Raw genomic sequence first — 143,235 nt, 5'->3', positions numbered from 1 at the left:
GAAATGCAAAAAAGAGGGTATACGGACTAAATACCCCCAAGACAAAAGATCCCCGGTCATAATCCCCCATTTTTGAAACTTACAAAATCCCCGCTCTCTCATGACAAAATCCCCCGGTCATTTTTCCCCCTATTCGAGGAAAGAGTACAAAATCCCCCCACGCTCTAGACAAAATCCTTCGGTCATAATCCCCCGACAGTGTTTAATAAAAAGGTCGTAAAAATACAATATCAAAATTATCTAAAACACTAGCAGAGTCAGCGATCTGGTGGCATAGTGGATAAGGCGTTGAACAGCGGAGTGAAGGATGGTGGGTTCGTTTCGCCGAAGGTAAATAAATATTATTAAAATACAATTTGACTTATTTCAAATTAATTTTTGACTTTCATTCAGTTCTAGGGCAAAAATAGGTGTACGTAAAAGTTATTAGCGTAAATATGGTGAAAATTTGCAAATACGAAACATTTTTTGCTTTGAATTGGTTAATTGGTAGTGTCAATGACATGCAATATTTACGTTGGATTAGGTTAGGTTTTGTTCGGTTAGGTTGGGTTATGTTTGGTTCGATTGGATTAGGTTAGGTTGGTTAGGTTAGGTTAGTAATATTTTATAAATAACTTTAATATTTTACGCATTTTCCAAAATATTGTATTTTATTTTCATTGACTTCCCAAAATAATATGCCTTTTCCAAAATATTGTTGTTTATCTCCAATGACTTCCCAAAATAATATGCCTTTTCCAAAATATTGTTGTTTATCTTCTTTGACTTCCCAAAATAATATGCTTTTTCCAAAATAATATGCCTTTTCCAAAATATTGTTCTTTATCTTCATTCACTTCCCAAAATAATATGCTTTTTCCAATATATTGTTGTTTATCTTCATTGAGTTCCCAAAATAATATGCCTTTCCAAAATAATATGGTTTATCTTCATTAACTTTCCAAAATAATATGCCTTTTCCAAAATATTGTTGTTTATCTTCATGGACTTCCCAGGATAATATGCCGTTTCCAAAATATTCTTGATTATCTTCATTCACTTTCCAAAATGATATGCCTTTTCCAAAATATTGTTCTTTATCTTCATTCACTTCCCAAAATAATATGCTTTTTTCAAAATATTGTTGATTATTTTCATTCACTTCACAAAATATTATGCCTATTCTAAAATATTGTTCTTTATCCTCATTCACTTCCCAAAATAATATGCTTTTTTCAAAATATTGTAGATTATTTTCATTCACTCCCCAAAATATTATGCCTATTCCAAAATATTGTTGTGAATCTTCATTGACTTCCCAAAATAATATGCCTTTTCCAAAATATTGTTGTTTATCTTCATTGACTTCCCAAAATAATATGCTTTTCTCAAAATATTGTTGGTTATCTTCATTCACTTCCCAAAATAATATGCTTTTTCCAAAATATTGTTGATTATTTTCATTCACCTCCCAAAATATTATGCCTTTTCCAAAATATTGTTGTGTATCTTCATTGACTTCCCAAAATAATATGCCTTTTCCAAAATATTGTTGTTTATCTTCATTGACTTCCCATAATAACATGCCTTTCCAAAAAATTACATTTTATATTTCCTTCCGATATAACATTTCTCCTTTTTGCATAATAATGTTCTTTACTTTATATACTTAATATAATAGAGATTTCCCTCCCTGTCAATCACAGTTTGGTGGGAATTTGTTCTGGGGCTCGGGGGCATTTGAAGTGTGGCCTGGGGGGGGGAATTGTCCGGGGGATTTTGTAGCCTACGAGAGGGGATTATGTCCATTTTTTCTCTTATGGTGGGATTTAGCTCTGAAGAAGCTTTCGACGGTCTTTAAGCTATGATTTCAAAAGGTTCTCGAAACAGTCTAGACCATTAATGGCGGGCTGCATTATAGTTTGAGGATTACTCGACCAATGCTTTGATTATGTTATAATAACGATGCTATCTTCATCGCATGTGCATTCAATTTGGTAGTTTTCGAATCTTTACTACTTTACATTAGGTTTCGTTGTAAAGGTATTTAGCTGTTATTAAGTTCGCTAAAAATGTATTTAGCGTTTAATGATTTCAAGGTAATTGTAATTCGCTAACTTTGCTATCGCTATAAAGATATTTCGCTATTATTGCATTTCGCTGTTTTTGTTTTCGCTATTTTGACCGTCGATATTGTGCCTTCGACATTTTGGATTTCGCTATTTTGACCTACAAGCGTTGTGAGGTCTCAGATGTAACGTAAAAAGTCAAAGTTTTTCCACAATACCTGACGTCCATTTAATATTTGGGCTTCCGTTGCGCAATGGTTATCGCGTTCAGATGTTAACCGAAAGGTTGGTGGTTCGAGCCCACCCGGGAGCGGTGTTGTGAGGTCTCAGATGTAACGTAAAAAGTCAGTGTTTTTGCACAATACCTGACGAACGTTTAATTTTTGGGCTTCCGTGGCGCAATGGTTAGCGCGTTCAGCTGTTAACCGAAAGGTTGGTGGTTCGAGCCCACCCGGGAGAGATGTTGTGGGGTCTCAGATGTAGCGTAAAAAGTCATAAGTTTTCCACAATACCTGACAACCATTTAATTTCTGAGCTTCCGTGGCTCAATGGTAAGCGCGTTCGGCTGTTAACCGAAAGGTTGGTGGTTTGAGCCCACCCGGGAGCGGTGTTGCGAGATCTCAAATGTAACGTAAAAAGCCAAAGTTTTTCAACAATACCTGACGACCATTTAATTTTTGGGCTTCCGTGGCGCAATGGTTAGCGCGTTCGGCTGTTAACCGAAAGGTTGGTTGTTGGAGCCCATCTGGGAGCGGTGTTGTGAGGTCTCAGATGTGACGTAAAAAGTCAAAGTTTTTCCACAATACCTGACGTCCATGTAATATTTGGGCTTCCGTTGCGCAATGGTTATCGCGTTCAGCTGTTAACCGAAAGGTTGGTGGTTCGAGCCCACCCGGGAGCGGTGTTGTGAGGTCTCAGATGTAACGTAAAAAGACAGTGTTTTTGCACAATACCTGACGAACGTTTAATTTTTGGGCTTCCGTGGCGCAATGGTTAGCGCGTTCAGCTGTTAACCGAAAGGTTGGTGGTTCGAGCCCACCCGGGAGAGATGTTGTGGGGTCTCAGATGTAGCGTAAAAAGTCATAAGTTTTCCACAATACCTGACAATCATTTAATGTGTGAGCTTCCGTGGCTCAATAGTTAGCGCGTTCGGCTGTTAACCGAAAAGTTGGTGGTTCGAGCCCACCCGGGAGCGGTGTTGTGAGATATCAAATGTAACGTAAAAAGCCAAAGTTTTTCAACAATACTTGACGACCATTTAATTTTTGAGCTTCCGTGGTGCAATGGTTAGCGCGTTCGGCTGTTAACCAAAAGGTTGTTAGTTCGAGCCCATCCGGGAGCGGTATTGTGAGGTCTCAGATGTAACGTAAAAAGTCAGAGTTTTTCCACAATAAAAGACGAACGTTTAATTTTTGGGCTTCCGTTGCGCAATGGTTAGCGCGTTCGGCTGTTAACCGAAAGGCTGGTGGTTCGAGCCCATCCGGAAGCGGTGTTGTGAGGTCTCAGATGTAACGTAAAAAGTCGGTGTTTTTCCACAATGCCTGACGAACATCTAATTTTTGGGCTTCCGTGGCGCAAAGGTTAGCGCGTTCAGCTGTTAACCGAAAGGTTGGTGGTTCAAGCCCACCCAGGAGCGGTGCTGTGAGGTTTCAGATGTTACGTAAAAAGTCAAAGTTTTTCTACAATACCTGACGAACATTTAATTTCATAGCTTCCCTGGCTCAATGGTTAGCGCGTTCAGCTGTTAACCAAGAGGTTGGTGGTTCGAGCCCACCCGGGAGAGATGTTGTGGGGTCTCAGATGTAGCGTAAAAAGTCATAAGTTTTCCACATTACCTGACAACCATTTAATTTCTGAGCTTCCTTGGCTCAATGGTTAGCGCGTTCGGCTGTTAACCGAAAGGTTGGTGGTTTGAGCCTACCCGGGAGCGGTGTTGCGAGATCTCAAATGTAACGTAAAAAGCCAAAGTTTTTCAACAATACCTGACGACCATTTAATTTTTGGGCTTCCGTGGCGCAATGGTTAGCGCGTTCGGCTGTTAACCGAACTGTTGGTGGTTCGAGCCCATCCGGGAGCGGTGTGGTGAGGTCTCAGATGTGACGTAAAAAGGCGAAGTTTTTCCACAATACCTGACGTCCATTTAATATTTGGGCTTCCGTTGCGCAATGGTTTTCGCGTTCAGCTGTTAACCGAAAGGTTGGTGGTTCGAGCCCACCCGGGAGCGGTGTTGTGAGGTCTCAGATGTAACGTAAAAAGTCAGTGTTTTTGCACAATACCTGACGACGATTTAATTTTTGGGCTTGCGTGGCCCAAGGTAGCGCGTTCGGCTGTTAACCGAAAGGTTGGTGGTTCGAGCCCACCCGGGAGCGGTGTTGTGAGGTCTCAGATGTAACGTAAAAAGTCAGTGTTTTTGCACAATACTTGACGACCATTTAATTTTTGGGCTTCCGTGGCCCAAGGTAGCGCGTTCGGCTGTTAATCGAAAGGTTGGTGGTTCGAGCTTATCCGGGAGCGGTGTTGTGAGGTCTCAGACGTGACGTAAAATGTCAAAGTTTTTCCACAATACCTGACGTCCATTTAATTTTTGGGCTTCCGTTGCGCAATGGTTATCGCGTTCAGCTGTTAACCGAGGGGTTGGTGGTTCGAGCCCACCCGGGAGCGGTGTTGTGAGGTCTCAGATGTGACGTAAAAAGTCAAAGTTTTTCCACAATTACTGAAGAACATTTAATTTTTGGGCTTCCGTTGCGCAATGGTTATCGCGTTCATCTGTTCATCTGTTAACCGAAAGGTTGGTGGTTCGAGCACACCCGGGAGTGGTGCTGTGAGGTTTCAGATGTTACGTAAAAAGTCAAAGTTTTTCCACAATACCTGACGACCATTTAAGATCTGAGCTTCCGTGGCTCAATGAAATTCACGTTCGGCTTTTAACCGATAGTTTGGTGGTTCTAGCCCATCCGGGAGCGGTATTGTGAGGTCTCAGATGTAACGTTTAAAGTCAGTGTTTTTGCACAATACCTGACGACGATTTAATTTTTGGGCTTGCGTGGCCCAAGGTAGCGTGTTCGGCTGTTAACCGAAAGGTTAACAAAAAGGTGATGAAAAATATTATTACAATGAACTTGAACAAAAAGTTCTTGTAAAGAACTAAAATTAAATACCACTAAAATACTCTATATTTGTTATCCATAATAAACCAAAATGAAATTTATCTACTCGAACATCAGAAGCGCAAGATGTAATTTACCAAATCTGATTGCAACGCTAGCGACAAAAGAGATAGATCCGGATATAATAGCCTTAACAGAAACATGGTTTAGAGAAAATACATTTTTATACTTGCAAAATTATAATTTTTTTGGAATAAGGAATAGACTAGGTGGGGGGTGGGATTCTACTGTAAACAAGATATAAAAATAATTAGAATTTCAAACCTATGCATGTGTACGCAAGACGTGGAGAGTTATGTTATAAAGGTTTTAGAAACTGACGAAATCTATGCGATAATATATAGACCCCACTCCTCGAACTTTCACAATTTTTTAAATGCCCTGGAATTCATTTTGGAGGGACTGGGAAATAATAAAAATAGGAAAATATTAGCAGGTGATTTTAATATAAACCTACTAGAAACCACTCCATGCTCGAATGCCTTAATAGAACTATGTTTGAGCTATGGTCTCAAACAAACTGTCCAAACTCCCACTAGAACAACGATAAGCACTGCCACCTGTATTGATAATATCTTTATAAATTTTGAGGGCATTACCAAAGTACTAGCCAGCGTGGATATAACTGATCATATGCCCTTATACCTTACCTCTACAACAATTCTGAAAAAAGACAACACAGTTAGATTAAGAGATTACAGTAAAACCAATTTACAAAAATTTAAATCAAGAATCAACAATATAAATTGGGAACAACTTTACAATAACTCTGACATTAATACTGCTTACGATTTCTTCGAAGAAAAAATCAGTGCCGAATATAACATGAGTTTTGCATACAAGACAATAAAATTAGGAAAAGACTCGTGGATAACAGACGATATAAAAGAAATTTTGAGGAATAAACATAAAGCACAAAAAAGGTTTAGAAGATCGCCCTCACAGATGAACAAAGATCAATACTTACATCTTAGAAACCGAGCAAACAATATTATTAGAAATAGCCGTAATGAGTTTTTCAGGAGTAAGTTATATGGTTCAAAAACGAATGAAGAAAAATGGCAAATTGTAAATCAACTATTGGGAAAAGGTCAAATGACCCAAGAACAAATTACATTACACCCTAATAAATTAAATGAATATTTTACTAGCAACGAATCTAAACCAGTTAATGTTAAATCATTAAACTTTCTCGAACTAAACCCCAACACAATGGCTCTGTACGAAACCGACGAAGCAGAACTGGTAACCATAATTAACTCTCTCCAAAATAACTCGTCATCTGGCTTTGACGGCATAAAAGCTAAACCGCTGAAAATAGTGATAGAAAGCATAATAACCCCACTTAAATACCTAATTAACTTATCCTTCAATCTAGGTATCTATCCAGAAAATCTAAAAAAAACCATAATAGTTCCAATTTTTAAGAAAGACAACCCAAAAACTCCGTCAAATTATCGCCCTATTTCACTTCTATCTATTATAGCAAAAATATTTGATAAAGCCTTTCACGTGCGACTCAACTCCTTCGTGGAGAAATTTAACATATTATCGGAATTTCAATTTGGTTTCCGTAGTGGAAATGGTACAATGGAAGCATTAGGGGGAGCATACAAGTATATACTAGAGGCACTTGATCAAAGTGAAATCTGTGTGGGCGTTTTTCTGGATCTGCGAAAAGCTTTCGATAGTGTAGATCACGAACATCTACTAAACAAACTATACAAACAAGGGATCAGAGGAACTGCAAGTGCGTGGCTAAAAAGCTACTTAGAAAATAGACAATGCTACACTAGAGTGGGAAGGGATTTATCTGCGCCAAGTCAATTAATGTCTGGAGTTCCGCAGGGCTCTATAATATCACCACTCCTATTTAATCTAGTTATAAATGACCTCATTAAACAGGCACCGTCTGGTCACATGTTCATGTACGCAGATGACGCGCTCCTTTTATATAAATCCGCAAACCCAATAAATGCAATAGATCAATCAAACCACTACCTAGATAAGATATTTAAGTGGATCATAGATAATGGGCTTCTCCTTAATATAAAAAAGACGGAATGCATAATATTCCATAATAGGGGTACAGATGTCAGTACGGTACTAAATGGTATCGAACTTAATAAGGAAAAAATTCAAATAGTAGATAAATACAAATATCTAGGCCTATACTTTGATAAACACCTGACCTGGGACAGTCATGTTAATATAACCAGCTCAAAATTAGCCCGAGTGAATGGATTACTTTACCATTGTAGAAAAATGGTACCCAGAAATATTCTAATTGAAATATACCACGCATTATTTAATTCGGTGCTCTCCTATGGAATACAATTCTGGGGCAACACAACAAAAGCTAGTAAAAATAGGATACATATCCTACAAAAAAGGGCAATTAGATCAATATATAATTTATCATTTAGAGACCATACCCAAGAGTACTTTACTAGGGCAAAAATTTTAAACATACAAGAGAGTATACAGTATAATAGCTTATGTTTCATATACACAAACATTAGGCGGGAAAATAGCCTAATAAAAATGAAGCAGAAAAATAGACATACTAGATCACTAGAGCTATTAGATTTACCTAAATGTAACACTTCAAAAAAATTCACGTCAATATTTTATACGGGAATAAAATTATATAACACAATATCACCTGAAATTCAAGCAAAACCGACTTTAACTAGATTTAAAAAGACTATAAAATCACTAATAGTAGAAAAAAATAATAAAACCTTTACTTTTTTATTTAATTTGTTTTTATAAAGCCACTTTTGGCATAACCAATTGTTAAATTTTTTATAATATAACATGCCACTGTTCAATTTTAAGTTGACATAACATAAATTCATTAATTCTTTTTTCATGAATCGTTAACACTAATTATTATAATACACCATTGTTAAATCTATTTTTTAAATTAAATTGTTGTATTAAATTAAGCAGATAGGCACGGGGCTTACAAGTCACAATGTGACTTAGCCCCGTAGCAAACTGTATATGTAATGATAAGTAAAAAAAAATAAACATTTTTGAATTTGAATTTGATTTGAATTTGAGGTTGGTGGTTCGAACCCACCCGGGAGCGGTGTTGTGAGGTCTCAGATGTAACGTAAAAAGTCAGTGTTTTTGCACAATACCTGACGACCATTTAATTTTTGGGCTTCCGTGGCCCAAGGTAGCGCGTTCGGCTGTTAATCGAAAGGTTGGTGGTTCGAGCTTATCCGGGAGCGGTGTTGTGAGGTCTCAGACGTGACGTAAAATGTCAAAGTTTTTCCACAATACCTGACGTCCTTTTAATTTTTGGGCTTCCGTTGCGCAATGGTTATCGCGTTCAGCTGTTAACCGAGGGGTTGGTGGTTCGAGCCCACCCGGGAGCGGTGTTGTGAGGTCTCAGATGTGACGTAAAAAGTCAAAGTTTTTCCACAATTACTGAAGAACATTTAATTTTTGGGCTTCCGTTGCGCAATGGTTATCTCGTTCATCTGTTCATCTGTTAACCGAAAGGTTGGTGGTTCGAGCACACCCGGGAGTGGTGCTGTGAGGTTTCAGATGTTACGTAAAAAGTCAAAGTTTTTCCACAATACCTGGCGACCATTTAAGATCTGAGCTTCCGTTGCTCAATGAAATTCACGTTCGGCTTTTAACCGATAGTTTGGTGGTTCTAGCCCATCCGGGAGCGGTATTGTGAGGTCTCAGATGTAACGTAAAAAGTCAGAGTTTTTCCACAATGCCTGACGAACATCTAATTTTTGGGCTTCCGTGGCGCAAAGGTTAGCGCGTTCAGCTGTTAACCGAAAGGTTGGTGGTTCGAGCCCTCCCAGGAGCGGTGCTGTGAGGTTTCAGATGTTACGTAAAAAGTCAAAGTTTTTCTACAATACCTGACGACCATTTAATTTCAGAGCTTACCTGGCTCAATGGTTAGCGCGCTCGGCTTTTAACCGATAGTTTGGTGGTTCAAGCACATCCAAGAGCGGTGTTGTGAGGTCTCAGATGTAACGTAAAAAGTCAGTGTTTTTCCACAATACCTGACGAACGTTTAATTTTTGGGCTTCCGTGGCGCAATGGTTAGCGCGTTCAGCTGTTAACCGAAAGGTTGGTGGTTCGAGCCCACCCGGGAGAGATGTTGTGGGGTCTCAGATGTAGCGTAAAAAGTCGTACGTTTTCCACAATACCTGACAACCATTTAATTTCTGAGCTTCCGTGGCTCAATGGTTAGCGCGTTCGGCTGTTAACCGAAAGGTTGGTGGTTTGAGCCCACCCGGGAGCGGTGTTGCGAGATCTCAAATGTAACGTAAAAGTCCAAAGTTTTTCAACAATACCTGACGACCATTTAATTTTTGGGCTTCCGTGGCGCAATGGTTAGCGCGTTCGGCTGTTGACCGAAAGGTTTGTGGTTCGAGCCCATCCGGGAGCGGTGTTGTGAGGTCTCAGATGTGACGTAAAAAGTCAAAGTTTTTCCACAGTTACTGAAGAACATTTAATTTTTGGGCTTCCGTGGCTCAATGAAATTCGCGTTCAGCTGTTAACCGAAAGGTTAGTGGTTCGAGCCCACCTTGGAGCGGTGTTGTGAGGTCTCAGATATAACGTAAAAAGTTAGTGTTTTTGCACAATACCTGACGACCATTTAATTTTTGGGCTTCCGTGGCCCAAGGTAGCGCGTTCGGCTGTTAATCGAAAGGTTGGTGGTTCGAGCTTATCCGGGAGCGGTGTTGTGAGGTCTCAGACGTGACGTAAAATGTCAAAGTTTTTCCACAATACCTGACGTCCTTTTAATTTTTGGGCTTCCGTTGCGCAATGGTTATCGCGTTCAGCTGTTAACCGAGGGGTTGGTGGTTCGAGCCCACCCGGGAGCGGTGTTGTGAGGTCTCAGATGTGACGTAAAAAGTCAAAGTTTTTCCACAATTACTGAAGAACATTTAATTTTTGGGCTTCCGTTGCGCAATGGTTATCTCGTTCATCTGTTCATCTGTTAACCGAAAGGTTGGTGGTTCGAGCACACCCGGGAGTGGTGCTGTGAGGTTTCAGATGTTACGTAAAAAGTCAAAGTTTTTCCACAATACCTGGCGACCATTTAAGATCTGAGCTTCCGTTGCTCAATGAAATTCACGTTCGGCTTTTAACCGATAGTTTGGTGGTTCTAGCCCATCCGGGAGCGGTATTGTGAGGTCTCAGATGTAACGTAAAAAGTCAGAGTTTTTCCACAATGCCTGACGAACATCTAATTTTTGGGCTTCCGTGGCGCAAAGGTTAGCGCGTTCAGCTGTTAACCGAAAGGTTGGTGGTTCGAGCCCTCCCAGGAGCGGTGCTGTGAGGTTTCAGATGTTACGTAAAAAGTCAAAGTTTTTCTACAATACCTGACGACCATTTAATTTCAGAGCTTACCTGGCTCAATGGTTAGCGCGCTCGGCTTTTAACCGATAGTTTGGTGGTTCAAGCACATCCAAGAGCGGTGTTGTGAGGTCTCAGATGTAACGTAAAAAGTCAGTGTTTTTCCACAATACCTGACGAACGTTTAATTTTTGGGCTTCCGTGGCGCAATGGTTAGCGCGTTCAGCTGTTAACCGAAAGGTTGGTGGTTCGAGCCCACCCGGGAGAGATGTTGTGGGGTCTCAGATGTAGCGTAAAAAGTCGTAAGTTTTCCACAATACCTGACAACCATTTAATTTCTGAGCTTCCGTGGCTCAATGGTTAGCGCGTTCGGCTGTTAACCGAAAGGTTGGTGGTTTGAGCCCACCCGGGAGCGGTGTTGCGAGATCTCAAATGTAACGTAAAAGTCCAAAGTTTTTCAACAATACCTGACGACCATTTAATTTTTGGGCTTCCGTGGCGCAATGGTTAGCGCGTTCGGCTGTTGACCGAAAGGTTTGTGGTTCGAGCCCATCCGGGAGCGGTGTTGTGAGGTCTCAGATGTGACGTAAAAAGTCAAAGTTTTTCCACAGTTACTGAAGAACATTTAATTTTTGGGCTTCCGTGGCTCAATGAAATTCGCGTTCAGCTGTTAACCGAAAGGTTAGTGGTTCGAGCCCACCTTGGAGCGGTGTTGTGAGGTCTCAGATATAACGTAAAAAGTTAGTGTTTTTGCACAATACCTGACGAACGTTTAATTTTTGGGCTTCTGAGGCGCAATGGTTAGCGCGTTCAGCTGTTAACCGAAAGGTTGGTGGTTCGAGCCCATCCGGGAGCGGTGTTATGAGGTCTCAGATGTGACGTAAAAAGTCAGTGTTTTTCCACAATGCCTGACGAACATCTAATTTTTGGGCTTCCGTGGCGCAAAGGTTAGCGCGTTCAGCTGTTAACCGAAAGGTTGGTGGTTCGAGCCCACCCAGGAGCGGTGCTGTGAGGTTTTAGATGTTACGTAAAAATGCCAAGTTTTTCTACAATACCTGACGACCATTTAATTTCAGAGCTTCCCTGGCTCAATGGTTAGCGCGTTCGGCTTTTAACCGATAGTTTGGTGATTCAAGCACATCCAAGAGCGGTGTTGTGAGGTCTCAGATGTAACGTAAAAGTCAGTGTTTTTCCACAATACCTGACGAACCTTTAATTTTTGGGCTTCCGTGTCGCAATGGTTAGCGCGTTCAGCTGTTAACCGAAAGGTTGGTGGATCGAGCCCATCCGGGAGCGGTGTTGTGAGGTCAGATCAGACGTGACGTAAAATGTCAAAGTTTTTCCACAATACCTGACGTCCATTTAATTTTTGGGCTTCCGTTGCGCAATGGCTATCGCGTTCAGCTGTTAACCGAAAGGTTGGTGGTTCGAGCCCACCCAGGAGCGGTCCTGTGAGGTTTCAGATGTTACGTAAAAAGTCAAAGTTTTTCTACAATACCTGACGACCATTTAATTTCAGAACTTCCCTGGCTCAATGGTTAGCGCGTTCGGCTTTTAACCGATAGTTTGGTGATTCAAGCACATCCAAGAGCGGTGTTGTGAGGTCTCAGATGTAACGTAAAGGTCAGTGTTTTTCCACAATACCTGACGAACGTTTAATTTTTGGGCTTCCGTGTCGCAATGGTTAGCGCGTTCAGCTGTTAACCGAAAGGTTGGTGGATCGAGCCCATCCGGGAGCGGTGTTGTGAGGTCTCAGACGTGACGTAAAATGTCAAAGTTTTTCCACAATACCTGACGTCCATTTAATTTTTGGGCTTCCGTTGCGCAATGGTTATCGCGTTCAGCTGTTAACCGAAAGGTTGGTGGTTCCAGCCCATCCGGGAACGTTGGTGTTAAGTTTTATAAGTAACGTAAAAAGTCAAATTTTTTCCACAATACCTGACGACCATTTAAGATCTGAGCTTCCGTGGCTCAATGAAATTCGCGTTCGGCTTTTAACCGATAGTTTGGTGGTTCTAGCCCATCCGGGAGCGATATTGTGAGGTCTCAGATGTAACGGAAAAAGTCAGAGTTTTTCCAAAATAAAAGACGAACGTTTAATATTTGGGCTTCCGTTGCGCAATGCTTAGCGCGTTCGGCTGTTAACCAAAAGGTTGGTGGTTCGAGCCCATCCGGGAGCGGTGTTGTGAGGTCGCAGATGTAACGAAAAAGTCGGTGTTTTTCCACAATGCCTGACGATCATCTAATTTTTGGGCTTCCGTGGCGCAATGGTTAGCACGTTCAGCTGTTAACCGAAAGGTTGGTGGTTCGAGACCACCCAGGAGCGGTGCTGTGAATTTTCAGATGTAACGTAAAAAGTCAAAGTTTTTCCACAATACCTGACGACCATTTAATTTCAGAGCTTCCGTGGCTCAATGGTTAGCGCGTTCGGCTTTTAACCGATAGTTTGGTGGTTCAAGCCCATCCAAGAGCGTTGTTGTGAGGTCTCAGATGTAACGTAAAAAGTCAGTGTTTTTCCACAATACCTGACGAACGTTTAATTTTAGGGCTTCCGTGGCGCAATGGTTAGCGCTTTCGGCTGTTAACCGAAAGGTTGGTGGTTCGAGCCCATCCGGGAGCGGTGTTGTGAGGTCTCAGATTTGACGTAAAAAGTCAGTGTTTTTGCACAATACCTGACGACCATTTAATTTTTGGGCTTACGTGGCCCAAGGTAGCGCGTTCGGCTGTTAACCGAAATTTTGGTGGTTCGAGCCCATCCGGGAGCGTTGTTGTGAGGTCTCAGAAGTAACGTAAAAAGTCAGTGTTTTTCCACAATACCTGACGAAGGTTTAATTTTTGGGCTTCCGTGGCGCAATGGTTAGCGCGTTCGGCTGTTAACCGAAAGGTTGGTGGTTCGAGCCCACCCGGGAGCGGTGTTGTGAGGTCTAAGATGTAACGTAAAAAGTCAGTGTTTTTGCACAATACCTGACGACCATTTAATTTTTGGGCTTCCGTGGCCCAAGGTAGCGCGTTCGGCTGTTAATCGAAAGGTTGGTGGTTCGAGCTTATCCGGGAGCGGTGTTGTGAGGTCTCAGACGTGACGTAAAATGTCAAAGTTTTTCCACAATACCTGACGTCCATTTAATTTTTGGGCTTCCGTTGCGCAATGGTTATCGCGTTCAGCTGTTAACCGAGGGGTTGGTGGTTCGAGCCCACCCGGAAGCGGAGTTGTGAGGTCTCAGATGTGACGTAAAAAGTCAAAGTTTTTCCACAATTACTGAAGAACATTTAATTTTTGGGCTTCCGTTGTGCAATGGTTATCTCGTTCATCTGTTCATCTGTTAACCGAAAGGTTGGTGGTTCGAGCACACCCGGGAGTGGTGCTGTGAGGTTTCAGATGTTACGTAAAAAGTCAAAGTTTTTCCACAATACCTGACGACCATTTAAGATCTGAGCTTCCGTTGCTCAATGAAATTCACGTTCGGCTTTTAACCGATAGTTTGGTGGTTCTAGCCCATCCGGGAGCGGTATTGTGAGGTCTCAGATGTAACGTAAAAAGTCAGAGTTTTTTCACAATGCCTGACGAACATCTAATTTTTGGGCTTCCGTGGTGCAAAGGTTAGCGCGTTCAGCTGTTAACCGAAAGGTTGGTGGTTCTAGCCCTCCCAGGAGCGGTGCTGTGAGGTTTCAGATGTTACGTAAAAAGTCAAAGTTTTTCTACAATACCTGACGACCATTTAATTTCAGAGCTTCCCTGGCTCAATGGTTAGCGCGCTCGGCTTTTAACCGATAGTTTGGTGGTTCAAGCACATCCAAGAGCGGTGTTGTGAGGTCTCAGATGTAACGTAAAAAGTCAGTGTTTTTCCACAATACCTGACGAACGTTTAATTTTTGGGCTTCCGTGGCGCAATGGTTAGCGCGTTCAGCTTTTAACCGAAAGGTTGGTGGTTCGAGCCCACCCGGGAGAGATGTTGTGGGGTCTCAGATGTAGCGTAAAAAGTCGTAAGTTTTCCACAATACCTGACAACCATTTAATTTCTGAGCTTCCGTGGCTCAATGGTTAGCGCGTTCGGCTGTTAACCGAAAGGTTGGTGGTTTGAGCCCACCCGGGAGCGGTGTTGCGAGATCTCAAATGTAACGTAAAAGTCCAAAGTTTTTCAACAATACCTGACGACCATTTAAAATTTGGGCTTCCGTGGCGCAATGGTTAGCGCGTTCGGCTGTTGACCGAAAGGTTTGTGGTTCGAGCCCATCCGGGAGCGGTGTTGTGAGGTCTCAGATGTGACGTAAAAAGTCAAAGTTTTTCCACAGTTACTGAAGAACATTTAATTTTTGGGCTTCCGTGGCTCAATGAAATTCGCGTTCAGCTGTTAACCGAAAGGTTAGTGGTTCGAGCCCACCTTGGAGCGGTGTTGTGAGGTCTCAGATATAACGTAAAAAGTCAGTGTTTTTGCACAATACCTGACGAACATCTAATTTTTGGGCTTCCGTGGCGCAAAGGTTAGCGCGTTCAGCTGTTAACCGAAAGGTTGGTGGTTCGAGCCCACCCAGGAGCGGTGCTGTGAGGTTTTAGATGTTACGTAAAAATGCCAAGTTTTTCTACAATACCTGACGACCATTTAATTTCAGAGCTTCCCTGGCTCAATGGTTAGCGCGTTCGGCTTTTAACCGATAGTTTGGTGATTCAAGCACATCCAAGAGCGGTGTTGTGAGGTCTCAGATGTAACGTAAAAGTCAGTGTTTTTCCACAAAACCTGACGAACCTTTAATTTTTGGGCTTCCGTGTCGCAATGGTTAGCGCGTTCAGCTGTTAACCGAAAGGTTGGTGGATCGAGCCCATCCGGGAGCGGTGTTGTGAGGTCAGATCAGACGTGACGTAAAATGTCAAAGTTTTTCCACAATACCTGACGTCCATTTAATTTTTGGGCTTCCGTGGCGCAAAGGTTAGCGCGTTCAGCTGTTAACCGAAAGGTTGGTGGTTCGAGCCCACCCAGGAGCGGTCCTGTGAGGTTTCAGATGTTACGTAAAAGTCAAAGTTTTTCTATAATACCTGACGACCATTTAATTTCAGAACTTCCCTGGCTCAATGGTTAGCGCGTTCGGCTTTTAACCGAATGGTTTGGTGATTCAAGCACATCCAAGAGCGGTGTTGTGAGGTCTCAGATGTAACGTAAAGGTCAGTGTTTTTCCACAATACCTGACGAACGTTTAATTTTTGGGCTTCCGTGTCGCAATGGTTAGCGCGTTCAGCTGTTAACCGAAAGGTTGGTGGATCGAGCCCATCCGGGAGCGGTGTTGTGAGGTCTCTGACGTGACGTAAAATGTCAAAGTTTTTCCACAATACCTGACGTCCATTTAATTTTTGGGCTTCCGTTGCGCAATGGTTATCGCGTTCAGCTGTTAACCGAGGGGTTGGTGGTTCGAGCCCCCCCGGGAGCGGTGTTGTGAGGTTTCAGATGTAACGTAAAAATTCAAAGTTTTTCCACAATACCTGACGTCCATTTAATTTTTGGGCCTCCGGGGCGCAAAGGTTATCGCGTTCACCTGTTTACCGAAAGGTTGGTGGTTCCAGCCCATCCGGGAACGTTGGTGTTAAGTTTTATAAGTAACGTAAAAAGTCAAATTTTTTCCACAATACCTGACGACCATTTAAGATCTGAGCTTCCGTGGCTCAATGAAATTCGCGTTCGGCTTTTAACCGATAGTTTGGTGGTTCTAGCCCATCCGGGAGCGATATTGTGAGGTCTCAGATGTAACGGAAAAAGTCAGAGTTTTTCCAAAATAAAAGATGAACGTTTAATTTTAGGGCTTCCGTGGCGCAATGGTTAGCGCGTTCGGCTTTTAACCGAAAGGTTGGTGGTTCGAGCCCATCCGGGAGCGGTGTTGTGAGGTCTCAGATTTGACGTAAAAAGTCAGTGTTTTTGCACAATACCTGACGACCATTTAATTTTAGGGCTTCCGTGGCGCAATGGTTAGCGCGTTCGGCTGTTAACCGAAAGGTTGGTGGTTCGAGCCCATCCGGGAGCGGTGTTGTGAGGTCTCAGATTTGACGTAAAAAGTCAGTGTTTTTGCACAATACCTGACGACCATTTAATTTTTGGGCTTCCGTGGCCAAGGTAGCGCGTTCGGCTGTTAATCGAAAGGTTGGTGGTTCGAGCTTATCCGGGAGCGGTGTTGTGAGGTCTCAGACGTGACGTAAAATGTCAAAGGTTTTCCACAATACCTGACGTCCATTTAATTTTTGGGCTTCCGTTGCGCAATGGTTATCGCGTTCAGCTGTTAACCGAGGGGTTGGTGGTTCGAGCCCACCCGGGAGCGGTGTTGTGAGGTCTCAGATGTGACGTAAAAAGTCAAAGTTTTTCCACAATTACTGAAGAACATTTAATTTTTGGGCTTCCGTGGCGCAATGGTTATCTCGTTCATCTGTTCATCTGTTAACCGAAAGGTTGGTGGTTCGAGCACACCCGGGAGTGGTGCTGTGAGGTTTCAGATGTTACGTAAAAAGTCAAAGTTTTTCCACAATACCTGACGACCATTTAAGATCTGAGCTTCCGTGGCTCAATCAAATTCACGTTCGGCTTTTAACCGACAGTTTGGTGGTTCTAGCCCATCCGGGAGCGGTATTGTGAGGTCTCAGATGTAACGTAAAAAGTCAGAGTTTTTCCACAATGCCTGACGAACATCTAATTTTTGAGCTTCCGTGGCGCAAAGGTTAGCGCGTTCAGCTGTTAACCGAAAGGTTGGTGGTACTAGCCCTCCCAGGAGCGGTGCTGTGAGGTTTCAGATGTTACGTAAAAAGTCAAAGTTTTTCTACAATACCTGACGACCATTTAATTTCAGAGCTTCCCTGGCTCAATGGTTAGCGCGCTCGGCTTTTAGCCGATAGTTTGGTGGTTCAAGCACATCCAAGAGCGGTGTTGTGAGGTCTCAGATTTGACGTAAAAAGTCAGTGTTTTTGCACAATACCTGACGACCATTTAATTTTTGGGCTTACGTGGCCCAAGGTAGCACGTTCGGCTGTTAACCGAAATTTTGGTGGTTCGAGCCCATCCGGGAGCGTTGTTGTGAGGTCTCAGATGTAACGTAAAAAGTCAGTGTTTTTCCACAATACCTGACGAAGGTTTAATTTTTGGGCTTCCGTGGCGCAATGGTTAGCGCGTTCGGCTGTTAACCGAAAGGTTGGTGGTTCGAGCCCACCCGGGAGCGGTGTTGTGAGGTCTCAGATGTAACGTCAAAAGTCAGTGTTTTTGCACAATACCTGACGACCATTTAATTTTTGGGCTTCCGTGGCCCAAGGTAGCGCTTTCGGCTGTTAATCGAAAGGTTGGTGGTTCGAGCTTATCCGGGAGCGGTGTTGTGAGGTCTCAGACGTGACGTAAAATGTCAAAGTTTTTCCACAATACCTGACGTCCATTTAATTTTTGGGCTTCCGTTGCGCAATGGTTATCGCGTTCAGCTGTTAACCGAAAGGTTGGTGGTTCGAGCACACCCGGGAGTGGTGCTGTGAGGTTTCAGATGTTACGTAAAAAGTCAAAGTTTTTCCACAATACCTGACGACCATTTAAGATCTGAGCTTCCGTGGCTCAATCAAATTCACGTTCGGCTTTTAACCGACAGTTTGGTGGTTCTAGCCCATCCGGGAGCGGTATTGTGAGGTCTCAGATGTAACGTAAAAAGTCAGAGTTTTTCCACAATGCCTGACGAACATCTAATTTTTGAGCTTCCGTGGCGCAAAGGTTAGCGCGTTCAGCTGTTAACCGAAAGGTTGGTGGTACTAGCCCTCCCAGGAGCGGTGCTGTGAGGTTTCAGATGTTACGTAAAAAGTCAAAGTTTTTCTACAATACCTGACGACCATTTAATTTCAGAGCTTCCCTGGCTCAATGGTTAGCGCGCTCGGCTTTTAGCCGATAGTTTGGTGGTTCAAGCACATCCAAGAGCGGTGTTGTGAGGTCTCAGATTTGACGTAAAAAGTCAGTGTTTTTGCACAATACCTGACGACCATTTAATTTTTGGGCTTACGTGGCCCAAGGTAGCACGTTCGGCTGTTAACCGAAATTTTGGTGGTTCGAGCCCATCCGGGAGCGTTGTTGTGAGGTCTCAGATGTAACGTAAAATTCAGTGTTTTTCCACAATACCTGACGAACGTTTAATTTTTAAGCTTCCGTGGCGCAATGGTTAGCGCGTTCGGCTGTTAACCGAAAGGTTGGTGGTTCGAGCCCACCAGGGAGAGATGTTGTGGGGTCTCAGATGTAGCGTAAAAAGTCATAAGTTTTCCACAATACCTGACAACCATTTAATTTCTGAGCTTCCGTGGCTCAATGGTTAGCGCGTTCGGCTATTAACCGAAAGGTTGGTGGGTCGAGCCCACCCGGGAGCGGTGTTGCGAGATCTCAAATGTAACGTAAAAAGTTTTTCCACAATACCTGACGACCATTTAATTTCAGAGCTCAAGTGGCTCAATGGTTAGCGCGTTAGGCTTTCCGCTCCCGGGTTGGCTCGAACCACCGACCCTTTCGGTTAACAGCCGAACGCACTAAGCATTGCGCCACGGAAGCTTAGATTTTAAAATGTTGTCAGGTATTGTGGAAAAACTTTGGCTTTTTACGTTACATTTGAGATCTCACAACACCGCTCCCGGGTGGGCTCGAACGACCAACCTTTCGGTTAACAGATGAACGTGATAACCATTGCGAAAAGGAAGCCCAAAAATTAAATGGTCTTCAGGTATTGTGGAAAAACTTTTATATTCTGGGTTACAGCTGACACCTCACAACACCGCTCCCGGATGGGCTCGAACCACCACCCTTTCGGTTAACAGACGAAAGCACAAAACATTGCGCCACGGAAGCTTAGAATGTAAAATGTTGTCAGGTATTTTGGAAAAACTTTGGCTTTTTTACGTTACTTTTGAGATCTCACAACACCACTCCCGGGTGGGCTCGAACCACCAACCTTTCGGTTAACAGATGTAGGCATTAACCATTGCGCAACGGAAGCCCAAATATTATATCGTCGTCAGGTATTGTGGAAAAACTTTGACTTTTTACGTCACATCTGAGACCTCACAACACCGCTCCCGGATGGGCTCGAACGTCCAACCTTTCGGTTAACAGATGAACGTGATAACCATTGCGAAAAGGAAGCCCAAAAATTAAATGGTCTTCATGTATTGTGGAAAAACTTTTATATTCTGGGTTACAGCTGACACCTCACAACACCGCTCCCGGATGGGCTCGAACCACCACCCTTTCGGCTAACAGACGAAAACACAAAACATTACGCCACGGAAGCTTAGAATTTAAAATGTTGTCAGGTATTTTGGAAAAACTTTGCCTTTTTTACGTTACTTTTGAGATCTCACAACACCACTCCCGGGTGGGCTCGAACCACCGACCTTTCGGTTAACAGCCGAACGCACTAAGCATTGCGCCATGGAAGCTTAGAATTTTAAATGTTGTCAGGTATTGTGGAAAAACTTTGGCTTTTTACGTTACTTTTGAGATCTCACAACACCGCTCCCGGGTGGGCTCGAACCACCAACCTTTCGGTTAACAGATGAACGCGATAACCATTGCGTAACGGAAGCCCAAAAATTATATCGTCGTCAGGTATTGTGGAAAAACTTTGACTTTTTACGTCACATCTGAGATCTCACAACACCGCTCCGGGATGGGCTCGAACCACCAACCTCTCGGTTAACAGCCGAATGCGCTAACCATTGCGCCACGGAAGCCCAAAAAATAAATGTTCGTCAGGAATTGTGGGAAAACTTTGACTTTTTACGTCACATCTGAGGCCTCACAACACCGCTCCCGGGTGGGCTCGAACCACCGACCTTTCGGTTAACAGCCGAACGCACTAAGCATTGCGCCATGGAAGCTTAGAATTTAAAATGTTGTCAGGTATTGTGGAAAAACTTTGGCTTTTTACGTTACTTTTGAGATCTCACAAAACCGCTCCCGGGTGGGCTCGAACCACCAACCTTTCGGTTAACAGATGAACGCGATAACCATTGCGCAACGGAAGCCCAAAAATAATATCGTCGTCAGGTATTGTGGAAAAACTTTGACTTTTTACGTCACATCTGAGACCTCACAACACCGCTCCCGGGTGGGCTCGAACCACCAACCTTTCGGTTAACAGCCGAACGCACTAAGCATTGCGCCACGGAAGCTTAGAATTTAAAATGTTGTCAGGTATTGTGGAAAAACTTTGGCTTTTTACGTTACATTTGAGATCTCACAACACCGCTCCCGGGTGAGCTCGAACGACCAACCTTTCGGTTAACAGATGAACGTGATAACCATTGCGAAAAGGAAGCCCAAAAATTAAATGGTCTTCATGTATTGTGGAAAAACTTTTATATTCTGGGTTACAGCTGACACCTCACAACACCGCTCCCGGATGGACTCGAACCACCACCCTTTCGGCTAACAGACGAAAACACAAAACATTACGCCACGGAAGCTTAGAATTTAAAATGTTGTCAGGTATTTTGGAAAAACTTTGGCTTTTTTACGTTACTTTTGAGATCTCACAACACCACTCCCGGGTGGGCTCGAACCACCGACCTTTCGGTTAACAGCCGAACGCACTAAGCATTGCGCCATGGAAGCTTAGAATTTTAAATGTTGTCAGGTATTGTGGAAAAACTTTGGCTTTTTACGTTACTTTTGAGATCTCACAACACCGCTCCCGGGTGGGCTCGAACCACCAACCTTTCGGTTAACAGATGAACGCGATAACCATTGCGTAACGGAAGCCCAAAAATTATATCGTCGTCAGGTATTGTGGAAAAACTTTGACTTTTTACGTCACATCTGAGATCTCACAACACCGCTCCGGGATGGGCTCGAACCACCAACCTCTCGGTTAACAGCCGAATGCGCTAACCATTGCGCCACGGAAGCCCAAAAAATAAATGTTCGTCAGGAATTGTGGGAAAACTTTGACTTTTTACGTCACATCTGAGGCCTCACAACACCGCTCCCGGGTGGGCTCGAACCACCGACCTTTCGGTTAACAGCCGAACGCACTAAGCATTGCGCCATGGAAGCTTAGAATTTAAAATGTTGTCAGGTATTGTGGAAAAACTTTGGCTTTTTACGTTACTTTTGAGATCTCACAAAACCGCTCCCGGGTGGGCTCGAACCACCAACCTTTCGGTTAACAGATGAACGCGATAACCATTGCGCAACGGAAGCCCAAAAATAATATCGTCGTCAGGTATTGTGGAAAAACTTTGACTTTTTACGTCACATCTGAGACCTCACAACACCGCTCCCGGGTGGGCTCGAACCACCAACCTTTCGGTTAACAGCCGAACGCACTAAGCATTGCGCCACGGAAGCTTAGAATTTAAAATGTTGTCAGGTATTGTGGAAAAACTTTGGCTTTTTACGTTACATTTGAGATCTCACAACACCGCTCCCGGGTGGGCTCGAACGACCAACCTTTCGGTTAACAGATGAACGTGATAACCATTGCGAAAAAGAAGCCCAAAAATTAAATGGTCTTCAGGTATTGTGGAAAAACTTTTATATTCTGGGTTACAGCTGACACCTCACAACACCGCTCCCGGATTGGCTCGAACCACCACCCTTTCGGTTAACAGACGAAAGCACAAAACATTGCGCCACGGAAGCTTAGAATTTAAAATGTTGTCAGGTATTTTGGAAAAACTTTGACTTTTAACGTTACTTATAACACTTCACACCAACGTTCTCGGCTGGGCTTGAGCCACCAACCTTTCGGATAACAGCCGAACGCGCTAACCAAATGCGCCACAGAAGCCCAAAAATTGAATTGCCGTCAGGTATTGTGTAAAAACTTTGACTTTTTACGTCACATCTGAGACCTCACAACACCGCTCCCGGACGGGCTCGAACCACCATCCTTTCAGTTAACAGCCGAACGCGCTAACCATTGAGCCACGGAAGCTCAGAAATTCAATGGTTGTCAGGTATTTTGGAAAAACTTTGGCTTTTTTACGTTACTTTTGAGATCTCACAACACCGCTCACGGGTGGGCTCGAACCACCGACCTTTCGGTTAACAGCCGAACACACTAAGCATTGCGCCATGGAAGCTTAGAATTTAAAATGTTGTCAGGTATTGTGGAAAAACTTTGGCTTTTTACGTTACTTTTGAGATCTCACAACACCGCTCCCGGGTGGGCTCGAACAACCAACCTTTCGGTTAACAGATGAACGCGATAACCATTGCGCAACGGAAGCCCAAACATTATATCGTCGTCAGGTATTGTGGAAAAACTTTGACTTCTTACGTCACATCTGAGATTTCAAAACACCGCTCCCGGGTGGGCTTGAACCACCAACCTTTCGAATAACAGCCGAACGCGCTAACCAATGCGCCACAGAAGCCCAAAAATTTAATGATCGTCAGGTAATGTGTAAAAACTTCGATTTTTTACGTTACATCTGAGATCTCACAACACCGCTCCCGGGTGGGCTCGAACCACCAACCTTTCGATTAACAGCCGAATGCGCTAACCATTGAGCCACAGAAGATCAGAAATTCAATGGTTGTCAGGTATTGTGGAAAACTTATGACTTTTTTTGCTACATCTGAGACCCCACAACACCGCTCCCGGATGAGCTCGAACCACCACCCTTTCGGTTAACAGCCGAATGCGCTAACCATTGCGCCACGGAAGCCCAAAAAATAAATGTTCGTCAGGTATTGTGGGAAAACTTTGAATTTTTACGTCACATCTGGGACCTCACAACACCGCTCCCGAATGGGCACGAACCACCAACCTTTCGATTAACAGTTGAACAAGCTAACCATTGCGCCACGGAAGCCCAAAAATTAAAAGTTCGTCAGGTATTGTGGAAAAACTGTAACTTTTTACGTTGCATCTGAGACCTCACAAATCCTCTCCCGGGTGGGCTCGAACCACCAACCTTTCGAATAACAGCCGAACGCACCAAAAAATGCACCACAGAAGCCCGAAAATTTAATGGTCGTCAGGTATTGTGTAAAAACTTTGGCTTTTTACGTTACATCTGAGACCTCACAACACCGCTTCCGGGTGGGCTCGAACCACCAACCTTTTGAATAACAGCTGAACGCGCTAACCATTGCACTACGGAAGCCCAAAAATTAAATGGTCGTCAGGTATTGTGGAAAAACTTTGACTTTTTACGTTTCTTATAAAACTTAACACCAACGTTCCCGGTAGGGCTTGAGCCGCCAACCTATCGGATAACAGCCGAACAGGCTAACCCTTGCGCCACGGAAACCCAAAAATTAAATGGTCGTCAGGTATTGTGCAAAAACTTTGACTTTTTACGTCACATCTTAGACCTCACAACACCGCTCCCGGATGGGCTCGAACCACCAACCTTTCGCTTAACAGCTGAACGCGCTAACCATTGCGCCACGGAAGCCCAAAAATTAAATGTTCGTCAGGTATTGTGGAAAAACTCTGCCTTTTTGTTACATCTGAGACCTCACAACACCGCTCCCAGGTGGGCTCGAACCACCAACCTTTCGATTAACAGCCGAACGCGCTAATTATTGAGCCACGGAAGCTCAGAAATTAAATGGTTGTCAGGTATTGTGGAAAACTTATGACTTTTTATGCTACATCTGAGACCCCACCCCACAACACCTCTCCCGGGTGGGCTGGAACCACCAACCTTTCGGTTAACAGATGAACGCGCTAACCATTGCGCCACGGAAGGCCAAAAATTAAATGGTCGTCAGGTATTGTTGAAAAACTCTGACTTTTTACGTTACATCTGTGACCTCACAATAACGCTCCCGGATGGGCTCGAACCACCAAATTATCGGTTTAAAAGCCGAACGCGGTATTGATTGAGCCACGGAAGCTATGAAATTTTATGGTCGTCAGGTATTGTGGAAAAACTTTGACTTTATACGTTAAATCTGAGACCTCACAACACCGCTCCCGGATGGGCTCGAACCACCAAACTATTGGTTAAAAGCCGAACGCGGTATTGATTGAGCCAAGGAAGCTCTGAAATTAAATGGTCGTCAGGTATAGTGGAAAACCTATGACTTTTTACATTACATCTGAGACCCACACACCTCTCCAGGGTGGGCTCGAACCACCAACCTTTCGAATAACAGCTGAACGCGCTAACCATTGCACCACAGAAGCCCAAAAATTCAATGATCGTCAGGTAATGTGTAAAAACTTCGATTTTTTACGTTACATAAGAGATCTTACAACACCGCTCCCGGGTGGGCTCGAACCACCAACCTTTCGATTAACAGCCGAATGCGCTAACCATTGAGCCACAGAAGATCAGAAATTCAATGGTTGTCAGGTATTGTGGAAAACTTATGACTTTTTTTGCTACATCTGAGACCCCACAACACCGCTCCCGGATGAGCTCGAACCACCACCCTTTCGGTTAACAGCCGAATGCGCTAACCATTGCGCCACGGAAGCCCAAAAAATAAATGTTCGTCAGGTATTGTGGGAAAACTTTGAATTTTTACGTCACATCTGGGACCTCACAACACCGCTCCCGAATGGGCACGAACCACCAACCTTTCGATTAACAGTTGAACAAGCTAACCATTGCGCCACGGAAGCCCAAAAATTAAAAGTTCGTCAGGTATTGTGGAAAAACTGTAACTTTTTACGTTGCATCTGAGACCTCACAAATCCTCTCCCGGGTGGGCTCGAACCACCAACCTTTCGAATAACAGCCGAACGCACCAAAAAATGCACCACAGAAGCCCGAAAATTTAATGGTCGTCAGGTATTGTGTAAAAACTTTGGCTTTTTACGTTACATCTGAGACCTCACAACACCGCTTCCGGGTGGGCTCGAACCACCAACCTTTTGAATAACAGCTGAACGCGCTAACCATTGCACTACGGAAGCCCAAAAATTAAATGGTCGTCAGGTATTGTGGAAAAACTTTGACTTTTTACGTTTCTTATAAAACTTAACACCAACGTTCCCGGTAGGGCTTGAGCCGCCAACCTATCGGATAACAGCCGAACAGGCTAACCCTTGCGCCACGGAAACCCAAAAATTAAATGGTCGTCAGGTATTGTGCAAAAACTTTGACTTTTTACGTCACATCTTAGACCTCACAACACCGCTCCCGGATGGGCTCGAACCACCAACCTTTCGCTTAACAGCTGAACGCGCTAACCATTGCGCCACGGAAGCCCAAAAATTAAATGTTCGTCAGGTATTGTGGAAAAACTCTGCCTTTTTGTTACATCTGAGACCTCACAACACCGCTCCCAGGTGGGCTCGAACCACCAACCTTTCGATTAACAGCCGAACGCGCTAATTATTGAGCCACGGAAGCTCAGAAATTAAATGGTTGTCAGGTATTGTGGAAAACTTATGACTTTTTATGCTACATCTGAGACCCCACCCCACAACACCTCTCCCGGGTGGGCTGGAACCACCAACCTTTCGGTTAACAGATGAACGCGCTAACCATTGCGCCACGGAAGGCCAAAAATTAAATGGTCGTCAGGTATTGTTGAAAAACTCTGACTTTTTACGTTACATCTGTGACCTCACAATAACGCTCCCGGATGGGCTCGAACCACCAAATTATCGGTTTAAAAGCCGAACGCGGTATTGATTGAGCCACGGAAGCTATGAAATTTTATGGTCGTCAGGTATTGTGGAAAAACTTTGACTTTATACGTTAAATCTGAGACCTCACAACACCGCTCCCGGATGGGCTCGAACCACCAAACTATTGGTTAAAAGCCGAACGCGGTATTGATTGAGCCAAGGAAGCTCTGAAATTAAATGGTCGTCAGGTATAGTGGAAAACCTATGACTTTTTACATTACATCTGAGACCCACACACCTCTCCAGGGTGGGCTCGAACCACCAACCTTTCGAATAACAGCTGAACGCGCTAACCATTGCACCACAGAAGCCCAAAAATTCAATGATCGTCAGGTAATGTGTAAAAACTTTGGTTTTTTACGTTACATAAGAGATCTTACAACACCGCTCCCGGGTGGGCTCGAAAAAACCAAACTATCGGTTAAAAGCCGAACGCGCTATTGATTGAGCCACGGAAGCTCTGAAATTAAATGGTCAAAAATGAGACCTCACAACACCGCTCCCGGATGGGCTCGAACCACCACCCTTTCGGTTAACAGCCGAATTTGCTAACTATTGCGCCACGGAAGCCCTAAAAATAAATGTTCGTCAGGTATTGTGGGAAAACTTTGAATTTTTACGTCACATCTGGGACCTCACAACACCGCTCCCGGATGGGTTCGAACCACCAACCTTTCGATTAACAGCCGAACAAGCTAACCAATGAGCCACAGAAGCTCAGAAATTAAATGGTTGTTAGGTATTGTGGAAAACTTATGACTTTTTACGCTACATCTGAGACCCCACAACACCTCTCCCGGGTGGGCTCGAACCACCAACCTTTCGGTTAACAGATGAACGCGATAACCATTGCGCAGCGGAAGCCCAAAAATTATATCGTCGTCAGGTATTGTGGAAAAACTTTTATATTCTGGGTTACAGCTGACACCTCACAACACCGCTCCCGGATGGGCTCGAACCACCACCCTTTCGGTTAACAGACGAAAGCACAAAACATTGCGCCACGGAAGCTTAGAATTTAAAATGTTGTCAGGTATTTTGGAAAAACTTTGACTTTTAACGTTACTTATAACACTTCACACCAACGTTCTCGGCTGTGCTTGAGCCACCAACCTTTCGGATAACAGCCGAACGCGCTAACCAATGCGCCACAGAAGCCCAAAAATTGAATTGCCGTCAGGTATTGTGTAAAAACTTTGACTTTTTACGTCACATCTGAGACCTCACAACACCGCTCCCGGACGGGCTCGAACCACCAACCTTTCAGTTAACAGCCGAACGCGCTAACCATTGAGCCACGGAAGCTCAGAAATTCAATGGTTGTCAGGTATTGTGGAAAAACTTTGGCTTTTTACGTTACTTTTGAGATCTCACAACACCGCTCCCGGGAGGGGTCGAACCACCAATCTTTCGGTTAACATGAACGCGATAACCATTGCGCAACGGAAGCCCAAAAATTATAGCGTCGTCAGGTATTGTGGAAAAACTTTGACTTTTTACGTCACATATGAGATTTCACAACACCGCTCCGGGATGGGCTCGAACCACCAACCTTTCGGTTAACAGCCGAACGCGCTAACCATTGCGCCACGGAAGCCCAAAAATTATATCGTCGTCAGGTATTGTGGAAAAACTTTGACTTTTTACGTCACATCTGAGACCTCACAACACCGCTCCCGGATGGGCTCGAACCACCAACCTTTCGGTTAACAACCGAACGCACTAAGCATTGCGCCACGGAAGCTTAGAATTTAAAATGTTGTCAGGTATTGTGGAAAAACTTTGGCTTTTTACGTTACATTTGAGATCTCACAACACCGCTCCCGGGTGGGCTGGAACGACCAACCTTTCGGTTAACAGATGAACGTGATAACCATTGCGAAAAGGAAGCCCAAAAATTAAATGGTCTTCAGGTATTGTGGAAAAACTTTTATATTCTGGGTTACAGCTGACACCTCACAACACCGCTCCCGGATGGGCACGAACCACCGACCTTTCGGTTAACAGCCGAACGCACTAAGCATTGCGCCATGGAAGCTTAGAATTTAAAATGTTGTCAGGTATTGCGGAAAAACTTTGGCTTTTTACGTTACTTTTGAGATCTCACAACACCGCTCCCGGGTGGGCTCGAACCACCAACCTTTCGGTTAACAGATGTACGCGCTAACCGTTGCACCACAGAAGCCCAAAAATTCAATGATCGTCAGGTAATGTGTAAAAACTTTGGTTTTTTACGTTACATCTGAGATCTAACAACACCGCTCCCGGGTGGGCTCGAAAAAACCAAACTATCGGTTAAAAGCCGAACGCGCTATTGATTGAGCCACGGAAGCTCTGAAATTAAATGGTCAAAAATGAGACCTCACAACACCGCTCCCGGATGGGCTCGAACCACCACCCTTTCGGTTAACAGCCGAATTTGCTAACCATTGCGCCACGGAAGCCCTAAAAATAAATGTTCGTCAGGTATTGTGGGAAAACTTTGAATTTTTACGTCACATCTGGGACCTCACAACACCGCTCCCGGATGGGTTCGAACCACCAACCTTTCGATTAACAGCCGAACAAGCTAACCATTGAGCCACAGAAGCTCAGAAATTAAATGGTTGTTAGGTATTGTGGAAAACTTATGACTTTTTACGCTACATCTGAGACCCCACAACACCTCTCCCGGGTGGGCTCGAACCACCAACCTTTCGGTTAACAGATGAACGCGATAACCATTGCGCAGCGGAAGCCCAAAAATTATATCGTCGTCAGGTATTGTGGAAAAACTTTTATATTCTGGGTTACAGCTGACACCTCACAACACCGCTCCCGGATGGGCTCGAACCACCACCCTTTCGGTTAACAGACGAAAGCACAAAACATTGCGCCACGGAAGCTTAGAATTTAAAATGTTGTCAGGTATTTTGGAAAAACTTTGACTTTTAACGTTACTTATAACACTTCACACCAACGTTCTCGGCTGGGCTTGAGCCACCAACCTTTCGGATAACAGCCGAACGCGCTAACCAAATGCGCCACAGAAGCCCAAAAATTGAATTGCCGTCAGGTATTGTGTAAAAACTTTGACTTTTTACGTCACATCTGAGACCTCACAACACCGCTCCCGGACGGGCTCGAACCACCATCCTTTCAGTTAACAGCCGAACGCGCTAACCATTGAGCCACGGAAGCTCAGAAATTCAATGGTTGTCAGGTATTGTGGAAAAACTTTGGCTTTTTACGTTACTTTTGAGATCTCACAACACCGCTCCCGGGAGGGGTCGAACCACCAATCTTTCGGTTAACATGAACGCGATAACCATTGCGCAACGGAAGCCCAAAAATTATATCGTCCTCAGGTATTGTGGAAAAACTTTGACTTTTTACGTCACATATGAGATTTCACAACACCGCTCCGGGATGGGCTCGAACCACCAACCTTTCGGTTAACAGCCGAACGCGCTAACCATTGCGCCACGGAAGCCCAAAAATTATAACGTCGTCAGGTATTGTGGAAAAACTTTGACTTTTTACGTTACATTTGAGATCTCACAACACCGCTCCCGGGTGGGCTGGAACGACCAACCTTTCGGTTAACAGATGAACGTGATAACCATTGCGAAAAGGAAGCCCAAAAATTAAATTTTCTTCAGGTATTGTGGAAAAACTTTTATATTCTGGGTTACAGCTGACACCTCACAACACCGCTCCCGGATGGGCTCGAACCACCACCCTTTCGGTTAACAGACGAAAGCACAAAACATTGCGCCACGGAAGCTTAGAATTTAAAATGTTGTCAGGTATTTTGGAAAAACTTTGGCTTTTTTACGTTACTTTTGAGATCTCACAACACCGCTCACGGGTGGGCTCGAACCACCGACCTTTCGGTTAACAGCCGAACACACTAAGCATTGCGCCATGGAAGCTTAGAATTTAAAATGTTGTCAGGTATCGTGGAAAAACTTTGGCTTTTTACGTTACTTTTGAGATCTCACAACACCGCTCCCGGGTGGGCTCGAACCACCAGCCTTTCGGTAAACAGATGAACGCGATAACCATTGCGCAACGGAAGCCCAAACATTATATCGTCGTCAGGTATTGTGGAAAAACTTTGACTTCTTACGTCACATCTGAGATCTCACAACACCGCTCCGGGATGGGCTCGAACCACCAACCTCTCGGTTAACAGCCGAATGCGCTAACCATTGCGCCACGGAAGCCCAAAAAATTAATGTTCGTCAGGTATTGTGGGAAAACTTTGACTTTTTACGTCACATCTGAGGCCTCACAACACCGCTCCCGGGTGGGCTCGAACCACCGACCTTTCGGTTAACAGCCGAACGCACTAAGCATTGCGCCACGGAAGCTTAGAATTTAAAATGTTGTCAGGTATTGTGGAAAAACTTTGGCTTTTTACGTTACATTTGAGATCTCACAACACCGCTCCCGGGTGGGCTGGAACGACCAACCTTTCGGTTAACAGATGAACGTGATAACCATTGCGAAAAGGAAGCCCAAAAATTAAATGGTCTTCAGGTATTGTGGAAAAACTTTTATATTCTGGGTTACAGCTGACACCTCACAACACCGCTCCCGGATGGGCTCGAACCACCGACCTTTCGGTTAACAGCCGAACGCACTAAGCATTGCGCCATGGAAGCTTAGAATTTAAAATGTTGTCAGGTATTGCGGAAAAACTTTGGCTTTTTACGTTACTTTTGAGATCTCACAACACCGCTCCCGGGTGGGCTCGAACCACCAACCTTTCGGTTAACAGATGTACGCGCTAACCGTTGCACCACAGAAGCCCAAAAATTCAATGATCGTCAGGTAATGTGTAAAAACTTTGGTTTTTTACGTTACATCTGAGATCTAACAACACCGCTCCCGGGTGGGCTCGAAAAAACCAAACTATCGGTTAAAAGCCGAACGCGCTATTGATTGAGCCACGGAAGCTCTGAAATTAAATGGTCAAAAATGAGACCTCACAACACCGCTCCCGGATGGGCTCGAACCACCACCCTTTCGGTTAACAGCCGAATTTGCTAACCATTGCGCCACGGAAGCCCTAAAAATAAATGTTCGTCAGGTATTGTGGGAAAACTTTGAATTTTTACGTCACATCTGGGACCTCACAACACCGCTCCCGGATGGGTTCGAACCACCAACCTTTCGATTAACAGCCGAACAAGCTAACCATTGAGCCACAGAAGCTCAGAAATTAAATGGTTGTTAGGTATTGTGGAAAACTTATGACTTTTTACGCTACATCTGAGACCCCACAACACCTCTCCCGGGTGGGCTCGAACCACCAACCTTTCGGTTAACAGATGAACGCGATAACCATTGCGCAGCGGAAGCCCAAAAATTATATCGTCGTCAGGTATTGTGGAAAAACTTTTATATTCTGGGTTACAGCTGACACCTCACAACACCGCTCCCGGATGGGCTCGAACCACCACCCTTTCGGTTAACAGACGAAAGCACAAAACATTGCGCCACGGAAGCTTAGAATTTAAAATGTTGTCAGGTATTTTGGAAAAACTTTGACTTTTAACGTTACTTATAACACTTCACACCAACGTTCTCGGCTTGGCTTGAGCCACCAACCTTTCGGATAACAGCCGAACGCGCTAACCAAATGCGCCACAGAAGCCCAAAAATTGAATTGCCGTCAGGTATTGTGTAAAAACTTTGACTTTTTACGTCACATCTGAGACCTCACAACACCGCTCCCGGACGGGCTCGAACCACCATCCTTTCAGTTAACAGCCGAACGCGCTAACCATTGAGCCACGGAAGCTCAGAAATTCAATGGTTGTCAGGTATTGTGGAAAAACTTTGGCTTTTTACGTTACTTTTGAGATCTCACAACACCGCTCCCGGGAGGGGTCGAACCACCAATCTTTCGGTTAACATGAACGCGATAACCATTGCGCAACGGAAGCCCAAAAATTATATCGTCCTCAGGTATTGTGGAAAAACTTTGACTTTTTACGTCACATATGAGATTTCACAACACCGCTCCGGGATGGGCTCGAACCACCAACCTTTCGGTTAACAGCCGAACGCGCTAACCATTGCGCCACGGAAGCCCAAAAATTATAACGTCGTCAGGTATTGTGGAAAAACTTTGACTTTTTACGTTACATTTGAGATCTCACAACACCGCTCCCGGGTGGGCTGGAACGACCAACCTTTCGGTTAACAGATGAACGTGATAACCATTGCGAAAAGGAAGCCCAAAAATTAAATTTTCTTCAGGTATTGTGGAAAAACTTTTATATTCTGGGTTACAGCTGACACCTCACAACACCGCTCCCGGATGGGCTCGAACCACCACCCTTTCGGTTAACAGACGAAAGCACAAAACATTGCGCCACGGAAGCTTAGAATTTAAAATGTTGTCAGGTATTTTGGAAAAACTTTGGCTTTTTTACGTTACTTTTGAGATCTCACAACACCGCTCACGGGTGGGCTCGAACCACCGACCTTTCGGTTAACAGCCGAACACACTAAGCATTGCGCCATGGAAGCTTAGAATTTAAAATGTTGTCAGGTATCGTGGAAAAACTTTGGCTTTTTACGTTACTTTTGAGATCTCACAACACCGCTCCCGGGTGGGCTCGAACCACCAGCCTTTCGGTTAACAGATGAACGCGATAACCATTGCGCAACGGAAGCCCAAACATTATATCGTCGTCAGGTATTGTGGAAAAACTTTGACTTCTTACGTCACATCTGAGATCTCACAACACCGCTCCGGGATGGGCTCGAACCACCAACCTCTCGGTTAACAGCCGAATGCGCTAACCATTGCGCCACGGAAGCCCAAAAAATTAATGTTCGTCAGGTATTGTGGGAAAACTTTGACTTTTTACGTCACATCTGAGGCCTCACAACACCGCTCCCGGGTGGGCTCGAACCACCGACCTTTCGGTTAACAGCCGAACGCACTAAGCATTGCGCCATGGAAGCTTAGAATTTAAAATGTTGTCAGGTATTGTGGAAAAACTTTGGCTTTTTACGTTACTTTTGAGATCTCACAAAACCGCTCCCGGGTGGGCTCGAACCACCAACCTTTCGGTTAACAGATGAACGCGATAACCATTGCGCAACGGAAGCCCAAAAATAATATCGTCGTAAGGTATTGTGGAAAAACTTTGACTTTTTACGTCACATCTGAGACCTCACAACACCGCTCCCGGGTGGGCTCGAACCACCAACCTTTCGGTGAACAGCCGAACGCACTAAGCATTGCGCCACGGAAGCTTAGAATTTAAAATGTTGTCAGGTATTGTGGAAAAACTTTGGCTTTTTACGTTACATTTGAGATCTCACAACACCGCTCCCGGGTGGGCTCGAACGACCAACCTTTCGGTTAACAGATGAACGTGATAACCATTGCGAAAAGGAAGCCCAAAAATTAAATGGTCTTCAGGTATTGTGGAAAAACTTTTATATTCTGGGTTACAGCTGACACCTCACAACACCGCTCCCGGATTGGCTCGAACCACCACCCTTTCGGTTAACAGACGAAAGCAAAAAACCTTGCGCCACGGAAGCTTTGAATTTAAAATGTTGTCAGGTATTTTGGAAAAACTTTGACTTTTTACGTCACATCTGAGATTTCACAACACCGCTCCGGGATGGGCTCGAACCACCAACCTTTCGGTTAACAGCCGAATGCGCTAACCATTGCGCCACGGAAGCCCAAAAAATAAATGTTCGTCAGGTATTGTGGGAAAACTTTGACTTTTTACGTCACATCTGAGGCCTCACAACACCGCTCCCGGGTGGGCTCGAACCACCGACCTTTCGGTTAACAGCCGAACGCACTAAGCATTGCGCCATGGAAGCTTAGAAAATTGAATTTGAACAGTTTTTTGAATGAATATCGTTACATTTGCTTGAATTAAAGCAAAAAGTACAAAAATAGTGGTTTCAGTGGTTATATTTGAAAATATTGAAAAAATACTCAAAATGTGCTTCTCTGGTCGAGAAACGTCGATTTTGAAAAAGGTATTAAAAATCGAGGTACATTTTTATTTATTGATCAATCGAGATGAAATCACTTTTAATGAGTATTTTATAGGTAATTAAGCTTAAGTCGGTCAAAAATTTTTCCAGAAAAAAATGCATTCAAAAGTGTACCGAAAAAAAATCGCATGTTTTTTTCTTCAAGATACAAAATCCGTGACAACGATTTCTTATTGAAAATTGAAATTTAACAGTTTTTTGAATGAATATCGTTACATTTGCTTGAGTTACAGCAAAAAATACAAAAATAATGGTTTCAGTGGTTATATTTGAAAATAGTGAAAAAATTCTCAAAATGTGTTTTTCTGGTCGAGAAACGTCGATTTTGATAATGGTATTAAAAATCGAGGTACATTTTTATTTATTGATCAATCGAGATGAAATCACTTTTATTGAGTATTTTGTAGGTAATTAAGCTGAATACGGTCAAAAATTTGTCCAGAAAAAATGCATTCAAAAGTGTACCGAAAAAATCGCATGTTTTTTTCTTCAAGATACGAAATCCGTGACAACGATTTCTTATTGAAAATTGAATTTGAACAGTTTTTTGAATGAATATCGTTACATTTGCTTGAAATACAGCAAAAAATACAAAAATAATGGTTTCAGTGGTTATATTTGAAAATAGTGAAAAAATTTTCAAAATGTGCTTTTCTGGTCGCGAAACGTCGATTTTGAAAATGGTATTGAAAATCGAGGTACATTTTTATTTATTGATCAATCGAGATGAAATCACTTTTAATGAGTATTTTATAGGTAATTAAGCTTAAGTCGGTCAAAAATTTTTCCAGAAAAAAATGCATTCAAAAGTGCACAAAAAAATCGCATGTTTTTTTCTTCAAGATACAAAATCCGTGACAACGATTTCTTATTGAAAATTGAATTTGAACAGTTTTTGAATGAATATCGTTACATTTGCTTGAGTTACAGCAAAAAATACAAAAATAATGGTTTCAGTGGTTATATTTGAAAATAGTGAAAAAATTCTCAAAATGTGCTTTTCTGGTCGAGAAACGTCGATTGTGAATAGGGTATTAAAAATCGAGGTACATTTTTATTCCAATTCAATCAATTCAAAATGTTTATTTTATTTGCATTACAGATACAGTATACCACGGGGCTAAGTCACATTGTGACTTGTAAGCCCCGTGCCTATCTGTTTAATTTAATATAACAATTTTAATTTAATCAAATAAAAATAGATTTAACAATGGTGTCTTATAATAAATAATGTTAAAGATTCATGAAAAAACTTAATGTATATATGTTATATCCACTTGAAATTAAACAATGGCATGGTATAACATAAAAAATTTAACAATGGTTTATGCCAAAGGTGGCTTTATAAAACAAATTAAATAAAAAAGTAAAGGTTTTGTTATTTTTTTCCAATATTAGTGATTTTATAGTCTTTTTAAATCTAAATAAATTCGGTTTGGCTTGAATTTCTGGTGATATTGTGTTATATAATTTTATTCCCGAATAAAAGATAGACGTGAATTTTTTTGATCAATCGAGATGAAATCACTTTTATTGAGTATTTTGTAGGTAATTAAGCTGAATACGGTCAAAAATTTGTCCAGAAAAAATGCATTCAAAAGTGTACCGAAAAAATCGCATGTTTTTTATCTTCAAGATACAAAATCCGTGACAACGATTTCTTATTGAAAATTGAATTTGAACAGTTTTTTGAATGAATATCGTTACATTTGCTTGAATTAAAGCAAAAAGTACAAAAATAGTGGTTTCAGTGGTTATATTTGAAAATATTGAAAATATACTCAAAATGTGCTTCTATGGTCGAGAAACGTCGATTTTGAAAAAGGTATTAAAAATCGAGGTTCATTTTTATTTATTGATCAATCGAGATGAAATCACTTTTAATGAGTATTTTATAGGTAATTAAGCTTAAGTCGGTCAAAAATTTGTCCAGAAAAAAATGCATTCAAAAGTGTACCGAAAAAATCGCATGTTTTTTTCTTCAAGATACGAAATCCGTGACAACGATTTCTTATTGAAAATTGAATTAGAACAGTTTTTTGAATGAATATCGTTACATTTGCTTGAATTACAGCAAAAAATACAAAAATAATGGTTTCAGTGGTTATATTTGAAAATAGTGAAAAAATTTTCAAAATGTGCTTTTCTGGTCGCGAAACGTCGATTTTGAAAACGGTATTAAAAATCGAGGTACATTTTTATTTATTGATCAATCGAGATGAAATCACTTTTAATGAGTATTTTATAGGTAATTAAGCTTAAGTCGGTCAAAAATTTTTCCAGAAAAAAATGCATTCAAAAGTGTACCGAAAAAAATCGCATGTTTTTTTCTTCAAGATACAAAATCCGTGACAACGATTTCTTATTGAAAATTGAATTTGAACAGTTTTTTGAATGAATATCGTTACATTTGCTTGAGTTACAGCAAAAAATACAAAAATAATGGTTTCAGTGGTTATATTTGAAAATAGTGAAAAAATTCTCAAAATGTGCTTTTCTGGTCGAGAAACGTCGATTTTGATAATGGTATTAAAAATCGAGGTACATTTTTATTTATTGATCAATCGAGATGAAATCACTTTTATTGAGTATTTTGTAGGTAATTAAGCTGAATACGGTCAAAAATTTGTCCAGAAAAAATGCATTCAAAAGTGTACCGAAAAAATCGCATGTTTTTTTCTTCAAGATACAAAATCCGTGACAACGATTTCTTACTGAAAGTTGAATTTGAACAGTTTTGTGAATGAATATCGTTACATTTGCTTGAATTAGAGCAAAAAATACAAAAATAATGGTTTCAGTGGTTATATTTGAAAATAGTGTAAAAATTCTCAAAATGTGCTTTTCTGGTCGAGAAACGTCGATTTTGAAAAAGGTATTAAAAATCGAGGTTCATTTTTATTTATTGATCAATCGAGATGAAATCACTTTTAATGAGTATTTTATAGGTAATTAAGCTTAAGTCGGTCAAAAATTTGTCCAGAAAAAAATGCATTCAAAAGTGTACCGAAAAAATCCCATGTTTTTTTCTTCAAGATACGAAATCCGTGACAACGATTTCTTATTGAAAATTGAATTTGAACAGTTTTTTGAATGAATATCGTTACATTTGCTTGAATTACAGCAAAAAATACAAAAATAATGGTTTCAGTGGTTATATTTGAAAATAGCGAAAAAATTTTCAAAATGTGCTTTTCTGGTCGAGAAACGTCGATTTTGAAAATGGTATTAAAAATCGAGGTACATTTTTATTTATTGATCAATCGAGATGAAATCACTTTTATTGAGTATTTTGTAGGTAATTAAGCTGAATACGGTCAAAAATTTGTCCAGAAAAAATGCATTCAAAAGTGTACCGAAAAAATCGCATGTTTTTTTCTTCAAGATACAAAATCCGTGACAACGATTTCTTACTGAAAGTTGAATTTGAACAGTTTTGTGAATGATTATCGTTACATTTGCTTGAATTAGAGCAAAAAATACAAAAATAATGGTTTCAGTGGTTATATTTGAAAATAGTGTAAAAATTCTCAAAATGTGCTTTTCTGGTCGAGAAACGTCGATTTTGAAAAAGGTATTAAAAATCGAGGTTCATTTTTATTTATTGATCAATCGAGATGAAATCACTTTTAATGAGTATTTTATAGGTAATTAAGCTTAAGTCGGTCAAAAATTTGTCCAGAAAAAAATGCATTCAAAAGTGTACCGAAAAAATCGCATGTTTTTTTCTTCAAGATACGAAATCCGTGACAACGATTTCTTATTGAAAATTGAATTTGAACAGTTTTTTGAATGAATATCGTTACATTTGCTTGAATTACAGCAAAAAATACAAAAATAATGGTTTCAGTGGTTATATTTGAAAATAGCGAAAAAATTTTCAAAATGTGCTTTTCTGGTCGAGAAACGTCGATTTTGAAAATGGTATTAAAAATCGAGGTACATTTTTATTTATTGATCAATCGAGATGAAATCACTTTTAATGAGTATTTTATAGGTAATTAAGCCGAATTCGGTCAAACATTTGTCCAGAAAAAAATGCATTCAAAAGTGTACCGAAAAAATCGCATGTTTTTTTTCTTCAAGATACAAAATCCGTGACAACGATTTCTTATTGAAAATTGAATTTGAACAGTTTTTTGAATGAATATCGTTACATTTGCTTGAATTAAAGCAAAAAGTACAAAAATAGTGGTTTCAGTGGTTATATTTGAAAATATTGAAAAAATACTCAAAATGTGCTTTTCTGGTCGAGAAACGTCGATTTTGAAAAAGGTATTAAAAATCGAGGTACATTTTTATTTATTGATCAATCGAGATGAAATCACTTTTAATGAGTATTTTATAGGTAATTAAGCTTAAGTCGGTCAAAAATTTGTCCAGAAAAAAATGCATTCAAAAGTGTACCGAAAAAATCGCATGTTTTTTTCTTCAAGATACGAAATCCGTGACAACGATTTCTTATTGAAAATTGAATTTGAACAGTTTTTTGAATGAATATCGTTACATTTGCTTGAATTACAGCAAAAAATACAAAAATAATGGTTTCAGTGCTTATATTTGAAAATGGTGAAAAAATTCTCAAAATGTGCTTTTCTGGTCGAGAAACGTCGATTTTGAAAATGGTATTAAAAATCGAGGTACATTTTTATTTATTGATCATTCGAGATGAAATAACTTTTAATGAGTATTTTATGGGTAATTAAGCCGAATTCGGTCAAAAATTTGTCCAGAAAAAAAATGCATTCAAAAGTGTACCGAAAAAATAGCATGTTTTTTTTCCTCAAGATACAAAATCCGTGACAACGATTTCTTATTGAAAATAGAATTTGAACAGTTTTTTGAATGAATATCGTTACATTTGCTTAAATTAGAGCAAAAAATACAAAAATAATGGTTTCAGTGGTTATATTTGAAAATAGTGTAAAAATTCTCAAAATGTGCTTTTCTGGTCGAGAAACGTCGATTTTGAAAAAGGTACTAAAAATCGAGGTACATTTTTATTTATTGATCAATCGAGATGAAATCACTTTTAATGAGTATTTTATAGGAAATTAAGCTTAAGTCGGTCAAAAATTTGTCCAGAAAAAAATGCATTCAAAAGTGTACCGAAAAAATCGCATGTTTTTTTTCTTCAAGATACAAAATCCGTGACAACGATTTCTTATTGAAAATTGAATTTGAACAGTTTTTTGAATGAATATCGTTACATTTGCTTGAATTAAAGCAAAAAGTACAAAAATAGTGGTTTCAGTGGTTATATTTGAAAATATTGAAAAAATACTCAAAATGTGCTTTTCTGGTCGAGAAACGTCGATTTTGAAAAAGGTATTAAAAATCGAGGTACATTTTTATTTATTGATCAATCGAGATGAAATCACTTTTAATGAGTATTTTATAGGTAATTAAGCTTAAGTCGGTCAAAAATTTGTCCAGAAAAAAATGCATTCAAAAGTGTACCGAAAAAATCGCATGTTTTTTTTCTTCAAGATACGAAATCCGTGACAACGATTTCTTATTGAAAATTGAATTTGAACAGTTTTTTGAATGAATATCGTTACATTTGCTTGAATTACAGCAAAAAATACAAAAATAATGGTTTCAGTGCTTATATTTGAAAATGGTGAAAAAATTCTCAAAATGTGCTTTTCTGGTCGAGAAACGTCGATTTTGAAAATGGTATTAAAAATCGAGGTACATTTTTATTTATTGATCATTCGAGATGAAATAACTTTTAATGAGTATTTTATGGGTAATTAAGCCGAATTCGGTCAAAAATTTGTCCAGAAAAAAAATGCATTCAAAAGTGTACCGAAAAAATCGCATGTTTTTTTTCCTCAAGATACAAAATCCGTGACAACGATTTCTTATTGAAAATAGAATTTGAACAGTTTTTTGAATGAATATCGTTACATTTGCTTGAGTTACAGCAAAAAATATAAAAATAATGGTTTCAGTGGTTATATTTGAAAATAGTGAAAAAATTCTCAAAATGTGCTTTTCTGGTCGAGAAACGTCGATTTTGATAATGGTATCAAAAATCGAGGTACATTTTTATTTATTGATCAATCGAGATGAAATCACTTTTATTGAGTATTTTGTAGGTAATTAAGCTGAATACGGTCAAAAATTTGTCCAGAAAAAATGCATTCAAAAGTGTACCGAAAAAAATCGCATGTTTTTTTTCTTCAAGATACAAAATCCGTGACAACGATTTCTTATTGAAAATTGAATTTGAACAGTTTTTTGAATGAATATCGTTACATTTGCTTGAATTAAAGCAAAAAGTACAAAAATAGTGGTTTCAGTGGTTATATTTGAAAATATTGAAAATATACTCAAAATGTGCTTCTCTGGTCGAGAAACGTCGATTTTGAAAAAGGTATTAAAAATCGAGGTTCATTTTTATTTATTGATCAATCGAGATTAAATCACTTTTAATGAGTATTTTATAGGTAATTAAGCTTAAGTCGGTCAAAAATTTGTCCAGAAAAAAATGCATTCAAAAGTGTACCGAAAAAATCGCATGTTTTTTTCTTCAAGATACGAAATCCGTGACAACGATTTCTTATTGAAAATTGAATTAGAACAGTTTTTTGAATGAATATCGTTACATTTGCTTGAATTACAGCAAAAAATACAAAAATAATGGTTTCAGTGGTTATATTTGAAAATAGTGAAAAAATTTTCAAAATGTGCTTTTCTGGTCGCGAAACGTCGATTTTGAAAACGGTATTAAAAATGGAGGTACATTTTTATTTATTGATCAATCGAGATGAAATCACTTTTAATGAGTATTTTATAGGTAATTAAGCTTAAGTCGGTCAAAAATTTTTCCAGAAAAAAATGCATTCAAAAGTGTACCGAAAAAAATCGCATGTTTTTTTCTTCAAGATACAAAATCCGTGACAACGATTTCTTATTGAAAATTGAATTTGAACAGTTTTTTGAATGAATATCGTTACATTTGCTTGAGTTACAGCAAAAAATACAAAAATAATGGTTTCAGTGGTTATATTTGAAAATAGTGAAAAAATTCTCAAAATGTGCTTTTCTGGTCGAGAAACGTCGATTTTGATAATGGTATTAAAAATCGAGGTACATTTTTATTTATTGATCAATCGAGATGAAATCACTTTTATTGAGTATTTTGTAGGTAATTAAGCTGAATACGGTCAAAAATTTGTCCAGAAAAAATGCATTCAAAAGTGTACCGAAAAAATCGCATGTTTTTTTCTTCAAGATACAAAATCCGTGACAACGATTTCTTACTGAAAGTTGAATTTGAACAGTTTTGTGAATGAATATCGTTACATTTGCTTGAATTAGAGCAAAAAATACAAAAATAATGGTTTCAGTGGTTATATTTGAAAATAGTGTAAAAATTCTCAAAATGTGCTTTTCTGGTCGAGAAACGTCGATTTTGAAAAAGGTATTAAAAATCGAGGTTCATTTTTATTTATTGATCAATCGAGATGAAATCACTTTTAATGAGTATTTTATAGGTAATTAAGCTTAAGTCGGTCAAAAATTTGTCCAGAAAAAAATGCATTCAAAAGTGTACCGAAAAAATCGCATGTTTTTTTCTTCAAGATACGAAATCCGTGACAACGATTTCTTATTGAAAATTGAATTTGAACAGTTTTTTGAATGAATATCGTTACATTTGCTTGAATTACAGCAAAAAATACAAAAATAATGGTTTCAGTGGTTATATTTGAAAATAGCGAAAAAATTTTCAAAATGTGCTTTTCTGGTCGAGAAACGTCGATTTTGAAAATGGTATTAAAAATCGAGGTACATTTTTATTTATTGATCAATCGAGATGAAATCACTTTTAATGAGTATTTTATAGGTAATTAAGCCGAATTCGGTCAAACATTTGTCCAGAAAAAAATGCATTCAAAAGTGTACCGAAAAAATCGCATGTTTTTTTTCTTCAAGATACAAAATCCGTGACAACGATTTCTTATTGAAAATTGAATTTGAACAGTTTTTTGAATGAATATCGTTACATTTGCTTGAATTAAAGCAAAAAGTACAAAAATAGTGGTTTCAGTGGTTATATTTGAAAATATTGAAAAAATACTCAAAATGTGCTTTTCTAGTCGAGAAACGTCGATTTTGAAAAAGGTATTAAAAATCGAGGTACATTTTTATTTATTGATCAATCGAGATGAAATCACTTTTAATGAGTATTTTATAGGTAATTAAGCTTAAGTCGGTCAAAAATTTGTCCAGAAAAAAATACATTCAAAAGTGCACAAAAAAATCGCATGTTTTTTTCTTCAAGATACGATTCCGTGACAACGATTTCTTATTGAAAATTGAATTTGAACAGTTTTTTGAATGAATATCGTTACATTTGCTTGAATTACAGCAAAAAATACAAAAATAATGGTTTCAGTGCTTATATTTGAAAATGGTGAAAACATTCTCAAAATGTGCTTTTCTGGTCGAGAAACGTCGATTTTGAAAATGGTATTAAAAATCGAGGTACATTTTTATTTATTGATCATTCGAGATGAAATAACTTTTAATGAGTATTTTATGGGTAATTAAGCCGAATTCGGTCAAAAATTTGTCCAGAAAAAAAATGCATTCAAAAGTGTACCGAAAAAATCGCATGTTTTTTTTCCTCAAGATACAAAATCCGTGACAACGATTTCTTATTGAAAATAGAATTTGAACAGTTTTTTGAATGAATATCGTTACATTTGCTTGAATTAGAGCAAAAAATACAAAAATAATGGTTTCAGTGGTTATATTTGAAAATAGTGTAAAAATTCTCAAAATGTGCTTTTCTGGTCGAGAAACGTCGATTTTGAAAAAGGTATTAAAAATCGAGGTTCATTTTTATTTATTGATCAATCGAGATGAAATCACTTTTAATGAGTATTTTATAGGTAATTAAGCTTAAGTCGGTCAAAAATTTGTCCAGAAAAAAATGCATTCAAAAGTGTACCGAAAAAATCGCATGTTTTTTTCTTCAAGATACGAAATCCGTGACAACGATTTCTTATTGAAAATTGAATTTGAACAGTTTTTTGAATGAATATCGTTACATTTGCTTGAATTACAGCAAAAAATACAAAAATAATGGTTTCAGTGGTTATATTTGAAAATAGCGAAAAAATTTTCAAAATGTGCTTTTCTGGTCGAGAAACGTCGATTTTGAAAATGGTATTAAAAATCGAGGTACATTTTTATTTATTGATCAATCGAGATGAAATCACTTTTAATGAGTATTTTATAGGTAATTAAGCCGAATTCGGTCAAACATTTGTCCAGAAAAAAATGCATTCAAAAGTGTACCGAAAAAATCGCATGTTTTTTTTCTTCAAGATACAAAATCCGTGACAACGATTTCTTATTGAAAATTGAATTTGAACAGTTTTTTGAATGAATATCGTTACATTTGCTTGAATTAAAGCAAAAAGTACAAAAATAGTGGTTTCAGTGGTTATATTTGAAAATATTGAAAAAATACTCAAAATGTGCTTTTCTAGTCGAGAAACGTCGATTTTGAAAAAGGTATTAAAAATCGAGGTACATTTTTATTTATTGATCAATCGAGATGAAATCACTTTTAATGAGTATTTTATAGGTAATTAAGCTTAAGTCGGTCAAAAATTTGTCCAGAAAAAAATACATTCAAAAGTGCACAAAAAAATCGCATGTTTTTTTCTTCAAGATACGATTCCGTGACAACGATTTCTTATTGAAAATTGAATTTGAACAGTTTTTTGAATGAATATCGTTACATTTGCTTGAATTACAGCAAAAAATACAAAAATAATGGTTTCAGTGCTTATATTTGAAAATGGTGAAAACATTCTCAAAATGTGCTTTTCTGGTCGAGAAACGTCGATTTTGAAAATGGTATTAAAAATCGAGGTACATTTTTATTTATTGATCATTCGAGATGAAATAACTTTTAATGAGTATTTTATGGGTAATTAAGCCGAATTCGGTCAAAAATTTGTCCAGAAAAAAAATGCATTCAAAAGTGTACCGAAAAAATCGCATGTTTTTTTTCCTCAAGATACAAAATCCGTGACAACGATTTCTTATTGAAAATAGAATTTGAACAGTTTTTTGAATGAATATCGTTACATTTGCTTGAATTAGAGCAAAAAATACAAAAATAATGGTTTCAGTGGTTATATTTGAAAATAGTGTAAAAATTCTCAAAATGTGCTTTTCTGGTCGAGAAACGTCGATTTTGAAAAAGGTACTAAAAATCGAGGTACATATTTATTTATTGATCAATCGAGATGAAATCACTTTTAATGAGTATTTTATAGGAAATTAAGCTTAAGTCGGTCAAAAATTTGTCCAGAAAAAAATGCATTCAAAAGTGTACCGAAAAAATCGCATGTTTTTTTCTTCAAGATTCGAAATCCGTGACAACGATTTCTTATTGAAAATTGAATTTGAACAGTTTTTGGAATGAATATCGTTACATTTGCTTGAATTACAGCAAAAAATACAAAAATAATGGTTTCAGTGGTTATATTTGAAAATAGTGAAAAAATTTTCAAAATGTGCTTTTCTGGTCGCGAAACGTCGATTTTGAAAACGGTATTAAAAATGGAGGTACATTTTTATTTATTGATCAATCGAGATGAAATCACTTTTAATGAGTATTTTATAGGTAATTAAGCTTAAGTCGGTCAAAAATTTTTCCAGAAAAAAATGCATTCAAAAGTGTACCGAAAAAAATCGCATGTTTTTTTCTTCAAGATACAAAATCCGTGACAACGATTTCTTATTGAAAATTGAATTTGAACAGTTTTTTGAATGAATATCGTTACATTTGCTTGAGTTACAGCAAAAAATACAAAAATAATGGTTTCAGTGGTTATATTTGAAAATAGTGAAAAAATTCTCAAAATGTGCTTTTCTGGTCGAGAAACGTCGATTTTGATAATGGTATTAAAAATCGAGGTACATTTTTATTTATTGATCAATCGAGATGAAATCACTTTTATTGAGTATTTTGTAGGTAATTAAGCTGAATACGGTCAAAAATTTGTCCAGAAAAAATGCATTCAAAAGTGTACCGAAAAAATCGCATGTTTTTTTCTTCAAGATACAAAATCCGTGACAACGATTTCTTACTGAAAGTTGAATTTGAACAGTTTTGTGAATGAATATCGTTACATTTGCTTGAATTAGAGCAAAAAATACAAAAATAATGGTTTCAGTGGTTATATTTGAAAATAGTGTAAAAATTCTCAAAATGTGCTTTTCTGGTCGAGAAACGTCGATTTTGAAAAAGGTATTAAAAATCGAGGTTCATTTTTATTTATTGATCAATCGAGATGAAATCACTTTTAATGAGTATTTTATAGGTAATTAAGCTTAAGTCGGTCAAAAATTTGTCCAGAAAAAAATGCATTCAAAAGTGTACCGAAAAAATCGCATGTTTTTTTCTTCAAGATACGAAATCCGTGACAACGATTTCTTATTGAAAATTGAATTTGAACAGTTTTTTGAATGAATATCGTTACATTTGCTTGAATTACAGCAAAAAATACAAAAATAATGGTTTCAGTGGTTATATTTGAAAATAGCGAAAAAATTTTCAAAATGTGCTTTTCTGGTCGAGAAACGTCGATTTTGAAAATGGTATTAAAAATCGAGGTACATTTTTATTTATTGATCAATCGAGATGAAATCACTTTTAATGAGTATTTTATAGGTAATTAAGCCGAATTCGGTCAAACATTTGTCCAGAAAAAAATGCATTCAAAAGTGTACCGAAAAAATCGCATGTTTTTTTTCTTCAAGATACAAAATCCGTGACAACGATTTCTTATTGAAAATTGAATTTGAACAGTTTTTTGAATGAATATCGTTACATTTGCTTGAATTAAAGCAAAAAGTACAAAAATAGTGGTTTCAGTGGTTATATTTGAAAATATTGAAAAAATACTCAAAATGTGCTTTTCTAGTCGAGAAACGTCGATTTTGAAAAAGGTATTAAAAATCGAGGTACATTTTTATTTATTGATCAATCGAGATGAAATCACTTTTAATGAGTATTTTATAGGTAATTAAGCTTAAGTCGGTCAAAAATTTGTCCAGAAAAAAATGCATTCAAAAGTGCACAAAAAAATCGCATGTTTTTTTCTTCAAGATACGATTCCGTGACAACGATTTCTTATTGAAAATTGAATTTGAACAGTTTTTTGAATGAATATCGTTACATTTGCTTGAATTACAGCAAAAAATACAAAAATAATGGTTTCAGTGCTTATATTTGAAAATGGTGAAAAAATTCTCAAAATGTGCTTTTCTGGTCGAGAAACGTCGATTTTGAAAATGGTATTAAAAATCGAGGTACATTTTTATTTATTGATCATTCGAGATGAAATAACTTTTAATGAGTATTTTATGGGTAATTAAGCCGAATTCGGTCAAAAATTTGTCCAGAAAAAAAATGCATTCAAAAGTGTACCGAAAAAATCGCATGTTTTTTTTCCTCAAGATACAAAATCCGTGACAACGATTTCTTATTGAAAATAGAATTTGAACAGTTTTTTGAATGAATATCGTTACATTTGCTTGAATTAGAGCAAAAAATACAAAAATAATGGTTTCAGTGGTTATATTTGAAAATAGTGTAAAAATTCTCAAAATGTGCTTTTCTGGTCGAGAAACGTCGATTTTGAAAAAGGTACTAAAAATCGAGGTACATATTTATTTATTGATCAATCGAGATGAAATCACTTTTAATGAGTATTTTATAGGAAATTAAGCTTAAGTCGGTCAAAAATTTGTCCAGAAAAAAATGCATTCAAAAGTGTACCGAAAAAATCGCATGTTTTTTTCTTCAAGATTCGAAATCCGTGACAACGATTTCTTATTGAAAATTGAATTTGAACAGTTTTTGGAATGAATATCGTTACATTTGCTTGAATTACAGCAAAAAATACAAAAATAATGGTTTCAGTGGTTATATTTGAAAATAGTGAAAAAATTTTCAAAATGTGCTTTTCTGGTCGCGAAACGTCGATTTTGAAAATGGTATTAAAAATCGAGGTTCATTTTTATTTATTGATCAATCGAGATGAAATCACTTTTAATGAGTATTTTATAGGTAATTAAGCTTAAGTCGGTCAAAAATTTGTCCAGAAAAAAATGCATTCAAAAGTGTACCGAAAAAATCGCATGTTTTTTTCTTCAAGATACGAAATCCGTGACAACGATTTCTTATTGAAAATTGAATTTGAACAGTTTTTTGAATGAATATCGTTACATTTGCTTGAATTACAGCAAAAAATACAAAAATAATGGTTTCAGTGGTTATATTTGAAAATAGCGAAAAAATTTTCAAAATGTGCTTTTCTGGTCGAGAAACGTCGATTTTGATAATGGTATTAAAAATCGAGGTACATTTTTATTTATTGATCAATCGAGATGAAATCACTTTTATTGAGTATTTTGTAGGTAATTAAGCTGAATACGGTCAAAAATTTGTCCAGAAAAAATGCATTCAAAAGTGTACCGAAAAAATCGCATGTTTTTTTCTTCAAGATACAAAATCCGTGACAACGATTTCTTACTGAAAGTTGAATTTGAACAGTTTTGTGAATGAATATCGTTACATTTGCTTGAATTAGAGCAAAAAATACAAAAATAATGGTTTCAGTGGTTATATTTGAAAATAGTGTAAAAATTCTCAAAATGTGCTTTTCTGGTCGAGAAACGTCGATTTTGAAAAAGGTATTAAAAATCGAGGTTCATTTTTATTTATTGATCAATCGAGATGAAATCACTTTTAATGAGTATTTTATAGGTAATTAAGCTTAAGTCGGTCAAAAATTTGTCCAGAAAAAAATGCATTCAAAAGTGTACCGAAAAAATCGCATGTTTTTTTCTTCAAGATACGAAATCCGTGACAACGATTTCTTATTGAAAATTGAATTTGAACAGTTTTTTGAATGAATATCGTTACATTTGCTTGAATTACAGCAAAAAATACAAAAATAATGGTTTCAGTGGTTATATTTGAAAATAGCGAAAAAATTTTCAAAATGTGCTTTTCTGGTCGAGAAACGTCGATTTTGAAAATGGTATTAAAAATCGAGGTACATTTTTATTTATTGATCAATCGAGATGAAATCACTTTTAATGAGTATTTTATAGGTAATTAAGCCGAATTCGGTCAAACATTTGTCCAGAAAAAAATGCATTCAAAAGTGTACCGAAAAAATCGCATGTTTTTTTTCTTCAAGATACAAAATCCGTGACAACGATTTCTTATTGAAAATTGAATTTGAACAGTTTTTTGAATGAATATCGTTACATTTGCTTGAATTAAAGCAAAAAGTACAAAAATAGTGGTTTCAGTGGTTATATTTGAAAATAGTGAAAAAATACTCAAAATGTGCTTTTCTGGTCGAGAAACGTCGATTTTGAAAAAGGTATTAAAAATCGAGGTACATTTTTATTTATTGATCAATCGAGATGAAATCACTTTTAATGAGTATTTTATAGGTAATTAAGCTTAAGTCGGTCAAAAATTTGTCCAGAAAAAAATGCATTCAAAAGTGTACCGAAAAAATCGCATGTTTTTTTCTTCAAGATACGAAATCCGTGACAACGATTTCTTATTGAAAATTGAATTTGAACAGTTTTTTGAATGAATATCGTTACATTTGCTTGAATTACAGCAAAAAATACAAAAATAATGGTTTCAGTGCTTATATTTGAAAATGGTGAAAAAATTCTCAAAATGTGCTTTTCTGGTCGAGAAACGTCGATTTTGAAAATGGTATTAAAAATGGAGGTACATTTTTATTTATTGATCATTCGAGATGAAATAACTTTTAATGAGTATTTTATGGGTAATTAAGCCGAATTCGGTCAAAAATTTGTCCAGAAAAAAAATGCATTCAAAAGTGTACCGAAAAAATCGCATGTTTTTTTTCCTCAAGATACAAAATCCGTGACAACGATTTCTTATTGAAAATAGAATTTGAACAGTTTTTTGAATGAATATCGTTACATTTGCTTGAATTAGAGCAAAAAATACAAAAATAATGGTTTCAGTGGTTATATTTGAAAATAGTGTAAAAATTCTCAAAATGTGCTTTTCTGGTCGAGAAACGTCGATTTTGAAAAAGGTACTAAAAATCGAGGTACATTTTTATTTATTGATCAATCGAGATGAAATCACTTTTAATGAGTATTTTATAGGAAATTAAGCTTAAGTCGGTCAAAAATTTGTCCAGAAAAAAATGCATTCAAAAGTGTACCGAAAAAATCGCATGTTTTTTTTCTTCAAGATACAAAATCCGTGACAACGATTTCTTATTGAAAATTGAATTTGAACAGTTTTTTGAATGAATATCGTTACATTTGCTTGAATTAAAGCAAAAAGTACAAAAATAGTGGTTTCAGTGGTTATATTTGAAAATATTGAAAAAAATACTCAAAATGTGCTTTTCTGGTCGAGAAACGTCGATTTTGAAAAAGGTATTAAAAATCGAGGTACATTTTTATTTATTGATCAATCGAGATGAAATCACTTTTAATGAGTATTTTATAGGTAATTAAGCTTAAGTCGGTCAAAAATTTGTCCAGAAAAAAATGCATTCAAAAGTGTACCGAAAAAATCGCATGTTTTTTCTTCAAGATACGAAATCCGTGACAACGATTTCTTATTGAAAATTGAATTTGAACAGTTTTTTGAATGAATATCGTTACATTTGCTTGAATTACAGCAAAAAATACAAAAATAATGGTTTCAGTGCTTATATTTGAAAATGGTGAAAAAATTCTCAAAATGTGCTTTTCTGGTCGAGAAACGTCGATTTTGAAAATGGTATTAAAAATCGAGGTACATTTTTATTTATTGATCATTCGAGATGAAATAACTTTTAATGAGTATTTTATGGGTAATTAAGCCGAATTCGGTCAAAAATTTGTCCAGAAAAAAAATGCATTCAAAAGTGTACCGAAAAAATCGCATGTTTTTTTTCCTCAAGATACAAAATCCGTGACAACGATTTCTTATTGAAAATAGAATTTGAACAGTTTTTTGAATGAATATCGTTACATTTGCTTGAATTAGAGCAAAAAATACAAAAATAATGGTTTCAGTGGTTATATTTGAAAATAGTGTAAAAATTCTCAAAATGTGCTTTTCTGGTCGAGAAACGTCGATTTTGAAAAAGGTACTAAAAATCGAGGTACATTTTTATTTATTGATCAATCGAGATGAAATCACTTTTAATGAGTATTTTATAGGAAATTAAGCTTAAGTCGGTCAAAAATTTGTCCAGAAAAAAATGCATTCAAAAGTGTACCGAAAAAATCGCATGTTTTTTTCTTCAAGATTCGAAATCCGTGACAACGATTTCTTATTGAAAATTGAATTTGAACAGTTTTTGGAATGAATATCGTTACATTTGCTTGAATTACAGCAAAAAATACAAAAATAATGGTTTCAGTGGTTATATTTGAAAATAGTGAAAAAATTTTCAAAATATGCTTTTCTGGTCGCGAAACGTCGATTTTGAAAATGGTATTAAAAATCGAGGTACATTTTTATTTATTGATCAATCGAGATGAAATCACTTTTAATGAGTATTTTATAGGTAATTAAGCTTAAGTCGGTCAAAAATTTTTCCAGAAAAAAATGCATTCAAAAGTGTACCGAAAAAAATCGCATGTTTTTTCTTCAAGATACAAAATCCGTGACAACGATTTCTTACTGAAAATTGAATTTGAACAGTTTTTTGAATGAATATCGTTACATTTGCTTGAATTACAACAAAAAATACAAAAATAATGGTTTCAGTGGTTATATTTGAAAATAGTGAAAAAATTTTCAAAATGTGCTTTTCTGGTCGCGAAACGTCGATTTTGAAAATGGTATTAAAAATCGAGGTACATTTTTATTTATTGATCAATCGAGATGAAATCACTTTTAATGAGTATTTTATAGGTAATTAAGCTTAAGTCGGTCAAAAATTTTTCCAGAAAAAAATGCATTCAATAGTGTACCGAAAAAAATCGCATGTTTTTTTCTTCAAGATACAAAATCCGTGACAACGATTTCTTACTGAAAATTGAATTTGAACAGTTTTTTGAATGAATATCGTTACATTTGCTTGAGTTACAGCAAAAAATATAAAAATAATGGTTTCAGTGGTTATATTTGAAAATAGTGAAAAAATTCTCAAAATGTGCTTTTCTGGTCGAGAAACGTCGATTTTGATAATGGTATCAAAAATCGAGGTACATTTTTATTTATTGATCAATCGAGATGAAATCACTTTTATTGAGTATTTTGTAGGTAATTAAGCTGAATACGGTCAAAAATTTGTCCAGAAAAAATGCATTCAAAAGTGTACCGAAAAAATCGCATGTTTTTTTCTTCAAGATACAAAATCCGTGACAACGATTTCTTACTGAAAGTTGAATTTGAACAGTTTTGTGAATGAATATCGTTACATTTGCTTTAATTAGAGCAAAAAATACAAAAATAATGGTTTCAGTGGTTATATTTGAAAATAGTGTAAAAATTCTCAAAATGTGCTTTTCTGGTCGAGAAACGTCAATTTTGAAAAAGGTATTAAAAATCGAGGTTCATTTTTATTTATTGATCAATCGAGATGAAATCACTTTTAATGAGTATTTTATAGGTAATTAAGCTTAAGTCGGTCAAAAATTTGTCCAGAAAAAAATGCATTCAAAAGTGTACCGAAAAAATCGCATGTTTTTTTCTTCAAGATACGAAATCCGTGACAACGATTTCTTATTGAAAATTGAATTTGAACAGTTTTTTGAATGAATATCGTTACATTTGCTTGAATTACAGCAAAACATACAAAAATAATGGTTTCAGTGGTTATATTTGAAAATAGTGAAAAAATTTTCAAAATGTGCTTTTCTGGTCGCGAAACGTCGATTTTGAAAATGGTATTAAAAATCGAGGTACATTTTTATTTATTGATCAATCGAGATGAAATCACTTTTAATGAGTATTTTATAGGTAATTAAGCTTAAGTCGGTCAAAAATTTTTCCAGAAAAAAATGCATTCAAAAGTGTACCGAAAAAAATCGCATGTTTTTTTCTTCAAGATACAAAATCCGTGACAACGATTTCTTACTGAAAATTGAATTTGAACAGTTTTTTGAATGAATATCGTTACATTTGCTTGAATTACAACAAAAAATACAAAAATAATGGTTTCAGTGGTTATATTTGAAAATAGCGAAAAAATTTTCAAAATGTGCTTTTCTGGTCGAGAAACGTCGATTTTGATAATGGTATCAAAAATCGAGGTACATTTTTATTTATTGATCAATCGAGATGAAATCACTTTTATTGAGTATTTTGTAGGTAATTAAGCTGAATACGGTCAAAAATTTGTCCAGAAAAAATGCATTCAAAAGTGTATTGAAAAAATCGCATGTTTTTTTCTTCAAGATACAAAATCCGTGACAACGATTTCTTACTGAAAGTTGAATTTGAACAGTTTTGTGAATGAATATCGTTACATTTGCTTGAATTAGAGCAAAAAATACAAAAATAATGGTTTCAGTGGTTATATTTGAAAATAGTGTAAAAATTCTCAAAATGTGCTTTTCTGGTCGAGAAACGTCAATTTTGAAAAAGGTATTAAAAATCGAGGTTCATTTTTATTTATTGATCAATCGAGATGAAATCACTTTTAATGAGTATTTTATAGGTAATTAAGCTTAAGTCGGTCAAAAATTTGTCCAGAAAAAAATGCATTCAAAAGTGTACCGAAAAAATCGCATGTTTTTTTTCTTCAAGATACAAAATCCGTGACAACGATTTCTTCTTGAAAATTGAATTTAAACAGTTTTTTGAATGAATATCGTTACATTTGCTTGAATTAAAGCAAAAAGTACAAAAATAATGGATTCATTGGTTATATTGGAAAATATTGAAAAAATACTCAAAATGTGCTTCTCTGGTCGAGAAACGTCGTTTTCGAAAATGTTATTAAGAATCGAGGTACATTTTTATTTATTGATCAATCGAGATGAAATCACTTTTAATGAGTATTTTGTAGGTAAATAAGCTGAATTCGGTCAAAGATTTGTCCAGAAAAAATGCATTCAAAAGTGTACCGAAAAAATCGCATGTTTTTTTTTCTTCAACATACAAAATCCGTGACAACGATTTTTTACTGAAAGTTGAATTTGAACAATTTTTTGAATAAATATCGTTACATTTGCTTGAATTACAGCAAAAAATACAAAAATAATGGTTTCAGTGGTTATATTTGAAAATAGTGAAAAAATTCTCAAAATGTGCTTTTCTGGTCGAGAAACGTCGATTTTGAAAAAGGTATTAAAAATCGAGGTACATTTTTATTTATTGATCAATCGAGATGAAATCACTTTTAACGAGTATTTTATAGGTAATTAAGCTTAAGTCGGTCAAAAATTTGTCCAGAAAAAAATGCATTCAAAAGTGTACCGAAAAAATCGCATGTTTTTTTCTTCAAGATACGAAATCCGTGACAACGATTTCTTATTGAAAATTGAATTTGAACAGTTTTTTGAATGAATATCGTTACATTTGCTTGAATTACAGCAAAAAATACAAAAATAATGGTTTCAGTGCTTATATTTGAAAATGGTGAAAAAATTCTCAAAATGTGCTTTTCTGGTCGAGAAACGTCGATTTTGAAAATGGTATTAAAAATCGAGGTACATTTTTATTTATTGATCATTCGAGATGAAATAACTTTTAATGAGTATTTTATGGGTAATTAAGCCGAATTCGGTCAAAAATTTGTCCAGAAAAAAAATGCATTCAAAAGTGTACCGAAAAAATCGCATGTTTTTTTTCCTCAAGATACAAAATCCGTGACAACGATTTCTTATTGAAAATAGAATTTGAACAGTTTTTTGAATGAATATCGTTACATTTGCTTGAATTAGAGCAAAAAATACAAAAATAATGGTTTCAGTGGTTATATTTGAAAATAGTGTAAAAATTCTCAAAATGTGCTTTTCTGGTCGAGAAACGTCGATTTTGAAAAAGGTACTAAAAATCGAGGTACATTTTTATTTATTGATCAATCGAGATGAAATCACTTTTAATGAGTATTTTATAGGAAATTAAGCTTAAGTCGGTCAAAAATTTGTCCAGAAAAAAATGCATTCAAAAGTGTACCGAAAAAATCGCATGTTTTTTTCTTCAAGATTCGAAATCCGTGACAACGATTTCTTATTGAAAATTGAATTTGAACAGTTTTTGGAATGAATATCGTTACATTTGCTTGAATTACAGCAAAAAATACAAAAATAATGGTTTCAGTGGTTATATTTGAAAATAGTGAAAAAATTTTCAAAATATGCTTTTCTGGTCGCGAAACGTCGATTTTGAAAATGGTATTAAAAATCGAGGTACATTTTTATTTATTGATCAATCGAGATGAAATCACTTTTAATGAGTATTTTATAGGTAATTAAGCTTAAGTCGGTCAAAAATTTTTCCAGAAAAAAATGCATTCAAAAGTGTACCGAAAAAAATCGCATGTTTTTTCTTCAAGATACAAAATCCGTGACAACGATTTCTTACTGAAAATTGAATTTGAACAGTTTTTTGAATGAATATCGTTACATTTGCTTGAATTACAACAAAAAATACAAAAATAATGGTTTCAGTGGTTATATTTGAAAATAGTGAAAAAATTTTCAAAATGTGCTTTTCTGGTCGCGAAACGTCGATTTTGAAAATGGTATTAAAAATCGAGGTACATTTTTATTTATTGATCAATCGAGATGAAATCACTTTTAATGAGTATTTTATAGGTAATTAAGCTTAAGTCGGTCAAAAATTTTTCCAGAAAAAAATGCATTCAATAGTGTACCGAAAAAAATCGCATGTTTTTTTCTTCAAGATACAAAATCCGTGACAACGATTTCTTACTGAAAATTGAATTTGAACAGTTTTTTGAATGAATATCGTTACATTTGCTTGAGTTACAGCAAAAAATATAAAAATAATGGTTTCAGTGGTTATATTTGAAAATAGTGAAAAAATTCTCAAAATGTGCTTTTCTGGTCGAGAAACGTCGATTTTGATAATGGTATCAAAAATCGAGGTACATTTTTATTTATTGATCAATCGAGATGAAATCACTTTTATTGAGTATTTTGTAGGTAATTAAGCTGAATACGGTCAAAAATTTGTCCAGAAAAAATGCATTCAAAAGTGTACCGAAAAAATCGCATGTTTTTTTCTTCAAGATACAAAATCCGTGACAACGATTTCTTACTGAAAGTTGAATTTGAACAGTTTTGTGAATGAATATCGTTACATTTGCTTTAATTAGAGCAAAAAATACAAAAATAATGGTTTCAGTGGTTATATTTGAAAATAGTGTAAAAATTCTCAAAATGTGCTTTTCTGGTCGAGAAACGTCAATTTTGAAAAAGGTATTAAAAATCGAGGTTCATTTTTATTTATTGATCAATCGAGATGAAATCACTTTTAATGAGTATTTTATAGGTAATTAAGCTTAAGTCGGTCAAAAATTTGTCCAGAAAAAAATGCATTCAAAAGTGTACCGAAAAAATCGCATGTTTTTTTCTTCAAGATACGAAATCCGTGACAACGATTTCTTATTGAAAATTGAATTTGAACAGTTTTTTGAATGAATATCGTTACATTTGCTTGAATTACAGCAAAACATACAAAAATAATGGTTTCAGTGGTTATATTTGAAAATAGTGAAAAAATTTTCAAAATGTGCTTTTCTGGTCGCGAAACGTCGATTTTGAAAATGGTATTAAAAATCGAGGTACATTTTTATTTATTGATCAATCGAGATGAAATCACTTTTAATGAGTATTTTATAGGTAATTAAGCTTAAGTCGGTCAAAAATTTTTCCAGAAAAAAATGCATTCAAAAGTGTACCGAAAAAAATCGCATGTTTTTTTCTTCAAGATACAAAATCCGTGACAACGATTTCTTACTGAAAATTGAATTTGAACAGTTTTTTGAATGAATATCGTTACATTTGCTTGAATTACAACAAAAAATACAAAAATAATGGTTTCAGTGGTTATATTTGAAAATAGCGAAAAAATTTTCAAAATGTGCTTTTCTGGTCGAGAAACGTCGATTTTGATAATGGTATCAAAAATCGAGGTACATTTTTATTTATTGATCAATCGAGATGAAATCACTTTTATTGAGTATTTTGTAGGTAATTAAGCTGAATACGGTCAAAAATTTGTCCAGAAAAAATGCATCCAAAAGTGTATTGAAAAAATCGCATGTTTTTTTCTTCAAGATACAAAATCCGTGACAACGATTTCTTACTGAAAGTTGAATTTGAACAGTTTTGTGAATGAATATCGTTACATTTGCTTGAATTAGAGCAAAAAATACAAAAATAATGGTTTCAGTGGTTATATTTGAAAATAGTGTAAAAATTCTCAAAATGTGCTTTTCTGGTCGAGAAACGTCAATTTTGAAAAAGGTATTAAAAATCGAGGTTCATTTTTATTTATTGATCAATCGAGATGAAATCACTTTTAATGAGTATTTTATAGGTAATTAAGCTTAAGTCGGTCAAAAATTTGTCCAGAAAAAAATGCATTCAAAAGTGTACCGAAAAAATCGCATGTTTTTTTTCTTCAAGATACAAAATCCGTGACAACGATTTCTTCTTGAAAATTGAATTTAAACAGTTTTTTGAATGAATATCGTTACATTTGCTTGAATTAAAGCAAAAAGTACAAAAATAATGGATTCATTGGTTATATTTGAAAATATTGAAAAAATACTCAAAATGTGCTTCTCTGGTCGAGAAACGTCGTTTTCGAAAATGTTATTAAGAATCGAGGTACATTTTTATTTATTGATCAATCGAGATGAAATCACTTTTAACGAGTATTTTATAGGTAATTAAGCTTAAGTCGGTCAAAAATTTGTCCAGAAAAAAATGCATTCAAAAGTGTACCGAAAAAATCGCATGTTTTTTTCTTCAAGATACGAAATCCGTGACAACGATTTCTTATTGAAAATTGAATTTGAACAGTTTTTTGAATGAATATCGTTACATTTGCTTGAATTACAGCAAAAAATACAAAAATAATGGTTTCAGTGCTTATATTTGAAAATGGTGAAAAAATTCTCAAAATGTGCTTTTCTGGTCGAGAAACGTCGATTTTGAAAATGGTATTAAAAATCGAGGTACATTTTTATTTATTGATCATTCGAGATGAAATAACTTTTAATGAGTATTTTATGGGTAATTAAGCCGAATTCGTTCAAAAATTTGTCCAGAAAAAAAATGCATTCAAAAGTGTACCGAAAAAATCGCATGTTTTTTTTCCTCAAGATACAAAATCCGTGACAACGATTTCTTATTGAAAATAGAATTTGAACAGTTTTTTGAATGAATATCGTTACATTTGCTTGAATTAGAGCAAAAAATACAAAAATAATGGTTTCAGTGGTTATATTTGAAAATAGTGTAAAAATTCTCAAAATGTGCTTTTCTGGTCGAGAAACGTCGATTTTGAAAAAGGTACTAAAAATCGAGGTACATTTTTATTTATTGATCAATCGAGATGAAATCACTTTTAATGAGTATTTTATAGGAAATTAAGCTTAAGTCGGTCAAAAATTTGTCCAGAAATAAATGCATTCAAAAGTGTACCGAAAAAATCGCATGTTTTTTTTCTTCAAGATACAAAATCCGTGACAACGATTTCTTATTGAAAATTGAATTTGAACAGTTTTTTGAATGAATATCGTTACATTTGCTTGAATTAAAGCAAAAAGTACAAAAATAGTGGTTTCAGTGGTTATATTTGAAAATATTGAAAAAAATACTCAAAATGTGCTTTTCTGGTCGAGAAACGTCGATTTTGAAAAAGGTATTAAAAATCGAGGTACATTTTTATTTATTGATCAATCGAGATGAAATCACTTTTAATGAGTATTTTATAGGTAATTAAGCTTAAGTCGGTCAAAAATTTGTCCAGAAAAAAATGCATTCAAAAGTGTACCGAAAAAATCGCATGTTTTTTCTTCAAGATACGAAATCCGTGACAACGATTTCTTATTGAAAATTGAATTTGAACAGTTTTTTGAATGAATATCGTTACATTTGCTTGAATTACAGCAAAAAATACAAAAATAATGGTTTCAGTGCTTATATTTGAAAATGGTGAAAAAATTCTCAAAATGTGCTTTTCTGGTCGAGAAACGTCGATTTTGAAAATGGTATTAAAAATCGAGGTACATTTTTATTTATTGATCAATCGAGATGAAATCACTTTTAATGAGTATTTTATAGGTAATTAAGCTTAAGTCGGTCAAAAATTTTTCCAGAAAAAAATGCATTCAATAGTGTACCGAAAAAAATCGCATGTTTTTTTCTTCAAGATACAAAATCCGTGACAACGATTTCTTACTGAAAATTGAATTTGAACAGTTTTTTGAATGAATATCGTTACATTTGCTTGAGTTACAGCAAAAAATATAAAAATAATGGTTTCAGTGGTTATATTTGAAAATAGTGAAAAAATTCTCAAAATGTGCTTTTCTGGTCGAGAAACGTCGATTTTGATAATGGTATCAAAAATCGAGGTACATTTTTATTTATTGATCAATCGAGATGAAATCACTTTTATTGAGTATTTTGTAGGTAATTAAGCTGAATACGGTCAAAAATTTGTCCAGAAAAAATGCATTCAAAAGTGTACCGAAAAAATCGCATGTTTTTTTCTTCAAGATACAAAATCCGTGACAACGATTTCTTACTGAAAGTTGAATTTGAACAGTTTTGTGAATGAATATCGTTACATTTGCTTTAATTAGAGCAAAAAATACAAAAATAATGGTTTCAGTGGTTATATTTGAAAATAGTGTAAAAATTCTCAAAATGTGCTTTTCTGGTCGAGAAACGTCAATTTTGAAAAAGGTATTAAAAATCGAGGTTCATTTTTATTTATTGATCAATCGAGATGAAATCACTTTTAATGAGTATTTTATAGGTAATTAAGCTTAAGTCGGTCAAAAATTTGTCCAGAAAAAAATGCATTCAAAAGTGTACCGAAAAAATCGCATGTTTTTTTCTTCAAGATACGAAATCCGTGACAACGATTTCTTATTGAAAATTGAATTTGAACAGTTTTTTGAATGAATATCGTTACATTTGCTTGAATTACAGCAAAACATACAAAAATAATGGTTTCAGTGGTTATATTTGAAAATAGTGAAAAAATTTTCAAAATGTGCTTTTCTGGTCGCGAAACGTCGATTTTGAAAATGGTATTAAAAATCGAGGTACATTTTTATTTATTGATCAATCGAGATGAAATCACTTTTAATGAGTATTTTATAGGTAATTAAGCTTAAGTCGGTCAAAAATTTTTCCAGAAAAAAATGCATTCAAAAGTGTACCGAAAAAAATCGCATGTTTTTTTCTTCAAGATACAAAATCCGTGACAACGATTTCTTACTGAAAATTGAATTTGAACAGTTTTTTGAATGAATATCGTTACATTTGCTTGAATTACAACAAAAAATACAAAAATAATGGTTTCAGTGGTTATATTTGAAAATAGCGAAAAAATTTTCAAAATGTGCTTTTCTGGTCGAGAAACGTCGATTTTGATAATGGTATCAAAAATCGAGGTACATTTTTATTTATTGATCAATCGAGATGAAATCACTTTTATTGAGTATTTTGTAGGTAATTAAGCTGAATACGGTCAAAAATTTGTCCAGAAAAAATGCATTCAAAAGTGTATTGAAAAAATCGCATGTTTTTTTCTTCAAGATACAAAATCCGTGACAACGATTTCTTACTGAAAGTTGAATTTGAACAGTTTTGTGAATGAATATCGTTACATTTGCTTGAATTAAAGCAAAAAGTACAAAAATAATGGATTCATTGGTTATATTTGAAAATATTGAAAAAATACTCAAAATGTGCTTCTCTGGTCGAGAAACGTCGTTTTCGAAAATGTTATTAAAAATCAAGGTACATTTTTATTTATTGATCAATCGAGATGTAATCACTTGTAATGAGTATTTTGTAGGTACTTAAGCTGAATTAGGTCAAAAATTTGTCCAGAAAAAAATGCATTCAAAAGTGTACCGAAAAAATCGCATGTTTTTTCTTCAAGATACGAAATCCGTGACAACGATTTCTTATTGAAAATTGAATTTGAACAGTTTTTTGAATGAATATCGTTACATTTGCTTGAATTACAGCAAAAAATACAAAAATAATGGTTTCAGTGGTTATATTTGAAAATAGTGTAAAAATTCTCAAAATGTGCTTTTCTGGTCGAGAAACGTCAATTTTGAAAAAGGTATTAAAAATCGAGGTTCATTTTTATTTATTGATCAATCGAGATGAAATCACTTTTAATGAGTATTTTATAGGTAATTAAGCTTAAGTCGGTCAAAAATTTGTCCAGAAAAAAATGCATTCAAAAGTGTACCGAAAAAATCGCATGTTTTTTTTTCTTCAAGATACAAAATCCGTGACAACGATTTCTTCTTGAAAATTGAATTTAAACAGTTTTTTGAATGAATATCGTTACATTTGCTTGAATTAAAGCAAAAAGTACAAAAATAATGGATTCATTGGTTATATTTGAAAATATTGAAAAAATACTCAAAATGTGCTTCTCTGGTCGAGAAACGTCGTTTTCGAAAATGTTATTAAGAATCGAGGTACATTTTTATTTATTGATCAATCGAGATGAAATCACTTTTAATGAGTATTTTGTAGGTAAATAAGCTGAATTCGGTCAAAGATTTGTCCAGAAAAAATGCATTCAAAAGTGTACCGAAAAAATCGCATGTTTTTTTTTCTTCAACATACAAAATCCGTGACAACGATTTTTTACTGAAAGTTGAATTTGAACAATTTTTTGAATAAATATCGTTACATTTGCTTGAATTACAGCAAAAAATACAAAAATAATGGTTTCAGTGGTTATATTTGAAAATAGTGAAAAAATTCTCAAAATGTGCTTTTCTGGTCGAGAAACGTCGATTTTGAAAAAGGTATTAAAAATCGAGGTACATTTTTATTTATTGATCAATCGAGATGAAATCACTTTTAACGAGTATTTTATAGGTAATTAAGCTTAAGTCGGTCAAAAATTTGTCCAGAAAAAAATGCATTCAAAAGTGTACCGAAAAAATCGCATGTTTTTTTTTCTTCAAGATACAAAATCCGTGACAACGATTTCTTATTGAAAATTTAATTTAAACAGTTTTTTGAATGAATATCATTACATTTGCTTGAATTTTAGCAAAAAGTACAAAAATAATGGTTTCAGTGGTTATATTTGAAAATATTGAAAAAATACTCAAAATGTGCTTCTGTGGTCGAGAAACGTCGTTTTCGAAAATGTTATTAAAAATCGAGGTACATTTTTATTTATTGATCAATCGAGATGAAATCACTTTTAATGAGTATTTTGTAGGTAATTAAGCTGAATTCGGTCAAAAATTTGTCCAGAAAAAAATGCATTGAAAAGTGTACCGAAAAAATCGCGTGTTTTTTTTCTTCAAGATACAAAATCCGTGACAACGATTTCTTATTGAAAATTGAATTTGAAAGTTTTTTGAATGAATATCGTTACAATTGCTTGAATTACAGCAAAAAATACAAAAATAATGGGTTCAGTGGTTATATGTGAAAATAGTGGAAAAATTCTCAAAATGTGCTTTTCTGGTCGAGAAACGTCGATTTTGAAAATGGTATTAAAAATCGAGGTACATTTTAATTTATTGATCAATCGAGATGAAATCACTTTTATTGAGCATTTTGTAGGTAATTAAGCTGAATACGGTCAAAAATTTGTCCTGAAAAAATGCATTCAAAAGTGTACCGAAAAAATCGCATGTTTTTTTTCTTCAAGATACAAAATCCGTGACAATGATTTCTTACTGAAAATTGAATTTGAACAGTGTTTTGAATGAATATCGTTACATTTGCTTGAATTAAAGCAAAAAGTACAAAAATAATGGATTCATTGGTTATATTTGAAAATATTGAAAAAATACTCAAAATGTGCTTCTCTGGTCGAGAAACGTCGTTTTCGAAAATGTTATTAAAAATCAAGGTACATTTTTATTTATTGATCAATCGAGATGTAATCACTTTTAATGAGTATTTTGTAGGTACTTAAGCTGAATTAGGTCAAAAATTTGTCCAGAAGAAAATGCATTCAAAAGTGTACCGAAAAAATCGTATGTTTTTTTTCTTCAAGATACAAAATCCGTGACAACGATTTCTTACTGAAAATTCATTTTGAACAGTTTTTTGAATGAATATCGTTACATTTGCTTGAATTACAGCAAAAAATACAAAAATAATGGTTTCAATGGTTATAATTGAAAATATTGAAAAAATACTCAAAATGTGCTTCTGTGGTCGAGAAACGTCGTTTTCGAAAATGTTATTAAAAATCGAGGTACATTTTTATTTATTGATCAATCGAGATGAAATCACTTTTAATGAGTATTTTGTAGGTAATTAAGCTGAATTCGGTCAAAAATTTGTCCAGAAAAAAATGCATTGAAAAGTGTACCGAAAAAATCGCATGTTTTTTTTCTTCAAGATACAAAATCCGTGACAACGATTTCTTATTGAAAATTGAATTTGACAGTTTTTTGAATGAATATCGTTACATTTGCTTGAATTACAGCAAAAAATGCAAAAATAATGGATTCATTGGTTATATTTGAAAATATTGAAAAAATACTCAAAATGTGCTTCTCTGGTCGAGAAACGTCGTTTTCGAAAATGTTATTAAGAATCGAGGTACATTTTTATTTATTGATCAATCGAGATGAAATCACTTTTAATGAGTATTTTGTGGGTAAATAAGCTGAATTCGGTCAAAGATTTGTCCAGAAAAAATGCATTCAAAAGTGTACCGAAAAAATCGCATGTTTTTTTTCTTCAACATACAAAATCCGTGACAACGATTTTTTACTGAAAATTGAATTTGAACAATTTTTTGAATAAATATCGTTACATTTGCTTGAATTACAGCAAAAAATACAAAAATAATGGTTTCAGTGGTTATATTTGAAAATAGTGAAAAAATTCTCAAAATGTGCTTTTCTGGTCGAGAAACGTCGATTTTGAAAAAGGTATTAAAAATCGAGGTACATTTTTATTTATTGATCAATCGAGATGAAATCACTTTTAACGAGTATTTTATAGGTAATTAAGCTTAAGTCGGTCAAAAATTTGTCCAGAAAAAAATGCATTCAAAAGTGTACCGAAAAAATCGCATGTTTTTTTTTCTTCAAGATACAAAATCCGTGACAACGATTTCTTATTGAAAATTTAATTTAAACAGTTTTTTGAATGAATATCGTTACATTTGCTTGAATTATAGCAAAATGTACAAAAATAATGGTTTCAGTGGTTATATTTGAAAATATTGAAAAAATACTCAAAATGTGCTTCCCTGGTCGAGAAACGTCGTTTTCGAAAAGGTTAAAAGCCGAACGCCAATTTCATTGAGCCACGGAAGCTCTGAAATTAAATGGTCGTCAGGTATTGTGGAAAATCTTTGGCTTTTAAAGTTAAATTTGAGATGTCACAACAACGCTCCCTGGTGGGCTTGAATCACCAACCTTTCGGTTAACAGATGAACGCGATAACCATTGCGCAACGGAAGCTTAGAATTTAAAATGTTGTCAGGTATTGTGGAAAACCACTGGTTTTTACCTTACATTTGAGGTCTCACAACACCGCTCCCGGGTGGCCTCGAACCACCAACCTTTCGGTTAACAGATGAACGTGATAACCATTGCGCCACGGAAGCTCTGAAATTAACTGGTTGTCAGGTATTGTGGAAAAACTTTGACTTTTTACGCTACATCTGAGACCCCACAACACCTCTAACGGGTGGGCTGGAACCACCAACCTTACGGATAACAGCCGAACGCGCTAACCATTGCACCACGGAAGCCCAAAAATTAACTGGTCGTCAGGTATTGTGGAAAACTTTGATTTTTACGTCACATCTGAGACCTCACAACACCGCTCCCGGATAGGCTCGAACCACCAACCTTTCGGTTAACTGCCGAACGCGCTAACCATTGCGCCACGGAAGCCCAAAAATTAAATGGTCGTCAGTGTATTGTGGAAAAACTTTGGCTTTTTACGTTACATTTGAGATCTCACAACACCGCTCCCGGGTGTGCTCGAACCACCAACAATTCGGTTAACAGCCGAACGCGCTAACTATTGAGCCACAGAAGCCAAATATTAAATGTTCGTCAGGTATTGTGGAAAAACTCTGACTTTTTACATTACATCTGAGACCTCACAATACCGCTCCCGGATGGGCTCGAACCACCAAACTATCGGTTAAAAGCCGAACGCCAATTTCATAGAGCCGCGGAAGCTCTGAAATTAAATGGTCGTCAGGTATTGTGGAAAATCTTTGGCTTTTAACGTTAAATTTGAGATGTCACAACACCGCTCCCGGGTGGGCTTGAATCACCAACCTTTCGGTTAACAGATGAACGCGATAACCATTGCGCAACGGAAGCTTAGAATTTAAAATGTTGTCAGGTATTGTGGAAAACCACGGGTTTTTACCTTACATCTGAGACCTCACAACACCGCTCCTGGATGGGCTCGAACCACCAACCTTTCGGTTAACAGCCGAACGCGCTAACCATTGCGCCACGGAAGCCCAAAAATTAAATGGTCGTCAAGTATTGTTGAAAAACTTTGGCTTTTTACGTTACATTTGATATCTCACAACACCGCTCCCGGGTGGGCTCGAACCACCAACCTTTCGGTTAACAGCCGAACGCGCTAACCATTGCGCCACGGAAGCTCAGAAATTCAATGGTTGTCCGGTATTGTGGAAAACTTATGACTTTTTACGCTACATCTGAGACCCTACAACACCTCTCATGGGTGGGCTCGAACCACCAACCTTTCGGTTAACAGCCGAACGCGTTAACCATTGCGCCACGGAAGCCCAAATATTAAATGGACGTCAGGTATTGTGGAAAAACTTTGACTTTTAACGTCACATCTGAGACCTCACAACACCGCTTCCGGATGGGCTCGAACCACCAACCTTTCGGTTAACAGCCGAACGCGCTAACCATTGCGCCACGGAAGCCCAAATATTAAATGGACGTCAGGTATTGTGGAAAAACTTTGACTTTTTACGTCACATCTGAGACCTCACAACACCGCTCCCGGGTGGGCTCGACCCAACAACCTTTCGGTTAATAGCCGAACGCGCTAACCATTGAGCCACGGAAGCTCAGCAATTTAATGGTTGTCAGGTATTGTGGAAAACTTATGACTTTTTACGCTACATCTGAGACCCCACAACATCTCTCCCGGGTGGGCTCGAACCACCAACCTTTCGGTTAACAGCTGAACGCGCTAACCTTTACGCCACGGAAGCCCAAAAATTAGATTTTCGTCAGGCATTGTGGAAAAACACCGACTTTTTACGTTACATCTGAGACCTCACAACACCGCTCCCGGGTAGGCTCGAACCACCAACCCTTCGGTTAACAGCTGAACGCGATAACCATTGCGCAACGGAAGCCCAAATATTAAATGGACGTCAGGTATTGTGGAAAAACTTTGACTTTTTACGTCACATCTGAGACCTCACAACACCGCTCCCGGATGGGCTCGAACCACCAACCTTTCGGTTAACAGCCGAACGCGCTAACCATTGCGCCACGGAAGCCCAAATATTAAATGGACGTCAGGTATTGTGGAAAAACTTTGACTTTTTACGTCACATCTGAGACCTCACAACACCGCTCCCGGGTGGGCTCGAACCACCAACCTTTCAGTTAACAGCCGAACGCGCTAACCATTGCGCCACGGAAGCCCAAAAATGAAATGGTCGTCAAGTATCTTGGAAAACTTTTGACTTTTTACGCTACATCTGAGACCCCACAACACCTCTCCCGGGTGGAATGGAACCACCAACCTTTCGGTTAACAGCTGAACGCGCAAACAATTGAGCCACGGAAGCTCAGAAATAAACTGGTTGTCAGGCATTGCGGAGAAACTATGACTTTTTACGTTACTTATAAAACTTAACACCAACGTTCCCGGGTGGGCTTGAGCCACCAACCTTTCGGATAACAGCCGAACGCGCTAACCATTGCGCCACGGAAGCCCAAAAATTAAATGTTCGTCTGGTATTGTGCAAAAACACTGACTTTTTACGTTACATCTGAGACCCTACAACACCTCTCATGGGTGGGCTCGAACCACCAACCTTTCGGTTAACTGCTAAACGCGCCAACCATTGCGCCACGGAAGCCCAAAAATAAAACGTTCGTCAGGTATTGTGGAAAAACCCTGACTTTTTACGTTACATCTGAGACCTCACAACAACGCTCTTGGATGGGCTCGAACCACCAACCTTTCGGTTAACAGCCGAACGCGCTAACCATTGAGCCACGGAAGCTCAGAAATTAAATGGTTGTCAGGTATTGTGGAAAACTTATGACTTTTTACGCTACATCTGAGACCCCACAACATCTCTCCCGGGTGGGCTCGAACCACCAACCTTTCAGTTAACAGCCGAACGCGCTAACCATTGCGCCACGGAAGCCCAAAAATGAAATGGTCGTCAAGTATCGTGGAAAACTTTTGACTTTTTACGCTACATCTGAGACCCCACAACACCTCTCCCGGGTGGAATGGAACCACCAACCTTTCGGTTAACAGCTGAACGCGCAAACAATTGAGCCACGGAAGCTCAGAAATAAACTGGTTGTCAGGTATTGCGGAGAAACTATGACTTTTTACGTTACTTATAAAACTTAACACCAACGTTCCCGGGTGGGCTTGAGCCACCAACCTTTCGGATAATAGCCGAACGCGCTAACCATTGAGCCACGGAAACTCAGAAATTAAATGGTTGTCAGGTATTGTGGAAAACTTATGACTTTTTACGCTACATCTGAGACCCCACAACATCTCTCCCGGGTGGGCTCGAAACACCAACCTTTCGGTTATAAGCTGAACGCGCTAACCTTTACGCCACGGATGCCCAAAAATTAGATGTTCGTCAGGCATTGTGGAAAAACACCGACTTTTTACGTTACATCTGATACCTCACAACACCGCTCCCGGATGGGCTCGAACCACCAACCTTTCGGTTAACAGCCGAACGCGCTAACCATTGCGCCACGGAAGCCCAAAAATTAAATGTTCGTCTGGTATTGTGCAAAAACACTGGCTTTTTACGTTACATCTGAGACCTCACAACACCGCTCCCGGGTGGGCTCGAACCATCAACCTTTCGGTTAACAGCTGAACGCGATAACCATTGCGCAACGGAAACCCAAATATTAAATGGACGTCAGGTATTGTGGAAAAACTTTGACTTTTTACGTCACATCTGAGACCTCACAACACCGCTCAAACCACCAACCTTTCGGTTAACAGCTGAACGCGCTAACCTTTACGCCACGGAAGCCAAAAAATTAGATTTTCGTCAGGCATTGTGGAAAAAAAACCGACTTTTTACGTTACATCTGAGACCTCACAACACCGCTCCCGGATGGGCTCGAACCACCAACCCTTCGGTTAACAGCCGAACGCGCTAACCATTGCGCCACGGAAGCCCAAAAATTAAATGTTCGTCTGGTATTGTGCAAAAACACTGACTTTTTACGTTACATCTGAGACCTCACAACACCGCTCCCGGGTGGTCTCGAACCACCAACCTTTCGGTTAACAGCTGAACGCGATAACCATTGAGCCACGGAAGCTCAGAAATTAAATGGTTGTCAGGTATTGTGGAAAACTTATGACTTTTTACGCTACATCTGAGACCCCACAACATCTCTCCCGGGTGGGCTCGAACCACCAACCTTTCGGTTAACAGCTGAACGCGATAACCATTGCGCAACGGAAGCCCAAATATTAAATGGTCGTCAGGTATTGCTGAAAAAAATTGGCTTTTTACGTTACATTTGAATTATCGCAACACCGCTCCCGGGTGGGCTCGACCCACCAACCTTTCGGTTAATAGCCGAACGCGCTAACCATTGAGCCACGGAAGCTCAGAAATAAAATGGTTGTCAGGTATTGTGGAAAACTTATGACTTTTTACGCTACATCTGAGACCCCACAACATCTCTCCCGGGTGGGCTCGAACCACCAACCTTTCGGTTAACAGCTGAACGCGCAAACCATTGAGCGACGGAAGCTCAGAAATAAACTGTCTGTCAGGTATTGCGGAGAAACTATGATTTTTACGTTACTTATAAAACTTAACACCAACGTTCCCGGGTGAGCTTGAGCCACTAACCTTTCGGATAACAGCCGAACGCGCTAACCATTGAGCCACGGAAACTCAGAAATTAAATGGTTGTCAGGTATTGTGGAAAACGTATGACTTTTTACGCTACATCTGAGACCCCACAACATCTCTCCCGGGTGGGCTCGACCCACCAACCTTTCGGTTAATAGCCGAACGCGCTAACCATTGAGCCACGGAAGCTCAGAAATTAAATGGTTGTCAGGTATTGTAGAAAACTTATGACTTTTTACGCTACATCTGAGACGCCACAACATCTCTCCCGGGTGGGCTCGAACCACCAACCTTTCGGTTAACAGCTGAACGCGCAAACCATTGAGCCACGGAAGCTCAGAAATAAACTGTCTGTCAGGTATTGCGGAGAAACTATGACTTTTTACGTTACTTATAAAACTTAACACCAACGTTCCCGGGAGGGCTTGAGCCACCAACCTTTCGGATAACAGCCGAACGCGCTAACCATTGAGCCATGGAAACTCAGAAATTAAATGGTTGTCAGGTATTGTGGAAAACTTATGACTTTTTACGCTACATCTGAGACCCCACAACATCTCTCCCGGGTGGGCTCGACCCACCAACCTTTCGGTTAATAGCCGAACGCGCTAACCATTGAGCCACGGAAGCTCAGAAATTAAATGGTTGTCAGGTATTGTGGAAAACTTATGACTTTTTACGCTACATCCGAGACCCCACAACATCTCTCCCGGGTGGGCTCGAACCACCAACCTTTCGGTTAACAGCTGAACGCGCTAACCTTTACGCCACGGAAGCCCAAAAATTAGATTTTCGTCAGGCATTGTGGAAAAAAACCGACTTTTTACGTTACATCTGAGACCTCACAACACCGCTCCCGGATGGGCTCGAACCACCAACATTTCGGCTAAAAGCCGAACGCGCTAACCATTGCGCCACGGAAGCCCAAAAATTAAATGTTCGTCTGGTATTGTGCAAAAACACTGACTTTTTACGTTACATCTGAGACCTCACAACACCGCTCCCGGGTGGGCTCGAACCACCAACCTTTCGGTTAACAGCTGAACGCGATAACCATTGCGCAACGGAAGCCCAAAAATTAAATGTTCGTCTGGTATTGTGCAAAAACACTGGCTTTTTACGTTACATCTGAGACCTCACACACCGCTCCCGGGTGGGCTCGAACCATCAACCTTTCGGTTAACAGCTGAACGCGATAACCATTGCGCAACGGAAGCCCAAATATTAAATGGACGTCAGGTATTGTGGAAAAACTTTGACTTTTTACGTCACATCTGAGACCTCACAACACCGCTCCCGGATGGGCTCGAACCATCAACCTTTCGGTTAACAGCTGAACGCGATAACCATTGCGCAACGGAAACCCAAATATTAAATGGACGTCAGGTATTGTGGAAAAACTTTGACTTTTTACGTCACATCTGAGACCTCACAACACCGCTCAAACCACCAACCTTTCGGTTAACAGCTGAACGCGCTAACCTTTACGCCACGGAAGCCCAAAAATTAGATTTTCGTCAGGCATTGTGGAAAAAAAACCGACTTTTTACGTTACATCTGAGACCTCACAACACCGCTCCCGGATGGGCTCGAACCACCAACCTTTCGGTTAACAGCTGAACGCGATAACCATTGAGCCACGGAAGCTCAGAAATTAAATGGTTGTCAGGTATGGTGGAAAACTTATGACTTTTTACGCTACATCTGAGACCCCACAACATCTCTCCCGGGTGGGCTCGAACCACCAACCTTTCGGTTAACAGCTGAACGCGATAACCATTGCGCAACGGAAGCCCAAATATTAAATGGTCGTCAGGTATTGCTGAAAAAAATTGGCTTTTTACGTTACATTTGAATTATCGCAACACCGCTCCCGGGTGGGCTCGACCCACCAACCTTTCGGTTAATAGCCGAACGCGCTAACCATTGAGCCACGGAAGCTCAGAAATAAAATGGTTGTCAGGTATTGTGGAAAACTTATGACTTTTTACGCTACATCTGAGACCCCACAACATCTCTCCCGGGTGGGCTCGAACCACCAACCTTTCGGTTAACAGCTGAACGCGCAAACCATTGAGCCACGGAAGCTCAGAAATAAACTGTCTGTCAGGTATTGCGGAGAAACTATGATTTTTACGTTACTTATAAAACTTAACACCAACGTTCCCGGGTGAGCTTGAGCCACTAACCTTTTGGATAACAGCCGAACGCGCTAACCATTGAGCCACGGAAACTCAGAAATTAAATGGTTGTCAGGTATTGTGGAAAACGTATGACTTTTTACGCTACATCTGAGACCCCACAACATCTCTCCCGGGTGGGCTCGACCCACCAACCTTTCGGTTAATAGCCGAACGCGCTAACCATTGAGCCACGGAAGCTAAGAAAATAAATGGTTGTCAGGTATTGTAGAAAACTTATGACTTTTTACGCTACATCTGAGACCCCACAACATCTCTCCCGGGTGGGCTCGAACCACCAACCTTTCGGTTAACAGCTGAACGCGCAAACCATTGAGCCACGGAAGCTCAGAAATAAACTGTCTGTCAGGTATTGCGGAGAAACTATGACTTTTTACGTTACTTATAAAACTTAACACCAACGTTCCCGGGAGGGCTTGAGCCACCAACCTTTCGGATAACAGCCGAACACGCTAACCATTGAGCCATGGAAACTCAGAAATTAAATGGTTGTCAGGTATTGTGGAAAACTTATGACTTTTTACGCTACATCTGAGACCCCACAACATCTCTCCCGGGTGGGCTCGACCCACCAACCTTTCGGTTAATAGCCGAACGCGCTAACCATTGAGCCACGGAAGCTCAGAAATTAAATGGTTGTCAGGTATTGTGGAAAACTTATGACTTTTTACGCTACATCCGAGACCCCACAACATCTCTCCCGGGTGGGCTCGAACCACCAACCTTTCGGTTAACAGCTGAACGCGCTAACCTTTACGCCACGGAAGCCCAAAAATTAGATTTTCGTCAGGCATTGTGGAAAAAAACCGACTTTTTACGTTACATCTGAGACCTCACAATACCGCTCCCGGATGGGCTCGAACCACCAACATTTCGGTTAAAAGCCGAACGCGCTAACCATTGCGCCACGGAAGCCCAAAAATTAAATGTTCGTCTGGTATTGTGCAAAAACACTGACTTTTTACGTTACATCTGAGACCTCACAACACCGCTCCCGGGTGGGCTCGAACCACCAACCTTTCGGTTAACAGCTGAACGCGATAACCATTGCGCAACGGAAGCCCAAAAATTAAATGTTCGTCTGGTATTGTGCAAAAACACTGGCTTTTTACGTTACATCTGAGACCTCACACACCGCTCCCGGGTGGGCTCGAACCTACAACCTTTCGGTTAACAGCTGAACGCGATAACCATTGCGCAACGGAAGCCCAAATATTAAATGGACGTCAGGTATTGTGGAAAAACTTTGACTTTTTACGTCACATCTGAGACCTCACAACACCGCTCCCGGATGGGCTCGAACCATCAACCTTTCGGTTAACAGCCGAACGCGCTAACCATTGAGCCACGGTAGCTCAGAAATTAAATGGTTGTCAGGTATTGTGGAAAACTTATGACTTTTTACGCTACATCTGAGACCCCACAACATCTCTCCCGGGTGGGCTCGAACCACCAACCTTTCGGTTAACAGCTGAACGCGATAACCATTGCGCAACGGAAGCCCAAATATTAAATGGTCGTCAGGTATTGCTGAAAAAAAATTGGCTTTTTACGTTACATTTGAATTCTCGCAACACCGCTCCCGGGTGGGCTCGACCCACCAACCTTTCGGTTAATAGCCGAACGCGCTAACCATTGAGCCACGGAAGCTCAGAAATTAAATGGTTGTCAGGTATTGTGGAAAACGTATGACTTTTTACGCTACATCTGACACCCCACAACATCTCTCCCGGGTGGGCTCGAACCACCAACCTTTCGGTTAACAGCTGAACGCGCAAACCATTGAGCCACGGAAGCTCAGAAATAAACTGTCTGTCAGGTATTGCGGAGAAACTATGATTTTTACGTTACTTATAAAACTTAACACCAACGTTCCCGGGTGGGCTTGAGCCACTAACCTTTCGGATAACAGCCGAACGCGCTAACCATTGAGCCACGGAAACTCAGAAATTAAATGGTTGTCAGGAATTGCGGAGAAACTATGACTTTTTACGCTACATCTGAGACCCCACAACATCTCTCCCGGGTGGGCTCGACCCACCAACCTTTCGGTTAATAGCCGAACGCGCTAACCATTGAGCCACGGAAGCTCAGAAATTAAATGGTTGTCAGGTATTGTAGAAAACTTATGACTTTTTACGCTACATCTGAGACCCCACAACATCTCTCCCGGGTGGGCTCGAACCACCAACCTTTCGGTAAACAGCTGAACGCGCAAACCATTGAGCCACGGAAGCTCAGAAATAAACTGTCTGTCAGGTATTGCGGAGAAACTATGACTTTTTACGTTACTTATAAAACTTAACACCAACGTTCCCGGGTGGGCTCGACCCACCAACCTTTCGGTTAATAGCCGAACGCGCTAACCATTGAGCCACGGAAGCTCAGAAATTAAATGGTTGTCAGGTATTGTGGAAAACTTATGACTTTTTACGCTACATCCGAGACCCCACAACATCTCTCCCGGGTGGGCTCGAACCACCAACCTTTCGGTTAACAGCTGAACGCGCTAACCTTTACGCCACGGAAGCCCAAAAATTAGATTTTCGTCAGGCATTGTGGAAAAAAACCGACTTTTTACGTTACATCTGAGACCTCACAACACCGCTCCCGGATGGGCTCGAACCACCAACCTTTCGGTTAACAGCCGAACGCGCTAACCATTGCGCCACGGAAGCCCAAAAATTAAATGTTCGTCTGGTATTGTGCAAAAACACTGACTTTTTACGTTACATCTGAGACCTCACAACACCGCTCCCGGGTGGGCTCGAACCATCAACCTTTCGGTTAACAGCTGAACGCGATAACCATTGCGCAACGGAAGCCCAAATATTAAATGGACGTCAGGTATTGTGGAAAAACTTTGACTTTTTACGTCACATCTGAGACCTCACAACACCGCTCCCGGATGGGCTCGAACCATCAACCTTTCGGTGAACAGCCGAACGCGCTAACCATTGCGCCACGGAAGCCCAGAAATAAACTGTCTGTCAGGTATTGCGGAGAAACTATGACTTTTTACGTTACTTATAAAACTTAACACCAACGTTCCCGGGTGGGCTTGAGCCACCAACCTTTCGGATAACAGCCGAACGCGCTAACCATTGAGCCACGGAAGCTCAGAAATTAAATGGTTGTCAGGTATTGTGGAAAACGTATGACTTTTTACGCTACATATGAGACCCCACAACATCTCTCCCGTGTGGGCTCGAACCACCAACCTTTCGGTTATAAGCTGAACGCGCTAACCTTTACGCCACGGAAGCCCAAAAATTAGATGTTCGTCAGGCATTGTGGAAAAACACCGACTTTTTACGTTACATCTGAGACCTCACAACACCGCTCAAGGATGGGCTCGAACCACCAACCTTTCGGTTAACAGCCGAACGCGCTAACCATTGCGCCACGGAAGCCCAAAAATTAAATGTTCGTCTGGTATTGTGCAAAAACACTGGCTTTTTACGTTACATCTGAGACCTCACAACACCGCTCCCGGGTGGGCTCGAACGATCAACCTTTCGGTTAACAGCTGAACGCAATAACCATTGCGCAACGGAAGCCCAAATATTAAATGGACGTCAGGTATTGCTGAAAAACTTCGGCTTTTTACGTTACATTTGAGATCTCGCAACACCGCTCCCGGGTGGGCTTGAGCCACCAACCTTTCGGATAACAGCCGAACGCGCTAACCATTGAGCCACGGAAGCTCAGAAATTAAATGGTTGTCAGGTATTGTGGAAAACTTATGACTTTTTACGCTACATCTGAGACCCCACAACATCTCTCCCGGGTGGGCTCGAACCACCAACCTTTCGGTTAACAGCTGAACGCGCAAACCATTGAGCCACGGAAGCTCAGAAATAAACTGTCTGTCAGGTATTGCGGAGAAACTATGATTTTTACGTTACTTATAAAACTTAACACCAACGTTCCCGGGTGGGCTCGAACCACCAACCTTTCGGTTAACAGCTGAACACGCTAACCTTTACGCCACGGAAGCCCAAAAATTAGATTTTCGTCAGGCATTGTGGAAAAAAACCGACTTTTTACGTTACATCTGAGACCTCACAACACCGCTCCCGGATGGGCTCGAACCACCAACCTTTCGGTTAACAGCCGAACGCGCTAACCATTGCGCCACGGAGACTCAGAAATTAAATGGTTGTCAGGTATTGCGGAGAAACTATGACTTTTTACGCTACATCTGAGACCCCACAACATCTCTCCCGGGTGGGCTCGACCCACCAACCTTTCGGTTAATAGCCGAACGCGCTAACCATTGAGCCACGGAAGCTCAGAAATTAAATGGTTGTCAGGTATTGTAGAAAACTTATGACTTTTTACGCTACATCTGAGACCCCACAACATCTCTCCCGGGTGGGCTCGAACCACCAACCTTTCGGTTAACAGCTGAACGCGCAAACCATTGAGCCACGGAAGCTCAGAAATAAACTGTCTGTCAGGTATTGCGGAGAAACTATGACTTTTTACGTTACTTATAAAACTAAACACCAACGTTCCCGGGTGGGCTAGAGCCACCAACCTTTCGGATAACAGCCGAACGCGCTAACCCTTGAGCCACGGAAACTCAGAAATTAAATGGTTGTCAGGTATTGTGGAAAACTTATGACTTTTTACGCTACATCTGAGACCCCACAACATCTCTCCCGGGTGGGCTCGACCCACCAACCTTTCGGTTAATAGCCGAACGCGCTAACCATTGAGCCACGGAAGCTCAGAAATTAAATGGTTGTCAGGTATTGTGGAAAACTTATGACTTTTTACGCTACATCCGAGACCCCACAACATCTCTCCCGGGTGGGCTCGAACCACCAACCTTTCGGTTAACAGCTGAACGCGCTAACCTTTACGCCACGGAAGCCCAAAAATTAGATTTTCGACAGGCATTGTGGAAAAAAACCGACTTTTTACGTTACATCTGAGACCTCACAACACCGCTCCCGGATGGGCTCGAACCACCAACCTTTCGGTTAACAGCCGAACGCGCTAACCATTGCGCCACGGAGACTCAGAAATTAAATGGTTGTCAGGTATTGCGGAGAAACTATGACTTTTTACGCTACATCTGAGACCCCACAACATCTCTCCCGGGTGGGCTCGACCCACCAACCTTTCGGTTAATAGCCGAACGCGCTAACCATTGAGCCACGGAAGATCAGAAATTAAATGGTTGTCAGGTATTGTAGAAAACTTATGACTTTTTACGCTACATCTGAGACCCCACAACATCTCTCCCGGGTGGGCTCGAACCACCAACCTTTCGGTTAACAGCTGAACGCGCAAACCATTGAGCCACGGAAGCTCAGAAATAAACTGTCTGTCAGGTATTGCGGAGAAACTATGACTTTTTACGTTACTTATAAAACTTAACACCAACGTTCCCGGGTGGGCTTGAGCCACTAACCTTTTTGGGCTTCCGTGGCGCAATGGTTAGCGCGTTCGGCTGTTAACCGAAAGTTTGGTGGTTCGAGCCCATCCGGGAGCGGTGTTGTGGGGTCTCAGATGTAGCGTAAAAAGTCATAAGTTTTCCACAATACCTGACAACCATTTAATTTCTGAGCTTCCGTGGCTCAATGGTTAGCGCGTTCGGCTGTTATCCGAAAGGTTGGTGGCTCAAGCCCACGCGGGAACGTTGGTGTTAAGTTTTATAAGTAACTTAAAAAGTCATAGTTTCTCCGCAATACCTGACAACCAGTTTATTTCTGAGCTTCCGTGGCTCAATGTTTTGCGCGTTCAGCTGTTAACCGAAAGGTTGGTGGTTCGAGCCCATTCGGGAGCGGTGTTGTGAGGTCTTAGATGTGACGTAAAGAGTCAGTGTTTTTGCACAATACCAGACGAACATTTAGTTTTTGGGCTTCCGTGGCGCAATGGTTAGCGCGTTCGGCTGTTAACCGAAAGGTTGGTGGTTCGAGCCCATCCGGGAGCGGTGTTGTGAGGTCTCAGATGTGACGTAAAAAGTCAAAGTTTTTCCACAATACCTGACGTCCATTTAATATTTGGGCTTCCGTGGCGCAATGGTTAGCGCGTTCGGCTGTTAACCGAAAGTTTGGTGGTTCGAGCCCACCCATGAGAGGTGTTGTAGGGTCTCAGATGTAACGTAAAAAGTCAGTGTTTTTGCACAATACCAGACGAACATTTAATTTTTGGGCTTCCGTGGCGCAATGGTTAGCGCGTTCGGCTGTTAACCGAAAGTTTGGTGGTTCGAGCCCATCCGGGAGCGGTGTTGTGAGGTCTCAGATGTAACGTAAAAAGTGGGTGTTTTTCCACAATGCCTGACGAACATCTAATTTTTGGGCTTTCGTGGCGTAAAGGTTAGCGCGTTCAGTTTATAACCGAAAGGTTGGTGGTTCGAGCCCACCCGGGAGAGATGTTGTGGGGTCTCAGATGTAGCGTAAAAAGTCATAAGTTTTCCACAATACCTGACAACCATTTAATTTCTGAGCTTCCGTGGCTCAATGGTTAGCGCGTGCGGCTGTTATCCGAAAGGTTGGTGGCTCAAGCCCACGCGGGAACGTTGGTGTTAAGTTTTATAAGTAACTTAAAAAGTCATAGTTTCTCCGCAATACCTGACAACCATTTTATTTCTGAGCTTCCGTGGCTCAATGGTTTGCGCGTTCAGCTGTTAACCGAAAGGTTGGTGGTTCGAGCCCATCCGGGAGCGGTGTTGTGAGGTCTTAGATGTGACGTAAAGAGTCAGTGTTTTTGCACAATACCAGACGAACATTTAGTTTTTGGGCTTCCGTGGCGCAATGGTTAGCGCGTTCGGCTGTTAACCGAAAGGTTGGTGGTTCGAGCCCATCCGGGAGCGGTGTTGTGAGGTCTCAGATGTGACGTAAAAAGTCAAAGTTTTTCCACAATACCTGACGTCCATTTAATATTTGGGCTTCCTTGGCGCAACGGTTAGCGCCTTCGGCTGTTAACCGAAAGGTTGGTGGTTCGAGCCCATCCGGGAGCGGTGTTGTGAGGTCTCAGATGTGACGTAAAAAGTCAAAGTTTTTCCACAATACCTGACGTCTATTTAATATTTGGGCTTCCGTGGCGCAATGGTTAGCGCGTTCGGCTGTTAACCGAAAGTTTGGTGGTTCGAGCCCACCCATGAGAGGTGTTGTAGGGTCTCAGATGTAACGTAAAAAGTCAGTGTTTTTGCACAATACCAGACGAACATTTAATTTTTGGGCTTCCGTGGCGCAATGGTTAGCGCGTTCGGCTGTTAACCGAAAGTTTGGTGGTTCGAGCCCATCCGGGAGCGGTGTTGTGAGGTCTCAGATGTAACGTAAAAAGTGGGTGTTTTTCCACAATGCCTGACGAACATCTAATTTTTGGGCTTTCGTGGCGTAAAGGTTAGCGCGTTCAGTTTATAACCGAAAGGTTGGTGGTTCGAGCCCACCCGGGAGAGATGTTGTGGGGTCTCAGATGTAGCGTAAAAAGTCATAAGTTTTCCACAATACCTGACAACCATTTAATTTCTGAGCTTCCGTGGCTCAATGGTTAGCGCGTGCGTCTGTTATCCGAAAGGTTGGTGGCTCAAGCCCACGCGGGAACGTTGGTGTTAAGTTTTATAAGTAACTTAAAAAGTCATAGTTTCTCCGCAATACCTGACAACCAGTTTATTTCTGAGCTTCCGTGGCTCAATGGTTTGCGCGTTCAGCTGTTAACCGAAAGGTTGGTGGTTCGAGCCCATCCGGGAGCGGTGTTGTGAGGTCTCAGATGTGACGTAAAAAGTCAAAGTTTTTCCACAATACCTGACGTCCATTTAATATTTGGGCTTCCGTGGCGCAATGGTTAGCGCGTTCGGCTGTTAACCGAAAGTTTGGTGGTTCGAGCCCACCCATGAGAGGTGTTGTAGGGTCTCAGATGTAACGTAAAAAGTCAGTGTTTTTGCACAATACCAGACGAACATTTAATTTTTGGGCTTCCGTGGCGCAATGGTTAGCGCGTTCGGCTGTTAACCGAAAGTTTGGTGGTTCGAGCCCATCCGGGAGCGGTGTTGTGAGGTCTCAGATGTAACGTAAAAAGTGGGTGTTTTTCCACAATGCCTGACGAACATCTAATTTTTGGGCTTTCGTGGCGTAAAGGTTAGCGCGTTCAGTTTATAACCGAAAGGTTGGTGGTTCGAGCCCACCCGGGAGAGATGTTGTGGGGTCTCAGATGTAGCGTAAAAAGTCATAAGTTTTCCACAATACCTGACAACCATTTAATTTCTGAGCTTCCGTGGCTCAATGGTTAGCGCGTTCGGCTGTTATCCGAAAGGTTGGTGGCTCAAGCCCACGCGGGAACGTTGGTGTTAAGTTTTATAAGTAACTTAAAAAGTCATAGTTTCTCCGCAATACCTGACAACCAGTTTATTTCTGAGCTTCCGTGGCTCAATGTTTTGCGCGTTCAGCTGTTAACCGAAAGGTTGGTGATTCGAGCCCATCCGGGAGCGGTGTTGTGAGGTCTTAGATGTGACGTAAAGAGTCAGTGTTTTTGCACAATACCAGACGAACATTTAGTTTTTGGGCTTCCGTGGCGCAATGGTTAGCGCGTTCGGCTGTTAACCGAAAGGTTGGTGGTTCGAGCCCATCCGGGAGCGGTGTTGTGAGGTCTCAGATGTGACGTAAAAAGTCAAAGTTTTTCCACAATACCTGACGTCCATTTAATATTTGGGCTTCCGTGGCGCAACGGTTAGCGCCTTCGGCTGTTAACCGAAAGGTTGGTGGTTCGAGCCCATCCGGGAGCGGTGTTGTGAGGTCTCAGATGTGACGTAAAAAGTCAAAGTTTTTCCACAATACCTGACGTCTATTTAATATTTGGGATTCCGTGGCGCAATGGTTAGCGCGTTCGGCTGTTAACCGAAAGTTTGGTGGTTCGAGCCCACCCATGAGAGGTGTTGTAGGGTCTCAGATGTAACGTAAAAAGTCAGTGTTTTTGCACAATACCAGACGAACATTTAATTTTTGGGCTTCCGTGGCGCAATGGTTAGCGCGTTCGGCTGTTAACCGAAAGTTTGGTGGTTCGAGCCCATCCGGGAGCGGTGTTGTGAGGTCTCAGATGTAACGTAAAAAGTGGGTGTTTTTCCACAATGCCTGACGAACATCTAATTTTTGGGCTTTCGTGGCGTAAAGGTTAGCGCGTTCAGTTTATAACCGAAAGGTTGGTGGTTCGAGCCCACCCGGGAGAGATGTTGTGGGGTCTCAGATGTAGCGTAAAAAGTCATAAGTTTTCCACAATACCTGACAACCATTTAATTTCTGAGCTTCCGTGGCTCAATGGTTAGCGCGTGCGGCTGTTATCCGAAAGGTTGGTGGCTCAAGCCCACGCGGGAACGTTGGTGTTAAGTTTTATAAGTAACTTAAAAAGTCATAGTTTCTCCGCAATACCTGACAACCAGTTTATTTCTGAGCTTCCGTGGCTCAATGGTTTGCGCGTTCAGCTGTTAACCGAAAGGTTGGTGGTTCGAGCCCATCCGGGAGCGGTGTTGTGAGGTCTTAGATGTGACGTAAAGAGTCAGTGTTTTTGCACAATACCAGACGAACATTTAGTTTTTGGGCTTCCGTGGCGCAATGGTTAGCGCGTTCGGCTGTTAACCGAAAGGTTGGTGGTTCGAGCCCATCCGGGAGCGGTGTTGTGAGGTCTCAGATGTGACGTAAAAAGTCAAAGTTTTTCCACAATACCTGTCGTCCATTTAATATTTGGGCTTCCGTGGCGCAACGGTTAGCGCCTTCGGCTGTTAACCGAAAGGTTGGTGGTTCGAGCCCATCCGGGAGCGGTGTTGTGAGGTCTCAGATGTGACGTAAAAAGTCAAAGTTTTTCCACAATACCTGACGTCTATTTAATATTTGGGCTTCCGTGGCGCAATGGTTAGCGCGTTCGGCTGTTAACCGAAAGTTTGGTGGTTCGAGCCCACCCATGAGAGGTGTTGTAGGGTCTCAGATGTAACGTAAAAAGTCAGTGTTTTTGCACAATACCAGACGAACATTTAATTTTTGGGCTTCCGTGGCGCAATGGTTAGCGCGTTCGGCTGTTAACCGAAAGTTTGGTGGTTCGAGCCCATCCGGGAGCGGTGTTGTGAGGTCTCAGATGTAACGTAAAAAGTGGGTGTTTTTCCACAATGCCTGACGAACATCTAATTTTTGGGCTTTCGTGGCGTAAAGGTTAGCGCGTTCAGTTTATAACCGAAAGGTTGGTGGTTCGAGCCCACCCGGGAGAGATGTTGTGGGGTCTCAGATGTAGCGTAAAAAGTCATAAGTTTTCCACAATACCTGACAACCATTTAATTTCTGAGCTTCCGTGGCTCAATGGTTAGCGCGTTCGGCTGTTATCCGAAAGGTTGGTGGCTCAAGCCCACGCGGGAACGTTGGTGTTAAGTTTTATAAGTAACTTAAAAAGTCATAGTTTCTCCGCAATACCTGACAACCAGTTTATTTCTGAGCTTCCGTGGCTCAATGTTTTGCGCGTTCAGCTGTTAACCGAAAGGTTGGTGATTCGAGCCCATCCGGGAGCGGTGTTGTGAGGTCTTAGATGTGACGTAAAGAGTCAGTGTTTTTGCACAATACCAGACGAACATTTAGTTTTTGGGCTTCCGTGGCGCAATGGTTAGCGCGTTCGGCTGTTAACCAAAAGGTTGGTGGTTCGAGCCCATCCGGGAGCGGTGTTGTGAGGTCTCAGATGTGACGTAAAAAGTCAAAGTTTTTCCACAATACCTGACGTCCATTTAATATTTGGGCTTCCGTGGCGCAACGGTTAGCGCCTTCGGCTGTTAACCGAAAGGTTGGTGGTTCGAGCCCATCCGGGAGCGGTGTTGTGAGGTCTCAGATGTGACGTAAAAAGTCAAAGTTTTTCCACAATACCTGACGTCTATTTAATATTTGGGCTTCCGTGGCGCAATGGTTAGCGCGTTCGGCTGTTAACCGAAAGTTTGGTGGTTCGAGCCCACCCATGAGAGGTGTTGTAGGGTCTCAGATGTAACGTAAAAAGTCAGTGTTTTTGCACAATACCAGACGAACATTTAATTTTTGGGCTTCCGTGGCGCAATGGTTAGCGCGTTCGGCTGTTAACCGAAAGTTTGGTGGTTCGAGCCCATCCGGGAGCGGTGTTGTGAGGTCTCAGATGTAACGTAAAAAGTGGGTGTTTTTCCACAATGCCTGACGAACATCTAATTTTTGGGCTTTCGTGGCGTAAAGGTTAGCGCGTTCAGTTTATAACCGAAAGGTTGGTGGTTCGAGCCCACCCGGGAGAGATGTTGTGGGGTCTCAGATGTAGCGTAAAAAGTCATAAGTTTTCCACAATACCTGACAACCATTTAATTTCTGAGCTTCCGTGGCTCAATGGTTAGCGCGTTCGGCTGTTATCCGAAAGGTTGGTGGCTCAAGCCCACGCGGGAACGTTGGTGTTAAGTTTTATAAGTAACTTAAAAAGTCATAGTTTCTCCGCAATACCTGACAACCAGTTTATTTCTGAGCTTCCGTGGCTCAATGTTTTGCGCGTTCAGCTGTTAACCGAAAGGTTGGTGGTTCGAGCCCATCCGGGAGCGGTGTTGTGAGGTCTTAGATGTGACGTAAAGAGTCAGTGTTTTTGCACAATACCAGACGAACATTTAGTTTTTGGGCTTCCGTGGCGCAATGGTTAGCGCGTTCGGCTGTTAACCAAAAGGTTGGTGGTTCGAGCCCATCCGGGAGCGGTGTTGTGAGGTCTCAGATGTGACGTAAGAAGTCAAAGTTTTTCCACAATACCTGACGTCCATTTAATATTTGGGCTTCCGTGGCGCAATGGTTAGCGCGTTCGGCTGTTAACCGAAAGTTTGGTGGTTCGAGCCCACCCATGAGAGGTGTTGTAGGGTCTCAGATGTAACGTAAAAAGACAGTGTTTTTGCACAATACCAGACGAACATTTAATTTTTGGGCTTCCGTGGCGCAATGGTTAGCGCGTTCGGCTGTTAACCGAAAGTTTGGTGGTTCGAGCCCATCCGGGAGCGGTGTTGTGAGGTCTCAGATGTAACGTAAAAAGTGGGTGTTTTTCCACAATGCCTGACGAACATCTAATTTTTGGGCTTTCGTGGCGTAAAGGTTAGCGCGTTCAGTTTATAACCGAAAGGTTGGTGGTTCGAGCCCACCCGGGAGAGATGTTGTGGGGTCTCAGATGTAGCGTAAAAAGTCATAAGTTTTCCACAATACCTGACAACCATTTAATTTCTGAGCTTCCGTGGCTCAATGGTTAGCGCGTTCGGCTGTTATCCGAAAGGTTGGTGGCTCAAGCCCACGCGGGAACGTTGGTGTTAAGTTTTATAAGTAACTTAAAAAGTCATAGTTTCTCCGCAATACCTGACAACCAGTTTATTTCTGAGCTTCCGTGGCTCAATGTTTTGCGCGTTCAGCTGTTAACCGAAAGGTTGGTGGTTCGAGCCCATCCGGGAGCGGTGTTGTGAGGTCTTAGATGTGACGTAAAGAGTCAGTGTTTTTGCACAATACCAGACGAACATTTAGTTTTTGGGCTTCCGTGGCGCAATGGTTAGCGCGTTCGGCTGTTAACCAAAAGGTTGGTGGTTCGAGCCCATCCGGGAGCGGTGTTGTGAGGTCTCAGATGTGACGTAAAAAGTCAAAGTTTTTCCACAATACCTGACGTCCATTTAATATTTGGGCTTCCGTGGCGCAATGGTTAGCGCGTTCGGCTGTTAACCGAAAGTTTGGTGGTTCGAGCCCACCCATGAGAGGTGTTGTAGGGTCTCAGATGTAACGTAAAAAGACAGTGTTTTTGCACAATACCAGACGAACATTTAATTTTTGGGCTTCCGTGGCGCAATGGTTAGCGCGTTCGGCTGTTAACCGAAAGTTTGGTGGTTCGAGCCCATCCGGGAGCGGTGTTGTGAGGTCTCAGATGTAACGTAAAAAGTGGGTGTTTTTCCACAATGCCTGACGAACATCTAATTTTTGGGCTTTCGTGGCGTAAAGGTTAGCGCGTTCAGTTTATAACCGAAAGGTTGGTGGTTCGAGCCCACCCGGGAGAGATGTTGTGGGGTCTCAGATGTAGCGTAAAAAGTCATAAGTTTTCCACAATACCTGACAACCATTTAATTTCTGAGCTTCCGTGGCTCAATGGTTAGCGCGTTCGGCTGTTATCCGAAAGGTTGGTGGCTCAAGCCCACGCGGGAACGTTGGTGTTAAGTTTTATAAGTAACTTAAAAAGTCATAGTTTCTCCGCAATACCTGACAACCAGTTTATTTCTGAGCTTCCGTGGCTCAATGTTTTGCGCGTTCAGCTGTTAACCGAAAGGTTGGTGGTTCGAGCCCATCCGGGAGCGGTGTTGTGAGGTCTTAGATGTGACGTAAAGAGTCAGTGTTTTTGCACAATACCAGACGAACATTTAGTTTTTGGGCTTCCGTGGCGCAATGGTTAGCGCGTTCGGCTGTTAACCGAAAGGTTGGTGGTTCGAGCCCATCCGGGAGCGGTGTTGTGAGGTCTCAGATGTGACGTAAAAAGTCAAAGTTTTTCCACAATACCTGACGTCTATTTAATATTTGGGCTTCCGTGGCGCAATGGTTAGCGCGTTCGGCTGTTAACCGAAAGTTTGGTGGTTCGAGCCCACCCATGAGAGGTGTTGTAGGGTCTCAGATGTAACGTAAAAAGTCAGTGTTTTTGCGCAATACCAGACGAACATTTAATTTTTGGGCTTCCGTGGCGCAATGGTTAGCGCGTTCGGCTGTTAACCGAAAGTTTGGTGGTTCGAGCCCATCCGGGAGCGGTGTTGTGAGGTCTCAGATGTAACGTAAAAAGTGGGTGTTTTTCCACAATGCCTGACGAACATCTAATTTTTGGGCTTTCGTGGCGCAACGGTTAGCGCCTTCGGCTGTTAACCGAAAGGTTGGTGGTTCGAGCCCATCCGGGAGCGGTGTTGTGAGGTCTCAGATGTGACGCAAAAAGTCAAAGTTTTTCCACAATACCTGACGTCCATTTAATATTTGGGCTTCCGTGGCGCAATGGTTAGCGCGTTCGGCTGTTAACCGAAAGGTTGGTGGTTCGAGCCCATCCGGGAGCGGTGTTGTGAGGTCTCAGATGTGACGTAAAAAGTCAAAGTTTTTCCACAATACCTGACGTCCATTTAATATTTGGGCTTCCGTGGCGCAACGGTTAGCGCCTTCGGCTGTTAACCGAAAGGTTGGTGGTTCGAGCCCATCCGGGAGCGGTGTTGTGAGGTCTCAGATGTGACGTAAAAAGTCAAAGTTTTTCCACAATACCTGACGTCCATTTAATATTTGGGCTTCCGTGGCGCAACGGTTAGCGCCTTCGGCTGTTAACCGAAAGGTTGGTGGTTCGAGCCCATCCGGGAGCGGTGTTGTGAGGTCTCAGATGTGACGTAAAAAGTCAAAGTTTTTCCACAATACCTGACGTCCATTTAATATTTGGGCTTCCGTGGCGCAATGGTTAGCGCGTTCGGCTGTTAACCGAAAGTTTGGTGGTTCGAGCCCACCCATGAGAGGTGTTGTAGGGTCTCAGATGTAACGTAAAAAGTCAGTGTTTTTGCACAATACCAGACGAACATTTAATTTTTGGGCTTCCGTGGCGCAATGGTTAGCGCGTTCGGCTGTTAACCGAAAGTTTGGTGGTTCGAGCCCATCCGGGAGCGGTGTTGTGAGGTCTCAGATGTAACGTAAAAAGTGGGTGTTTTTCCACAATGCCTGACGAACATCTAATTTTTGGGCTTCCGTGGCGTAAAGGTTAGCGCGTTCAGTTTATAACCGAAAGGTTGGTGGTTCGAGCCCACCCGGGAGAGATGTTGTGGGGTCTCAGATGTAGCGTAAAAAGTCATAAGTTTTCCACAATACCTGACAACCATTTAATTTCTGAGCTTCCGTGGCTCAATGATTAGCGCGTTCGGCTGTTATCCGAAAGGTTGGTGGCTCAAGCCCACGCGGGAACGTTGGTGTTAAGTTTTATAAGTAACTTAAAAAGTCATAGTTTCTCCGCAATACCTGACAACCAGTTTATTTCTGAGCTTCCGTGGCTCAATGGTTTGCGCGTTCAGCTGTTAACCGAAAGGTTGGTGGTTCGAGCCCATCCGGGAGCGGTGTTGTGATTTCTTAGATGTGACGTAAAGAGTCAGTGTTTTTGCACAATACCAGACGAACATTTAATTTTTGGGCTTCCGTGGCGCTATGGTTAGCGCGTTCGGCTGTTAACCGATAGGTTGGTGGTTTGAGCCCATCCGGGAGCGGTGTTGTGAGGTCTCAGATGTGACGTAAAAAGCCAGTGTTTTTGCACAATACCAGACGAACATTTAATTTTTGGGCTTCCGTGGCGCAATGGTTAGCGCTTTCGGCTGTTAACCGAAAGGTTGGTGGTTCGAGCCCATCCGGGAGCGGTGTTGTGAGGTCTCAGATGTAACGTAAAAAGTCGGTGTTTTTCCACAATGCCTGACGAACATCTAATTTTTTGGCTTCCGTGGCGTAAAGGTTAGCGCGTTCAGCTTATAACCGAAAGGTTGGTGGTTCGAGCCCACCCGGGAGAGATGTTGTGGGGTCTCAGATGTAGCGTAAAAAGTCATAAGTTTTCCACAATACCTGACAACCATTTAATTTCTGAGCTTCCGTGGCTCAATGGTTAGCGCGTTCGGCTATTAACCGAAAGGTTGGTAGGTCGAGCGCACCCGGGAGCGGTGTTGCGAGATCTCAAATGTAACGTAAAAAGCCAAAGTTTTTCAGCAATACCTGACGACCATTTAATTTTTGGGCTTCCGTGGCGCAATGGTTAGCGCGTTCGGCTGTTAACCGAAAGGTTGGTGGTTCGAGCCCATCCGGGAGCGGTGTTGTGAGGTCTCAGATGTGACGTAAAAAGTCAAAGTTTTTCCACAATACCTGACGTCCATTTAATATTTGGGCTTCCGTTGCGCAATGGTTATCGCGTTCAGCTGTTAACCGAAAGGTTGATGGTTCGAGCTCACCCGGGAGCGGTGTTGTGAGGTCTCAGATGTAACGTAAAAAGCCAGTGTTTTTGCACAATACCAGACGAACATTTAATTTTTGGGCTTTCGTGGCGCAATGGTTAGCGCGTCCGGCTGTTAACCGAAAGGTTGGTGGTTCGAGCCCATCCGGGAGCGGTGTTGTGAGGTCTCAGATGTAATGTAAAAAGTCGGTGTTTTTCCACAATGCCTGACGAACATCTAATATTTGGGCTTCCGTGGCGTAAAGGTTAGCGCGTTCAGCTTATAACCGAAAGGTTGGTGGTTCGAGCCCACCCGGGAGAGATGTTGTGGGGTCTCAGATGTAGCGTAAAAAGTCATAAGTTTTCCACAATACCTGACAACCATTTAATTTCTGAGCTTCCGTGGCTCAATGATTAGCGCGTTCGGCTGTTATCCGAAAGGTTGGTGGCTCAAGCCCACGCGGGAACGTTGGTGTTAAGTTTTATAAGTAACTTAAAAAGTCATAGTTTCTCCGCAATACCTGACAACCAGTTTATTTCTGAGCTTCCGTGGCTCAATGGTTTGCGCGTTCAGCTGTTAACCGAAAGGTTGGTGGTTCGAGCCCATCCGGGAGCGGTGTTGTGATTTCTTAGATGTGACGTAAAGAGTCAGTGTTTTTGCACAATACCAGACGAACATTTAATTTTTGGGCTTCCGTGGCGCTATGGTTAGCGCGTTCGGCTGTTAACCGATAGGTTGGTGGTTTGAGCCCATCCGGGAGCGGTGTTGTGAGGTCTCAGATGTGACGTAAAAAGCCAGTGTTTTTGCACAATACCAGACGAACATTTAATTTTTGGGCTTCCGTGGCGCAATGGTTAGCGCTTTCGGCTGTTAACCGAAAGGTTGGTGGTTCGAGCCCATCCGGGAGCGGTGTTGTGAGGTCTCAGATGTAACGTAAAAAGTCGGTGTTTTTCCACAATGCCTGACGAACATCTAATTTTTTGGCTTCCGTGGCGTAAAGGTTAGCGCGTTCAGCTTATAACCGAAAGGTTGGTGGTTCGAGCCCACCCGGGAGAGATGTTGTGGGGTCTCAGATGTAGCGTAAAAAGTCATAAGTTTTCCACAATACCTGACAACCATTTAATTTCTGAGCTTCCGTGGCTCAATGGTTAGCGCGTTCGGCTATTAACCGAAAGGTTGGTAGGTCGAGCGCACCCGGGAGCGGTGTTGCGAGATCTCAAATGTAACGTAAAAAGCCAAAGTTTTTCAGCAATACCTGACGACCATTTAATTTTTGGGCTTCCGTGGCGCAATGGTTAGCGCGTTCGGCTGTTAACCGAAAGGTTGGTGGTTCGAGCCCATCCGGGAGCGGTGTTGTGAGGTCTCAGATGTGACGTAAAAAGTCAAAGTTTTTCCACAATACCTGACGTCCATTTAATATTTGGGCTTCCGTTGCGCAATGGTTATCGCGTTCAGCTGTTAACCGAAAGGTTGATGGTTCGAGCTCACCCGGGAGCGGTGTTGTGAGGTCTCAGATGTAACGTAAAAAGCCAGTGTTTTTGCACAATACCAGACGAACATTTAATTTTTGGGCTTCCGTGGCGCAATGGTTAGCGCTTTCGGCTGTTAACCGAAAGGTTGGTGGTTCGAGCCCATCCGGGAGCGGTGTTGTGAGGTCTCAGATGTAACGTAAAAAGTCGGTGTTTTTCCACAATGCCTGACGAACATCTAATTTTTTGGCTTCCGTGGCGTAAAGGTTAGCGCGTTCAGCTTATAACCGAAAGGTTGGTGGTTCGAGCCCACCCGGGAGAGATGTTGTGGGGTCTCAGATGTAGCGTAAAAAGTCATAAGTTTTCCACAATACCTGACAACCATTTAATTTCTGAGCTTCCGTGGCTCAATGGTTAGCGCGTTCGGCTATTAACCGAAAGGTTGGTAGGTCGAGCGCACCCGGGAGCGGTGTTGCGAGATCTCAAATGTAACGTAAAAAGCCAAAGTTTTTCAGCAATACCTGACGACCATTTAATTTTTGGGCTTCCGTGGCGCAATGGTTAGCGCGTTCGGCTGTTAACCGAAAGGTTGGTGGTTCGAGCCCATCCGGGAGCGGTGTTGTGAGGTCTCAGATGTGACGTAAAAAGTCAAAGTTTTTCCACAATACCTGACGTCCATTTAATATTTGGGCTTCCGTTGCGCAATGGTTATCGCGTTCAGCTGTTAACCGAAAGGTTGATGGTTCGAGCTCACCCGGGAGCGGTGTTGTGAGGTCTCAGATGTAACGTAAAAAGCCAGTGTTTTTGCACAATACCAGACGAACATTTAATTTTTGGGCTTTCGTGGCGCAATGGTTAGCGCGTTCGGCTGTTAACCGAAAGGTTGGTGGTTCGAGCCCATCCGGGAGCGGTGTTGTGAGGTCTCAGATGTAATGTAAAAAGTCGGTGTTTTTCCACAATGCCTGACGAACATCTAATATTTGGGCTTCCGTGGCGTAAAGGTTAGCGCGTTCAGCTTATAACCGAAAGGTTGGTGGTTCGAGCCCACCCGGGAGAGATGTTGTGGGGTCTCAGATGTAGCGTAAAAAGTCATAAGTTTTCCACAATACCTGACGTCCATTTAATATTTGGGCTTCCGTGGCGCAACGGTTAGCGCCTTCGGCTGTTAACCGAAAGGTTGGTGGTTCGAGCCCATCCGGGAGCGGTGTTGTGAGGTCTCAGATGTGACGTAAAAAGTCAAAGTTTTTCCACAATACCTGACGTCCATTTAATATTTGGGCTTCCGTTGCGCAATGGTTATGGCGTTCAGCTGTTAACCGAAAGGTTGGTGGTTCGAGCCCACCCGGGAGCGGTGTTGTGAGGTCTCAGAAGTAACGTAAAGAGTCAGTGTTTTTGCACAATACCAGACGAACATTTAGTTTTTGGGCTTCCGTGGCGCAATGGTTAGCGCGTTCGGCTGTTAACCGAAAGGTTGGTGGTTCGAGCCCATCCGGGAGCGGTGTTGTGAGGTCTCAGATGTAGGGTAAAAAGTCATAAGTTTTCCACAATACCTGACAACCATTTAATTTCTGAGCTTCCGTGGCTCAATGGTTAGCGCGTTCGGCTATTAACCGAAAGGTTGGTGGGTCGAGCCCACCCGGGAGCGGTGTTGTGAGGTCTCAGATGTAGCGTAAAAAGTCATAAGTTTTCCACAATACCTGACAACCATTTAATTTCTGAGCTTCCGTGGCTCAATGGTTTGCGCGTTCGGCTGTTATCCGAAAGGTTGGTGGTTCGAGCCCACCCGGGAGCGGTGTTGTGAGGTCTCAGATGTAACGTAAAAAGCCAGTGTTTTTGCACAATACCAGACGAACATTTAATTTTTGGGCTTCCGTGGCGCAATGGTTAGCGCGTTCGGCTGTTAACCGAAAGGTTGGTGGTTCGAGCCCATCCGGGAGCGGTGTTGTGAGGTCTCAGATGTAACGTAAAAAGTCGGTGTTTTTCCACAATGCCTGACGAACATTTAATTTTTGGGCTTCCGTGGCGCAATGGTTAGCGCGTTCGGCTGTTAACCGAAAGGTTGGTGGTTCGAGTCCACCCGGGAGAGATGTTGTGGGTCTCAGATGTAGCGTAAAAAGTCATAAGTTTTCCACAATACCTGACAACCATTTAATTTCTGAGCTTCCGTGGCTCAATGGTTAGCGCGTTCGGCTATTAACCGAAAGGTTGGTGGGTCGAGCCCACCCGGGAGCGGTGTTGCGAGATCTCAAATGTAACGTAAAAAGCCAAAGTTTTTCAGCAATATCTGACGACCATTTAATTTTTGGGCTTCCGTGGCGCAATGGTTAGCGCGTTCGGCTGTTAACCGAAAGGTTGGTGGTTCGAGCCCATCCGGGAGCGGTGTTGTGAGGTCTCAGATGTGACGTAAAAAGTCAAATTTTTCCACAATACCTGACGTCCATTTAATATTTGGGCTTCCGTTGCGCAATGGTTATCGCGTTCAGCTGTTAACCAAAAGGTTGATGGTTCGAGCCCACCCGGGAGCGGTGTTGTGAGGTCTCAGATGTAACGTAAAAGCCAGTGTTTTTGCACAATACCAGACGAACATTTAATTTTTGGGCTTCCGTGGCGCAATGGTTAGCGCGTTCGGCTGTTAACCGAAAGGTTGGTGGTTCGAGCCCATCCGGGAGCGGTGTTGTGAGGTCTCAGATGTAGCGTAAAAAGTCATAAGTTTTCCACAATACCTGACAACCATTCAATTTCTGAGCTTCCGTGGCTCAATGGTTTGCGCGTTCGGCTGTTATCCGAAAGGTTGGTGGTTCGAGCCCACCCGGGAGCGGTGTTGTGAGGTCTCAGATGTAACGTAAAAAGCCAGTGTTTTTGCACAATACCAGACGAACATTTAATTTTTGGGCTTCCGTGGCGCAATGGTTAGCGCGTTCGGCTGTTAACCGAAAGGTTGGTGGTTCGAGCCCATCCGGGAGCGGTGTTGTGAGGTCTCAGATGTAGCGTAAAAAGTCATAAGTTTTCCACAATACCTGACAACCATTTAATTTCTGAGCTTCCGTGGCTCAATGGTTAGCGCGTTCGGCTATTAACCGAAAGGTTGGTGGGTCGAGCCCACCCGGGAGCGGTGTTGCGAGATCTCAAATGTAACGTAAAAAGCCAAGGTTTTTCAGCAATACCTGACGACCATTTAATTTTTGAGCTTCCGTGGCGCAATGGTTAGCGCGTTCGGCTGTTAACCGAAAGGTTGGTGGTTCGCGTCCATCCGGGAGCGGTGTTGTGAGGTCTCAGATGTGACGTAAAAAGTCAAAGTTTTTCCACAATACCTGACGTCCATTTAATATTTGGGCTTCCGTTGCGCAATGGTTATCGCGTTCAGCTGTTAACCAAAAGGTTGATGGTTCGAGCCCACCCGGGAGCGGTGTTGTGAGGTCTCAGATGTAACGTAAAAAGCCAGTGTTTTTGCACAATACCAGACGAACATTTAATTTTTGGGCTTCCGTGGCGCAATGGTTAGCGCGTTCGGCTGTTAACCGAAAGGTTGGTGGTTCGAGCCCATCCGGGAGCGGTGTTGTGAGGTCTCAGATGTGACGTAAAAAGTCAAAGTTTTTCCACAATACCTGACGTCCATTTAATATTTGGGCTTCCGTTGCGCAATGGTTATCGCGTTCAGCTGTTAACCGAAAGGTTGATGGTTCGAGCCCACCCGGGAGCGGTGTTGTGAGGTCTCAGATGTAACGTAAAAAGCCAGTGTTTTTGCACAATACCAGACGAACATTTAATTTTTGGGCTTCCGTGGCGCAATGGTTAGCGCGTTCGGCTGTTAACCGAAAGGTTGGTGGTTCGAGCCCATCCGGGAGCAGTGTTGTGAGGTCTCAGATGTAACGTAAAAAGTCGGTGTTTTTCCACAATGCCTGACGAACATCTAATTTTTGGGCTTCCGTGGCGTAAAGGTTAGCGCGTTCAGCTTATAACCGAAAGGTTGGTGGTTCGAGCCCACCCGGGAGAGATGTTGTGGGGTCTCAGATGTAGCGTAAAAAGTCATAAGTTTTCCACAATACCTGACAACCATTTAATTTCTGAGCTTCCGTGGCTCAATGGTTAGCGCGTTCGGCTATTAACCGAAAAATTGGTGGGTCGAGCCCACCCGGGAGCGGAGTTGCGAGATCTCAAATGTAACGTAAAAAGCCAAAGTTTTTCAGCAATACCTGACGACCATTTAATTTTTGGGCTTCCGTGGCGCAATGGTTAGCGCGTTCGGCTGTTAACCGAAAGGTTGGTGGTTCGAGCCCACCCATGAGAGGTGTTGTAGGGTCTCAGATGTAGCGTAAAAAGTCATAAGATTTCCACAATACCTGACATCCGTTTAATTTTTGGGCTTCCGGTGCGCAATGGTTATCGCGTTCATCTGTTTATCGAAAGGTTGGTGGTTCCAGCCCACCCGGGAACGTTGGTGTTAAGTTTTATAAGTAACGTAATAAGTCAAAGTTTTTCCACAATACCTGAAGACCATTGAATTTTTGGGCTTCCGTGGCGCAATGGTTAGCGCGTTCAGCTGTTAACCGAAAAATTGGTGGTTCAAGCTCACCCAGGAGAGGTGTTGTGGGGTCTCAGATGTAGCGTAAAAAGTCATAAGTTTTCCACAATACCTGACAACATTTTAAATTCTAAGCTTCCATTGCGCAATGCTTAGTGCGTTCGGCTGTTAACCGAAAGGTCGGTGGTTCGAGCCCATCCGGGAGCGGTGTTGTGACGCCTCAGATGTGACGTAAAAGTCAAAGTTCTCCCACAATACCTGACGAACGTTTATTTTTTGGGCTTCCGTGGCGCAATGGTTAGCGCATTCGGCTGTTAACCGAAAGGTTGGTGGTTCGAGCCCATCCCGGAGCGGTGTTGTGAGATCTCAGATGTGACGTAAAAAGTCAAAGTTTTTCCAGAATACCTGACGACGATATAATTTTGGGCTTCCGTTGCGCAATGGTTATCGCGTTCATCTGTTAACCGAAAGGTTGGTGGTTCGAGCCCACCCGGGAGCGGTGTTGTGAGGTCTCAGATGTAACGTAAAAAGCCAGTGTTTTTGCACAATACCAGACGAACATTTAATTTTTGGGTTTCCGTGGCGCAATGGTTAGCGCGTTCGGCTGTTAACCGAAAGGTTGGTGGTTCGAGCCCATCCGGGAGCGGTGTTGTGAGGTCTCAGATGTGACGTAAAAAGTCAAAGTTTTTCCACAATACCTGACGTCCATTTAATATTTGGGCTTCCGTTGCGCAATGGTTATCGCGTTCAGCTGTTAACCGAAAGGTTGATGGTTCGAGCCCACCCGGGAGCGGTGTTGTGAGGTCTCAGATGTAACGTAAAAAGCCAGTGTTTTTGCACAATACCAGACGAACATTTAATTTTTGGGCTTCCGTGGCGCAATGGTTAGCGCGTTCGGCTGTTAACCGAAAGGTTGGTGGTTCGAGCCCATCCGGGAGCAGTGTTGTGAGGTCTCAGATGTAACGTAAAAAGTCGGTGTTTTTCCACAATGCCTGACGAACATCTAATTTTTGGGCTTCCGTGGCGTAAAGGTTAGCGCGTTCAGCTTATAACCGAAAGGTTGGTGGTTCGAGCCCACCCGGGAGAGATGTTGTGGGGTCTCAGATGTAGCGTAAAAAGTCATAAGTTTTCCACAATACCTGACAACCATTTAATTTCTGAGCTTCCGTGGCTCAATGGTTAGCGCGTTCGGCTATTAACCGAAAAATTGGTGGGTCGAGCCCACCCGGGAGCGGAGTTGCGAGATCTCAAATGTAACGTAAAAAGCCAAAGTTTTTCAGCAATACCTGACGACCATTTAATTTTTGGGCTTCCGTGGCGCAATGGTTAGCGCGTTCGGCTGTTAACCGAAAGGTTGGTGGTTCGAGCCCACCCATGAGAGGTGTTGTAGGGTCTCAGATGTAGCGTAAAAAGTCATAAGATTTCCACAATACCTGACATCCGTTTAATTTTTGGGCTTCCGGTGCGCAATGGTTATCGCGTTCATCTGTTTATCGAAAGGTTGGTGGTTCCAGCCCACCCGGGAACGTTGGTGATAAGTTTTATAAGTAACGTAATAAGTCAAAGTTTTTCCACAATACCTGAAGACCATTGAATTTTTGGGCTTCCGTGGCGCAATGGTTAGCGCGTTCAGCTGTTAACCGAAAAATTGGTGGTTCAAGCTCACCCAGGAGAGGTGTTGTGGGGTCTCAGATGTAGCGTAAAAAGTCATAAGTTTTCCACAATACCTGACAACATTTTAAATTCTAAGCTTCCATTGCGCAATGCTTAGTGCGTTCGGCTGTTAACCGAAAGGTCGGTGGTTCGAGCCCATCCGGGAGCAGTGTTGTGAGGTCTCAGATGTAACGTAAAAAGTCGGAGTTTTTCCACAATGCCTGACGAAAATCTAATTTTTGGGCTTCCGTGGCGTAAAGTTTAGGGCGTTCAGCTGTTAACCGAAAGGTTGGTGGTTCGAGCCCACCCGGGAGAGATGTTGTGGGGTCTCAGATGTAGCGTAAAAAGTCAAAAGTTTTCCACAATACCTGACAACCATTTAATTTCTGAGCTTCCGTGGCTCAATGGTTAGCGCGTTCGGCTATTAACCGAAAGGTTGGTGGGTCGAGCCCACCTGGGAGCGGTGTTGCGAGATCTCAAATGTAACGTAAAAAGCCAAAGTTTTTCAGCAATACCTGACGACCATGTAATTTTTGGGCTTCCGTGGCGCAATGGTTAGCGTGTTCGGCTGTTAACCGAAAGGTTGGTGGTTCGAGCCCATCCGGGAGCGGTGTTGTGAGGTCTCAGATGTGACGTAAAAAGTCAAAGTTTTTCCACAATACCTGACAACCATTGAATTTCTGAGCTTCCGTGGCTCAATGGTTAGCGCGTTCGGCTGTTAACTGAAAGGTTGGTGGTTCGAGCCCATCCGGGAGCGGTGTTGTGAAGTCTCAGATGTGACGTAAAAAGTCAAAGTTTTTCCAGAATACCTGACGACGATATAATTTTGGGCTTCCGTTGCGCAATGGTTATCGCGTTCATCTGTTAACCGAAAGGTTGGTGGTTCGAGCCCACCCGGGAGCGGTGTTGTGAGATCTCAAAAGTAACGTAAAAAGCCAAACTTTTTCCACAATACCTGACAACATTTTAAATTCTAAGCTTCCATTGCGCAATTCTTAGTGCGTTCGGCTGTTAACCGAAAGGTCGGTGGTTCGAGCCCATCCGGGAGCGGTGTTGTGAGGCCTCAGATGTGACGTAAAAGTCAAAGTTTTCCCACAATACCTGACGAACGTTTATTTTTTGGGCTTCCGTGGCGCAATGGTTAGCGCATTCGGCTGTTAACCGAAAGGTTGGTGGTTCGAGCCCATCCCGGAGCGGTGTTGTGAGATCTCAGATGTGACGTAAAAAGTCAAAGTTTTTCCAGAATACCTGACGACGATATAATTTTGGGCTTCCGTTGCGCAATGGTTATCGCGTTCATCTGTTAACCGAAAGGTTGGTGGTTCGAGCCCACCCGGGAGCGGTGTTGTGAGATCTCAAAAGTAACGTAAAAAGCCAAACTTTTTCCACAATACCTGACAACATTTTAAATTCTAAGCTTCCATTGCGCAATGCTTAGTGCGTTCGGCTGTTAACCGAAAGGTCGGTGGTTCGAGCCCATCCGTGAGCGGTGTTGTGAGGCCTCAGATGTGACGTAAAAAGTCAAAGTTTTCCCACAATACCTGACGAACGTTTATTTTTTGGGCTTCCGTGGCGCAATGGTTAGCGCATTCGGCTGTTAACCGAAAGGTTGGTGGTTCGAGCCCATCCCGGAGCGGTGTTGTGAGATCTCAGATGTGACGTAAAAAGTCAAAGTTTTTCCACAATACCTGACGACGATATAATTTTTGGGCTTCCGTTGCGCAATGGTTATCGCGTTCATCTGTTAACCGAAAGGTTGGTGGTTCGAGCCCTCCCGGGAGCGGTGTTGTGAGATCTCAAAAGTAACGTATAAAGCCAAAGTTTTTCCACAATACCTGACAACATTTTAAATTCTAAGCTTCCGTGGCGCAATGCTTAGTGCGTTCGGATGTTAACCGAAAGGTTGGTGGTTCGAGCCAATCCGGGAGCGGTGTTGTGAGGTCTCAGATGTGACGTAAAAAGTCAAAGTTTTTCCACAATACCTGACAACCATTTAATTTCTGAGCTTCCGTGGCTCAATGGTTAGCGCGTTCGGCTGTTAACTGAAAGGTTGGTGGTTCGAGCCCACCCGGGAGCGGTGTTGTGAGATCTCAAAAGTAACGTAAAAAGCCAAAGTTTTTCCACAATACCTGACCACATTTTAAATTCTAAGCTTCCATGGCGCATTCTTAGTGCGTTCGGCTGTTAACCGAAATGTCGGTGGTTCGAGCCCACCCGGGAGCGGTGTTGTGAGGCCTCAGATGTGACGTAAAAAGTCAAAGTTTTCCCACAATACCTGACGAACATTTATTTTTTCGGCTTCCGTGGCGCAATGGTTAGCGCATTCGGCTGTTAACCGAAAGGTTGGTGGTTCGAGCCCATCCTGGGGCGGTGTTGTGGAGTCTCAGATGTGACGTAAAAAGTCATAAGTTTTCCACAATACCTGACAACATTTTAAATTTTAAGCTTCCGTGGCGCAATGCTTAGTGCGTTCGGCTGTTAACCAAAAGGGTGGTGGTTCGAGCCCATCCGGGAGCGGTGTTGTGAGGCGTCAGCTGTAACCCAGAATATAAAAGTTTTTCCACAATACCTGAAGACCATTTAATTTTTGGGCTTCCTTTGCGCAATGGTTATCGCGTTCATCTGTTAACCGAAAGGTTGGTGGTTCGAGCCCACCCGGGAGCGGTGTTGTGAGATCTCAAAAGTAACGTAAAAAGCCAAAGTTTTTCCACAATACCTGACCACATTTTAAATTCTAAGCTTCCATGGCGCATTCTTAGTGCGTTCGGCTGTTAACCGAAAGGTCGGTGGTTCGAGCCCATCCGTGAGCGGTGTTGTGAGGCCTCAGATGTGACGTAAAAAGTCAAAGTTTTCCCACAATACCTGACGAACGTTTATTTTTTGGGCTTCCGTGGCGCAATGGTTAGCGCATTCGGCTGTTAACCGAAAGGTTGGTGGTTCGAGCCCATCCCGGAGCGGTGTTGTGAGATCTCAGATGTGACGTAAAAAGTCAAAGTTTTTCCACAATACCTGACGACGATATAATTTTTGGGCTTCCGTTGCGCAATGGTTATCGCGTTCATCTGTTAACCGAAAGGTTGGTGGTTCGAGCCCTCCTGGGAGCGGTGTTGTGAGATCTCAAAAGTAACGTATAAAGCCAAAGTTTTTCTACAATACCTGACAACATTTTAAATTCTAAGCTTCCGTGGCGCAATGCTTAGTGCGTTCGGATGTTAACCGAAAGGTTGGTGGTTCGAGCCAATCCGGGAGCGGTGTTGTGAGGTCTCAGATGTGAAGTAAAAAGTCAAAGTTTTTCCACAATACCTGACAACCATTTAATTTCTGAGCTTCCGTGGCTCAATGGTTAGCGCGTTCGGCTGTTAACTGAAAGGTTGGTCGTTCGAGCCCACCCGGGAGCGGTGTTTTGAGATCTCAAATGTAACGTGAAAAGTTAAAGTTTTTCCACAATACCTGACAACATTTTAAATTCTAAGCTTCCGTGGCGCAATGCTTAGTGCGTTCGGCTGTTAACCGAAAGGTTGGTGGTTCGAGCCCATCCCGGAGCGGTGTTGTGAGATCTCAGATGTGACGTAAAAAGTCAAAGTTTTTCCAGAATACCTGACGACGATATAATTTTGGGCTTCCGTTGCGCAATGGTTATCGCGTTCATCTGTTAACCGAAAGGTTGGTGGTTCGAGCCCACCCGGGAGCGGTGTTGTGAGATCTCAAAAGTAACGTAAAAAGCCAAACTTTTTCCACAATACCTGACAACATTTTAAATTCTAAGCTTCCATTGCGCAATGCTTAGTGCGTTCGGCTGTTAACCGAAAGGTCGGTGGTTCGAGCCCATCCTGGGGCGGTGTTGTGGAGTCTCAGATGTGACGTAAAAAGTCAAAGTTTTTCCACAATACCTGACGGCCATTTAATTTTTGGGCTTCCGTGGCGCAATGGTTAGCGCGTTCGGCTGTTAATCGAAAGGTTGGTGGTTCCAGCCCACCCGGGAGAGGTGTTGTGGGGTCTCAGATGTAGCGTAAAAAGTCATAAGTTTTCCACAATACCTGACAACATTTTAAATTTTAAGCTTCCGTGGCGCAATGCTTAGTGCGTTCGGCTGTTAACCAAAAGGGTGGTGGTTCGAGCCCATCCGGGAGCGGTGTTGTGAGGCGTCAGCTGTAACCCAGAATATAAAAGTTTTTCCACAATACCTGAAGACCATTTAATTTTTGGGCTTCCTTTGCGCAATGGTTATCGCGTTCATCTGTTAACCGAAAGGTTGGTGGTTCGAGCCCACCCGGGAGCGGTGTTGTGAGATCTCAAAAGTAACGTAAAAAGCCAAAGTTTTTCCACAATACCTGACCACATTTTAAATTCTAAGCTTCCATGGCGCATTCTTAGTGCGTTCGGCTGTTAACCGAAATGTCGGTGGTTCGAGCCCACCCGGGAGCGGTGTTGTGAGGCCTCAGATGTGACGTAAAAAGTCAAAGTTTTCCCACAATACCTGACGAACATTTATTTTTTCGGCTTCCGTGGCGCAATGGTTAGCGCATTCGGCTGTTAACCGAAAGGTTGGTGGTTCGAGCCCATCCCGGGGCGGTGTTGTGGAGTCTCAGATGTGACGTAAAAAGTCAAAGTTTTTCCACAATACCTGACGGCCATTTAATTTTTGGGCTTCCGTGGCACAATGGTTAGCGCGTTCGGCTGTTAATCGAAAGGTTGGTGGTTCCAGCCCACCCGGGAGAGGTGTTGTGGGGTCTCAGATGTAGCGTAAAAAGTCATAAGTTTTCCACAATACCTGACAACATTTTAAATTTTAAGCTTCCGTGGCGCAATGCTTAGTGCGTTCGGCTGTTAACCAAAAGGGTGGAGGTTCGAGCCCATCCGGGAGCGGTGTTGTGAGGCGTCAGCTGTAACCCAGAATATAAAAGTTTTTCCACAATACCTGAAGACCATTTAATTTTTGGGCTTCCTTTGCGCAATGGTTAGCGCGTTTGGCTGTTAACCGAAAGGTTGGTCGTTCGAGCCCACCCGGGAGCGGTGTTGTGAGATCTCAAATGTAACGTGAAAAGTCAAAGTTTTTCCACAATACCTGACAACATTTTAAATTCTAAGCTTCCGTGGCGCAATGCTTAGTGCGTTCGGCTGTTAACCGAAAGGTTGGTGGTTCGAGCCCATCCGGGAGCGGTGTTGTGAGGTCTCAGATGTGTCGTAAAAAGTCAAAGTTTTTCCACAATACCTGACAACCATTGAATTTCTGAGCTTCCGTGGCTCAATGGTTAGCGCGTTCGGCTGTTTACTGAAAGGTTGGTGGTTCGAGCCCATCCGGGAGCGGTGTTGTGAGGTCTCAGATGTGACGTAAAAAGTCAAAGTTTTTCCACAATACCTGACGACGATATAATTTTGGGCTTCCGTTGCGCAATGGTTATCGCGTTCATCTGTTAACCGAAAGGTTGGTGGTTCGAGCCCACCCGGGAGCGGTGTTGTGAGGCCTCAGATGTGACGTAAAAAGTCAAAGTTTTCCCACAATACCTGACGAACATTTATTTTTTCGGCTTCCGTGGCGCAATGGTTAGCGCATTCGGCTGTTAACCGAAAGGTTGGTGGTTCGAGCCCATCCCGGGGCGGTGTTGTGGAGTCTCAGATGTGACGTAAAAAGTCAAAGTTTTTCCACAATACCTGACGGCCATTTAATTTTTGGGCTTCCGTGGCGCAACGGTTAGCGCGTTCGGCTGTTAATCGAAAGGTTGGTGGTTCCAGCCCACCCGGGAGAGGTGTTGTGGGGTCTCAGATGTAGCGTAAAAAGTCATAAGTTTTCCACAATACCTGACAACATTTTAAATTTTAAGCTTCCGTGGCGCAATGCTTAGTGCGTTCGGCTGTTAACCAAAAGCGTGGTGGTTCGAGCCCATCCGGGAGCGGTGTTGTGAGGCGTCAGCTGTAACCCAGAATATAAAAGTTTTTCCACAATACCTGAAGACCATTTAATTTTTGGGCTTCCTTTGCGCAATGGTTATCGCGTTCATCTGTTAACCGAATGGTTGGTGGTTCGAGCCCATCCGGGAGCGGTGTTGTGAGGTCTCAGATGTGACGTAAAAAGTCAAAGTTTTTCCACAATACCTGACAACCATTTAATTTCTGAGCTTCCGTGGCTCAATGGTTAGCGCGTTTGGCTGTTAACCGAAAGGTTGGTCGTTCTAGCCCACCCGGGAGCGGTGTTGTGAGATCTCAAATGTAACGTGAAAAGTCAAAGTTTTTCCACAATACCTGACAACATTTTAAATTCTAAGCTTCCGTGGCGCAATGCTTAGTGCGTTCGGCTGTTAACCGAAAGGTTGGTGGTTCGAGCCCATCCGGGAGTGGTGTTGTGAGGTCTCAGATGTGTCGTAAAAAGTCAAAGTTTTTCCACAATACCTGACAACCATTGAATTTCTGAGCTTCCGTGGCTCAATGGTTAGCGCGTTCGGCTGTTTACTGAAAGGTTGGTGGTTCGAGCCCATCCGGGAGCGGTGTTGTGAGGTCTCAGATGTGACGTAAAAAGTCAAAGTTTTTCCACAATACCTGACGACAATATAATTTTGGGCTTCCGTTGCGCAATGGTTATCGCGTTCATCTGTTAACCGAAAGGTTGGTGGTTCGAGCCTACCCGGGAGCGGTGTTGTGAGATCTCAAAAGTAACGTAAAAAGCCAAACTTTTTCCACAATACCTGACAACATTTTAAATTCTAAGCTTCCATTGCGCAATGCTTAGTGCGTTCGGCTGTTAACCGAAAGGTCGGTGGTTCGAGCCCATCCCGGAGCGGTGTTGTGAGATCTCAGATGTGACGTAAAGTTTTTCCACAATACCTGACGACGATATAATTTTTGGGCTTCCGTTGCGCAATGGTTATCGCGTTCATCTGTTAACCGAAAGGTTGGTGGTTCAAGCTCACCCAGGAGAGGTGTTGTGGGGTCTCAGATGTAGCGTAAAAAGTCATAAGTTTTCCACAATACCGGACAACCATTGAATTTCTGAGCTTCCGTGGCGCAATGGTTAGCGCGTTCGGCTGTTAACCGAAAGGTTGGTGGTTCGAGCCCACCCGGGAGCGGTGTTGTGAGATATCAAATGTAACGTAAAAAGCCAAAGTTTTTCAACAATACTTGACGACCATTTAATTTTTGGGCTTCCGTGGTGCAATGGTTAGCGCGTTCGGCTCTTAACCGAAAGGTTGGTGGTTCGAGCCCACCCGGGAGCGGTGTTGTGAGGTCTCAGATGTAACATAAAAAGTCAGTGTTTTTGCACAATACCAGACGAACATTTAATTTTTGGGCTTCCGTGGCGCAATGGTTAGCGCGTTCGGCTGTTAACCGAAAGGTTGGTGGTTCGAGCCCATCCGGGAGCGGTGTTGTGAGGTCTCAGATGTAACGTAAAAAGTCGGAGCTTTTCCACAATGCCTGACGAAAATCTAATTTTTGGGCTTCCGTGGCGTAAAGTTTAGCGCGTTCAGCTGTTAACCGAAAGGTTGGTGGTTCGAGCCCACCCGGGAGAGATGTTGTGGGGTCTCAGATGTAGCGTAAAAAGTCATAAGTTTTCCACAATACCTGACAACCATTTAATTTCTGAGCTTCCGTGGCTCAATGGTTAGCGCGTTCGGCTATTAACCGAAAGGTTGGTGGGTCGAGCCCACCCGGGAGCGGTGTTGCGAGATCTCAAGTGTAACGTAAAAAGCCAAAGTTTTTCAGCAATACCTGACGACCATTTAATTTTTGGGCTTCCGTGGCGCAATGGTTAGCGCGTTCGGCTGTTAACCGAAAGGTTGGTGGTTCGAGCCCATCCGGAAGCGGTTTTGTGAGGTCTCAGATGTGACGTAAAAATTCAAAGTTTTTCCACAATACCTGACGTCCATTTATTATTTGGGCTTCCGTGGCGCAATGGTTAGCGCGTTCGGCTGTTAACCGAAAGGTTGGTGGTTCGAGCCCACCCGGGAACGTTGGTGTTAAGTTTTATAAGTAACGTAAAAAGTCAAAGTTTTTCCACAATTACGGAAGACCATTTAATTTTTGGGCTTCCGTTGCGCAATGGTTATCGCGTTCATCTGTTAACCGAATGGTTGGTGGTTCGAGCCCATCCGGGAGCGGTGTTGTGAGGTCTCAGATGTGACGTAAAAAGTCAAAGTTTTTCCACAATACCTGACAACCATTTAATTTCTGAGCTTCCGTGGCTCAATGGTTAGCGCGTTTGGCTGTTAACCGAAAGGTTGGTCGTTCTAGCCCACCCGGGAGCGGTGTTGTGAGATCTCAAATGTAACGTGAAAAGTCAAAGTTTTTCCACAATACCTGACAACATTTTAAATTTTAAGCTTCCGTGGCGCAATGCTTAGTGCGTTCGGCTGTTAACCAAAAGGGTGGAGGTTCGAGCCCATCCGGGAGCGGTGTTGTGAGGCGTCAGCTGTAACCCAGAATATAAAAGTTTTTCCACAATACCTGAAGACCATTTAATTTTTGGGCTTCCTTTGCGCAATGGTTAGCGCGTTTGGCTGTTAACCGAAAGGTTGGTCGTTCGAGCCCACCCGGGAGCGGTGTTGTGAGATCTCAAATGTAACGTGAAAAGTCAAAGTTTTTCCACAATACCTGACAACATTTTAAATTCTAAGCTTCCGTGGCGCAATGCTTAGTGCGTTCGGCTGTTAACCGAAAGGTTGGTGGTTCGAGCCCATCCGGGAGCGGTGTTGTGAGGTCTCAGATGTGTCGTAAAAAGTCAAAGTTTTTCCACAATACCTGACAACCATTGAATTTCTGAGCTTCCGTGGCTCAATGGTTAGCGCGTTCGGCTGTTTACTGAAAGGTTGGTGGTTCGAGCCCATCCGGGAGCGGTGTTGTGAGGTCTCAGATGTGACGTAAAAAGTCAAAGTTTTTCCACAATACCTGACGACGATATAATTTTGGGCTTCCGTTGCGCAATGGTTATCGCGTTCATCTGTTAACCGAAAGGTTGGTGGTTCGAGCCCACCCGGGAGCGGTGTTGTGAGGCCTCAGATGTGACGTAAAAAGTCAAAGTTTTCCCACAATACCTGACGAACATTTATTTTTTCGGCTTCCGTGGCGCAATGGTTAGCGCATTCGGCTGTTAACCGAAAGGTTGGTGGTTCGAGCCCATCCCGGGGCGGTGTTGTGGAGTCTCAGATGTGACGTAAAAAGTCAAAGTTTTTCCACAATACCTGACGGCCATTTAATTTTTGGGCTTCCGTGGCGCAACGGTTAGCGCGTTCGGCTGTTAATCGAAAGGTTGGTGGTTCCAGCCCACCCGGGAGAGGTGTTGTGGGGTCTCAGATGTAGCGTAAAAAGTCATAAGTTTTCCACAATACCTGACAACATTTTAAATTTTAAGCTTCCGTGGCGCAATGCTTAGTGCGTTCGGCTGTTAACCAAAAGCGTGGTGGTTCGAGCCCATCCGGGAGCGGTGTTGTGAGGCGTCAGCTGTAACCCAGAATATAAAAGTTTTTCCACAATACCTGAAGACCATTTAATTTTTGGGCTTCCTTTGCGCAATGGTTATCGCGTTCATCTGTTAACCGAATGGTTGGTGGTTCGAGCCCATCCGGGAGCGGTGTTGTGAGGTCTCAGATGTGACGTAAAAAGTCAAAGTTTTTCCACAATACCTGACAACCATTTAATTTCTGAGCTTCCGTGGCTCAATGGTTAGCGCGTTTGGCTGTTAACCGAAAGGTTGGTCGTTCTAGCCCACCCGGGAGCGGTGTTGTGAGATCTCAAATGTAACGTGAAAAGTCAAAGTTTTTCCACAATACCTGACAACATTTTAAATTCTAAGCTTCCGTGGCGCAATGCTTAGTGCGTTCGGCTGTTAACCGAAAGGTTGGTGGTTCGAGCCCATCCGGGAGTGGTGTTGTGAGGTCTCAGATGTGTCGTAAAAAGTCAAAGTTTTTCCACAATACCTGACAACCATTGAATTTCTGAGCTTCCGTGGCTCAATGGTTAGCGCGTTCGGCTGTTTACTGAAAGGTTGGTGGTTCGAGCCCATCCGGGAGCGGTGTTGTGAGGTCTCAGATGTGACGTAAAAAGTCAAAGTTTTTCCACAATACCTGACGACAATATAATTTTGGGCTTCCGTTGCGCAATGGTTATCGCGTTCATCTGTTAACCGAAAGGTTGGTGGTTCGAGCCTACCCGGGAGCGGTGTTGTGAGATCTCAAAAGTAACGTAAAAAGCCAAACTTTTTCCACAATACCTGACAACATTTTAAATTCTAAGCTTCCATTGCGCAATGCTTAGTGCGTTCGGCTGTTAACCGAAAGGTCGGTGGTTCGAGCCCATCCCGGAGCGGTGTTGTGAGATCTCAGATGTGACGTAAAGTTTTTCCACAATACCTGACGACGATATAATTTTTGGGCTTCCGTTGCGCAATGGTTATCGCGTTCATCTGTTAACCGAAAGGTTGGTGGTTCAAGCTCACCCAGGAGAGGTGTTGTGGGGTCTCAGATGTAGCGTAAAAAGTCATAAGTTTTCCACAATACCGGACAACCATTGAATTTCTGAGCTTCCGTGGCGCAATGGTTAGCGCGTTCGGCTGTTAACCGAAAGGTTGGTGGTTCGAGCCCACCCGGGAGCGGTGTTGTGAGATATCAAATGTAACGTAAAAAGCCAAAGTTTTTCAACAATACTTGACGACCATTTAATTTTTGGGCTTCCGTGGTGCAATGGTTAGCGCGTTCGGCTCTTAACCGAAAGGTTGGTGGTTCGAGCCCACCCGGGAGCGGTGTTGTGAGGTCTCAGATGTAACATAAAAAGTCAGTGTTTTTGCACAATACCAGACGAACATTTAATTTTTGGGCTTCCGTGGCGCAATGGTTAGCGCGTTCGGCTGTTAACCGAAAGGTTGGTGGTTCGAGCCCATCCGGGAGCGGTGTTGTGAGGTCTCAGATGTAACGTAAAAAGTCGGAGCTTTTCCACAATGCCTGACGAAAATCTAATTTTTGGGCTTCCGTGGCGTAAAGTTTAGCGCGTTCAGCTGTTAACCGAAAGGTTGGTGGTTCGAGCCCACCCGGGAGAGATGTTGTGGGGTCTCAGATGTAGCGTAAAAAGTCATAAGTTTTCCACAATACCTGACAACCATTTAATTTCTGAGCTTCCGTGGCTCAATGGTTAGCGCGTTCGGCTATTAACCGAAAGGTTGGTGGGTCGAGCCCACCCGGGAGCGGTGTTGCGAGATCTCAAGTGTAACGTAAAAAGCCAAAGTTTTTCAGCAATACCTGACGACCATTTAATTTTTGGGCTTCCGTGGCGCAATGGTTAGCGCGTTCGGCTGTTAACCGAAAGGTTGGTGGTTCGAGCCCATCCGGAAGCGGTTTTGTGAGGTCTCAGATGTGACGTAAAAATTCAAAGTTTTTCCACAATACCTGACGTCCATTTATTATTTGGGCTTCCGTGGCGCAATGGTTAGCGCGTTCGGCTGTTAACCGAAAGGTTGGTGGTTCGAGCCCACCCGGGAACGTTGGTGTTAAGTTTTATAAGTAACGTAAAAAGTCAAAGTTTTTCCACAATTACGGAAGACCATTTAATTTTTGGGCTTCCGTTGCGCAATGGTTATCGCGTTCAGCTGATAACAGAAAGGTTGGTGGTTCGAGCCCACCCGGGAGTAGTGTTGTGAGGTCTCAGATGTAACGTAAAAAGTCAGTGTTTTTCCACCATACCTGACGAACGTTTAATTTTTGGGCTTCTGTGGCGCAATGGTTAGCGCGTTCGGCTGTTAACCGAAAGGTTGGTGGTTCGAGCCCATCCGGGAGCGGTGTTGTGAGGTCTCAGATTTGACGTAAAAAGTCAGTGTTTTTGCACAATACCTGACGTCCATTTAATTTTTGGGCTTCCGGGGCGCAATGGTTATCGCGTTCACCTGTTTACCGAAAGGTTGGTGGTTCCAGCCCACCCGGGAACGTTGGTGTTAAGTTTTATAAGTAACGTAAAAAGTCAAAGTTTTTCCACAATTACTGAAGACCATTTAATTTTTGGGCTTCCGTTGCGCAATGGTTATCGCGTTCAGCTGTTAACAGAAAGGTTGGTGGTTCGAGCCCACCCGGGAGTGGTGTTGTGAGGTCTCAGATGTAACGTAAAAAGTCAGTGTTTTTCCACCATACCTGACGAACGTTTAATTTTTGGGCTTCCGTGGCGCAATGGTTAGCGCGTTCAGCTGTTAACCGAAAGGTTGGTGGTTCGAGTCCATCCGGGAGCGGTGTTGTGAGGTCTCAGATGTGACGTAAAAAGTCAAAGTTTTTCCACAATACCTGACGTCCAGTTAATTTTTGGGCTTTCGGGGCGCAATGGTTATCGCGTTCACCTGTTTACCGAAAGGTTGGTGGTTCGAGCCCACCCGGGACGAACATCTAATTTTTGGGCTTCCGTGGCGTAAAGGTTAGCGCGTTCAGCTGTTAACCGAAAGGTTGGTGGTTCGAGCCCACCCGGGAGAGATGTTGTGGGGTCTCAGATGTAGCGTAAAAAGTCATAAATTTTCCACAATACCTGACAACCATTTAATTTCTGAGCTTCCGTGGCGCAATTGTTAGCGCGTTCGGCTGTTAACCGAAAGGTTGATGGTTCGAGCCCATCCGGGAGCGGTGTTGTGAGGTCTCAGATGTGACGTAAAAAGGCAAAGTTTTTCCACAATACATGACATCCATTTAATATTTGGGCTTCCGTTGTGCAATGGTTATCGCGTTCAGCTGTTAACCGAAAGGTTGGTGGTTCGAGCCCACCCGGGAGCGGTGTTGTGAGGTCTCAGATGTAACGTAAAAAGTCATAAGTTTTCAACAATACCTGACAACCATTTAATTTCTGAGCTTCCGTGGCTCAATGGTTAGCGCGTTCGGCTGTTAACCGAAAGGTTAGTGGTTTGAGCCCACCCGGGAGCGGTGTTGCGAGATCTCAAATGTAACGTAAAAAGCCAAAGTTTTTCAACAATACCTGACGACCATTTAAATTTTGGGCTTCCGTGGCGCAATGGTTAGCGCGTTCGGCTGTTAACCGAAAGGTTGGTGGTTCAAGCCCATCCGGGAGCGGTGTTGTGAGGTCTCAGACGTGACGTAAAATGTCAAAGCTTTTCCACAATACCTGACGTCCATTTAATTTTTGGGCTTCCGTTGCGCAATGGCTATCGCGTTCAGCTGTTAACGGAAATGTTTGTGGTTCGAGCCCACCCGGGAGGGGTGTTGTGAGGTCTCAGATATAACGTAAAAAGTCAGTGTTTTTCCACAATACCTGACAACCATTTAATTTCTGAGCTTCCGTGGCTCAATGGTTAGCGCGTTCGGCTGTTAACCGAAAGGTTGGTGGTTCGAGCCCATCCGGGAGCGGTGTTGTGAGGTCTCAGATGTGACGTAAAAAGTCAGTGTTTTTGCACAATACCTGACGACCATTTAATTTTTGGGCTTCCGTGGCGCAATGGATAGCGCGTTCGGCTGTTAACCGAAAGGTTGGTGGTTCGAGCCCATCCGGGAGCGGTGTGGTGAGGTCTCAGTTGTGACGTAAAAAGTCAAAGTTTTTCCACAATACCTGAAAACCATTTATTTTCTGAGCTTCCGTGGCTCAATGGTTAGCGCGTTCGGCTGTTAACCGAAAGGTTGGTGGTTTGAGCCCACCCGGGAGCGGTGTTGCGAGATCTCAAATGTAACGTAAAAAGCCAAAGTTTTTCAACAATACCAGACGACCATTTAATTTTTGGGCTTCCGTGGCGCAATGGTTAGCGCGTTCGGCTGTTAACCGAATGGTTGGTGGTTCGAGCCCATCCGGGAGCGGTGTTGTGAGGTCTCAGATGTGACGTAAAAAGTCAGTGTTTTTGCAGAATACCTGACGACCATTTAAATTTTGGGCTTCAGTGGCCCAAGGTAGCGCGTTCGGCTGTTAACCGAATGGTTGGTTGTTCGAGCCCATCCGGGAGCGGTGTTGTGAGGTCTCAGACGTGACGTAAAATGTCAAAGTTTTTCCACAATACCTGACGTCCATTTCATTTTTGGGCTTCCGTTGCGCAATGGTTATCGCGTTCAGCTGTTAACCGAGGGGTTGGTGGTTCGAGCCCACCCGGGAGCGGTGTTGTGAGGTCTCAGATGTGACGTAAAAAGTCAAAGTTTTTCCACAATACCTGACGTCCATTTAATTTTTGGGCTTCCGGGGCGCAATGGTTATCGCGTTCACCTGTTTACCGAAAGGTTAGTGGTTTGAGCCCACCCGGGAGCAGTGTTGCGAGATCTCAAATGTAACGTAAAAAGCCAAAGTTTTTCCACAATACCTGACAACATTTTAAATTCTAAGTTTCCTTGGCGCAATGCTTAGTGCGTTCGGCTGTTAACCGAAAGGTTGGTGGTTCGAGCCCATCCGGGAGCTGTGTTGTGAGGTCTCAGATGTGACGTAAAAAGTCAGTGTTTTTGCACAATACCTGACGACCATTTAATTTTTGGGCTTCCGTGGTGCAATGGTTAGCGCGTTCGGCTGTTAACCGAAAGGTTGGTGGTTCGAGCCCATCCGGGAGCGGTGTTGTGAGATCTCAAATGTAACGTAAAAAGCCAAAGTTTTTCCACAATACCTGACAACATTTTAAATTCTAAGCTTCCGTGGTGCAATGCTTAGTGCGTTCGGCTGTTAACCGAAAGGTTGGTGGTTCGAACCCATCCGGGAGCGGTGTTGTGAGGTCTCAGATGTGACGTAAAAAGTCAGTGTTTTTGCACAATACCTGACGACCATTTAATTTTTGGGCTTCCGTGGCGCAATGGTTAGCGCGTACGGCTGTTTACCGAAAGGTTGGTGGTTCGAGCCCCTCCGGGAGCGGTGTTGTGAGGTCTCAGATGTGACGTAAAAAGTCAAAGTTTCTCCACAATACCTGACGTCCATTTAATTTTTGGGCTTTCGGGGCGCAATGGTTATCGCGTTCACCTGTTTACCGAAAGGTTGGTGGTTCGGGCCCACCCGGGAGCGGTGTTGTGAGGTCTCAGATGTAACGTAAAAAGTCAGTGTTTTTGCACAATACCTGACGACCATTTAATTTTTGGGCTTCCGTGGCGCAATGGTTAGCGCGTTCGGCTGTTTACCGAAAGGTTGGTGGTTCGAGCCCCTCCGGGAGCGGTGTTGTGAGGTCTCAGATGTGACGTAAAAAGTCAAAGTTTTTCCACAATACCTGACGTCCATTTAATTTTTGGGCTTCCGTGGCGCAATGGTTAGCGCGTTCGGCTGTAAACCGAAAAGTTGGTGGTTCAAGCCCACCCGGGAACGTTGGTGTTAAGTTTTATAAGTAACGTAAAAAGTCATAGTTTCTCCACAATACCTGACGATCATTTAATTTCTGAGCTTCCGTGGCTCAATGGTTAGCGCGTTCAGCTGTTAACCGAAAGGTTGGTTACTCCATTCCACCCGGGAGAGGTGTTGTGGGGTCTCAGATGTAGCGTAGAAAGTCAAAAGTTTTCCACGATACTTGACGACCATTTAATTTTGGGCTTCCGTAGTGCAATGGTTAGAACGTTCTGCTGTTAACTGAAAGGTTGTTAGTTCGAGCCCATCCGGGAGCGGTGTTAAGAGGTCTCAGATGTAACGTAAAAAGTCATTGTTTTTCCACAATACCTGACGAACATCTAATTTTTGGGCTTCCGTGGCGCAATGGTTAGTGCGTTCGGCTGTTAACCGAAAGGTTGGTGGTTCGAGCCCACCCAAGAGCGTTGTTGTGAGGTCTCAGATGTAACGTAAAAAGTCAGGGTTTTTCCACAATACCTGACGAACGTTTTATTTTTGGGCTTCCGTGGCGCAATGGTTGGCGCGTTTAGCAGTTAACCGAAAGGTTGGTGGTTCGAGCCCACCCATGAAAGGTGATGTGGGGTCTCAGATGTAGCGTAAAAAGTCATAAGTTTTCCACAATACCTGACATCCGTTTAATTTTTGGGCTTCCGTGGCGCAATGGTTATCGCGTTCATCTGTTTACCGAAAGGTTGGTGGTTCCAGCCCACCCGGGAACGTTGGTGTTAAGTTTTATAAGTAACGTAAAAATTCAAAGTTTTCCCACAATACATGACGAACATTTATTTTTTGGGCTTCCGTGGCGCAATGGTCAGCGCCTAAAAATTAAATGTCGTCAGGTATTGTTGAAAAACTTTGTCTTTTGACGTTACATTTGAGACCTCACAACACCGCTCCCAGGTGGGCTCGAACCACCAACCTTTCGATTAACAGCCGAACGCGCTAACCATTGAGCCACAGAAGCTCAGAAATTAAATGGTTGTCAGGTATTGTGGAAAACTTACGACTTTTTTGCTACTTCTGAGACCCCACAACACCTCTAACGGGTAGGCTGGAACCACCAACCTTTCGGTTAACAGCTGAACGCGCTAACCATTGCGCCACGGAAGCCCAAAAATTAAATGTTCGTCAGGTATTGTGGAAAACTTATGACTTTTTACGTCACATCTGAGACCTCACAACACCGCTCCCGGGTGGGCTCGAACCACCAACCTTTCGGTTAACAGCCGACCGCGCTAACCATTGCGCCACGGAAGCCCAAAAATTAAATGTTCGTCAGGTATTGTTGAAAAACTCTGACTTTTTACGTTACATCTGAGACCTCACAATAACGCTCCCGGATGGGCTCGAACCACCAAACTATCGGTTAACAGATGAACGCGATAACCATTGCGAAAAGGAAGCCCAAAAATTAAATGGTCTTCAGGTATTGTGGAAAAACTTTGACTTTTTACGTCACATCTGAGGCCTCACAACACCGCTCCCGGGTAGGCTCGAACCACCGACCTTTCGGTTAACAGCCGAACGCACTAAGCATTGCGCCATGGAAGCTTAGAATTTAAAATGTTGTCAGGTATTGTGGAAAAACTTTGGCTTTTTACGTTACTTTTTAGATCTCACAACACCGCTCCCGGGTGGGCTCGAACCACCAACCTTTCGGTTAACAGATGAACGCGATAACCATTGCGCCATGGAAGCTTAGAATTTAAAATGTTGTCAGGTATTGTGGAAAAACTTTGGCTTTTTACGTTACTTTTTAGATCTCACAACACCGCTCCCGGGTGGGCTCGAACCACCAACCTTTCGGTTAACAGATGAACGCGATAACCATTGCGCAACGGAAGCCCAAAAAATATCGTCGTCAGGTATTGTGGAAAAACTTTGACTTTTTACGTCACATCTGAGACCTCACAACACCGCTCCCGGATGGGCTCGAACCACCAACCTTTCGGTTAACAGCCGATCGCACTAAGCATTGCGCCACGGAAGCTTAGAATTTAAAATGTTGTCAGGTATTTAGGAAAAACTTTGACTTTTAACGTTACTTATAACACTTCACACCAACGTTTTCGGCTGGGCTTGAGTCACCAACCTTTCGGATAACAGCCGAACGCGCTAACCATTGCGCCATGGAAGCCCAAAAATTGAAAGGCCGTCAGGTATTGTGGAAAAACTTTGACTTTTTACGTCACATCTGAGACTCCACAACACCGCTCCCGGATGGGCAAAACCACCAACCTTACGGTTAACAGCCGAATGCGCTAACCATTGCGCTACGGAAGCCCAAAAAATAAATGTTCGTCAGGTATTGTGGGAAAAGTTTGACTTTTTACGTCACATCTGAGACCTCACAACACCGCTCCCGGGTGGGCTCGAACCACCGACCTTTCGGTTAACAGCCGAACGCACTAAGCATTGCGCCACGGAAGCTTAGAATTTAAAAGGTTGTCAGGTATTGTGGAAAAACTTTGGCTTTTTACGTTACTTTTGAGATCTCACAACGCCGCTCCTGGGTGGGCTCGAACCACCAACCTTTCGGTTAACAGATGAACGCGCTAACCATTGAACCACGGAAGCTCAGAAATTCAATGGTTGTCAGGTATTGTGGAAAAACTTTGACTTTTTACGTCACATCTCAGACCTCACAACACCGCTCCAGGATGGGCTCGAACCACCAACCATTCGGTTAACAGCCAAACGCACTAAGCATTGCGCCACGGAAGCTTAGAATTTAAAATGTTGTCAGGTATTGTGGAAAAACTTTGGCTTTTTACGTTACTTTTGAGATCTCACAACACCGCTCCCGGGTGGGCTCGAACCACCAACCTTTCGGTTAACAGATGAACGCGATAACCATTGCGCAACGGAAGCCCAAAAATTTTATATCGTCGTCAGGTATACTGGAAAAACTTTGACTTTTTACGTCACATCTGAGACCTCACAACACCGCTCCCGGATGGGCTCGAACCACCAACCTTTCGGTTAACAGCCGAACGCGCTAACCATTGAGCCAAGGAAGCTCAGAAATTCAATGGTTGTCAGGTATTGTGGAAAAACTTTGACTTTTTACGTCACATCTGAGACCTCACAACACCGCTCCCGGGTGGTTTCGAACCACCGACCTTTCGGTTAACAGACGAACGCACTAAGCATTGCGCCACGGAAGCTTAGAATTTAAAATGTTGTCAGGTATTGTGGAAAAACTTTGGCTTTTTACGTTACTTTTGAGATCTCACAACACCGCTCCCGGGTGGGCTCGAACCACCAACCTTTCGGTTAACAGATGAACGCGATAACCATTGCGCAACTGAAGCCCAAAAATTATATAGTCGTCAGGTATTGTGGAAAAACTTTCACTTTTTACGTCACATCTGAGATCTCACAACACCGCTTCAGGATGGGCTCGAACCACCAACCATTCGGTTAACAGCCAAACGCACTAAGCATTGCGCCACGGAAGCTTAGAATTTAAAATGTTGTCAGGTATTGTGGAAAAACTTTGGCTTTTTACGTTACATTTGAGATCTCACAACACCGCTCCCGGGTGGTTTCGAACGACCAACCTTTCGGTTAACAGATGAACGTGATAACCATTGCGAAAAGGAAGCCCAAAAATTAAATGGTCTTCAGGTATTGTGGAAAAACTTTTATATTCTGGGTTACAGCTGACACCTCACAACACCGCTCCCGGATGGGCTCGAACCACCACCCTTTCGGTTAACTGACAAAAGCACAAAACATTGCGCCGCGGAAGCTTAGAATTTGAAATGTTGTCAGGTATTTTGGAAAAACTTTGACTTTTAACGTTACTTATAACACTTCACACCAACGTTCTCGGCTGGGCTTGAGCCACCAACCTTTCGGATAACAGCCGAACGCGCTAACCATTGCGCCACGGAAGCCCAAAAATTATATGTTCGTCAGGTATTGTGGGAAAACTTTGACTTTTTACGTCACATCTGAGGCCTCACAACACCGCTCCCGGGTGGGCTCGAACCACCGACCTTTCGGTTAACAGCCGAACGCACTAAGCATTGCGCCATGGAAGCTTAGAATTTAAAATGTTGTCAGGTATTGTGGAAAAACTTTGGCTTTTTACGTTACTTTTGAGATCTCACAACACCGCTCCCGGGTGGGCTCGAACGACCAACCTTTCGGTTAACAGATGAACGTGATAACCATTGCGAAAAGGAAGCCCAAAAATTAAATGGTCTTCAGGTATTGTGGAAAAACTTTTATATTCTGGGTTACAGCTGACACCTCAACACACCGCTCCCTGATGGGCTCGAACCACCACCCTTTCGGTTAACAGACGAAAGCACAAAACATTGCGCCACGGAAGCTTAGAATTTAAAATGTTGTCAAGCATTTTGGAAAAACTTTGGCTTTTTACGTTACTTTTGAGATCTCACAACACCGCTCCCGGGTGGGCTCGAACCACCGACCTTTCGGTTAACAGCCGAAGGCACTAAGCATTGCGCCATGGAAGCTTAGAATTTAAAATGTTGTCAGGTATTGTGGAAAAACTTTGGCTTTTTACGTTACTTTTGAGATCTCACAACGCCGCTCCCGGGTGGGCTCGAACCACCAACCTTTCGGTTAACAGATGAACGCGATAACCATTGCGCAACGGAAGCCCAAAAATTATATCGTCGTCAGGTATACTGGAAAAACTTTGACTTTTTACGTCACATCTGAGACCTCACAACACCGCTCCCGGATGGGCTCGAACCACCACCCTTTCGGTTAACAGACGAAAGCACAAAACATTGCGCCACGGAAGCTTAGAATTTAAAATGTTGTCAAGTATTTTGGAAAAACTTTGGCTTTTTACGTTACTTTTGAGACCTCACAACACCGCTCCCGGGTGGGCTCGAACCACCGACCTTTCGGTTAACAGCCGAACGCACTAAGCATTGCGCCATGTAAGCTTAGAATTTAAAATGTTGTCAGGTATTGTGGAAAAAGTTTGGCTTTTTACGTTACTTTTGAGATCTCACAACACCGCTCCCGGGTGGGCTCGAACCACCAACCTTTTGGTTAACAGATGAACGCGATAACCATTGCGCAACGGAAGCCCAAAAATTATATCGTCGTCAGGTATACTGGAAAAACTTTGACTTTTTACGTCACATCTGAGACCTCACAACACCGCTCCAGGATGGGCTCGAACCACCAACCATTCGGTTAACAGCCAAACGCACTAAGCATTGCGCCACGGAAGCTTAGAATTTAAAATGTTGTCAGGTATTGTGGAAAAACTTTGACTTTTTACGTCACATCTGAGACCTCACAACACCGCTCCCGGGTGGTTTCGAACCACCGACCTTTCGGTTAACAGACGAACGCACTAAGCATTGCGCCACGGAAGCTTAGAATTTAAAATGTTGTCAGGTATTGTGGAAAAACTTTGGCTTTTTACGTTACTTTTGAGATCTCACAACACCGCTCCCGGGTGGGCTCGAACCACCAACCTTTCGGTTAACAGATGAACGCGATAACCATTGCGCAACTGAAGCCCAAAAATTATATAGTCGTCAGGTATTGTGGAAAAACTTTCACTTTTTACGTCACATCTGAGATCTCACAACACCGCTTCAGGATGGGCTCGAACCACCAACCATTCGGTTAACAGCCAAACGCACTAAGCATTGCGCCACGGAAGCTTAGAATTTAAAATGTTGTCAGGTATTGTGGAAAAACTTTGGCTTTTTACGTTACATTTGAGATCTCACAACACCGCTCCCGGGTGGGTTCGAACGACCAACCTTTCGGTTAACAGATGAACGTGATAACCATTGCGAAAAGGAAGCCCAAAAATTAAATGGTCTTCAGGTATTGTGGAAAAACTTTTATATTCTGGGTTACAGCTGACACCTCACAACACCGCTCCCGGATGGGCTCGAACCACCACCCTTTCGGTTAACTGACAAAAGCACAAAACATTGCGCCATGGAAGCTTAGAATTTAAAATGTTGTCAGGTATTGTGGAAAAACTTTGGCTTTTTACGTTACTTTTGAGATCTCACAACACCGCTCCCGGGTGGGCTCGAACGACCAACCTTTCGGTTAACAGATGAACGTGATAACCATTGCGAAAAGGAAGCCCAAAAATTAAATGGTCTTCAGGTATTGTGGAAAAACTTTTATATTCTGGGTTACAGCTGACACCTCAACACACCGCTCCCTGATGGGCTCGAACCACCACCCTTTCGGTTAACAGACGAAAGCACAAAACATTGCGCCACGGAAGCTTAGAATTTAAAATGTTGTCAAGTATTTTGGAAAAACTTTGGCTTTTTACGTTACTTTTGAGATCTCACAACACCGCTCCCGGGTGGGCTCGAACCACCGACCTTTCGGTTAACAGCCGAAGGCACTAAGCATTGCGCCATGGAAGCTTAGAATTTAAAATGTTGTCAGGTATTGTGGAAAAACTTTGGCTTTTTACGTTACTTTTGAGATCTCACAACGCCGCTCCCGGGTGGGCTCGAACCACCAACCTTTCGGTTAACAGATGAACGCGATAACCATTGCGCAACGGAAGCCCAAAAATTATATCGTCGTCAGGTATACTGGAAAAACTTTGACTTTTTACGTCACATCTGAGACCTCACAACACCGCTCCCGGATGGGCTCGAACCACCACCCTTTCGGTTAACAGACGAAAGCACAAAACATTGCGCCACGGAAGCTTAGAATTTAAAATGTTGTCAAGTATTTTGGAAAAACTTTGGCTTTTTACGTTACTTTTGAGACCTCACAACACCGCTCCCGGGTGGGCTCGAACCACCGACCTTTCGGTTAACAGCCGAACGCACTAAGCATTGCGCCATGTAAGCTTAGAATTTAAAATGTTGTCAGGTATTGTGGAAAAAGTTTGGCTTTTTACGTTACTTTTGAGATCTCACAACACCGCTCCCGGGTGGGCTCGAACCACCAACCTTTTGGTTAACAAATGAACGCGATAACCATTGCGCAACGGAAGCCCAAAAATTATATCGTCGTCAGGTATACTGGAAAAACTTTGACTTTTTACGTCACATCTGAGACCTCACAACACCGCTCCCGGATGGGCTCGAACCACCAACCTTTCGGTTAACAGCCGAACGCGCTAACCATTGAGCCAAGGAAGCTCAGAAATTCAATGGTTGTCAGGTATTGTGGAAAAACTTTGACTTTTTACGTCACATCTGAGACCTCACAACACCGCTCCCGGGTGGTTTCGAACCACCGACCTTTCGGTTAACAGCCGAACGCACTAAGCATTGCGCCACGGAAGCTTAGAATTTAAAATGTTGTCAGGTATTGTGGAAAAACTTTGGCTTTTTACGTTACTTTTGAGATCTCACAACACCGCTCCCGGGTGGGCTCGAACCACCAACCTTTCGGTTAACAGATGAACGCGATAACCATTGCGCAACGGAAGCCCAAAAATTATATAGTCGTCAGGTATTGTGGAAAAACTTTCACTTTTTACGTCACATCTGAGATCTCACAACACCGCTCCGGGATGGGCTCGAACCACCAACCTTTCGGTTAACAGCCGAATGCGCTAACCATTGCGCCACGGAAGCCCAAAAAATAAATCTTCGTCAGGTATTGTGGGAAAACTTTGACTTTTTACGTCACATCTGAGCCCTCACAACACCGCTCCCGGGTGGGCTCGAACCACCGACCTTTCGGTTAACAGCCGAACGAACAAAGCATTGCGCCATGGAAGCTTAGAATTTAAAATGTTGTCAGGTATTGTGGACAAACTTTGGCTTTTTACGTTACTTTTGAGATCTCACAACACCGCTCCCGGGTGGGCTCGAACCACCAACCTTTCGGTTAACAGATGAACGCTATAACCATTGCGCAACGGAAGCCCAAAAATTATATCGTCATCAGGTATTGTGGAAAAACTTTGACTTTTTACGTCTCATCTGAGACCAAACAAAACCGCTCCCGGATGGGCTCGAAACACCAACCTTTCAGTTAACAGCCGAACGCGCTAACTATTGAGCCACAAAAGCTCAGAAATTCAATGGTTGTCAGGTATTGTGGAAAAACGTTGACTTTTTACGTCACATCTGAGACCTCACAACACCGCTCTCGGATGGGCTCGAACCACCAACCTTTCGGTAAACAGCCGAACGCACTAAGCGTTGCGCCACGAAAGCTTAGAATTTAAAATGTTGTCAGGTATTGTGGAAAAACTTTGGCTTTTTTAGTTACATTTGAGATCTCACAACACCGCTCCCGGGTGGGCTCGAACCACCGACCTTTGAGTTAACAGCCGAACGCGCTAACCATTGAGCCACGGAAGCTCAGAAATTCAATGGTTGTCAGGTATTGTGGAAAAACGTTGACTTTTTACGTCACATCTGAGATCTCACAACACCGCTCCGGGATGGGCTCGAACCACCAACCTTTCGGTTAGCAGCCGAATGCGCTAACCATTGCGCCACGGAAGCCCAAAAAATAAATGTGCGTCAGGTATTGTGGGAAAACTTTGACTTTTTACGTCACATCTGTGGCCTCAAACACCGCTTCCGGGTGGGCTCGAACCACCGACCTTTCGGTTAACAGATGAACGTGATAACCATTGCGAAAAGGAAGCCCAAAAATTAAATGGTCTTCAGGTATTGTGGAAAAACTTTTATATTCTGGGTTACAGCTGACATCTCACAACACCGCTCCCGGATGGGCTCGAACCACCAACCTTTCGGTTAACAGACGAAAGCACAAAACATTGCGCCACGGAAGCTTAGAATTTAAAATTTTGTCAGGTATTCTGGAAAAACTTTGGCTTTTTTACGTTACTTTTGAGATCTCACAACAACGCTCCCGGGTGGGCTCGAACCACCGACCTTTCGGTTAAGAGCCGAACGCACTAAGCATTGCGCCATGGAAGCTTAGAATTTAAAATGTTGTGAGGTATTGTGGAAAAACTTTGGCTTTTTACGTTACTTTTGAGATCTCACAACACCGCTCCCGGGTGGGCTCGAACCACCAACCTTTCGGTTAACAGATGAACGCGATAACCATGGCGCAACGGAAGCCCAAAAATTATATCATCGTCAGGTATTGTGGAAAAACTTTGACTTTTTACGTCACATCAGAGATCTCACAACACCGCTCCGGGATGGGCTCGAACCACCAACCTTTCGGTTAACAGCCGAATGCGCTAACCATTGCACCACGGAAGCCCAAAAAATAAATGTTCGTCAGTTATTGTGGGAAAACTTTGACTTTTACGTCACATCTGAGGCCTCAAACACCGCTCCCGGGTGGGCTCGAACCACCACCCTTTCGGTTAACAGATGAAAGCACAAAACATTGCGCCACGGAAGCTTAGAATTTAAAATGTTGTCAGGTATTTTGGAAAAACTTTGACTTTTAACGTTACTTATAACACTTCACACCAACGTTCTCGGCTGGGCTTGAGCCACCAACCTTTCGGATAACAGCCGAACGCGCTAACCATTGCGCCACGGAAGCTCAGAAATTCAATGGTTGTCAGGTATTGTGGAAAAACTTTGACTTTTTACGTCACATCTGAGACCTCACAACACCGCTCCCGGATGGGCTCGAACCACCAACCTTTCGGTTAACAGCCGAACGCACTAAGCATTGCGCCAAGGAAGCTTAGAATTTAAAATGTTGTCAGGTATTGTGGAAAAACTTTGGCATTTTACGTTACATTTGACATCTCACAACACCGCTCCCGGGAGGGCTCGAACCACCAACCTTTCGGTTAACAGGTGAACGCGATAACCATTTTGCAACGGAAGCCCAAAAATTATATCGTCGTCAGGTATTGTGGAAAAACTTTGACTTTTTACGTCACATCTGAGATCTCACAACACCGCTCCGGGATGGGCTCGAACCACCAACCTTTCGGTTAACAGCCGAACGCACTAAGCATTGCGCCACGGAAGCTTAGAATTTAAAATGTTGTCAAGTATTGTGGAAAAACTTTGGCTTTTTACGTTACATTCGAGATCTCACAACACCGCTCCCGGGTGGGCTCGAACGACCAACCTTTCGGTTAACAGATGAACGTGATAACCATTGCGAAATGGAAGCCCAAAAATTAAATGGTCTTCAGGTATTGTGCAAAAACTTTTATATTCTGGGTTACAGCTGACACCTCACAACACCGCTCCCGGGTGGGCTCGAACCACCAACCTTTCGGTTAACAGATGAACGCGATAACCATTGCGCAACGGAAGCCCAAATATTATATCGTCGTCCGGTATTGTGGAAAAACTTTGGCTTTTTTACGTTACTTTTGAGATCTCACAACACCGCTCCCGGGTGGGCTCGAACCACCGACCTTTCGGTTAACAGCCGAACGCACTAAGCATTGCGCCATGGAAGCTTAGAATTTAAAATGTTGTCAGGTATTGTGGAAAAACTTTGACTTTTTACGTCACATCTGAGGCCTCAAACACCGCTCCCGGGTGGGCTCGAACCACCAACCTTTCGGTTAACAGATGAACGCGATAACCATGGCGCAACGGAAGCCCAAAAATTATATCATCGTCAGGTATTGTGGAAAAACTTTGACTTTTTACGTCACATCTGAGATCTCACAACACCGCTCCGGGATGGGCTCGAACCACCAACCTTTCGGTTAACAGCCGAATGCGCTAACCATTGCACCACGGAAGCCCAAAAAATAAATGTTCGTCAGGTATTGTGGGAAAACTTTGACTTTTTACGTCACATCTGAGGCCTCAAACACCGCTCCCGGGTGGGCTCGAACCACCGACCTTTCGGTTAACAGCCGAACGCACTAAGCATTGCGCCATGGAAGCTTAGAGTTTAAAATGTTGTCAGGTATTGTGGAAAAACTTTGGCTTTTTACGTTACTTTTGAGTTCTCACAAAACCGCTCCCGGGTGGGCTCGAACCACCAACCTTTCGGTTAACAGATGAACGCGATAACCATTGCGCAACGGAAGCCCAAAATTATATCGTCGTCAGGTATTGTGGAAAAACTTTGACGTTTTACGTCACATCTGAGACCTCACAACACCGCTCCCGGAGGACTCGAACCAACAACCTTTCGGTTAACAGCCGAACGCACTAAGCATTGCGCCACGGAAGCTTAGAATTTAAAATGTTGTCAGGTATTGTGGAAAAACTTTGGCTTTTTACGTTACATTTGAGATCTCACAACACCGCTCCCGGGTGGGCTCGAACGACCAACCTTTCGGTTAACAGATGAACGTGATAACCATTGCGAAAAGGAAGCCCAAAAATTAAATGGTCTTCAGGTATTGTGGAAAAACTTTTATATTCTGGGTTACAGCTGACACCTCACAACACCGCTCCCGGATGGGCTCGAACCACCAACCTTTCGGTTAACAGACGAAAGCACAAAACATTGCGCCACGGAAGCTTAGAATTTAAAATGCTGTCAGGTATTTTTGAAAAACTTTGGCTTTTTACGTTACTTTTGAGATCTCACAACACCGCTCCCGGGTGGGCTCGAACCACCAACCTTTCGGATAACAGATGAACGCGATAACCATTGCGCAACGGAAGCCCAAATATTATATCGTCGTCCGGTATTGTGGAAAAACTTTGGCTTTTTTACGTTACTTTTGAGATCTCACAACACCGCTCCCGGGTGGGCTCGAACCACCGACCTTTCGGATAACAGCCGAACGCACTAAGCATTGCGCCATGGAAGCTTAGAATTTAAAATGTTGTCAGGTATTGTGGAAAAACTTTAACTTTTTACGTCACATCTGAGACCTCACAACACCGCTCCCGGGTGGTTTCGAACCACCGACCTTTCGGTTAACAGCCGAATGCACTAAGCATTGCGCCACGGAAGCTTAGAATATAAAATGTAGTCAGGTATTGTGGAAAAACTTTGGCTTTTTACGTTACTTTTGAGATCTCACAACACCGCTCCCGGGAGGGCTCGAACCACCAACTTTTCGGTTAACAGATGAACGCGATAACCATTGCGCAACGGAAGCCCAAAAATTATATCGTCGTCAGGTATTGTGGAAAAACTTTGACTTTTTACGTCACATCTGAGATCTCACAACACCGCTCCGGGATGGGCTCGAACCACCAACCTTTCGGTTACAGCCGAACGCACTAAGCATTGCGCCACGGAAGCTTAGAATTTAAAATGTTGTCAAGTATTGTGGAACAACTTTGGCTTTTTACGTTACATTCGAGATCTCACAACACCGCTCCCGGGTGGGCTCGAACGACCAACCTTTCGGTTAACAGATGAACGTGATAACCATTGCGAAAAGGAAGCCCAAAAATTAAATGGTCTTCAGGTATTGTGCAAAAACTTTTATATTCTGGGTTACAGCTGACACCTCACAACACCGCTCCCGGATGGGCTCGAACCACCACCCTTTCGGTTAACAGACGAAAGCACAAAACATTGCGCCACGGAAGCTTAGAATTTAAAATGTTGTCAGGTGTTGTGGAAAAACTTTGGCTTTTTACGTTACTTTTGAGATCTCACAACACCGCTCCCGGGTGGGCTCGAACCACCAACCTTTCGGTTAACAGATGAACGCGATAACCATTGCGCAACGGAAGCCCAAAAATTATATCGTCGTCTGGTATTGTGGAAAAACTTTGACTTTTTACGTCACATCTGAGACCTCACAACACCGCTCCCGGATGGGCTCGAACCACCAACCTTTGAGTTAACAGCCGAACGCGCTAACCATTGAGCCACGGAAGCCCAAAAAATAAATGTTCGTCAGGTATTGTGGGAAAACTTTGACTTTTTACGTCACATCTGAGATCTCACAACACCGCTCCGGGATGGGCTCGAACCACCAACCTTTCGGTTAACAGCCGAATGCGCTAACCATTGCACCACGGAAGCCCAAAAAATAAATGTTCGTCAGGTATTGTGGGAAAACTTTGACTTTTTACGTCACATCTGAGGCCTCAAACACCGCTCCAGGGTGGGCTCGAACCACCGACCTTTCGGTTAACAGCCGAACGCACTAAGCATTGCGCCATGGAAGCTTAGAATTTAAAATGTTGTCAGCGGCCGTATTCTGCAGAAAAGTTAAGCTCCTCCTTCTGCCCTTGGCTCGCTGGTTGGACCGTCAACCACTGCCCTTGGCCTTTTAATTGGCTACGTCTATTGATGACGTTCCATGCCTTGGCTCAGTGATTGGTGCAAATTCCGCGCAGACTCAGATGTAAACTATTAAATTTATACACCAAATTCAAAATGTTTTTTCATAAACTGACAAATGAGTTACCGGTTAAACACCGGTTTTAATGGTTGCTTCGGTAACGCTCTGTGCTGAACGCACTTACAGCAGACGACATTTCAACACTTTTTATCAACCTCCCGACGTTGATCAACGTGTCGAGTAAAGTGGTGAGTGTAATATATGAAGGATTAATTAATTTGTGAAGTATTCAACTAAACTCTTTAATTTCCCCCCTTAAAAATCCGATTTAAATAAAAACACACCATTTAATTTATTTCTTTCATGATTTATTACTTGTTCAGATTGTGTGGCAACTGTCGATCGCAGGAAAGAAGTCACTGCAGTAAAAAAAGTGAGAGGGCTGATCGGCCGTGGTAACTGAATGGTTAAAGCCTTATTTGCGCACTTAGCAAGAGCAACTCCATGATTCGTTCATGCTCTTGTGAATCTAACAATTTCGCACTTATCATATTCTCATGGAATGGTGTGTTGATGAGCGAGACACACCCATACCCTTTAATCAATATTTATCCTACCCTCTCTCAGACGAGGTATATCTTCCAACTGCTGATGAACAAGCTTATCCAGACACTGAGTGTCAAGCCATTTGCGCCTCTCAACTAACACTGGAAGTCGCGGATCACCCGCTTAGCGCTTTACAACTGCAAGACGACATAACTTAAAAAACATAACCATTAACCATATTTACAACTTTCCAATGAACAGTTACTTGAAAAGTAAGCATTTCAGTATGCAGCAATTGGTATAATCACCCCTTTGTTGCTCTTAATATGAATATGGTAAATCTGAAATAGGTCTAATGAATGACAATAGAATAGAGAAAGACTAATTTTGCGAAGAAAAACTCATGGTATTGATGTAATACTTTATTAGAAGTAAAATTTTTCTAATAAATATAACAAGCGGAAAGCTTTCGACCCGAGGGTCTTCATCAGTCTAAGCCACTATTGGCTCTGACAATAGAATAGTTCAAGTTATATTTAAAATAGGTATGTGGTCATGAAGACTTCGGAGGATGTAAATTGCAATCATGCAACAGAAAAGAGCAATGAACTCTTGACAGTCAGAAATATGTAAAGTTTAATACACGTGGAAAATAAATTGCCGAATTTTTGGGTTTGAGAGTGTATCGGGACTGATTGGGTGCTGGCATGCTGGTTATAAATAATGTCATCTTGAGTAAAGGCTAGACATCATCAACATAATTCTAATGTGAACAGATTAAAAACATGCCATTAACGGTTTTAAAGCATTAAAGGCGGTAACAGACTTTGTCTTCTTTTAAACCCCTCCCCGGCTCCACTTAGCTCTATGAGGATGACAAGCACTATCCACACAGGCTCACAAACCCTTTTAATAACAGTCAATGATAACAAAAATCCAAATAATTTAAAATATGTTATGAAGTCTATCTAATAAATTATTCAATGCATGCATATAACCTATGCAATAAATTTAATTGGCTTATTAAATGCAGCGTCTACTAAATTACAATATAAGTTAACAGTAAACTAACACGTATGCGAGAAATAAATCATAAAATACACGCAAATAAATTAAATGGATAAACGCGAAAAAATAACTATTTATAATGAGAGAATGAAAAAAAGTAAGTGTCAAATTGGAAATTAAAGGGTATGGGAATTTACAATTTCATATCATATTTTAGCACGAACGTGGTATTATATTACACTTTCAAGTCTCTACTTTCAAAATATCAAGTTTTTAATATAATTGAACCAAAGTTTCTATTTTTAAAATCCATTGGAAAATCACGAAAACTCAGTTTCGATATACAGTATAAATCATTTTGTCTTGTCAGCTTGTTCGGTTGGTTTATGACATCACACGGGGAAACCTATATGCGCGAGCACGAGCGCGAGCTATACGCGTCTCGAGCTCTGTCCATGCTTTGATAGCGGAGAGAGTGACACCATCTCGCGTGTGTGACGTCAAAAACAAGAAAACGTTGTAGCCTTTCTTAAAAACTTTTAAAAGGTGGATTTTAAATAATTTCATATGAAGCATTTTCAAATGCATATTGCCAAAAATCGGAGAATTAAAAGCTTGATATTTTTGAATTTACAGTAATTCCTATATAAATCAGAGGTTTTTCAAACGAAGCTTCTCATACCCTTTAAAGAATCTTTGGTGAAAATGAATTAATAGAATATCAACGATGAGTACTATAAAATCACAAAGGAGAATACAATAATCAGAGAGAGTTCATGCCGTCATGAAGAAAGTGCATGCCAAATTGAGCATTGAAAATAATCGAAATACAGGGAGACGTTATTCAAACAACCTATCATGGCATTTAGAAAATTATCTACAGTAAAGTAGAACATGCTTCGCTTGAGCATGTCTTCAAAACACAAAAACTAGTCATTAGTTTCAGGCTGCAATATTTCACTTCGGTCATGATGTTGGCTTGAATACTCTCGGTTTCCAGTCTAAACCTTTTATTTTCAAACCTTAGCTTTTCGAATTCATTCCTAGCCCTTTCATTTTCAGTCATTATTTGCCAAACAGACGCAAACATGAGTAGGGCATCCAAACATGCATTAGCGGAAGCTATGAGCGTTTCTTGCTTTTCTTACTAGGCAGCGACTAAGCTATAAGAAAGTTTAGCCCATTTATAAATGAAACAATAAAGGAAGGCCATGCATGCAGAAAAAATAGCAAGGAATGATGGAAAAAAGAACAATGAAATGTTGAAGTGAAGAATAAAATTAAAAGCACACTGCAGTAACTCTTAATGGTTAACTGACTTTGCAGCCACCCTCTATCTCAAAAAAATGTCCAAATGAAATTTTCAGAAGGTGGACTATTATACCCTACGTCGAATAGAAACCATTCTTATGATTATTTCTGTGTTCTTCAGTGGCAAGTGGATGAGCACCATGTTCATGGAAAGCAGAAGGCTCTTTGAGGAATCTTCAGCAAAAACTGGAGGAAGGCTATTCAAGAAGCTTGCACCCACCTGCAACAAAAAATAATGTTAATAACATGGTTAATACATTACGAGAACTTACAAAATTTGCAATACGCAGAGCTTCACGTTCTTCTATAACAAGTGGAATATTGTTGAGGAATGCTTTTCATTGTCACCTCGGGAAAGGGTTCTCTGTTGGCGGTGGACATCATTTACCTGCGTTGTGATATGTTTTCACATCTTTGTCCTCTCTTCGGGCGTGTTACCTAAGTCACTGATGACCAACAAGGGTACAACCTTCAACTCATAGAGGGAATGCGGCGCCTTTTTCAGTTTTTTAAACATGTTTCATTACTATGTGTAATTCAATACAATAACTACAAATAAATCTTACCAATGTTAGAAAATATAAATATACATGTAATTACAACTTCAAAAGTTGAAGATAAATTACACAGGAATGAAAAAATTACTGTTTCACCATTACCAATAAAACTACTGACACAAAAATCTGTGTGCCCTTCACGTTATGCCTTCATTACGCTTAGGTAGTTGTGGTTCGATGTTATCAAAGTAACAACATGGAAACAGGGAAAGATTTGACATTTAATACTTAATTCGGCAATTACTATTGGTTTTTAATTTTTTATACAAATATGTCAAGCACATTATTTATGTGAAAATATATAACTTACTCAACATTAAACGATGTTACCTTAACAAGCAGCTGTCTCAAATACGTTGACGTCATTTAAAATTAAAAAAGAGCAGACGGCACGAAATTACTATTCAGTTCATATGATAGGTGGCGTTAATAGCTTAAACGTTTCCGGTGAAAGGTTGCAGCACTGACCTTTGGCGACAAATTTACACTGTACACTGACCTTACACCGAAATTTGGTTCAACTTGAAACTCAAACTGAACTGAATTCAAAGGCTTATTTTTGCCGGTTGAACCCCCAATCACTGAGCCAAGGCAAGTAACGTCATCGGTAGACGTAGCCAATCAAAAGGCCAAGGGCAATGGTTGACGGTCCAACCAGAGAGCCAAGGGCAGAAGGAGGAGCTTAACTTTTCTGCAGAATACGGCCGCAGGTATTGTGGAAAAACTTTGGCTTTTTACGTTACTTTTGAGTTCTCACAAAACCGCTCCCGGGTGGGCTCGAACCACCAACCTTTCGGTTAACAGATGAACGCGATAACCATTGCGCAACGGAAGCCCAAAAATTATATCGTCGTCAGGTATTGTGGAAAAACTTTGACTTTTTACGTCACATCTGAGACCTCACAACACCGCTCCCGGAGGGCTCGAACCAACAACCTTTCGGTTAACAGCCGAACGCACTAAGCATTGCGCCACGGAAGCTTAGAATTTAAAATATTGTCAGGTATTGTGGAAAAACTTTGGCTTTTTACGTTACATTTGAGATCTCACAACACCGCTCCCGGGTGGGCTCGAACGACCAACCTTTCGGTTAACAGATGAACGTGATAACCATTGCGAAAAGGAAGCCCAAAAATTAAATGGTCTTCAGGTATTGTGGAAAAACTTTTATATTCTGGGTTACAGCTGACACCTCACAACACCGCTCCCGGATGGGCTCGAACCACCACCCTTTCGGTTAACAGACGAAAGCACAAAACATTGCGCCACGGAAGCTTAGAATTTAAAATGTTGTCAGGTATTTTGGAAAAATTTGGCTTTTTTACGTTACTTTTGAGATCTCACAACACCGCTCCCGGGTGGGCTCGAAGCATCGACCTTTCGGTTAACAGCCGAACGCACTAAGCATTGCGCCATGGAAGCTTAGAATTTAAAATGTTGTCAGGTATTGTGGAAAAACTTTGGCTTTTTACGTTACATTTGAGATCTCACAACACCGCTCCCGGGTGGGCTCGAACGACCAACCTTTCGGTTAACAGATGAACGTGATAACCATTGCGAAAAGGAAGCCCAAAAATTAAATGGTCTTCAGGTATTGTGGAAAAACTTTTATATTCTGGGTTACAGCTGACACCTCACAACACCGCTCCCGGATGGGCTCGAACCACCAACCTTTCGGTTAACAGACGAAAGCACAAAACATTGCGCCACGGAAGCTTAGAATTTAAAATGTTGTCAGGTATTTTGGAAAAACTTTGGCTTTTTACGTTACTTTTGAGATCTCACAACACCGCTCCCGGGTGGGCTCGAACCACCAACCTTTCGGTTAACAGATGAACGCGATAACCATTGCGCAACGGAAGCCCAAATATTATATCGTCGTCAGGTATTGTGGAAAAACTTTGGCTTTTTTACGTTACTTTTGAGACCTCAAAACACCGCTCCCGGGTGGTTTCGAACCACCGACCTTTCGGTTAACAGCCGAATGCACTAAGCATTGCGCCACAGAAGCTTAGAATATAAAATGTTGTCAGGTACTGTGGAAAAACTTTGGCTTTTCACGTTACTTTTGAGATCTCACAACACCGCTCCCGGGTGGGCTCGAACCACCAACCTTTCGGTTAACAGATGAACGCGATAACCATGGCGCAACGGAAGCCCAAAAATTATATCGTCGTCAGGTATTGTGGAAAAACATTGACTTTTTACGTCACATCTGAGATCTCACAACACCGCTCCGGCATGGGCTCGAACCACCAACCTTTCGGTTAACAGCCGAATGCGCTAACCATTGCGCCACGGAAGCCCAAAAAATACATGTTCGTCAGGTATTGTGGGAAAACTTTGACTTTTTACGTCACATCTGAGGCCTCACAACACCGCTCCCGGGTGGGCTCGAACCACCAACCTTTCGGTTAACAGCCGAACGCACTAAGCATTGCGCCATGGAAGCTTAGAATTTAAAATGTTGTCAGGTATTGTGGAAAAACTTTGGCTTTTTACGTTACTTTTGAGTTCTCACAAAACCACTCCCGGGTGGGCTCGAACCACCAACCTTTCGGTTAACAGATGAACGCGATAACCATTGCGCAACGGAAGCCCAAAAATTATATCGTCGTCAGGAATTGTGGAAAAACTTTTATATTCTGGGTTACAGCTGACACCTCACAACACCGCTCCCGGATGGGCTCGAACCACCAACCTTTCGGTTAACAGCCGAATGCGCTAACCATTGCACCACGGACGCCCAAAAAATAAATGTTCGTCAGGTATTGTGGGAAAACTTTGACTTTTTACGTCACACCTGAGGCCTCAAACACCGCTCCCGGGTGGGCTCGAACCACCGACCTTTCGGTTAACAGCCGAACGCACTAAGCATTGCGCAATGGAAGCTTAGAATTTAAAATGTTGTCAGGTATTGTGGAAAAACTTTGGCTTTTTACGTTACTTTTGAGTTCTCACAAAACCGCTCCCGGGTGGGCTCGAACCACACACCTTTCGGTTAACAGATGAACGCGATAACCATTGCGAAACGGAAGCCCAAAAATTATATCGTTGTCAGGTATTGTGGAAAAACTTTGACTTTTTACGTCACATCTGAGACCTCACAACACCGCTCCCGGAGGGCACGAACCAACAACCTTTCGGTTAACAGCCGAACGCACTAAGCATTGCGCCACGAAACTTAGAATTTAAAATGTTGTCAGGTATTGTGGAAAAACTTTGGCTTTTTACGTTACATTTGAGATCTCACAACACCGCTCCCGGGTGGGCTCGAACGACCAACCTTTCGGTTAACAGATGAACGTGATAACCATTGCGAAAAGGAAGCCCAAAAATTAAATGGTCTTCAGGTATTGTGGAAAAACTTTTATATTCTGGGTTACAGCTGACACCTCACAACACCGCTCCCGGATGGGCTCGAACCACCAACCTTTCGGTTAACAGACGAAAGCACAAAACATTGCGCCACAGAAGCTTAGAATTTAAAATGTTGTCAGGTATTTTGGAAAAACTTTGGCTTTTTTACGTTACTTTTGAGATCTCACAACACCGTTCCCGGGTGGGCTCGAACCACCGACCTTTCGGTTAACAGCCGAACGCACTAAACATTGCGCCATGGAAGCTTAGAATGTAAAATGTTGTGAGGTATTGTGGAAAAACTTTGGCTTTTTACGTTACTTTTGAGATCTCACAACACCGCTCCCGGGTGGGCTCGAACCACCAACCTTTCGGTTAACAGATGAACGCGATAACCATTGCGCAACGGAAGCCCAAATATTATATCGTCGTCAGGTATTGTGGAAAAACTTTGACTTTTTACGTCACATCTGAGACCTCACAACACCGCTCCCGGAGGGGCTCGAACCACCAAGCTTTCGGTTAACAGCCGAACGCACTAAGTATTGCGCCACGGAAGCTTAGAATTTAAAATGTTGTCAGGTATTGTGGAAAAACTTTGACTTTTTACGTCACATCTGAGACCTCACAACACCGCTCCCGGATGGGCTCGAACCACCAACCTTTCGGTTAACAGCCGAACGCACTAAGCATTGCGCCACGGAAGCTTAGAATTTAAAATGTTTTCAGGTATTGTGGAAAAACTTTGGCTTTTTACGTTACATTTGAGATCTCACAACACCGCTCCCGGGTGGGCTCGAACCACCGACCTTTCGGTTAACAGCCGAACGCACTAAACATTGCGCCATGGAAGCTTAGAATTTAAAATGTTGTGAGGTATTGTGGAAAAACTTTGGCTTTTTACGTTACTTTTGAGATCTCACAACACCGCTCCCGGGTGGGCTCGAACCACCAATCTTTCGGTTAACAGATGAACGCGATAACCATTGCGCAACGGAAGCCCAAATATTATATCGTCGTCAGGTATTGTGGAAAAACTTTGACTTTTTACGTCACATCTGAGACCTCACAACACCGCTCCCGGATGGGCTCGAACGACCAACCTTTCGGTTAACAGATGAACGTGATAACCATTGCGAAATGAAAGCCCAAAAATTAAATGGTCTTCAGGTATTGTGGAAAAACTATTATATTCTGGGTTACAGCTGACACCTCACAACACCGCTCCCGGATGGGCTCGAACCACCAACCTTTCGGTTATCAGATGAACGCGATAACCATTGCGCAACGGAAGCCCAAATATTATATCGTCGTCAGGTATTGTGGAAAAACTTTGACTTTTTACGTCACATCTGAGACCTCACAACACCGCTCCCGGATGGGCTCGAACCACCAACCTTTCGGTTAACAGCCGAACGCACTAAGCATTGCGCCACGGAAGCTTAGAATTTAAAATGTTGTCAGGTATTGTGGAAAAACTTTGGCTTTTTACGTTACATTTGAGATCTCACAACACCGCTCCCGGGTGGGCTCGAACGACCAACCTTTCGGTTAACAGATGAACGTGATAACCATTGCGAAATGGAAGCCCAAAAATTAAATGGTCTTCAGGTATTGTGGAAAAACTATTATATTCTGGGTTACAGCTGACAACTCACAACACCGCTCCCGTGTGGGCTCGAACCACCGACCTTTCGGTTAACAGATGAACGTGATAACCATTGCGAAATGGAAGCCCAAAAATTAAATGGTCTTCAGGTATCGTGGAAAAACTATTATATTCTGGGTTACAGCTGACACCTCACAACACCGCTCCCGGATGGGCTCGAACCACCAACCTTTCGGTTATCAGATGAACGCGATAACCATTGCGCAACGGAAGCCCAAATATTATACCGTCGTCAGGTATTGTGGAAAAACTTTGACTTTTTACGTCACATCTGAGACCTCACAACACCGCTCCCGGATGGGCTCGAACCACCAACCTTTCGGTTAACAGCCGAACGCACTAAGCATTGCGCCACGGAAGCTTAGAATTCAAAATGTTGTCAGGTATTGTGGAAAAACTTTGGCTTTTTACGTTACATTTGAGATCTCACAACACCGCTCCCGGGTGGGCTCGAACCACCGACCTTTCGGTTAACAGCCGAACGCACTAAACATTGCGCCATGGAAGCTTAGAATTTAAAATGTTGTGAGGTATTGTGGAAAAACTTTGGCTTTTTACGTTACTTTTGAGATCTCACAACACCGCTCCCGGGTGGGCTCGAACCACCAACCTTTCGGTTAACAGATGAACGCGATAACCACTGCGCAACGGAAGCCCAAATATTATATCGTCGTCAGGTATTGTGGAAAAACTTTGACTTTTTACGTCACATCTGAGACCTCACAACACCGCTCCCGGATGGGCTCGAACCACCAACCTTTCGGTTAACAGCCGAACGCACTAAACATTGCGCCACGGAAGCTTAGAATTTAAAATGTTGTCAGGTATTGTGGAAAAACTTTGGCTTTTTACGTTACATTTGAGATCTCACAACACCGCTCCCGGGTGGGCTCGAACGACCAACCTTTCGGTTAACAGATGAACGTGATAACCATTTCGAAATGGAAGCCCAAAAATTAAATGGTCTTCAGGTATTGTGGAAAAACTATTATATTCTGGGTTACAGCTGACACCTCACAACACCGCTCCCGGATGGGCTCGAACCACCACCCTTTCGGTTAACAGACGAAAGCACAAAACATTGCGCCACGGAAGCTTAGAATTTAAAATGTTGTCAGGTATTTTGGAAAAACTTTGGCTTTTTACGTTACATTTGAGATCTCACAACACCGCTCCCGGGTGGGCTCGAACGACCAACCTTTCGGTTAACAGATGAACGTGATAACCATTTCGAAATGGAAGCCCAAAAATTAAATGGTCTTCAGGTATTGTGGAAAAACTATTATATTCTGGGTTACAGCTGACACCTCACAACACCGCTCCCGGATGGGCTCGAACCACCACCCTTTCGGTTAACAGACGAAAGCACAAAACATTGCGCCACGGAAGCTTAGAATTTAAAATGTTGTCAGGTATTTTGGAAAAACTTTGGCTTTTTTACGTTACTTTTGAGATCTCACAACACCGCTCCCGGGTGGGCTCGAACCACCGACCTTTCGGTTAACAGCCGAACCCACTAAGCATTGCGCCATGGAAGCTTAGAATTTAAAATGTTGTCAGGTATTGTGGCAAAATTTTGGCTTTTTACGTTACTTTTGAGATCTCACAACACTGCTCCCGGGTGGGGTCGAACCACCAAACTTTCGGTTAACAGATGAACGCGATAGCCATTGCGCAACGGAAGGCCAAAAATAATATCGTCGTCAGGTATTGTGGAAAAACTTTGACTTTTTACGTCACATCTGAGACCTCACAACACCGCTCCCGGGTGGGCTCGAACCACCAACCTTTCGGTTAACAGCCGAACGCACTAAGCATTGCGCCACGGAAGCTTAGAATTTAAAATGTTGTCAGGTATTGTGGAAAAACTTTGGCTTTTTACGTTACATTCGAGATCTCACAACACCGCTCCCGGGTGGGCTCGAACCACCGACCTTTCGGTTAACAGCCGAACGCACTAAGCATTGCGCCATGGAAGCTTAGAATTTAAAATGTTGTCAGGTATTGTGGAAAAACATTGGCTTTTTACGTTACTTTTGAGATCTCACAACACCGCTCCCGGGTGGGCTCGAACCACCAACCTTTCGGTGAACAGATGAACGCGATAACCATTGCGCAACGGAAGCCCAAAAATTATACGTCGTCAGGTTTTGTCGAAAAACTTTGACATTTTACGTCACAACTGAGACCTCACAACACCGCTCCCGGATGGGCTCGAACCACCAACCTTTCGTTTAACAGCCGAACGCACTAAGCATTGCGCCACGGAAGCTTAGAATTTAAAATGTTTTCAGGTATTGTGGAAAAACTTTGACTTTTTACGTCACATCTGAGACCTCACAACACCGCTCCCGGATGGGCTCGAACCACCAACCTTTCGGTTAACAGCCGAACGCACTAAACATTGCGCCACGGAAGCTTAGAATTTAAAATGTTGTCAGGTATTGTGGAAAAACTTTGGCTTTTTACGTTACATTTGAGATCTCACAACACCGCTCCCGGGTGGGCTCGAACGACCAACCTTTCGGTTAACAGATGAACGTGAAAACCATTGCGAAAAGGAAGCCCAAAAATTAAATGGTCTTCAGGTATTGTGGAAAAACTTTTATATTCTGGGTTACAGCTGACACCTCACAACACCGCTCCCGGATGGGCTCGAACCACCAACCTTTCGGTTAACAGCCGAATGCGCTAACCATTGCACCACGGACGCCCAAAAAATAAATGTTCGTCAGGTATTGTGGGAAAACTTTGACTTTTTACGTCACACCTGAGGCCTCAAACACCGCTCCCGGGTGGGCTCGAACCACCGACCTTTCGGTTAACAGCCGAACGCACTAAGCATTGCGCAATGGAAGCTTAGAATTTAAAATGTTGTCAGGTATTGTGGAAAAACTTTGGCTTTTTACGTTACTTTTGAGTTCTCACAAAACCGCTCCCGGGTGGGCTCGAACCACACACCTTTCGGTTAACAGATGAACGCGATAACCATTGCGAAACGGAAGCCCAAAAATTATATCGTTGTCAGGTATTGTGGAAAAACTTTGACTTTTTACGTCACATCTGAGACCTCACAACACCGCTCCCGGAGGGCACGAACCAACAACCTTTCGGTTAACAGCCGAACGCACTAAGCATTGCGCCACGAAACTTAGAATTTAAAATGTTGTCAGGTATTGTGGAAAAACTTTGGCTTTTTACGTTACATTTGAGATCTCACAACACCGCTCCCGGGTGGGCTCGAACGACCAACCTTTCGGTTAACAGATGAACGTGATAACCATTGCGAAAAGGAAGCCCAAAAATTAAATGGTCTTCAGGTATTGTGGAAAAACTTTTATATTCTGGGTTACAGCTGACACCTCACAACACCGCTCCCGGATGGGCTCGAACCACCAACCTTTCGGTTAACAGACGAAAGCACAAAACATTGCGCCACGGAAGCTTAGAATTTAAAATGTTGTCAGGTATTTTGGAAAAACTTTGGCTTTTTTACGTTACTTTTGAGATCTCACAACACCGTTCCCGGGTGGGCTCGAACCACCGACCTTTCGGTTAACAGCCGAACGCACTAAACATTGCGCCATGGAAGCTTAGAATGTAAAATGTTGTGAGGTATTGTGGAAAAACTTTGGCTTTTTACGTTACTTTTGAGATCTCACAACACCGCTCCCGGGTGGGCTCGAACCACCAACCTTTCGGTTAACAGATGAACGCGATAACCATTGCGCAACGGAAGCCCAAATATTATATCGTCGTCAGGTATTGTGGAAAAACTTTGACTTTTTACGTCACATCTGAGACCTCACAACACCGCTCCCGGAGGGGCTCGAACCACCAAGCTTTCGGTTAACAGCCGAACGCACTAAGCATTGCGCCACGGAAGCTTAGAATTTAAAATGTTGTCAGGTATTGTGGAAAAACTTTGACTTTTTACGTCACATCTGAGACCTCACAACACCGCTCCCGGATGGGCTCGAACCACCAACCTTTCGGTTAACAGCCGAACGCACTAAGCATTGCGCCACGGAAGCTTAGAATTTAAAATGTTTTCAGGTATTGTGGAAAAACTTTGGCTTTTTACGTTACATTTGAGATCTCACAACACCGCTCCCGGGTGGGCTCGAACCACCGACCTTTCGGTTAACAGCCGAACGCACTAAACATTGCGCCATGGAAGCTTAGAATTTAAAATGTTGTGAGGTATTGTGGAAAAACTTTGGCTTTTTACGTTACTTTTGAGATCTCACAACACCGCTCCCGGGTGGGCTCGAACCACCAATCTTTCGGTTAACAGATGAACGCGATAACCATTGCGCAACGGAAGCCCAAATATTATATCGTCGTCAGGTATTGTGGAAAAACTTTGACTTTTTACGTCACATCTGAGACCTCACAACACCGCTCCCGGATGGGCTCGAACGACCAACCTTTCGGTTAACAGATGAACGTGATAACCATTGCGAAATGAAAGCCCAAAAATTAAATGGTCTTCAGGTATTGTGGAAAAACTATTATATTCTGGGTTACAGCTGACACCTCACAACACCGCTCCCGGATGGGCTCGAACCACCAACCTTTCGGTTATCAGATGAACGCGATAACCATTGCGCAACGGAAGCCCAAATATTATATCGTCGTCAGGTATTGTGGAAAAACTTTGACTTTTTACGTCACATCTGAGACCTCACAACACCGCTCCCGGATGGGCTCGAACCACCAACCTTTCGGTTAACAGCCGAACGCACTAAGCATTGCGCCACGGAAGCTTAGAATTTAAAATGTTGTCAGGTATTGTGGAAAAACTTTGGCTTTTTACGTTACATTTGAGATCTCACAACACCGCTCCCGGGTGGGCTCGAACGACCAACCTTTCGGTTAACAGATGAACGTGATAACCATTGCGAAATGGAAGCCCAAAAATTAAATGGTCTTCAGGTATTGTGGAAAAACTATTATATTCTGGGTTACAGCTGACAACTCACAACACCGCTCCCGTGTGGGCTCGAACCACCGACCTTTCGGTTAACAGATGAACGTGATAACCATTGCGAAATGGAAGCCCAAAAATTAAATGGTCTTCAGGTATCGTGGAAAAACTATTATATTCTGGGTTACAGCTGACACCTCACAACACCGCTCCCGGATGGGCTCGAACCACCAACCTTTCGGTTATCAGATGAACGCGATAACCATTGCGCAACGGAAGCCCAAATATTATACCGTCGTCAGGTATTGTGGAAAAACTTTGACTTTTTACGTCACATCTGAGACCTCACAACACCGCTCCCGGATGGGCTCGAACCACCAACCTTTCGGTTAACAGCCGAACGCACTAAGCATTGCGCCACGGAAGCTTAGAATTCAAAATGTTGTCAGGTATTGTGGAAAAACTTTGGCTTTTTACGTTACATTTGAGATCTCACAACACCGCTCCCGGGTGGGCTCGAACCACCGACCTTTCGGTTAACAGCCGAACGCACTAAACATTGCGCCATGGAAGCTTAGAATTTAAAATGTTGTGAGGTATTGTGGAAAAACTTTGGCTTTTTACGTTACTTTTGAGATCTCACAACACCGCTCCCGGGTGGGCTCGAACCACCAACCTTTCGGTTAACAGATGAACGCGATAACCACTGCGCAACGGAAGCCCAAATATTATATCGTCGTCAGGTATTGTGGAAAAACTTTGACTTTTTACGTCACATCTGAGACCTCACAACACCGCTCCCGGATGGGCTCGAACCACCAACCTTTCGGTTAACAGCCGAACGCACTAAACATTGCGCCACGGAAGCTTAGAATTTAAAATGTTGTCAGGTATTGTGGAAAAACTTTGGCTTTTTACGTTACATTTGAGATCTCACAACACCGCTCCCGGGTGGGCTCGAACGACCAACCTTTCGGTTAACAGATGAACGTGATAACCATTTCGAAATGGAAGCCCAAAAATTAAATGGTCTTCAGGTATTGTGGAAAAACTATTATATTCTGGGTTACAGCTGACACCTCACAACACCGCTCCCGGATGGGCTCGAACCACCAACCTTTCGGTTATCAGATGAACGCGATGACCATTGCGCAACGGAAGCCCAAATATTATATCGTCGTCAGGTATTGTGGAAAAACTTTGACTTTTTACGTCACATCTGAGACCTCACAACACCGCTCCCGGATGGGCTCGAACCACCAACCTTTCGGTTAACAGCCGAACGCACTAAGCATTGCGCCACGGAAGCTTAGAATTTAAAATGTTTTCAGGTATTGTGGAAAAACTTTGGCTTTTTACGTTACATTTGAGATCTCACAACACCGCTCCCGGGTGGGCTCGAACCACCGACCTTTCGGTTAACAGCCGAACGCACTAAACATTGCGCCATGGAAGCTTAGAATTTAAAATGTTGTGAGGTATTGTGGAAAAACTTTGGCTTTTTACGTTACTTTTGAGATCTCACAACACCGCTCCCGGGTGGGCTCGAACCACCAATCTTTCGGTTAACAGATGAACGCGATAACCATTGCGCAACGGAAGCCCAAATATTATATCGTCGTCAGGTATTGTGGAAAAACTTTGACTTTTTACGTCACATCTGAGACCTCACAACACCGCTCCCGGATGGGCTCGAACGACCAACCTTTCGGTTAACAGATGAACGTGATAACCATTGCGAAAAGAAAGCCCAAAAATTAAATGGTCTTCAGGTATTGTGGAAAAACTATTATATTCTGGGTTACAGCTGACACCTCACAACACCGCTCCCGGATGGGCTCGAACCACCAACCTTTCGGTTATCAGATGAACGCGATAACCATTGCGCAACGGAAGCCCAAATATTATATCGTCGTCAGGTATTGTGGAAAAACTTTGACTTTTTACGTCACATCTGAGACCTCACAACACCGCTCCCGGATGGGCTCGAACCACCAACCTTTCGGTTAACAGCCGAACGCACTAAGCATTGCGCCACGGAAGCTTAGAATTTAAAATGTTGTCAGGTATTGTGGAAAAACTTTGGCTTTTTACGTTACATTTGAGATCTCACAACACCGCTCCCGGGTGGGCTCGAACGACCAACCTTTCGGTTAACAGATGAACGTGATAACCATTGCGAAATGGAAGCCCAAAAATTAAATGGTCTTCAGGTATTGTGGAAAAACTATTATATTCTGGGTTACAGCTGACAACTCACAACACCGCTCCCGTGTGGGCTCGAACCACCGACCTTTCGGTTAACAGATGAACGTGATAACCATTGCGAAATGGAAGCCCAAAAATTAAATGGTCTTCAGGTATCGTGGAAAAACTATTATATTCTGGGTTACAGCTGACACCTCACAACACCGCTCCCGGATGGGCTCGAACCACCAACCTTTCGGTTATCAGATGAACGCGATAACCATTGCGCAACGGAAGCCCAAATATTATACCGTCGTCAGGTATTGTGGAAAAACTTTGACTTTTTACGTCACATCTGAGACCTCACAACACCGCTCCCGGATGGGCTCGAACCACCAACCTTTCGGTTAACAGCCGAACGCACTAAGCATTGCGCCACGGAAGCTTAGAATTCAAAATGTTGTCAGGTATTGTGGAAAAACTTTGGCTTTTTACGTTACATTTGAGATCTCACAACACCGCTCCCGGGTGGGCTCGAACCACCGACCTTTCGGTTAACAGCCGAACGCACTAAACATTGCGCCATGGAAGCTTAGAATTTAAAATGTTGTGAGGTATTGTGGAAAAACTTTGGCTTTTTACGTTACTTTTGAGATCTCACAACACCGCTCCCGGGTGGGCTCGAACCACCAACCTTTCGGTTAACAGATGAACGCGATAACCACTGCGCAACGGAAGCCCAAATATTATATCGTCGTCAGGTATTGTGGAAAAACTTTGACTTTTTACGTCACATCTGAGACCTCACAACACCGCTCCCGGATGGGCTCGAACTACCAACCTTTCGGTTAACAGCCGAACGCACTAAACATTGCGCCACGGAAGCTTAGAATTTAAAATGTTGTCAGGTATTGTGGAAAAACTTTGGCTTTTTACGTTACATTTGAGATCTCACAACACCGCTCCCGGGTGGGCTCGAACGACCAACCTTTCGGTTAACAGATGAACGTGATAACCATTTCGAAATGGAAGCCCAAAAATTAAATGGTCTTCAGGTATTGTGGAAAAACTATTATATTCTGGGTTACAGCTGACACCTCACAACACCGCTCCCGGATGGGCTCGAACCACCACCCTTTCGGTTAACAGACGAAAGCACAAAACATTGCGCCACGGAAGCTTAGAATTTAAAATGTTGTCAGGTATTTTGGAAAAACTTTGGCTTTTTTACGTTACTTTTGAGATCTCACAACACCGCTCCCGGGTGGGCTCGAACCACCGACCTTTCGGTTAACAGCCGAACCCACTAAGCATTGCGCCATGGAAGCTTAGAATTTAAAATGTTGTCAGGTATTGTGGCAAAATTTTGGCTTTTTACGTTACTTTTGAGATCTCACAACACCGCTCCCGGGTGGGGTCGAACCACCAAACTTTCGGTTAACAGATGAACGCGATAGCCATTGCGCAACGGAAGGCCAAAAATAATATCGTCGTCAGGTATTGTGGAAAAACTTTGACTTTTTACGTCACATCTGAGACCTCACAACACCGCTCCCGGGTGGGCTCGAACCACCAACCTTTCGGTTAACAGCCGAACGCACTAAGCATTGCGCCACGGAAGCTTAGAATTTAAAATGTTGTCAGGTATTGTGGAAAAACTTTGGCTTTTTACGTTACATTCGAGATCTCACAACACCGCTCCCGGGTGGGCTCGAACCACCGACCTTTCGGTTAACAGCCGAACGCACTAAGCATTGCGCCATGGAAGCTTAGAATTTAAAATGTTGTCAGGTATTGTGGAAAAACATTGGCTTTTTACGTTACTTTTGAGATATCACAACACCGCTCCCGGGTGGGCTCGAACCACCAACCTTTCGGTGAACAGATAAACGCGATAACCATTGCGCAACGGAAGCCCAAAAATTATACGTCGTCAGGTTTTGTCGAAAAACTTTGACATTTTACGTCACAACTGAGACCTCACAACACCGCTCCCGGATGGGCTCGAACCACCAACCTTTCGTTTAACAGCCGAACGCACTAAGCATTGCGCCACGGAAGCTTAGAATTTAAAATGTTTTCAGGTATTGTGGAAAAACTTTGGCTTTTTACGTCACATCTGAGACCTCACAACACCACTCCCGGATGGGCTCGAACCACCAACCTTTCGGTTAACAGCCGAACGCGCTAACCATTGCGCCACGGAATCCCAAAATTTTAAGATCGCCATCAATTTCCCTATTCTGAAAAACTACTCTAATCCGTATTCTTCGTTTATTTACGTTTTGTTTACGTTTCTGAATTTAAAGCAGTGGAACTATTTAATTAACTGCGTACCGACTAAACGGAAAAATGATAGTCACCCTACCAGTATAGGTTTAATAGGAAACAATGAAATTAAACCATTCGATAATGACGATCAGGATGATCGTGATGATCTTAGTGATCGTAGAGTACTACGACCTAGAGATCTAGTTACGCGTAGGGTTATTAAAAAGTAAATAGATTAATGTGAATTCACTTCGAAGTTAATTTAGAGCGCTCTGTAAATTTTGTGTTTTGTTCTATTCTTTTTATGTATTGTGGTTAATATGTTTAAAGACTAGAGTCTATTTTTTTAAAAAATGATTTCGTAAAGTATCATAATCTTGTTAGTCCATATAATGATTGATTATTCGTGTGGACTTTTGTTTAGGTTACAGTTAACTGGATAGCGCTACTCTTGATCTGTTTTTAAGATGATAATTTGCTTATGTTTATTTTTGATATTATTTTGATGATCATTAATACTTTTCAAGTAAATAAGTTTTGGATTTCATTTAATCGCTATCGCTGTTGCTATGTTTTAGTAGTTTTGTTTATGATCAGTAAACGAATTTTTGTTTAGTTTTTGGTTATGCTGAACTAGCGTTTAGTTTTTGCGTTTGCTAGTACCGGAGTTGAACTTAGTCCCACCAGGAGTTCATAATAACCCGAAGTACGAAACTGCTTAAAAAGCCCGTAACAACAAAGTTTCGCCGTAAAGCTCAGCGGATTCATACACCGCTTAACTCCCAAAGAAATAGTTACCCCATTTTTTAGCGCCCACGCGCATTAACTTACACACATCCGGTTTAGAACTATTTTTATCTTGTGATTTTGGGAGCGAAAAAGGCTCACGTCTGCTTCTGTCGGAACGGTGTAAATTAAGCCTTGGCTAAGAAGTTGGCTTTTAGTCGGGGTTTCTAGTTTGTTGTTACGGGCTTTTTAAGCAGTTTCGTACTTCGGGTTATTATGAACTCCTGGTGGGACTAAGTTCAACTCCGGTACTAGCAAACGCAAATACTAAACGCTAGTTCAGCATACCCAAAAACTAAACAAAAATTCGTTTACTGATCATAAACAAAACTACTAAAACATAGCAACAGCGATAGCGATTTAATGAAATCCAAAACTTATTTACTTGAAAAGTATTAATGATCATCAAAATAATATCAAAAATAAACATAAGCAAATTATCATCTTAAAAACAGATCAAGAGCAGCGCTATCCAGTTAACTGTAACCTAAACAAAAGTCCACACGAATAATCAATCATGATATGGACTAACAAGATTATGATACTTTACGAAATCATTTTTTAAAAAAATAGACTCTAGTCTTTAAACATATTAACCACAATACATAAAAAGAATAGAACAAAACACAAAATTTACAGAGCGCTCTAAATTAACTTCGAAGTGAATTCACATTAATTTATTTACTTTTTAATAACCCTACGCGTAGCTAGATCTCTAGGTCGTAGTACTCTACGATCACTAAGATCATCACGATCATTCTGATCGTCATTATCGAATGGTTTAATTTCATTGTTTCCTATTAAACCTATACTGGTAGGGTGACTATCATTTTTCCGTTTAGTCGGTACCGAAATTTTGTCACCATTACCCGAATTCGTACTGTCAGCCTCGTAACCCTGCGCAAGGGCTGATACTGCCAGCCTTTGTCTTTCGACGTACGGTTTTAGCTCTGAAACATGATATGTTCCAGGCAATTCTTTGCCATTTGGGTGAGCCAACCTGTACGTTAGTTTTGATAACTTTTTCGAAATTTTAAAGGGACCTTCGTACTTATCCGCTAATTTCTTACTAAAGTCATCCGCAGCGTTGGATAAAAAATGTGTTTTACGTAACACTAAATTTCCATCCTGGAACTCGAAATCACGATGACTTCGGTCATAGTACGCTTTTTGCTTTTGTTGAGCAATTTTAATGCGGTCTTTAGCCTTTTCAAGAGTTTCCTCCACTACCGAAGCTACTCTGAGACCATTAAAACTCTCAGTCTCAGGCACTAAATATTCTTCCGGATTTTTATCTTTCAGAACGCTACTGGCCGTTCTCAGTTCGCGACCAAACATCAAGAACGCAGGGGTGTATCCTGTCGTCTCTTGACGAGCGGTCCTAATAGCCAAGGCGAACTGGGAAATGCCTTTGTCCTAATCTTTGTGATTATCCTCTACATAGGATACTACCATAGTTCCTATGATTCTATTAAACCTTTCTGTTAGGTTACCCTGAGATGAATATAAGGACGTATAGCGTTGTTTGACCTGCAACGTCTCGAAAACCTTTTTGAAAATACGAGAAACAAACTGTCGGCCATTGTCGCTTACTACGCAGGTGGGCAATCCAAATCGAGTAAAAATGTCACCGATAAGATGACGCACAATAGGCTTAGTAGTAGCGGTCCTTAACGGGAATATCTCCACCCATTTGGTTAAGGTGTCTGACACCACTTATCATTTTCTAAATATTGAAAAATCGCGCTCATTTCTTTGTCGTTACGCTGTGCTTGTATAATGTCGTCGCGGTCAAACTTGACTAATACCGGGCTAGAATTAGGGGTGCTAGATGTTATTGCACTAAGAATACCTATATCACAGTCGGAGTTACGCGTTAATTGTTCATCCCTATTTAGGATCCTTGATTGTACAACTACCGCTGAAGTTTCGGTATGCTCGTCTTGTTCCGGTATCCGCGAGAGGGCGTCAGCTACATCATT

The 143,235-nt window shown here is 41.9% G+C and overlaps 31 non-coding genes across 31 annotated transcripts; 21 read left to right on the top strand and 10 right to left on the bottom strand.

The window, feature by feature from the left end:
- Positions 1-16,344: 16,344 nt before the first annotated feature.
- Positions 16,345-16,417, top strand: TRNAK-UUU (transfer RNA lysine (anticodon UUU)). Its single transcript has one exon. It is a non-coding gene; the product is annotated as a tRNA-Lys (tRNA).
- A 2,424-nt stretch (positions 16,418-18,841) lies between these two features.
- Positions 18,842-18,914, top strand: TRNAN-AUU (transfer RNA asparagine (anticodon AUU)). Its single transcript has one exon. It is a non-coding gene; the product is annotated as a tRNA-Asn (tRNA).
- A 46,484-nt stretch (positions 18,915-65,398) lies between these two features.
- On the bottom strand, positions 65,399-65,471 carry TRNAN-AUU (transfer RNA asparagine (anticodon AUU)). Its single transcript has one exon. It is a non-coding gene; the product is annotated as a tRNA-Asn (tRNA).
- Positions 65,472-67,015: 1,544 nt separating this feature from the next.
- On the bottom strand, positions 67,016-67,088 carry TRNAN-AUU (transfer RNA asparagine (anticodon AUU)). The gene has a single exon. It is a non-coding gene; the product is annotated as a tRNA-Asn (tRNA).
- Positions 67,089-68,180: 1,092 nt separating this feature from the next.
- Positions 68,181-68,253, bottom strand: TRNAN-AUU (transfer RNA asparagine (anticodon AUU)). The gene has a single exon. It is a non-coding gene; the product is annotated as a tRNA-Asn (tRNA).
- A 2,119-nt stretch (positions 68,254-70,372) lies between these two features.
- On the bottom strand, positions 70,373-70,445 carry TRNAN-AUU (transfer RNA asparagine (anticodon AUU)). The gene has a single exon. It is a non-coding gene; the product is annotated as a tRNA-Asn (tRNA).
- A 1,102-nt stretch (positions 70,446-71,547) lies between these two features.
- On the bottom strand, positions 71,548-71,620 carry TRNAK-UUU (transfer RNA lysine (anticodon UUU)). The gene has a single exon. It is a non-coding gene; the product is annotated as a tRNA-Lys (tRNA).
- A 662-nt stretch (positions 71,621-72,282) lies between these two features.
- Positions 72,283-72,355, bottom strand: TRNAN-AUU (transfer RNA asparagine (anticodon AUU)). Its single transcript has one exon. It is a non-coding gene; the product is annotated as a tRNA-Asn (tRNA).
- Positions 72,356-73,016: 661 nt separating this feature from the next.
- TRNAN-AUU (transfer RNA asparagine (anticodon AUU)) lies at positions 73,017-73,089 on the bottom strand. The gene has a single exon. It is a non-coding gene; the product is annotated as a tRNA-Asn (tRNA).
- A 2,719-nt stretch (positions 73,090-75,808) lies between these two features.
- Positions 75,809-75,881, bottom strand: TRNAN-AUU (transfer RNA asparagine (anticodon AUU)). Its single transcript has one exon. It is a non-coding gene; the product is annotated as a tRNA-Asn (tRNA).
- Positions 75,882-85,399: 9,518 nt separating this feature from the next.
- Positions 85,400-85,472, top strand: TRNAI-UAU (transfer RNA isoleucine (anticodon UAU)). Its single transcript has one exon. It is a non-coding gene; the product is annotated as a tRNA-Ile (tRNA).
- A 662-nt stretch (positions 85,473-86,134) lies between these two features.
- Positions 86,135-86,207, top strand: TRNAI-UAU (transfer RNA isoleucine (anticodon UAU)). Its single transcript has one exon. It is a non-coding gene; the product is annotated as a tRNA-Ile (tRNA).
- Positions 86,208-86,869: 662 nt separating this feature from the next.
- On the top strand, positions 86,870-86,942 carry TRNAI-UAU (transfer RNA isoleucine (anticodon UAU)). Its single transcript has one exon. It is a non-coding gene; the product is annotated as a tRNA-Ile (tRNA).
- A 662-nt stretch (positions 86,943-87,604) lies between these two features.
- Positions 87,605-87,677, top strand: TRNAI-UAU (transfer RNA isoleucine (anticodon UAU)). The gene has a single exon. It is a non-coding gene; the product is annotated as a tRNA-Ile (tRNA).
- Positions 87,678-88,339: 662 nt separating this feature from the next.
- TRNAI-UAU (transfer RNA isoleucine (anticodon UAU)) lies at positions 88,340-88,412 on the top strand. The gene has a single exon. It is a non-coding gene; the product is annotated as a tRNA-Ile (tRNA).
- A 662-nt stretch (positions 88,413-89,074) lies between these two features.
- On the top strand, positions 89,075-89,147 carry TRNAI-UAU (transfer RNA isoleucine (anticodon UAU)). Its single transcript has one exon. It is a non-coding gene; the product is annotated as a tRNA-Ile (tRNA).
- A 515-nt stretch (positions 89,148-89,662) lies between these two features.
- On the top strand, positions 89,663-89,735 carry TRNAN-AUU (transfer RNA asparagine (anticodon AUU)). The gene has a single exon. It is a non-coding gene; the product is annotated as a tRNA-Asn (tRNA).
- A 514-nt stretch (positions 89,736-90,249) lies between these two features.
- Positions 90,250-90,322, top strand: TRNAN-AUU (transfer RNA asparagine (anticodon AUU)). The gene has a single exon. It is a non-coding gene; the product is annotated as a tRNA-Asn (tRNA).
- Positions 90,323-91,129: 807 nt separating this feature from the next.
- Positions 91,130-91,202, top strand: TRNAN-AUU (transfer RNA asparagine (anticodon AUU)). Its single transcript has one exon. It is a non-coding gene; the product is annotated as a tRNA-Asn (tRNA).
- An 809-nt stretch (positions 91,203-92,011) lies between these two features.
- Positions 92,012-92,084, top strand: TRNAI-UAU (transfer RNA isoleucine (anticodon UAU)). Its single transcript has one exon. It is a non-coding gene; the product is annotated as a tRNA-Ile (tRNA).
- A 74-nt stretch (positions 92,085-92,158) lies between these two features.
- Positions 92,159-92,231, top strand: TRNAN-AUU (transfer RNA asparagine (anticodon AUU)). Its single transcript has one exon. It is a non-coding gene; the product is annotated as a tRNA-Asn (tRNA).
- Positions 92,232-93,626: 1,395 nt separating this feature from the next.
- On the top strand, positions 93,627-93,699 carry TRNAI-UAU (transfer RNA isoleucine (anticodon UAU)). The gene has a single exon. It is a non-coding gene; the product is annotated as a tRNA-Ile (tRNA).
- A 74-nt stretch (positions 93,700-93,773) lies between these two features.
- On the top strand, positions 93,774-93,846 carry TRNAN-AUU (transfer RNA asparagine (anticodon AUU)). The gene has a single exon. It is a non-coding gene; the product is annotated as a tRNA-Asn (tRNA).
- Positions 93,847-94,655: 809 nt separating this feature from the next.
- TRNAN-AUU (transfer RNA asparagine (anticodon AUU)) lies at positions 94,656-94,728 on the top strand. Its single transcript has one exon. It is a non-coding gene; the product is annotated as a tRNA-Asn (tRNA).
- A 6,672-nt stretch (positions 94,729-101,400) lies between these two features.
- On the top strand, positions 101,401-101,473 carry TRNAK-CUU (transfer RNA lysine (anticodon CUU)). The gene has a single exon. It is a non-coding gene; the product is annotated as a tRNA-Lys (tRNA).
- Positions 101,474-101,841: 368 nt separating this feature from the next.
- Positions 101,842-101,914, top strand: TRNAN-AUU (transfer RNA asparagine (anticodon AUU)). The gene has a single exon. It is a non-coding gene; the product is annotated as a tRNA-Asn (tRNA).
- Positions 101,915-104,918: 3,004 nt separating this feature from the next.
- On the top strand, positions 104,919-104,991 carry TRNAK-CUU (transfer RNA lysine (anticodon CUU)). The gene has a single exon. It is a non-coding gene; the product is annotated as a tRNA-Lys (tRNA).
- Positions 104,992-105,359: 368 nt separating this feature from the next.
- On the top strand, positions 105,360-105,432 carry TRNAN-AUU (transfer RNA asparagine (anticodon AUU)). Its single transcript has one exon. It is a non-coding gene; the product is annotated as a tRNA-Asn (tRNA).
- Positions 105,433-109,414: 3,982 nt separating this feature from the next.
- TRNAY-GUA (transfer RNA tyrosine (anticodon GUA)) lies at positions 109,415-109,487 on the top strand. The gene has a single exon. It is a non-coding gene; the product is annotated as a tRNA-Tyr (tRNA).
- An 8,401-nt stretch (positions 109,488-117,888) lies between these two features.
- Positions 117,889-117,961, bottom strand: TRNAS-GCU (transfer RNA serine (anticodon GCU)). The gene has a single exon. It is a non-coding gene; the product is annotated as a tRNA-Ser (tRNA).
- Positions 117,962-118,329: 368 nt separating this feature from the next.
- TRNAK-CUU (transfer RNA lysine (anticodon CUU)) lies at positions 118,330-118,402 on the bottom strand. Its single transcript has one exon. It is a non-coding gene; the product is annotated as a tRNA-Lys (tRNA).
- Between the last annotated feature and the right edge of the window lie 24,833 nt (positions 118,403-143,235).

This window comes from Phalangium opilio, unplaced genomic scaffold (assembly GCF_054372755.1).
Source record: "Phalangium opilio isolate 3A_F unplaced genomic scaffold, DU_Popi_V2 ptg001170l_1, whole genome shotgun sequence".
In the NCBI taxonomy this organism is placed as follows: Eukaryota; Metazoa; Arthropoda; class Arachnida; order Opiliones; family Phalangiidae; genus Phalangium; species Phalangium opilio.
This window is presented reverse-complemented; position numbering and strand designations above follow the sequence as displayed.